The sequence below is a fragment of the Pristiophorus japonicus genome, chromosome 15 (genome assembly GCF_044704955.1).
Source record: "Pristiophorus japonicus isolate sPriJap1 chromosome 15, sPriJap1.hap1, whole genome shotgun sequence".
Lineage (NCBI taxonomy): Eukaryota > Metazoa > Chordata > Chondrichthyes > Pristiophoridae > Pristiophorus > Pristiophorus japonicus.
In genome coordinates this window covers 90,682,574-90,826,752 of record NC_091991.1, presented here as the reverse complement: position 1 = coordinate 90,826,752, position 144,179 = coordinate 90,682,574, and positions in this window count along the sequence as shown.

Below are 144,179 nucleotides of genomic sequence, written 5' to 3'. Positions count from 1 at the left end.
TCCCAGTTTTACCGGCAATGTGCAATATTCCAGTATTCCCGTGAAACTGCAATATCCCAGAATTCCCGTCACAGCACAATATCCCAGTATTTCCGTCGCACCGCAATATCCCGGTGTTCCCGTCACCGTCCAATTTCCCTGTATTCCCATCACACCGCAATATCCCACTATTCCCGTCACAGTGCAATATCCCCGTATTCCCGCCACACCACATTATCCCAGTAGTCCCGCCACACCGCAATAGTCCAGTATTCCTGTCACAGTGCAATATCCCAGTACTCCAGCCACACCGCAATAGTCCACTATTCCCATCACAGTGCAATATTCCAGTGTTCCCGTCACAGCGCAATATTCCAGATTCCCGTCACACCGCATTATCACAATATTCCCGTCACACCGTAATTTCCTAGTATTCCCGTCACAACGCAATATCCCAGTTTAACCGTCAGAGTGCAATATCCCGGTATTTCCGTCACAGCGCAATATCACAGTGTTCGCGTCATAGTGCAATATCCCAGTATTCCTGTCACACCGCAATATCTCAGTTTTACCGGCAAAGTGCAATATCCCAATATTCCCATCACAGTGCAATATCCCAGTGTTCCCGTCAGTGCAATATCCCAGTATTCCCGTTACACCGCAATATGCCAGTTTTACCGGCAATGTGCAATATCCCACTATTCCCGTCACAGTGCAATATCCCAGTGTTCCCGTGAAACTGCACAATATCCCAGTATTTCCGTCGCACCGCAATATCCCGATGTTCCAGTCACAGTCCAATTTCCCTGTATTCCCACGACACCGCAATATCCCACTATTCCCGTCACTGTGCAATATCCCCGTATTCCCGTCACATCATTATCCCAGTACTCCAGCCTCACCGCAATATTCCAGTATTCCCGTCACAGTGCAATATCCCAGTATTCCTGTCACACCGCAATATCTCAGTTTTACCGGCAATGTGCAGTATCCCAGTATCCCCGTCACAGTACAATATCGCAGTGTTCCCATCACACCGCAATATCCCAGTATTCCCGACACGCCACATTATCCCAGTGTTCCCGTCAGTGCAATATCCCAGTATTCCTGTCACACCGCAATATGCCAGTTTTACCGGCAATGTGCAATATCCCAGTATTCCCATCACAGTGCAGTATCCCAATGTTCCCGTCACACCGCAATATCCCAGTTTTACCGGCAGTGTGCAATATTCCAGTATTCCCGTGAAACCGCAAAATCCCAGTATTTCCGTCACAACGCAATATCCCAGCCTACCCGGCACAGTGCAATATCCCGGTATTTCCGTCACAGCGCAATATCCCAGTGTTCGCGTCACAGTGCAATATCCCAGTATTCCCGTCACACCGCAATATCCCAGTATTCCCGACACTGTGCAATCTCCCACTATTCCCGTCACAGTGCAATATCCCAGTGTTCCCGTCACACCGCAATATCCCAGTTTTACCGGCAGTGTGCAATATTCCAGTATTCCCGTGAAACCGCAAAATCCCAGTATTTCCGTCACAACGCAATATCCCAGCCTACCTGGTACAGTGCAATATGCCGGTATTTCCGTCACAGCGCAATATCCCAGTGTTCGCGTCACAGTGCAATATCCCAGTACTCCCGCCAAAACCCCAATATCCCAGTATTCCCGACACATCACATTATTCCAGTATTCCCGTCACAGCACAATATTCCAGTGTTCCCGTCACAGCGCAATATGCCAGTGTTCCCGTTACAGCGCAATATCCCAGTGTTCCCGTCAAATGCAATATCCACGTATTTCCGTCACACAGCAATATCCCAGTATTCCTATCATATTGTAATATCCCAGTATTCCCGTCACAGCGCAATATCCCAGTGTTCCCATCAAAGTGCAATATCCTGGTATTTCCGTCACACAGCAATATCCCAGTATTCCTCTCAAACCGTAATATTCCAGTATACCCGTCACAGCACCATATCCCAGTATTCCCGTGACAGGGCAATATCCCTGTATTCCCGTCACACCGGAATATCCCAGTATTCCCGTCACACCGCAATAATCCAGGATTCGTGTAACAGTGCAATATCCCAGTATTTCTGTCACACCACATTATCCCAATATTCCCGTCACAGCGCAATATCCCAGTATTCGCTTCATAGTGCAATATCCCAGTATTCCCGTCACACCGCAATATCCCAGTATTCCCTTCACAACGCAATATCCCAGTTTAACCGTCACAGTGCAATATCCCGGTATTTCCGTCACAGCGCAATATCCCAGTATTCGCTTCATAGCGCAATATCCCAGTATTCCTATCACACCGCAATGTCCCAGTATTCCCGGCACACCACATTATTCCAGTATTCCCGTCACAGTGCAATATCCCAGTATTCCCAACGCACCACATTATTCCAGTATTCCTGTCACAGTGCAATATCCCAGTATTCGCGGCGCACCGCAATGTCCCAGTATACTAGTCACATCGCAATATCTCAGTATTCCCGTCGCAATGCTATATCCCAGTATTCCCGTCGCACCACAATATCCCGGTGTTCCCGTCACAGTCCAATTTCCCTGTATTCCCATCACACCGCAATATCCCACTACACCCGTCACTGTGCAATATCCCAGTATTCCCGCCACACTGCATTATCCCAGAATTCCCGCCACACCGCAATAGTCCAGTGTTCCCGTCACAGCGCAATATTCCAGTATTCCCTTCGCACTGCAATAACCCAGTATTCCTGTCACAGCGCAATATCCCTGTATTCCAGTCACACCGCAATAATCCAGGATTCGTGTAACAGTGCAATATACCAGTATTCCCGTCACACTGCAATATCCCAGTATTCCTGCCACACCGCAATATCCCAGTATTCCTGCCACACCGCAATATCCCAGTTTTACTGGCAATGTGCAATATCCCAGTATTCCCATCACAGTGCAATATCCCGGATTCCCGTCACACCACAATATCCCATTATTCCCGTCACACCGAGATATCCCTGTTTTACTGGCAATGTGCAATATCCCAGTATTCCCGTCACACCGCAATGTCCCAGTATTCCCGTCACAGTGCAATATCCCACTGTTCCCGTCACAGTGCAATATCCCAGTGTTCCCGTCACATCGCAATATCCCAGTTTTACCGGCAATGTGCAATATTCCAGTATTTCCGTGACACCGCAATATCCCAATATTCCTGTGAAATCCCAGTATCCCAGTATTCCTGTCACACCGCAATATCCCTGTATTCCTGCCACATTGCAATATACCAGTATACCCGTCACTCTGCAATATCCCACTAATCCCGTCACTGTGCAATATCCCAGTATTCCTGCCACACTGCAATATTCCAGTATTCCCGTCACAGTGCAATATCCCAGTATTCCAGTCATACCGCAATATCCCAGTTTTACCGGCAATGTGCAATATCCCAGTATTCCCATCACAGCGCAATATTCCAGTGTTCCCGTCACAGCGCAATATCCCAGTGTTCCCGTCAAAGTGCAATATCCTGGTATTTCCATCACACAGCAATAACCCAGTATTCCTGTCATAGCATAATATCCCAGTATTCCTGTCATACCGTAATATCCCAGTATTCCCGTCACAGCGCAATATCCCAGTGCTCACGTCACACTGTAATATCCCAGTATTCCCATCACTGCGCAATATCCCAGTATTCCCGTCACAGCGCATTATCCCTGTATTGCCGTCACACCGCAATATCCCAGTATTCCTGTCACACCGCATTATTCCAATATTCCCATCACACCGTAATTTTCTAGTATTCACGTCACAATGCAATATCCCTTTATTCCCGTCACACCGCAATATCCCAGTATTCGCGGCACACCGCAATGTGCCAGTATACCAGTCACACCGCAACATCTCAACATTCCCGTTGCAATGCTATATCCCAGTATTCCTGTCGCACCGCAATAACCCAGTATTCCGGTCACAGCGCAATATCGCAATATTCCAGTCACACCGCAATAACCCAGTATTTCTGTCACAGCGCAATATTCCTGTATTCCAGTCACACCGCAATAATACAGGATTCATGTAACAGTGCAATATACCAGTATTCCCGTCACACCGCAATATCCCAGTATTCCCTTCACAACGCAATATCCCAGTTTAACCGTCACAGTGCAATATCCCGGTATTTCCGTCACAGCGCAATATCCCAGTATTCGCTTCATAGCGCAATATCCCAGTATTCCTGTCACACCGCAATATCCCAGTATTCCCGGCACACCACATTATTCCAGTATTCCCGTCACAGTGCAATATCCCAGTTTTCCTGTCACACCGCAATATCTCAGTTTTACCGACAATGTGCAATATACCAGTATTCCCGTCACACCGCAATATCCCAGTATTCCCTTCACAAAGCAATATCCCAGTTTAACCGTCACAGTGCAATATCCCGGTATTTCCGTCACAGCGCAATATCCCAGTATTCGCTTCATAGCGCAATATCCCAGTATTCCTGTCACACCGCAATATCCCAGTATTCCCGGCACACCACATTATTCCAGTATTCCCGTCACAGTGCAATATCCCAGTTTTCCTGTCACACCGCAATATCTCAGTTTTACCGACAATGTGCAATATCCCAGTATTCCCGTCACAGTGCAATATCCCGGTATTTCCATTAAAGCGCAATATACCAGTGTTTACGTCAAATTGCAATATCCTAGTACTCCCGTCACACCGCAATATCCCAGTATTCCCGACACGCCACATTATTCCAGTATTCCCGTCACAGTGCAATATCCCAGTATTACTGGCACACCGCAATATGCCAGTTTTACCGGCTGGGCGCAATATTCCAGTATTCCTGTGAAACCGCAATATCCCATTATTCCCGTCACAGCGCAATATCCCAGTGTTCCCGTCTGTGCAATATCCCAATATTCCCGTCACGGCGCAATATCCCAGCCTACCCGGCACAGTGCAATATCCCGGTATTTCCATCACAGCGCAATATCCCAGTGTTCGCGTCATAGTGCAATATCCCAGTATTCCTGTCACACCGCAATATCTCAGTTTTACCGGCAATGTGCAATATCCCAGTATTCCCGTCACAGTGCAATATCACAGTGTTCCCGTCAGTGCAATATCCCAGTATTCTCGTCACACCGCAATATTCCAGTTTTACCGCCAATGTGCAATATCCCACTATTCCCGTCACAGTGCAATATCCCAGTGTTCCCGTCATATCGAATATCCCAGTTTTACCGGCAATGTGCAATATTCCAGTATTCCCGTGAAACTGCAATATCCCAGAATTCCCGTCACAGCACAATATCCCAGTATTTCCGTCGCACCGCAATATCCCGGTGTTCCCGTCACCGTCCAATTTCCCTGTATTCCCATCACACCGCAATATCCCACTATTCCCGTCACAGTGCAATATCCCCGTATTCCCGCCACACCACATTATCCCAGTAGTCCCGCCACACCGCAATAGTCCAGTATTCCTGTCACAGTGCAATATCCCAGTACTCCAGCCACACCGCAATAGTCCACTATTCCCATCACAGTGCAATATTCCAGTGTTCCCGTCACAGCGCAATATTCCAGATTCCCGTCACACCGCATTATCACAATATTCCCGTCACACCGTAATTTCCTAGTATTCCCGTCACAACGCAATATCCCAGTTTAACCGTCAGAGTGCAATATCCCGGTATTTCCGTCACAGCGCAATATCACAGTGTTCGCGTCATAGTGCAATATCCCAGTATTCCTGTCACACCGCAATATCTCAGTTTTACCGGCAAAGTGCAATATCCCAATATTCCCATCACAGTGCAATATCCCAGTGTTCCCGTCAGTGCAATATCCCAGTATTCCCGTTACACCGCAATATGCCAGTTTTACCGGCAATGTGCAATATCCCACTATTCCCGTCACAGTGCAATATCCCAGTGTTCCCGTGAAACTGCACAATATCCCAGTATTTCCGTCGCACCGCAATATCCCGATGTTCCAGTCACAGTCCAATTTCCCTGTATTCCCACGACACCGCAATATCCCACTATTCCCGTCACTGTGCAATATCCCCGTATTCCCGTCACATCATTATCCCAGTACTCCAGCCTCACCGCAATATTCCAGTATTCCCGTCACAGTGCAATATCCCAGTATTCCTGTCACACCGCAATATCTCAGTTTTACCGGCAATGTGCAGTATCCCAGTATCCCCGTCACAGTACAATATCGCAGTGTTCCCATCACACCGCAATATCCCAGTATTCCCGACACGCCACATTATCCCAGTGTTCCCGTCAGTGCAATATCCCAGTATTCCTGTCACACCGCAATATGCCAGTTTTACCGGCAATGTGCAATATCCCAGTATTCCCATCACAGTGCAGTATCCCAATGTTCCCGTCACACCGCAATATCCCAGTTTTACCGGCAGTGTGCAATATTCCAGTATTCCCGTGAAACCGCAAAATCCCAGTATTTCCGTCACAACGCAATATCCCAGCCTACCCGGCACAGTGCAATATCCCGGTATTTCCGTCACAGCGCAATATCCCAGTGTTCGCGTCACAGTGCAATATCCCAGTATTCCCGTCACACCGCAATATCCCAGTATTCCCGACACTGTGCAATCTCCCACTATTCCCGTCACAGTGCAATATCCCAGTGTTCCCGTCACACCGCAATATCCCAGTTTTACCGGCAGTGTGCAATATTCCAGTATTCCCGTGAAACCGCAAAATCCCAGTATTTCCGTCACAACGCAATATCCCAGCCTACCTGGTACAGTGCAATATGCCGGTATTTCCGTCACAGCGCAATATCCCAGTGTTCGCGTCACAGTGCAATATCCCAGTACTCCCGCCAAAACCCCAATATCCCAGTATTCCCGACACATCACATTATTCCAGTATTCCCGTCACAGCACAATATTCCAGTGTTCCCGTCACAGCGCAATATGCCAGTGTTCCCGTTACAGCGCAATATCCCAGTGTTCCCGTCAAATGCAATATCCACGTATTTCCGTCACACAGCAATATCCCAGTATTCCTATCATATTGTAATATCCCAGTATTCCCGTCACAGCGCAATATCCCAGTGTTCCCATCAAAGTGCAATATCCTGGTATTTCCGTCACACAGCAATATCCCAGTATTCCTCTCAAACCGTAATATTCCAGTATACCCGTCACAGCACCATATCCCAGTATTCCCGTGACAGGGCAATATCCCTGTATTCCCGTCACACCGGAATATCCCAGTATTCCCGTCACACCGCAATAATCCAGGATTCGTGTAACAGTGCAATATCCCAGTATTTCTGTCACACCACATTATCCCAATATTCCCGTCACAGCGCAATATCCCAGTATTCGCTTCATAGTGCAATATCCCAGTATTCCCGTCACACCGCAATATCCCAGTATTCCCTTCACAACGCAATATCCCAGTTTAACCGTCACAGTGCAATATCCCGGTATTTCCGTCACAGCGCAATATCCCAGTATTCGCTTCATAGCGCAATATCCCAGTATTCCTATCACACCGCAATGTCCCAGTATTCCCGGCACACCACATTATTCCAGTATTCCCGTCACAGTGCAATATCCCAGTATTCCCAACGCACCACATTATTCCAGTATTCCTGTCACAGTGCAATATCCCAGTATTCGCGGCGCACCGCAATGTCCCAGTATACTAGTCACATCGCAATATCTCAGTATTCCCGTCGCAATGCTATATCCCAGTATTCCCGTCGCACCACAATATCCCGGTGTTCCCGTCACAGTCCAATTTCCCTGTATTCCCATCACACCGCAATATCCCACTACACCCGTCACTGTGCAATATCCCAGTATTCCCGCCACACTGCATTATCCCAGAATTCCCGCCACACCGCAATAGTCCAGTGTTCCCGTCACAGCGCAATATTCCAGTATTCCCTTCGCACTGCAATAACCCAGTATTCCTGTCACAGCGCAATATCCCTGTATTCCAGTCACACCGCAATAATCCAGGATTCGTGTAACAGTGCAATATACCAGTATTCCCGTCACACTGCAATATCCCAGTATTCCTGCCACACCGCAATATCCCAGTATTCCTGCCACACCGCAATATCCCAGTTTTACTGGCAATGTGCAATATCCCAGTATTCCCATCACAGTGCAATATCCCGGATTCCCGTCACACCACAATATCCCATTATTCCCGTCACACCGAGATATCCCTGTTTTACTGGCAATGTGCAATATCCCAGTATTCCCGTCACACCGCAATGTCCCAGTATTCCCGTCACAGTGCAATATCCCACTGTTCCCGTCACAGTGCAATATCCCAGTGTTCCCGTCACATCGCAATATCCCAGTTTTACCGGCAATGTGCAATATTCCAGTATTTCCGTGACACCGCAATATCCCAATATTCCTGTGAAATCCCAGTATCCCAGTATTCCTGTCACACCGCAATATCCCTGTATTCCTGCCACATTGCAATATACCAGTATACCCGTCACTCTGCAATATCCCACTAATCCCGTCACTGTGCAATATCCCAGTATTCCTGCCACACTGCAATATTCCAGTATTCCCGTCACAGTGCAATATCCCAGTATTCCAGTCATACCGCAATATCCCAGTTTTACCGGCAATGTGCAATATCCCAGTATTCCCATCACAGCGCAATATTCCAGTGTTCCCGTCACAGCGCAATATCCCAGTGTTCCCGTCAAAGTGCAATATCCTGGTATTTCCATCACACAGCAATAACCCAGTATTCCTGTCATAGCATAATATCCCAGTATTCCTGTCATACCGTAATATCCCAGTATTCCCGTCAGCGCAATATCCCAGTGCTCACGTCACACTGTAATATCCCAGTATTCCCATCACTGCGCAATATCCCAGTATTCCCGTCACAGCGCATTATCCCTGTATTGCCGTCACACCGCAATATCCCAGTATTCCTGTCACACCGCATTATTCCAATATTCCCATCACACCGTAATTTTCTAGTATTCACGTCACAATGCAATATCCCTTTATTCCCGTCACACCGCAATATCCCAGTATTCGCGGCACACCGCAATGTGCCAGTATACCAGTCACACCGCAACATCTCAACATTCCCGTTGCAATGCTATATCCCAGTATTCCTGTCGCACCGCAATAACCCAGTATTCCGGTCACAGCGCAATATCGCAATATTCCAGTCACACCGCAATAACCCAGTATTTCTGTCACAGCGCAATATTCCTGTATTCCAGTCACACCGCAATAATACAGGATTCATGTAACAGTGCAATATACCAGTATTCCCGTCACACCGCAATATCCCAGTATTCCCTTCACAACGCAATATCCCAGTTTAACCGTCACAGTGCAATATCCCGGTATTTCCGTCACAGCGCAATATCCCAGTATTCGCTTCATAGCGCAATATCCCAGTATTCCTGTCACACCGCAATATCCCAGTATTCCCGGCACACCACATTATTCCAGTATTCCCGTCACAGTGCAATATCCCAGTTTTCCTGTCACACCGCAATATCTCAGTTTTACCGACAATGTGCAATATACCAGTATTCCCGTCACACCGCAATATCCCAGTATTCCCTTCACAAAGCAATATCCCAGTTTAACCGTCACAGTGCAATATCCCGGTATTTCCGTCACAGCGCAATATCCCAGTATTCGCTTCATAGCGCAATATCCCAGTATTCCTGTCACACCGCAATATCCCAGTATTCCCGGCACACCACATTATTCCAGTATTCCCGTCACAGTGCAATATCCCAGTTTTCCTGTCACACCGCAATATCTCAGTTTTACCGACAATGTGCAATATCCCAGTATTCCCGTCACAGTGCAATATCCCGGTATTTCCATTAAAGCGCAATATACCAGTGTTTACGTCAAATTGCAATATCCTAGTACTCCCGTCACACCGCAATATCCCAGTATTCCCGACACGCCACATTATTCCAGTATTCCCGTCACAGTGCAATATCCCAGTATTACTGGCACACCGCAATATGCCAGTTTTACCGGCTGGGCGCAATATTCCAGTATTCCTGTGAAACCGCAATATCCCATTATTCCCGTCACAGCGCAATATCCCAGTGTTCCCGTCTGTGCAATATCCCAATATTCCCGTCACGGCGCAATATCCCAGCCTACCCGGCACAGTGCAATATCCCGGTATTTCCATCACAGCGCAATATCCCAGTGTTCGCGTCATAGTGCAATATCCCAGTATTCCTGTCACACCGCAATATCTCAGTTTTACCGGCAATGTGCAATATCCCAGTATTCCCGTCACAGTGCAATATCACAGTGTTCCCGTCAGTGCAATATCCCAGTATTCTCGTCACACCGCAATATTCCAGTTTTACCGCCAATGTGCAATATCCCACTATTCCCGTCACAGTGCAATATCCCAGTGTTCCCGTCATATCGAATATCCCAGTTTTACCGGCAATGTGCAATATTCCAGTATTCCCGTGAAACTGCAATATCCCAGAATTCCCGTCACAGCACAATATCCCAGTATTTCCGTCGCACCGCAATATCCCGGTGTTCCCGTCACCGTCCAATTTCCCTGTATTCCCATCACACCGCAATATCCCACTATTCCCGTCACAGTGCAATATCCCCGTATTCCCGCCACACCACATTATCCCAGTAGTCCCGCCACACCGCAATAGTCCAGTATTCCTGTCACAGTGCAATATCCCAGTACTCCAGCCACACCGCAATAGTCCACTATTCCCATCACAGTGCAATATTCCAGTGTTCCCGTCACAGCGCAATATTCCAGATTCCCGTCACACCGCATTATCACAATATTCCCGTCACACCGTAATTTCCTAGTATTCCCGTCACAACGCAATATCCCAGTTTAACCGTCAGAGTGCAATATCCCGGTATTTCCGTCACAGCGCAATATCACAGTGTTCGCGTCATAGTGCAATATCCCAGTATTCCTGTCACACCGCAATATCTCAGTTTTACCGGCAAAGTGCAATATCCCAATATTCCCATCACAGTGCAATATCCCAGTGTTCCCGTCAGTGCAATATCCCAGTATTCCCGTTACACCGCAATATGCCAGTTTTACCGGCAATGTGCAATATCCCACTATTCCCGTCACAGTGCAATATCCCAGTGTTCCCGTGAAACTGCACAATATCCCAGTATTTCCGTCGCACCGCAATATCCCGATGTTCCAGTCACAGTCCAATTTCCCTGTATTCCCACGACACCGCAATATCCCACTATTCCCGTCACTGTGCAATATCCCCGTATTCCCGTCACATCATTATCCCAGTACTCCAGCCTCACCGCAATATTCCAGTATTCCCGTCACAGTGCAATATCCCAGTATTCCTGTCACACCGCAATATCTCAGTTTTACCGGCAATGTGCAGTATCCCAGTATCCCCGTCACAGTACAATATCGCAGTGTTCCCATCACACCGCAATATCCCAGTATTCCCGACACGCCACATTATCCCAGTGTTCCCGTCAGTGCAATATCCCAGTATTCCCGTCACACCGCAATATGCCAGTTTTACCGGCAATGTGCAATATCCCAGTATTCCCATCACAGTGCAGTATCCCAATGTTCCCGTCACACCGCAATATCCCAGTTTTACCGGCAGTGTGCAATATTCCAGTATTCCCGTGAAACCGCAAAATCCCAGTATTTTCGTCACAACGCAATATCCCAGCCTACCCGGCACAGTGCAATATCCCGGTATTTCCGTCACAGCGCAATATCCCAGTGTTCGCGTCACAGTGCAATATCCCAGTATTCCCGTCACACCGCAATATCCCAGTATTCCCGACACTGTGCAATCTCCCACTATTCCCGTCACAGTGCAATATCCCAGTGTTCCCGTCACACCGCAATATCCCAGTTTTACCGGCAGTGTGCAATATTCCAGTATTCCCGTGAAACCGCAAAATCCCAGTATTTCCGTCACAACGCAATATCCCAGCCTACCTGGTACAGTGCAATATGCCGGTATTTCCGTCACAGCGCAATATCCCAGTGTTCGCGTCACAGTGCAATATCCCAGTACTCCCGCCAAAACCCCAATATCCCAGTATTCCCGACACATCACATTATTCCAGTATTCCCGTCACAGCACAATATTCCAGTGTTCCCGTCACAGCGCAATATGCCAGTGTTCCCGTTACAGCGCAATATCCCAGTGTTCCCGTCAAATGCAATATCCACGTATTTCCGTCACACAGCAATATCCCAGTATTCCTATCATATTGTAATATCCCAGTATTCCCGTCACAGCGCAATATCCCAGTGTTCCCATCAAAGTGCAATATCCTGGTATTTCCGTCACACAGCAATATCCCAGTATTCCTCTCAAACCGTAATATTCCAGTATACCCGTCACAGCACCATATCCCAGTATTCCCGTGACAGGGCAATATCCCTGTATTCCCGTCACACCGGAATATCCCAGTATTCCCGTCACACCGCAATAATCCAGGATTCGTGTAACAGTGCAATATCCCAGTATTTCTGTCACACCACATTATCCCAATATTCCCGTCACAGCGCAATATCCCAGTATTCGCTTCATAGTGCAATATCCCAGTATTCCCGTCACACCGCAATATCCCAGTATTCCCTTCACAACGCAATATCCCAGTTTAACCGTCACAGTGCAATATCCCGGTATTTCCGTCACAGCGCAATATCCCAGTATTCGCTTCATAGCGCAATATCCCAGTATTCCTATCACACCGCAATGTCCCAGTATTCCCGGCACACCACATTATTCCAGTATTCCCGTCACAGTGCAATATCCCAGTATTCCCAACGCACCACATTATTCCAGTATTCCTGTCACAGTGCAATATCCCAGTATTCGCGGCGCACCGCAATGTCCCAGTATACTAGTCACATCGCAATATCTCAGTATTCCCGTCGCAATGCTATATCCCAGTATTCCCGTCGCACCACAATATCCCGGTGTTCCCGTCACAGTCCAATTTCCCTGTATTCCCATCACACCGCAATATCCCACTACACCCGTCACTGTGCAATATCCCAGTATTCCCGCCACACTGCATTATCCCAGAATTCCCGCCACACCGCAATAGTCCAGTGTTCCCGTCACAGCGCAATATTCCAGTATTCCCTTCGCACTGCAATAACCCAGTATTCCTGTCACAGCGCAATATCCCTGTATTCCAGTCACACCGCAATAATCCAGGATTCGTGTAACAGTGCAATATACCAGTATTCCCGTCACACTGCAATATCCCAGTATTCCTGCCACACCGCAATATCCCAGTTTTACTGGCAATGTGCAATATCCCAGTATTCCCATCACAGTGCAATATCCCGGATTCCCGTCACACCACAATATCCCATTATTCCCGTCACACCGAGATATCCCTGTTTTACCGGCAATGTGCAATATCCCACTATTCCCATCACAGTGCAATATCCCAGTGTTCCCGTCATATTGAATATCCCAGTTTTACCGGCAATGTGCAATATTCCAGTATTCCCGTGAAACTGCAATATCCCAGAATTCCCGTCACAGCACAATATCCCAGTATTCCTGTCACACCGCAATATCTCAGTTTTACCGGCAATGTGCAATATCCCAGTATTCCCGTCACAGTGCAATATCCCAGTGTTCCCGTCAGTGCAATATCCCAGTATTCTCGTCACACCGCAATATCCCAGTTTTACCGGCAATGTGCAATATTCCAGTATTCCCGTGAAACTGCAATATCCCAGAATTCCCGTCACAGCACAATATCCCAGTATTTCCGTCGCACCGCAATATCCCGGTGTTCCCGTCACCGTCAAATTTCCCTGTATTCCCATCACACCGCAATATCCCAGTATTCCCGTCACAGTGCAATATCCCCGTATTCCCGCCACACCGCATTATCCCAGTAGTCCCGCCACACCGCAATAGTCCAGTATTCCTGTCACAGTGCAATATCCCAGTACTCCAGCCACACCGCAATAGTCCACTATTCCCATCACAGTGCAATATTCCAGTGTTCCCGTCACAGCGCAATATTCCAGATTCCCGTCACACCGCATTATCACAATATTCCCGTCACACCGTAATTTCCTAGTATTCCCGTCACAACGCAATATCCCAGTTTAACCGTCAGAGTGCAATATCGCGGTATTTCCGTCACAGTGCAATATCCCAGTGTTCGCGTCATAGTGCAATATCCCAGTATTCCTGTCACACCGCAATATCTCAGTTTTACCGGCAAAGTGCAATATCCCAATATTCCCATCACAGTGCAATATCCCAGTGTTCCCGTCATACCGCAATATCCCAGTATTCCCGACACTGTGCAATATCCCACTATTCCCATCACAGTGCAATATCCCAGTGTTCCCGTCACACCGCAATATCCCAGTTTTACCGGCAGTGTGCAATATTCCAGTATTCCCGTGAAACCGCAAAATCCCAGTATTTCCGTCACAACGCAATATCCCAGCCTACCCGGCACAGTGCAATATCCCGGTATTTCCGTCACAGCGCAATATCCCAGTGTTCGCGTCACAGTGCAATATCCCAGTACTCCCGCCAAAACCCCAATATCCCAGTATTCCCGACACATCACATTATTCCAGTATTCCCGTCACAGCACAATATTCCAGTGTTCCCGTCACAGCGCAATATGCCAGTGTTCCCGTTACAGCGCAATATCCCAGTGTTCCCGTCAAATGCAATATCCACGTATTTCCGTCACACAGCAATATCCCAGTATTCCTATCATACTGTAATATCCCAGTATTCCCGTCACAGCGCAATATCCCAGTGTTCCCATCAAAGTGCAATATCCTGGTATTTCCGTCACACAGCAATATCCCAGTATTCCTGTCAAACCGTAATATCCCACTATACCCGTCACAGCACCATATCCCAGTATTCCCGTGACAGGGCAATATCCCTGTATTCCCGTCACACCGGAATATCCCAGTATTCCCGTCACACCGCAATAATCCAGGATTCGTGTCACAGTGCAATATCCCAGTATTCCATCACACCGCATTATCCCAATATTCCCGTCACAGCGCAATATCCCAGTATTCGCTTCATAGTGCAATATCCCAGTATTCCCGTCACACCGCAATATCCCAGTATTCCCTTCACAACGCAATATCCCAGTTTAACCGTCACAGTGCAATATCCCGGTATTTCCGTCACAGCGCAATATCCCAGTATTCGCTTCATAGCGCAATATCCCAGTATTCCTATCACACCGCAATGTCCCAGTATTCCCGGCACACCACATTATTCCAGTATTCCCGTCACAGTGCAATATCCCAGTATTCCCAACGCACCACATTATTCCAGTATTCCCGTCACAGTGCAATATCCCAGTATTCGCGGCACACCGCAATGTCCCAGTATACTAGTCACATCGCAATATCTCAGTATTCCCGTCGCAATGCTATATCCCAGTATTCCCGTCGCACCACAATATCCCGGTGTTCCCGTCACAGTCCAATTTCCCTGTATTCCCATCACACCGCAATATCCCACTATACCCGTCACTGTGCAATATCCCAGTATTCCCGCCACACTGCATTATCCCAGAATTCCCGCCACACCGCAATAGTCCAGTGTTCCCGTCACAGTGCAATATTCCAGTATTCCCTTCGCACTGCAATAACCCAGTATTCCTGTCACAGCGCAATATCCCTGTATTCCAGTCACACCGCAATAATCCAGGATTCGTGTAACAGTGCAATATACCAGTATTCCCGTCACACTGCAATATCCCAGTATTCCTGCCACACCGCAATATCCCAGTATTCCTGCCACACCGCAATATCCCAGTTTTACCGGCAATGTGCAATATCCCAGTATTCCCATCACAGTGCAATATCCCGGATTCCCGTCACACCACAATATCCCATTATTCCCGTCACACCGAGATATCCCTGTTTTACCGGCAATGTGCAATATCCCTGTATTCCCGTCACACTGCAATGTCCCAGTATTCCCGTCACAGTGCAATATCCCACTATTCCCGTCACAGTGCAATATCCCAGTGTTCCCGTCACATCGCAATATCCCAATTTTACCGGCAATGTGCAATATTCCAGTATTCCTGTGACACCGCAATATCCCAATATTCCTGTGAAACTGCAATATTCCAGTCTTGCCATCACAGCGCAATATCCCAGTATTTTCGTCACAGTCCAATTTCCGAGTATTCCCGCCACATCGCTATAGTGCAGTATTCCCGTCACAGTGCAATATCCCAGTATTCCCGCCACACCGCAATAGTGCAGTGTTCCTGTCACAGTGCAATATCCCAGTATTCCCGTCACACCGCAATATCCCAGTATTCGCGGCACACCGCAATGTCCCAGTATACCAGTCACACCGCAACATCTCAATATTCCCGTTGCAATGAAATATCCCAGTATTCCCGTCGCACCGCAATAACCCAGTATTCCTGTCACACCGCAATATCCCAGTTTTACCGGCAATGTGCAATATCCCAGTATTCCCGTCACAGTGCAATATCGCGGAATTCCCGTCACACCACAATATCCCATTATTCCCGTCACACCGAGATATCCCTGTTTTACTGGCAATGTGCAATATCCCAGTATTCCCGTCACACCGCAATGTCCCAGTATTCCCGTCACAGTGCAATATCCCACTGTTCCCGTCACAGTGCAATATCCCAGTGTTCCCGTCACATCGCAATATCCCAGTTTTACCGGCAATGTGCAATATTCCAGTATTTCCGTGACACCGCAATATCCCAATATTCCTGTGAAATCCCAATATCCCAGTATTCCTGTCACACCGCAATATCCCTGTATTCCTGCCACATTGCAATATACCAGTATACCCGTCACTCTGCAATATCCCACTAATCCCGTCACTGTGCAATATCCCAGTATTCCTGCCACACTGCAATATTCCAGTATTCCCGTCACAGTGCAATATCCCAGTATTCCAGTCATACCGCAATATCCCAGTTTTACCGGCAATGTGCAATATCCCAGTATTCCCATCACAGCGCAATATTCCAGTGTTCCCGTCACAGCGCAATATCCCAGTGTTCCCGTCAAAGTGCAATATCCTGGTATTTCCATCACACAGCAATAACCCAGTATTCCTGTCATAGCATAATATCCCAGTATTCCTGTCATACCGTAATATCCCAGTATTCCCGTCACAGCGCAATATCCCAGTGCTCACGTCACACTGTAATATCCCAGTATTCCCATCACTGCGCAATATCCCAGTATTCCCGTCACAGCGCATTATCCCTGTATTGCCGTCACACCGCAATATCCCAGTATTCCTGTCACACCGCATTATTCCAATATTCCCATCACACCGTCATTTTCTAGTATTCACGTCACAATGCAATATCCCTTTATTCCCGTCACACCGCAATATCCCAGTATTCGCGGCACACCGCAATGTGCCAGTATACCAGTCACACCGCAACATCTCAACATTCCCGTTGCAATGCTATATCCCAGTATTCCTGTCGCACCGCAATAACCCAGTATTCCCGTCACAGCGCAATATCGCTATATTCCAGTCACACCGCAATAACCCAGTATTTCTGTCACAGCGCAATATCCCTGTATTCCAGTCACACCGCAATAATACAGGATTCATGTAACAGTGCAATATACCAGTATTCCCGTCACACCGCAATATCCCAGTATTCCCTTCACAACGCAATATCCCAGTTTAACTGTCACAGTGCAATATCCCGGTATTTCCGTCACAGCGCAATATCCCAGTATTCGCTTCATAGCGCAATATCCCAGTATTCCTGTCACACCGCAATATCCCAGTATTCCCGGCACACCACATTATTCCAGTATTCCCGTCACAGTGCAATATCCCAGTTTTCCTGTCACACCGCAATATCTCAGTTTTACCGACAATGTGCAATATCCCAGTATTCCCGTCACAGTGCAATATCCCGGTATTTCCATTAAAGCGCAATATACCAGTGTTTACGTCATAGTGCAATATCCTAGTACTCCCGTCACACCGCAATATCCCAGTATTCCCGACACGCCACATTATTCCAGTATTCCCGTCACAGTGCAATATCCCAGTATTACTGTCACACCGCAATATGCCAGTTTTACCGGCTGCGCGCAATATTCCAGTATTCCTGTGAAACCGCAATATCCCATTATTCCCGTCACAGCGCAATATCCCAGTGTTCCCGTCTGTGCAATATCCCAATATTCCCGTCACGGCGCAATATCCCAGCCTACCCGTCACAGTGCAATATCCCAGTGTTCCCGTCAGTGCAATATCCCAGTATTCTCGTCACACCGCAATATGCCAGTTTTACCGGCAATGTGCAATATCCCACTATTCCCGTCACAGTGCAATATCCCAGTGTTCCCGTCATATCGAATATCCCAGTTTTACCGGCAATGTGTAATATTCCAGTATTCCCGTGAAACTGCAATATCCCAGAATTCCCGTCACAGCGCAATATTCCAGTATTTCCGTCGCACCGCAATATCCCGGTGTTCCCGTCACCGTCCAATTTCCCTGTATTCCCATCACACCGCAATATCCCACTATTCCCGTCACAGTTCAATATCCCCGTATTCCCGCCACACCACATTATCCCAGTAGTCCCGCCACACCGCAATAGTCCAGTATTCCTGTCACAGTGCAATATCCCAGTACTCCAGCCACACCGCAATAGTCCACTATTCCCATCACAGTGCAATATTCCAGTGTTCCCGTCACAGCGCAATATTCCAGATTCCCGTCACACCGCATTATCACAATATTCCCGTCACACCGTAATTTCCTAGTATTCCCGTCACAACGCAATATCCCAGTTTAACCGTCAGAGTGCAATATCCCAGTATTTCCGTCACAGCGCAATATCCCAGTGTTCGCGTCACAGTGCAATATCCCAGTATTCCTGTCACACCGCAATATCTCAGTTTTACCGGCAAAGTGCAATATCCCAATATTCCCATCACAGTGCAATATCCCAGTGTTCCCGTCAGTGCAATATCCCAGTATTCCCGTTACACCGCAATATGCCAGTTTTACCGGCAATGTGCAATATCCCACTATTCCCGTCACATTGCAATATCCCAGTGTTCCCGTGAAACTGCACAATATCCCAGTATTTCCGTCGCACCGCAATATCCCGATGTTCCGGTCACAGTCCAATTTCCCTGTATTGCCACGACACCGCAATATCCCACTATTCCCGTCACTGTGCAATATCCCCGTATTCCCGTCACACCACATTATCCCAGTACTCCAGCCTCACCGCAATATTCCAATATTCCCGTCACAGTGCAATATCCCAGTATTCCTGTCACACCGCAATATCTCAGTTTTACCGGCAATGTGCAGTATCCCAGTATCCCCGTCACAGTGCAATATCGCAGTGTTCCCATCACACCGCAATATCCCAGTATTCCCGACACGCCACATTATCCCAGTGTTCCCGTCAGTGCAATATCCCAGTATTCCCGTCACACCGCAATATGCCAGTTTTACCGGCAATGTGCAATATCCCAGTATTCCCGTCACAGTGCAATATCCCAGTGTTCCCGTCACACCGCAATATCCCAGTTTTACCGGCAGTGTGCAATATTCCAGTATTCCCGTGAAACCGCAAAATCCCAGTATTTCCGTCACAACGCAATATCCCACTATTCCCGTCACAGTGCAATATCCCCGTATTCCCGCCACACCGCATTATCCCAGTAGTCCCGCCACACCGCAATAGTCCAGTATTCCTGTCACAGTGCAATATCCCAGTACTCCAGCCACACCGCAATAGTCCACTATACCCATCACAGTGCAATATTCCAGTGTTCCCGTCACAGCGCAATATTCCAGATTCCCGTCACACCGCATTATCACAATATTCCCGTCACACCGTAATTTCCTAGTATTCCCGTCACAACGCAATATCCCAGTTTAACCGTCAGAGTGCAATATCCCGGTATTTCCGTCACAGTGCAATATCCCAGTGTTCGCGTCATAGTGCAATATCCCAGTATTCCTGTCACACCGCAATATCTCAGTTTTACCGGCAAAGTGCAATATCCCAATATTCCCATCACAGTGCAATATCCCAGTGTTCCCGTCATACCGCAATATCCCAGTATTCCCGACACTGTGCAATATCCCACTATTCCCATCACAGTGCAATATCCCAGTGTTCCCGTCACACCGCAATATCCCAGTTTTACCGGCAGTGTGCAATATTCCAGTATTCCCGTGAAACCGCAAAATCCCAGTATTTCCGTCACAACGCAATATCCCAGCCTACCCGGCACAGTGCAATATCCCGGTATTTCCGTCACAGCGCAATATCCCAGTGTTCGCGTCACAGTGCAATATCCCAGTACTCCCGCCAAAACCCCAATATCCCAGTATTCCCGACACATCACATTATTCCAGTATTCCCGTCACAGCACAATATTCCAGTGTTCCCGTCACCGCGCAATATGCCAGTGTTCCCGTTACAGCGCAATATCCCAGTGTTCCCGTCAAATGCAATATCCACGTATTTCCGTCACACAGCAATATCCCAGTATTCCTATCATACTGTAATATCCCAGTATTCCCGTCACAGCGCAATATCCCAGTGTTCCCATCAAAGTGCAATATCCTGGTATTTCCGTCACACAGCAATATCCCAGTATTCCTGTCAAACCGTAATATCCCAGTATACCCGTCACAGCACCATATCCCAGTATTCCCGTGACAGGGCAATATCCCTGTATTCCCGTCACACCGGAATATCCCAGTATTCCCGTCACACCGCAATAATCCAGGATTCGTGTCACAGTGCAATATCCCAGTATTCCATCACACCGCATTATCCCAGTATTCCCTTCACAACGCAATATCCCAGTTTAACCGTCACAGTGCAATAACCCAGTATTCCCGTCACAGTGCAATATCCCAGTTTTCCTGTCACACCGCAATATCTCAGTTTTACCGACAATGTGCAATATCCCACTATTCCCGTCACATTGCAATATCCCAGTGTTCCCGTGAAACTGCACAATATCCCAGTATTTCCGTCGCACCGCAATATCCCGATGTTCCGGTCACAGTCCAATTTCCCTGTATTCCCACGACACCGCAATATCCCACTATTCCCGTCACTGTGCAATATCCCCGTATTCCCGTCACACCACATTATCCCAGTACTCCAGCCTCACCGCAATATTCCAATATTCCCGTCACAGTGCAATATCCCAGTATTCCTGTCACACCGCAATATCTCAGTTTTACCGGCAATGTGCAGTATCCCAGTATCCCCGTCACAGTGCAATATCGCAGTGTTCCCATCACACCGCAATATCCCAGTATTCCCGACACGCCACATTATCCCAGTGTTCCCGTCAGTGCAATATCCCAGTATTCCCGTCACACCGCAATATGCCAGTTTTACCGGCAATGTGCAATATCCCAGTATTCCCGTCACAGTGCAATATCCCAGTGTTCCCGTCACACCGCAATATCCCAGTTTTACCGGCAGTGTGCAATATTCCAGTATTCCCGTGAAACCGCAAAATCCCAGTATTTCCGTCACAACGCAATATCCCACTATTCCCGTCACAGTGCAATATCCCCGTATTCCCGCCACACCGCATTATCCCAGTAGTCCCGCCACACCGCAATAGTCCAGTATTCCTGTCACAGTGCAATATCCCAGTACTCCAGCCACACCGCAATAGTCCACTATACCCATCACAGTGCAATATTCCAGTGTTCCCGTCACAGCGCAATATTCCAGATTCCCGTCACACCGCATTATCACAATATTCCCGTCACACCGTAATTTCCTAGTATTCCCGTCACAACGCAATATCCCAGTTTAACCGTCAGAGTGCAATATCCCGGTATTTCCGTCACAGTGCAATATCCCAGTGTTCGCGTCATAGTGCAATATCCCAGTATTCCTGTCACACCGCAATATCTCAGTTTTACCGGCAAAGTGCAATATCCCAATATTCCCATCACAGTGCAATATCCCAGTGTTCCCGTCATACCGCAATATCCCAGTATTCCCGACACTGTGCAATATCCCACTATTCCCATCACAGTGCAATATCCCAGTGTTCCCGTCACACCGCAATATCCCAGTTTTACCGGCAGTGTGCAATATTCCAGTATTCCCGTGAAACCGCAAAATCCCAGTATTTCCGTCACAACGCAATATCCCAGCCTACCCGGCACAGTGCAATATCCCGGTATTTCCGTCACAGCGCAATATCCCAGTGTTCGCGTCACAGTGCAATATCCCAGTACTCCCGCCAAAACCCCAATATCCCAGTATTCCCGACACATCACATTATTCCAGTATTCCCGTCACAGCACAATATTCCAGTGTTCCCGTCACAGCGCAATATGCCAGTGTTCCCGTTACAGCGCAATATCCCAGTGTTCCCGTCAAATGCAATATCCACGTATTTCCGTCACACAGCAATATCCCAGTATTCCTATCATACTGTAATATCCCAGTATTCCCGTCACAGCGCAATATCCCAGTGTTCCCATCAAAGTGCAATATCCTGGTATTTCCGTCACACAGCAATATCCCAGTATTCCTGTCAAACCGTAATATCCCAGTATACCCGTCACAGCACCATATCCCAGTATTCCCGTGACAGGGCAATATCCCTGTATTCCCGTCACACCGGAATATCCCAGTATTCCCGTCACACCGCAATAATCCAGGATTCGTGTCACAGTGCAATATCCCAGTATTCCATCACACCGCATTATCCCAGTATTCCCTTCACAACGCAATATCCCAGTTTAACCGTCACAGTGCAATATCCCAGTATTCCCGTCACAGTGCAATATCCCAGTTTTCCTGTCACACCGCAATATCTCAGTTTTACCGACAATGTGCAATATCCCACTATTCCCGTCACATTGCAATATCCCAGTGTTCCCGTGAAACTGCACAATATCCCAGTATTTCCGTCGCACCGCAATATCCCGATGTTCCGGTCACAGTCCAATTTCCCTGTATTCCCACGACACCGCAATATCCCACTATTCCCGTCACTGTGCAATATCCCCGTATTCCCGTCACACCACATTATCCCAGTACTCCAGCCTCACCGCAATATTCCAATATTCCCGTCACAGTGCAATATCCCAGTATTCCTGTCACACCGCAATATCTCAGTTTTACCGGCAATGTGCAGTATCCCAGTATCCCCGTCACAGTGCAATATCGCAGTGTTCCCATCACACCGCAATATCCCAGTATTCCCGACACGCCACATTATCCCAGTGTTCCCGTCAGTGCAATATCCCAGTATTCCCGTCACACCGCAATATGCCAGTTTTACCGGCAATGTGCAATATCCCAGTATTCCCGTCACAGTGCAATATCCCAGTGTTCCCGTCACACCGCAATATCCCAGTTTTACCGGCAGTGTGCAATATTCCAGTATTCCCGTGAAACCGCAAAATCCCAGTATTTCCGTCACAACGCAATATCCCACTATTCCCGTCACAGTGCAATATCCCCGTATTCCCGCCACACCGCATTATCCCAGTAGTCCCGCCACACCGCAATAGTCCAGTATTCCTGTCACAGTGCAATATCCCAGTACTCCAGCCACACCGCAATAGTCCACTATACCCATCACAGTGCAATATTCCAGTGTTCCCGTCACAGCGCAATATTCCAGATTCCCGTCACACCGCATTATCACAATATTCCCGTCACACCGTAATTTCCTAGTATTCCCGTCACAACGCAATATCCCAGTTTAACCGTCAGAGTGCAATATCCCGGTATTTCCGTCACAGTGCAATATCCCAGTGTTCGCGTCATAGTGCAATATCCCAGTATTCCTGTCACACCGCAATATCTCAGTTTTACCGGCAAAGTGCAATATCCCAATATTCCCATCACAGTGCAATATCCCAGTGTTCCCGTCATACCGCAATATCCCAGTATTCCCGACACTGTGCAATATCCCACTATTCCCATCACAGTGCAATATCCCAGTGTTCCCGTCACACCGCAATATCCCAGTTTTACCGGCAGTGTGCAATATTCCAGTATTCCCGTGAAACCGCAAAATCCCAGTATTTCCGTCACAACGCAATATCCCAGCCTACCCGGCACAGTGCAATATCCCGGTATTTCCGTCACAGCGCAATATCCCAGTGTTCGCGTCACAGTGCAATATCCCAGTACTCCCGCCAAAACCCCAATATCCCAGTATTCCCGACACATCACATTATTCCAGTATTCCCGTCACAGCACAATATTCCAGTGTTCCCGTCACAGCGCAATATGCCAGTGTTCCCGTTACAGCGCAATATCCCAGTGTTCCCGTCAAATGCAATATCCACGTATTTCCGTCACACAGCAATATCCCAGTATTCCTATCATACTGTAATATCCCAGTATTCCCGTCACAGCGCAATATCCCAGTGTTCCCATCAAAGTGCAATATCCTGGTATTTCCGTCACACAGCAATATCCCAGTATTCCTGTCAAACCGTAATATCCCAGTATACCCGTCACAGCACCATATCCCAGTATTCCCGTGACAGGGCAATATCCCTGTATTCCCGTCACACCGGAATATCCCAGTATTCCCGTCACACCGCAATAATCCAGGATTCGTGTCACAGTGCAATATCCCAGTATTCCATCACACCGCATTATCCCAGTATTCCCTTCACAACGCAATATCCCAGTTTAACCGTCACAGTGCAATATCCCAGTATTCCCGTCACAGTGCAATATCCCAGTTTTCCTGTCACACCGCAATATCTCAGTTTTACCGACAATGTGCAATATCCCAGTATTCCCGTCACAGTGCAATATTCCGGTATTTCCATTAAAGCGCAATATACCAGTGTTTACGTCATAGTGCAATATCCTAGTACTCCCGTCACACCGCAATATCCCAGTATTACCGACACACTGCATTATTCCAGTATTCCCGTCACAGTACAATATCCCAGTATCACTGTCACACCGCAATATCCCAGTTTTACCGGCAACGTGCAATATCCCAGTATTCCCGTCACAGTGCAATATCCCAGTATTCCCGTCACACCGCAATATGCAAATTTAACTGGCAATGTGCAATATCCCACCTATTTCCGTCACAGTGCAATATCCCAGTGTTCCCGTTACAGCGCAATATCCCAGAATTCCCGTCACAGCACAATATCCCAGTATTCCCGTCACAGTGCAATATCCCAGTATTCCTGTCACACCGCAATATCTCAGTTTTACCGACAATGTGCAATATCCCAGTATTCCCGTCACAGTGCAATATCCCGGTATTTCCATTAAAGCGCAATATACCAGTGTTTACGTCATAGTGCAATATCCTAGTACTCCCGTCACACCGCAATATCCCAGTATTGCCGACACGCCACATTATTCCAGTATTCCCGTCACAGTGCAATATCCCAGTGTTCCCGTCACACCGCCAGTTTTACCGGCTGGGCGCAATATTCCAGTATTCCTGTGAAACCGCAATATCCCAGTATTCCCGTCACAGCGCAATATCCCAGTGTTCCCGTCTGTGCAATATCCCAATATTCCCGTCACGGCGCAATATCCCAGTCTACCCGGCACAGTGCAATATCCCGGTATTTCCATCACAGCGCAATATCCCAGTGTTCGCGTCATAGTGCAATATCCCAGTATTCCTGTCACACCGCAATATCTCAGTTTTACCGGCAATGTGCAATATCCCACTATTCCCGTCACAGTGCAATATCCCAGTGTTCCCGTCATATTGAATATCCCAGTTTTACCGGCAATGTGCAATATTCCAGTATTCCCGTGAAACTGCAATATCCCAGAATTCCCGTCACAGCACAATATCCCAGTATTCCTGTCACACCGCAATATCTCAGTTTTACCGGCAATGTGCAATATCCCAGTATTCCCGTCACAGTGCAATATCCCAGTGTTCCCGTCAGTGCAATATCCCAGTATTCTCGTCACACCGCAATATGCCAGTTTTACCGGCAATGTGCAATATCCCACTATTCCCGTCACAGTGCAATATCCCAGTGTTCCCGTCATACCGAATATCCCAGTTTTACCGGCAATGTGCAATATTCCAGTATTCCCGTGAAACTGCAATATCCCAGAATTCCCGTCACAGCACAATATCCCAGTATTTCCGTCGCACCGCAATATCCCGGTGTTCCCGTCACCGTCAAATTTCCCTGTATTCCCATCACACCGCAATATCCCACTATTCCCGTCACAGTGCAATATCCCCGTATTCCCGCCACACCGCATTATCCCAGTAGTCCCGCCACACCGCAATAGTCCAGTATTCCTGTCACAGTGCAATATCCCAGTACTCCAGCCACACCGCAATAGTCCACTATACCCATCACAGTGCAATATTCCAGTGTTCCCGTCACAGCGCAATATTCCAGATTCCCGTCACACCGCATTATCACATATTCCCGTCACACCGTAATTTCCTAGTATTCCCGTCACAACGCAATATCCCAGTTTAACCGTCAGAGTGCAATATCCCGGTATTTCCGTCACAGTGCAATATCCCAGTGTTCGCGTCATAGTGCAATATCCCAGTATTCCTGTCACACCGCAATATCTCAGTTTTACCGGCAAAGTGCAATATCCCAATATTCCCATCACAGTGCAATATCCCAGTGTTCCCGTCATACCGCAATATCCCAGTATTCCCAACACTGTGCAATATCCCACTATTCCCATCACAGTGCAATATCCCAGTGTTCCCGTCACACCGCAATATCCCAGTTTTACCGGCAGTGTGCAATATTCCAGTATTCCCGTGAAACCGCAAAATCCCAGTATTTCCGTCACAACGCAATATCCCAGCCTACCCGGCACAGTGCAATATCCCGGTATTTCCGTCACAGCGCAATATCCCAGTGTTCGCGTCACAGTGCAATATCCCAGTACTCCCGCCAAAACCCCAATATCCCAGTATTCCCGACACATCACATTATTCCAGTATTCCCGTCACAGCACAATATTCCAGTGTTCCCGTCACAGCGCAATATGCCAGTGTTCCCGTTACAGCGCAATATCCCAGTGTTCCCGTCAAATGCAATATCCACGTATTTCCGTCACACAGCAATATCCCAGTATTCCTATCATACTGTAATATCCCAGTATTCCCGTCACAGCGCAATATCCCAGTGTTCCCATCAAAGTGCAATATCCTGGTATTTCCGTCACACAGCAATATCCCAGTATTCCTGTCAAACCGTAATATCCCAGTATACCCGTCACAGCACCATATCCCAGTATTCCCGTGACAGGGCAATATCCCTGTATTCCCGTCACACCGGAATATCCCAGTATTCCCGTCACACCGCAATAATCCAGGATTCGTGTCACAGTGCAATATCCCAGTATTCCATCACACCGCATTATCCCAATATTCCCGTCACAGCGCAATATCCCAGTATTCGCTTCATAGTGCAATATCCCAGTATTCCCGTCACACCGCAATATCCCAGTATTCCCTTCACAACGCAATATCCCAGTTTAACCGTCACAGTGCAATATCCCAGAATTCCCGTCACAGTGCAATATCCCAGTTTTCCTGTCACACCGCAATATCTCAGTTTTACCGACAATGTGCAATATCCCAGTATTCCCGTCACAGTGCAATATCCCGGTATTTCCATTAAAGCGCAATATACCAGTGTTTACGTCATAGTGCAATATCCTAGTACTCCCGTCTGACCGCAATATCCCAGTATTACCGACACACTGCATTATTCCAGTCTTCCCGTCACAGTACAATATCCCAGTATCACTGTCACACCGCAATATCCCAGTTTTACCGGCAACGTGCAATATCCCAGTATTCCCGTCACAGTGCAATATCCCAGTATTCCCGTCACACCGCAATATGCAAATTTAACTGGCAATGTGCAATATCCCACCTATTTCCGTCACAGTGCAATATCCCAGTATTCCCGTCACAGCGCAATATCCCAGAATTCCCGTTACAGCACAATATCCCAGTATTCCCGTCACAGTGCAATATCCCAGTTTTCCTGTCACACCGCAATATCTCAGTTTTACCGACAATGTGCAATATCCCAGTATTCCCGTCACAGTGCAATATCCCGGTATTTCCATTAAAGCGCAATATACCAGTGTTTACGTCATAGTGCAATATCCTAGTACTCCCGTCACACCGCAATATCCCAGTATTACCGACACACTGCATTATTCCAGTATTCCCGTCACAGTACAATATCCCAGTATCACTGTCACACCGCAATATCCCAGTTTTACCGGCAACGTGCAATATCCCAGTATTCCCGTCACAGTGCAATATCCCAGTATTCCCGTCACACCGCAATATGCAAATTTAACTGGCAATGTGCAATATCCCACCTATTTCCGTCACAGTGCAATATCCCAGTATTCCCGTCACAGCGCAATATCCCAGAATTCCCGTCACAGCACAATATCCCAGTATTCCCGTCACAGTGCAATATCCCAGTTTTCCTGTCACACCGCAATATCTCAGTTTTACCAACAATGTGCAATATCCCAGTATTCCCGTCACAGTGCAATATCCCGGTATTTCCATTAAAGCGCAATATACCAGTGTTTACGTCATAGTGCAATATCCTAGTACTCCCGTCACACCGCAATATCCCAGTATTGCCGACACGCAACATTATTCCAGTATTCCCGTCACAGTGCAATATCCCAGTGTTCCCGTCACACCGCAATATGCCAGTTTTACCGGCTGGGCGCAATATTCCAGTATTCCTGTGAAACCGCAATATCCCATTATTCCCGTCACAGCGCAATATCCCAGGGTCCCCGTCTGTGCAATATCCCAATATTCCCGTCACGGCGCAATATCCCAGCCTACCCGGCACAGTGCAATATCCCGGTATTTCCATCACAGCGCAATATCCCAGTGTTCGCGTCATAGTGCAATATCCCAGTATTCCTGTCACACCGCAATATCTCAGTTTTACCGGCAATGTGCAATATCCCAGTATTCCCGTCACAGTGCAATATCCCAGTGTTCCCGTCAGTGCAATATCCCAGTATTCTCGTCACACCGCGATATTCCAGTTTTACCGGCAATGTGCAATATCCCACTATTCCCGTCACAGTGCAATATCCCAGTGTTCCCGTCATATTGAATATCCCAGTTTTACCGGCAATGTGCAATATTCCAGTATTCCCGTGAAACTGCAATATCCCAGAATTCCCGTCACAGCACAATATCCCAGTATTCCTGTCACACCGCAATATCTCAGTTTTACCGGCAATGTGCAATATCCCAGTATTCCTGTCACAGTGCAATATCCCAGTGTTCCCGTCAGTGCAATATCCCAGTATTCTCGTCACACCGCAATATGCCAGTTTTACCGGCAATGTGCAATATCCCACTATTCCCGTCACAGTGCAATATCCCAGTGTTCCCGTCATACCGAATATCCCAGTTTTACCGGCAATGTGCAATATTCCAGTATTCCCGTGACACTGCAATATCCCAGAATTCCCGTCACAGCACAAAATCCCGGTATTTCCGTCACAGCGCAATATCCCAGTGTTCGCGTCACAGTGCAATATCCCAGTACTCCCGCCAAAACCCCAATATCCCAGTATTCCCGACACATCACATTATTCCAGTATTCCCGTCACAGCACAATATTCCAGTGTTCCCGTCACAGCGCAATATGCCAGTGTTCCCGTTACAGCGCAATATCCCAGTGTTCCCGTCAAATGCAATATCCACGTATTTCCGTCACACAGCAATATCCCAGTATTCCTATCATACTGTAATATCCCAGTATTCCCGTCACAGCGCAATATCCCAGTGTTCCCATCAAAGTGCAATATCCTGGTATTTCCGTCACACAGCAATATCCCAGTATTCCTGTCAAACCGTAATATCCCAGTATACCCGTCACAGCACCATATCCCAGTATTCCCGTGACAGGGCAATATCCCTGTATTCCCATCACACCGGAATATCCCAGTATTCCCGTCACACCGCAATAATCCAGGATTCGTGTAACAGTGCAATATCCCAGTATTCCATCACACCGCATTATCCCAATATTCCCGTCACAGCGCAATATCCCAGTATTCGCTTCATAGTGCAATATCCCAGTATTCCCGTCACACCGCAATATCCCAGTATTCCCTTCACAACGCAATATCCCAGTTTAAGCGTCACAGTGCAATATCCCAGTATTCCCGTCACAGTGCAATATCCCAGTTTTCCTGTCACACCGCAATATCTCAGTTTTACCGACAATGTGCAATATCCCAGTATTCCCGTCACAGTGCAATATCCCGGTATTTCCATTAAAGCGCAATATACCAGTGTTTACGTCATAGTGCAATATCCCAGTATTACCGACACACTGCATTATTCCAGTATTCCCGTCACAGTACAATATCCCAGTATCACTGTCACACCGCAATATCCCAGTTTTACCGGCAACGTGCAATATCCCAGTATTCCCATCACAGTGCAATATCCCAGTATTCCCGTCACACCGCAATATGCAAATTTAACTGGCAATGTGCAATATCCCACCTATTTCCGTCACAGTGCAATATCCCAGTATTCCCGTCACAGCGCAATATCCCAGAATTCCCGTCACAGCACAATATCCCAGTATTCCCGTCACAGTGCAATATCCCAGTTTTCCTGTCACACCGCAATATCTCAGTTTTACCGACAATGTTCAATATCCCAGTATTCCCGTCACAGTGCAATATCCCGGCATTTCCATTAAAGCGCAATATACCAGTGTTTACGTCATAGTGCAATATCCTAGTACTCCCGTCACACCGCAATATCCCAGTATTGCCGACAAGCCACATTATTCCAGTATTCCCGTCACAGTGCAATATCCCAGTGTTCCCGTCACACCGCAATATGCCAGTTTTACCGGCTGGGCGCAATATTCCAGTATTCCTGTGAAACCGCAATATCCCATTATTCCCGTCACAGCGCAATATCCCAGTGTTCCCGTCTGTGCAATATCCCAATATTCCCGTCACGGCGCAATATCCCAGCCTACCCGGCACAGTGCAATATCCCGGTATTTCCATCACAGCGCAATATCACAGTGTTCGCGTCATAGTGCAATATCCCAGTATTCCTGTCACACCGCAATATCTCAGTTTTACCGGCAATGTGCAATATCCCAGTATTCCCGTCACAGTGCAATATCCCAGTATTCCCGTCACAGTGCAATATCCCAGTGTTCCCGTCAGTGCAATATCCCAGTATTCTCGTCACACCGCAATATTCCAGTTTTACCGGCAATGTGCAATATCCCACTATTCCCGTCACAGTGCAATATCCCAGTGTTCCCGTCATATTGAATATCCCAGTTTTACCGGCAATGTGCAATAATCCAGTATTCCCGTGAAACTGCAATATCCCAGAATTCCCGTCACAGCACAATATCCCAGTATTCCTGTCACACCGCAATATCTTAGTTTTACCGGCAATGTGCAATATCCCAGTATTCCTGTCACAGTGCAATATCCCAGTGTTCCCGTCAGTGCAATATCCCAGTATTCTCGTCACACCGCAATATGCCAGTTTTACCGGCAATGTGCAATATCCCACTATTCCCGTCACAGTGCAATATCCCAGTGTTCCCGTCATACCGAATATCCCAGTTTTACCGGCTATGTGCAATATTCCAGTATTCCCGTGAAACTGCAATATCCCAGAATTCCCGTCACAGCACAATATCCCAGTATTTCCGTCGCACCGCAATATCCCGGTGTTCCCGTCACCGTCAAATTTCCCTGTATTCCCATCACACCGCAATATCCCAGTATTCCCGTCACAGTGCAATATCCCCGTATTCCCGCCACACCGCATTATCCCAGTAGTCCCGCCACACCGCAATAGTCCAGTATTCCTGTCACAGTGCAATATCCCAGTACTCCAGCCACACCGCAATAGTCCACTATTCCCATCACAGTGCAATATTCCAGTGTTCCCGTCACAGCGCAATATTCCAGATTCCCGTCACACCGCATTATCACAATATTCCCGTCACACCGTAATTTCCTAGTATTCCCGTCACAACGCAATATCCCAGTTTAACCGTCAGAGTGCAATATCCCGGTATTTCCGTCACAGCGCAATATCCCAGTGTTCGCGTCATAGTGCAATATCCCAGTATTCCTGTCACACCGCAATATCTCAGTTTTACCGGCAAAGTGCAATATCCCAATATTCCCATCAAAGTGCAATATCCCAGTGTTCCCGTCAGTGCAATATCCCAGTATTCCCGTTACACCGCAATATGCCAGTTTTACCGGCAATGTGCAATATCCCACTATTCCCGTCACAGTGCAATATCCCAGTGTTCCCGTGAAACTGCACAATATCCCAGTATTTCCGTCGCACCGCAATATCCCGATGTTCTGGTCACAGTCCAATTTCCCTGTATTCCCACGACACCGCAATATCCCACTATTCCCGTCACTGTGCAATATCCCCGTATTCCCGTCACACCACATTATCCCAGTACTCCAGCCTCACCGCAATATTCCAGTATTCCCGTCACAGTGCAATATCCCAGTATTCCTGTCACACCGCAATATCCCAGTATTCCCGACACGCCACATTATCCCAGTGTTCCCGTCAGTGCAATATCCCAGTATTCCCGTCACACCGCAATATGCCAGTTTTACCGGCAATGTGCAATATCCCAGTATTCCCGTCACAGTGCAGTATCCCAGTGTTCCCGTCACACCGCAATATCCCAGTTTTACCGGCAGTGTGCAATATTCCAGTATTCCCGTGAAACCGAAAAATCCCAGTATTTCCGTCACAACGCAATATCCCAGCCTACCCGGCACAGTGCAATATCCCGGTATTTCCGTCACAGCGCAATATCCCAGTGTTCGCGTCACAGTGCAATATCCCAGTATTCCCGTCACACCGCAATATCCCAGTATTCCCGACACTGTGCAATATCCCACTATTCCCGTCACAGTGCAATATCCCAGTGTTCCCGTCACACCGCAATATCCCAGTTTTACCGGCAGTGTGCAATATTCCAGTATTCCCGTGAAACCGCAAAATCCCAGTATTTCCGTCACAACGCAATATCCCAGCCTACCTGGCACAGTGCAATATCCCGGTATTTCCGTCACAGCGCAATATCCCAGTGTTCGCGTCACAGTGCAATATCCCAGTACTCCCGCCAAAACCCCAATATCCCAGTATTCCCGACACATCACATTATTCCAGTATTCCCGTCACAGCACAATATTCCAGTGTTCCCGTCACAGCGCAATATGCCAGTGTTCCCGTTACAGCGCAATATCCCAGTGTTCCCATCAAATGCAATATCCACGTATTTCCGTCACACAGCAATATCCCAGTATTCCTATCATATTGTAATATCCCAGTATTCCCGTCACAGCGCAATATCCCAGTGTTCCCATCAAAGTGCAATATCCTGGTATTTCCGTCACACAGCAATATCCCAGTATTCCTCTCAAACCGTAATATTCCAGTATACCCGTCACAGCACCATATCCCAGTATTCCCGTGACAGGACAATATCCCTGTATTCCCGTCACACTGGAATATCCCAGTATTCCCGTCACACCGCAATAATCCAGGATTCGTGTAACAGTGCAATATCCCAGTTTAACCGTCACAGTGCAATATCCCGGTATTTCCGTCACAGCGCAATATCCCAGTATTCGCTTCATAGCGCAATATCCCAGTATTCCTATCACACCGCAATATCCCAGTATTCCCGGCACACCACATTATTCCAGTATTCCCGTCACAGTGCAATATCCCAGTTTTCCTGTCACACCGCAATATCTCAGTTTTACCGACAATGTGCAATATCCCAGTATTCCCGTCACAGTGCAATATCCCGGTATTTCCATTAAAGCGCAATATACCAGTGTTCACGTCATAGTGCAATATCCTAGTACTCCCGTCACACCGCAATATCCCAGTATTCCCGACACGCCACATTATTCCAGTATTCCCGTCACAGTGCAATATCCCAGTATTACTGTTACACCGCAATATGCCAGTTTTACCGGCTGGGCGCAATATTCCAGTATTCCTGTGAAACCGCAATATCCCAGTATTCCCGTCACAGCGCAATATCCCAGTGTTCCCGTCTGTGCAATATCCCAATATTCCTGTCACAGCGCAATATCCCAGCCTACCCGGCACAGTGCAATATCCCGGTATTTCCGTCACAGCGCAATATCCCAGTGTTCGCGTCATAGTGCAATATCCCAGTGCTCCTGTCACACCGCAATATCTCAGTTTTACCGGCAATGTGCAATATCTCAGTATTCCCGTCACAGTGCAATATCCCAGTGTTCCCGTCAGTGCAATATCCCAGTATTCTCGTCACACCGCAATATCCCAGCCTACCCGGCACAGTGCAATATCCCGGTATTTCCATCACAGCGCAATATCCCAGTGTTCGCGTCATAGTGCAATATCCCAGTATTCCTGTCACACCGCAATATCTCAGTTTTACCGGCAATGTGCAATATCCCAGTATTCCCGTCACAGTGCAATATCCCAGTGTTCCCGTCAGTGCAATATCCCAGTATTCTCGTCACACCGCGATATTCCAGTTTTACCGGCAATGTGCAATATCCCACTATTCCCGTCACAGTGCAATATCCCAGTGTTCCCGTCATATTGAATATCCCAGTTTTACCGGCAATGTGCAATATTCCAGTATTCCCGTGAAACTGCAATATCCCAGAATTCCCGTCACAGCACAATATCCCAGTATTCCTGTCACACCGCAATATCTCAGTTTTACCGGCAATGTGCAATATCCCAGTATTCCTGTCACAGTGCAATATCCCAGTGTTCCCGTCAGTGCAATATCCCAGTATTCTCGTCACACCGCAATATGCCAGTTTTACCGGCAATGTGCAATATCCCACTATTCCCGTCACAGTGCAATATCCCAGTGTTCCCGTCATACCGAATATCCCAGTTTTACCGGCAATGTGCAATATTCCAGTATTCCCGTGACACTGCACTATCCCAGAATTCCCGTCACAGCACAAAATCCCGGTATTTCCGTCACAGCGCAATATCCCAGTGTTCGCGTCACAGTGCAATATCCCAGTACTCCCGCCAAAACCCCAATATCCCAGTATTCCCGACACATCACATTATTCCAGTATTCCCGTCACAGCACAATATTCCAGTGTTCCCGTCACAGCGCAATATGCCAGTGTTCCCGTTACAGCGCAATATCCCAGTGTTCCCGTCAAATGCAATATCCACGTATTTCCGTCACACAGCAATATCCCAGTATTCCTATCATACTGTAATATCCCAGTATTCCCGTCACAGCGCAATATCCCAGTGTTCCCATCAAAGTGCAATATCCTGGTATTTCCGTCACACAGCAATATCCCAGTATTCCTGTCAAACCGTAATATCCCAGTATACCCGTCACAGCACCATATCCCAGTATTCCCGTGACAGGGCAATATCCCTGTATTCCCATCACACCGGAATATCCCAGTATTCCCGTCACACCGCAATAATCCAGGATTCGTGTAACAGTGCAATATCCCAGTATTCCATCACACCGCATTATCCCAATATTCCCGTCACAGCGCAATATCCCAGTATTCGCTTCATAGTGCAATATCCCAGTATTCCCGTCACACCGCAATATCCCAGTATTCCCTTCACAACGCAATATCCCAGTTTAAGCGTCACAGTGCAATATCCCAGTATTCCCGTCACAGTGCAATATCCCAGTTTTCCTGTCACACCGCAATATCTCAGTTTTACCGACAATGTGCAATATCCCAGTATTCCCGTCACAGTGCAATATCCCGGTATTTCCATTAAAGCGCAATATACCAGTGTTTACGTCATAGTGCAATATCCCAGTATTACCGACACACTGCATTATTCCAGTATTCCCGTCACAGTACAATATCCCAGTATCACTGTCACACCGCAATATCCCAGTTTTACCGGCAACGTGCAATATCCCAGTATTCCCGTCACAGTGCAATATCCCAGTATTCCCGTCACACCGCAATATGCAAATTTAACTGGCAATGTGCAATATCCCACCTATTTCCGTCACAGTGCAATATCCCAGTATTCCCGTCACAGCGCAATATCCCAGAATTCCCGTCACAGCACAATATCCCAGTATTCCCGTCACAGTGCAATATCCCAGTTTTCCTGTCACACCGCAATATCTCAGTTTTACCGACAATGTTCAATATCCCAGTATTCCCGTCACAGTGCAATATCCCGGCATTTCCATTAAAGCGCAATATACCAGTGTTTACGTCATAGTGCAATATCCTAGTACTCCCGTCACACCGCAATATCCCAGTATTGCCGACAAGCCACATTATTCCAGTATTCCCGTCACAGTGCAATATCCCAGTGTTCCCGTCACACCGCAATATGCCAGTTTTACCGGCTGGGCGCAATATTCCAGTATTCCTGTGAAACCGCAATATCCCATTATTCCCGTCACAGCGCAATATCCCAGTGTTCCCGTCTGTGCAATATCCCAATATTCCCGTCACGGCGCAATATCCCAGCCTACCCGGCACAGTGCAATATCCCGGTATTTCCATCACAGCGCAATATCACAGTGTTCGCGTCATAGTGCAATATCCCAGTATTCCTGTCACACCGCAATATCTCAGTTTTACCGGCAATGTGCAATATCCCAGTATTCCCGTCACAGTGCAATATCCCAGTATTCCCGTCACAGTGCAATATCCCAGTGTTCCCGTCAGTGCAATATCCCAGTATTCTCGTCACACCGCAATATTCCAGTTTTACCGGCAATGTGCAATATCCCACTATTCCCGTCACAGTGCAATATCCCAGTGTTCCCGTCATATTGAATATCCCAGTTTTACCGGCAATGTGCAATAATCCAGTATTCCCGTGAAACTGCAATATCCCAGAATTCCCGTCACAGCACAATATCCCAGTATTCCTGTCACACCGCAATATCTTAGTTTTACCGGCAATGTGCAATATCCCAGTATTCCTGTCACAGTGCAATATCCCAGTGTTCCCGTCAGTGCAATATCCCAGTATTCTCGTCACACCGCAATATGCCAGTTTTACCGGCAATGTGCAATATCCCACTATTCCCGTCACAGTGCAATATCCCAGTGTTCCCGTCATACCGAATATCCCAGTTTTACCGGCTATGTGCAATATTCCAGTATTCCCGTGAAACTGCAATATCCCAGAATTCCCGTCACAGCACAATATCCCAGTATTTCCGTCGCACCGCAATATCCCGGTGTTCCCGTCACCGTCAAATTTCCCTGTATTCCCATCACACCGCAATATCCCAGTATTCCCGTCACAGTGCAATATCCCCGTATTCCCGCCACACCGCATTATCCCAGTAGTCCCGCCACACCGCAATAGTCCAGTATTCCTGTCACAGTGCAATATCCCAGTACTCCAGCCACACCGCAATAGTCCACTATTCCCATCACAGTGCAATATTCCAGTGTTCCCGTCACAGCGCAATATTCCAGATTCCCGTCACACCGCATTATCACAATATTCCCGTCACACCGTAATTTCCTAGTATTCCCGTCACAACGCAATATCCCAGTTTAACCGTCAGAGTGCAATATCCCGGTATTTCCGTCACAGCGCAATATCCCAGTGTTCGCGTCATAGTGCAATATCCCAGTATTCCTGTCACACCGCAATATCTCAGTTTTACCGGCAAAGTGCAATATCCCAATATTCCCATCAAAGTGCAATATCCCAGTGTTCCCGTCAGTGCAATATCCCAGTATTCCCGTTACACCGCAATATGCCAGTTTTACCGGCAATGTGCAATATCCCACTATTCCCGTCACAGTGCAATATCCCAGTGTTCCCGTGAAACTGCACAATATCCCAGTATTTCCGTCGCACCGCAATATCCCGATGTTCTGGTCACAGTCCAATTTCCCTGTATTCCCACGACACCGCAATATCCCACTATTCCCGTCACTGTGCAATATCCCCGTATTCCCGTCACACCACATTATCCCAGTACTCCAGCCTCACCGCAATATTCCAGTATTCCCGTCACAGTGCAATATCCCAGTATTCCTGTCACACCGCAATATCCCAGTATTCCCGACACGCCACATTATCCCAGTGTTCCCGTCAGTGCAATATCCCAGTATTCCCGTCACACCGCAATATGCCAGTTTTACCGGCAATGTGCAATATCCCAGTATTCCCGTCACAGTGCAGTATCCCAGTGTTCCCGTCACACCGCAATATCCCAGTTTTACCGGCAGTGTGCAATATTCCAGTATTCCCGTGAAACCGAAAAATCCCAGTATTTCCGTCACAACGCAATATCCCAGCCTACCCGGCACAGTGCAATATCCCGGTATTTCCGTCACAGCGCAATATCCCAGTGTTCGCGTCACAGTGCAATATCCCAGTATTCCCGTCACACCGCAATATCCCAGTATTCCCGACACTGTGCAATATCCCACTATTCCCGTCACAGTGCAATATCCCAGTGTTCCCGTCACACCGCAATATCCCAGTTTTACCGGCAGTGTGCAATATTCCAGTATTCCCGTGAAACCGCAAAATCCCAGTATTTCCGTCACAACGCAATATCCCAGCCTACCTGGCACAGTGCAATATCCCGGTATTTCCGTCACAGCGCAATATCCCAGTGTTCGCGTCACAGTGCAATATCCCAGTACTCCCGCCAAAACCCCAATATCCCAGTATTCCCGACACATCACATTATTCCAGTATTCCCGTCACAGCACAATATTCCAGTGTTCCCGTCACAGCGCAATATGCCAGTGTTCCCGTTACAGCGCAATATCCCAGTGTTCCCATCAAATGCAATATCCACGTATTTCCGTCACACAGCAATATCCCAGTATTCCTATCATATTGTAATATCCCAGTATTCCCGTCACAGCGCAATATCCCAGTGTTCCCATCAAAGTGCAATATCCTGGTATTTCCGTCACACAGCAATATCCCAGTATTCCTCTCAAACCGTAATATTCCAGTATACCCGTCACAGCACCATATCCCAGTATTCCCGTGACAGGACAATATCCCTGTATTCCCGTCACACTGGAATATCCCAGTATTCCCGTCACACCGCAATAATCCAGGATTCGTGTAACAGTGCAATATCCCAGTTTAACCGTCACAGTGCAATATCCCGGTATTTCCGTCACAGCGCAATATCCCAGTATTCGCTTCATAGCGCAATATCCCAGTATTCCTATCACACCGCAATATCCCAGTATTCCCGGCACACCACATTATTCCAGTATTCCCGTCACAGTGCAATATCCCAGTTTTCCTGTCACACCGCAATATCTCAGTTTTACCGACAATGTGCAATATCCCAGTATTCCCGTCACAGTGCAATATCCCGGTATTTCCATTAAAGCGCAATATACCAGTGTTCACGTCATAGTGCAATATCCTAGTACTCCCGTCACACCGCAATATCCCAGTATTCCCGACACGCCACATTATTCCAGTATTCCCGTCACAGTGCAATATCCCAGTATTACTGTTACACCGCAATATGCCAGTTTTACCGGCTGGGCGCAATATTCCAGTATTCCTGTGAAACCGCAATATCCCAGTATTCCCGTCACAGCGCAATATCCCAGTGTTCCCGTCTGTGCAATATCCCAATATTCCTGTCACAGCGCAATATCCCAGCCTACCCGGCACAGTGCAATATCCCGGTATTTCCGTCACAGCGCAATATCCCAGTGTTCGCGTCATAGTGCAATATCCCAGTGCTCCTGTCACACCGCAATATCTCAGTTTTACCGGCAATGTGCAATATCTCAGTATTCCCGTCACAGTGCAATATCCCAGTGTTCCCGTCAGTGCAATATCCCAGTATTCTCGTCACACCGCAATATGCCAGTTTTACCGGCAATGTGCAATATCCCACTATTCCCGTCACAGTGCAATATCCCAGTGTTCCCGTCATACCGAATATCCCAGTTTTACCGGCAATGTGCAATATTCCAGTATTCCCGTGAAACTGCAATATCCCAGAATTCCCGTCACAGCACAATATCCCAGTATTTCCGTCGGACCGCAATATCCCGGTGTTCCCGTCACCGTCCAATTTCCCTGTATTCCCATCACACCGCAATATCCCACTATTCCCGTCACAGTGCAATATCCCCGTATTCCCGCCACACCACATTATCCCAGTAGTCCCGCCACACCGCAATAGTCCAGTATTCCTGTCACAGTGCAATATTCCAGTGTTCCCGTCACAGCGCAATATTCCAGATTCCCGTCACACCGCATTATCACAATATTCCCGTCACACTGTAATTTCCTAGTATTCCCGTCACAACGCAATATCCCAGTTTAACCGTCAGCGTGCAATATCCCGGTATTTCCGTCACAGCGCAATATCCCAGTGTTCGCGTCATAGTGCAATATCCCAGTATTCCTGTCACACCGCAATATGCCAGTTTTACCGGCAATGTGCAATATCCCACTATTCCCGTCACAGTGCAATATCCCAGTGTTCCCGTGAAACTGCAATATCCCAGTATTCCCGTCACAGCGCAATATCCCAGAATTCCCATCACAGCACAATATCCCAGTATTTCCGTCGCACCGCAATATCCCGATGTTCCGGTCACAGTCCAATTTCCCTGTATTCCCATGACACCGCAATATCCCACTATTCCCGTCACTGTGCAATATCCCTGTATTCCCGTCACACCACATTATCCCAGTACTCCAGCCTCACCGCAATATTCCAGTATTCCTGTCACACCGCAATATCTCAGTTTTACCGGCAATGTGCAGTATCCCAGTATCCCCGTCACAGTGCAATATCGCAGTGTTCCCATCACACCGCAATATATCAGTATTCCCGACACGCCACATTATCCCAGTGTTCCCGTCAGTGCAATATCCCAGTATTCCCGTCACACCGCAATATGCCAGTTTTACCGGCAATGTGCAATATCCCAGTATTCCCGTCACAGTGCAATATCCCAGTGTTCCCGTCACACCGCAATATCCCAGTTTTACTGGCAGTGTGCAATATTCCAGTATTCCCGTGAAACCGCAATATCCCAATATTCCCGACACATCACATTATTCTAGTATTCCCGTCACAGCACAATATTCCAGTGTTCCCGTCACAGCGCAATATGCCAGTGTTCCCGTTACAGCGCAATATCCCAGTGTTCCCGTCAAATGCAATATCCACGTATTTCCGTCACACAGCAATATCCCAGTATTCCTATCATACTGTAATATCCCAGTATTCCCATCACAGCGCAATATCCCAGTGTTCCCATCAAAGTGCAATATCCTGGTATTTCCGTCACACAGCAATATCCCAGTATTCCTGTCAAACCGTAATATCCCAGTATACCCGTCACAGCACCATATCCCAGTATTCCCATGACAGGGCAATATCCCTGCATTCCCGTCACACCGGAATATCCCAGTATTCCCGTCACACCGCAATAATCCAGGATTCGTGTAACAGTGCAATATCCCAGTATTTCTGTCACACCGCATTATCCCAATATTCCCGTCACAGCGCAATATCCCAGTATTCGCTTCATAGTGCAATATCCCAGTATTCCCATCACACCGCAATATCCCAGTATTCCCTTCACAACGCAATATCCCAGTTTAACCGTCACAGTGCAATATCCCGGTATTTCCGTCACAGCGCAATATCCCAGTATTCCTGTCACACCGCAATATCCCAGTATTCCCGGCACACCACATTATTCCAGTATTCCCGTCACAGTGCAATATCCCAGTTTTCCTGTTACACCGCAATATCTCAGTTTTACCGACAATGTGCAATATCCCAGTATTCCCGTCACAGTGCAATATCCCGGTATTTCCATTAAAGCGCAATATACCAGTGTTCACGTCATAGTGCAATATTTTAGTACTCCCGTCACACCGCAATATCCCAGTATTCCCGACACGCCACATTATTCCAGTATTCCCGTCACAGTGCAATATCCCAGTATTACTGTTACACCGCAATATGCCAGTTTTACCGGCTGGGCGCAATATTCCAGTATTCCTGTGAAACCGCAATATCCCAGTATTCCCGTCACAGCGCAATATCCCAGTGTTCCCGTCTGTGCAATATCCCAATATTCCCGTCACGGCGCAATATCCCAGCCTACCCGGCACAGTGCAATATCCCGGTATTTCCGTCACAGCGCAATATCCCAGTGTTCGCGTCATAGTGCAATATCCCAGTATTCCTGTCACACCGCAATATCTCAGTTTTACCGGCAATGTGCAATATCCCAGTATTCCCGTCACAGTGCAATATCCCAGTGTTCCCGTCAGTGCAATATCCCAGTATTCTCGTCACACCGCAATATGCCAGTTTTACCGGCAATGTGCAATATCCCACTATTCCCGTCACAGTGCAATATCCCAGTGTTCCCGTCATACCGAATATCCCAGTTTTACCGGCAATGTGCAATATTCCAGTATTCCCGTGAAACTGCAATATCCCAGAATTCCCGTCACAGCACAATATCCCAGTATTTCCGTCGCACCGCAATATCCCGGTGTTCCCGTCACCGTCAGATTTCCCTGTATTCCCATCACACCGCAATATCCCAGTATTCCCGTCACAGTGCAATATCCCCGTATTCCCGCCACACCGCATTATCCCACTAGTCCCGCCACACCGCAATAGTCCAGTATTCCTGTCACAGTGCAATATCCCAGTACTCCAGCCACACCGCAATAGTCCACTATTCCCATCACAGTGCAATATTCCAGTGTTCCCGTCACAGCGCAATATTCCAGATTCCCGTCACACCACATTATCACAATATTCCCGTCACACCGTAATTTCCTAGTATTCCCGTCACAACGCAATATCCCAGTTTAACCGTCAGAGTGCAATATCCCGGTATTTCCGTCACAGCGCAATATCCCAGTGTTCGCGTCATAGTGCAATATCCCAGTATTCCTGTCACACCGCAATATCTCAGTTTTACCGGCAAAGTGCAATATCCCAATATTCCCATCACAGTGCAATATCCCAGTGTTCCCGTCAGTGCAATATCCCAGTATTCCCGTTACACCGCAATATGCCAGTTTTACCGGCAATGTGCAATATCCCACTATTCCCGTCACAGTGCAATATCCCAGTGTTCCCGTGAAACTGCAATATCCCAGTATTCCCGTCACAGCGCAATATCCCAGAATTCCCATCACAGCACAATGTCCCAGTATTTCCGTCGCACCGCAATATCCCGATGTTCCGGTCACAGTCCAATTTCCCTGTATTCCCATGACACCGCAATATCCCACTATTCCCGTCACTGTGCAATATCCCCGTATTCCCATCACACCGCAATATCCCAGTATTCCCGACACGCCACATTATCCCAGTCTTCCCGTCAGTGCAATATCCCAGTATTCCCGTCACACCGCAATATGCCAGTTTTATCGGCAATGTGCAATATCCCAGTATTTCCGTCGCACCGCAATATCCCAGTGTTCCCGTCACCGTCCAATTTCCCTGTATTCCCATCACACCGCAATATCCCACTATTCCCGTCACAGTGCAATATCCCCGTATTTCCGCCACACCACATTATCCCAGTAGTCCCGCCACACCGCAATAGTCCAGTATTCCTGTCACAGTGCAATATCCCAGTACTCCAGCCACACCGCAATAGTCCACTATTCCCATCACAGTGCAATATTCCAGTGTTCCCGTCACAGCGCAATATTCCAGATTCCCGTCACACCGCATTATCACAATATTCCCGTCACACCGTAATTTCCTAGTATTCCCGTCACAACGCAATATCCCAGTTTAACCGTCAGAGTGCAATATCCCGGTATTTCCGTCACAGCGCAATATCCCAGTGTTCGCGTCATAGTGCAATATCCTAGTATTCCTGTCACACCGCAATATCTCAGTTTTACCGGCAAAGTGCAATATTCCAGTATTCCCGTGAAACTGCAATATCCCAGAATTCCCATCACAGCACAATATCCCAGTATTTCCGTCGCACCGCAATATCCCGGTGTTCCCGTCACCGTCCAATTTCCCTGTATTCCCATCACACCGCAATATCCCACTATTCCCGTCACAGTGCAATATCCCCGTATTCCCGCCACACCACATTATCCCAGTTGTCCCGCCACACCGCAATAGTCCAGTATTCCTGTCACAGTGCAATATCCCAGTACTCCAGCCACACCGCAATAGTCCACTATTCCCATCACAGTGCAATATTCCAGTGTTCCCGTCATAGCGCAATATTCCAGATTCCCGTCACACCGCATTATCACAATATTCCCGTCACACCGTAATTTCCTAGTATTCCCGTCACAACGCAATATCCCAGTTTAACCGTCAGAGTGCAATATCCCGGTATTTCCGTCACAGCGCAATATCCCAGTGTTCGCGTCATAGTGCAATATCCCAGTATTCCTGTCACACCGCAATATCTCAGTTTTACCGGCAAAGTGCAATATCCCAATATTCCCATCACAGTGCAATATCCCAGTGTTCCCGTCAGTGCAATATCCCAGTATTCCCGTTACACCGCAATATGCCAGTTTTACCGGCAATGTGCAATATCCCACTATTCCCGTCACAGTGCAATATCCCAGTGTTCCCGTGAAACTGCACAATATCCCAGTATTTCCGTCGCACCGCAATATCCCGATGTTCCGGTCACAGTCCAATTTCCCTGTATTCCCACGACACCGCAATATCGCACTATTCCCGTCACTGTGCAATATCCCCGTATTCCCGTCACACCACATTATCCCAGTACTCCAGCCTCACCGCAATATTCCAGTATTCCCGTCACAGTGCAATATCCCAGTATTCCTGTCACACCGCAATATCTCAGTTTTACCGGCAATGTGCAGTATCCCAGTATCCCCGTCACAGTGCAATATCGCAGTGTTCCCATCACACCGCAATATATCAGTATTCCCGACACGCCACATTATCCCAGTGTTCCCGTCAGTGCAATATCCCAGTATTCCCGTCACACCGCAATATGCCAGTTTTACCGGCAATGTGCAATATCCCAGTATTCCCGTCACAGTGCAATATCCCAGTGTTCCCGTCACACCGCAATATCCCAGTTTTACTGGCAGTGTGCAATATTCCAGTATTCCCGTGAAACCGCAATATCCCAATATTCCCGACACATCACATTATTCTAGTATTCCCGTCACAGCACAATATTCCAGTGTTCCCGTCACAGCGCAATATGCCAGTGTTCCCGTTACAGCGCAATATCCCAGTGTTCCCGTCAAATGCAATATCCACCTATTTCCGTCACACAGCAATATCCCAGTATTCCTATCATACTGTAATATCCCAGTATTCCCGTCACAGCGCAATATCCCAGTGTTCCCATCAAAGTGCAATATCCTGGAATTTCCGTCACACAGCAATATCCCAGTATTCCTGTCAAACCGTAATATCCCAGTATACCCGTCACAGCACCATATCCCAGTATTCCCGTGACAGGGCAATATCCCTGTATTCCCGTCACACCGGAATATCCCAGTATTCCCGTCACACCGCAATAATCCAGGATTCGTGTAACAGTGCAATATCCCAGTATTTCTGTCACACCGCATTATCCCAATATTCCCGTCACAGCGCAATATCCCAGTATTCGATTCATAGTGCAATATCCCAGTATTCCCATCACACCGCAATATCCCAGTATTCCCTTCACAACGCAATATCCCAGTTTAACCGTCACAGTGCAATATCCCGGTATTTCCGTCACAGCGCAATATCCCAGTATTAGCTTCATAGCGCAATATCCCAGTATTCCTGTCACACCGCAATATCCCAGTATTCCCGGCACACCACATTATTCCAGTATTCCCGTCACAGTGCAATATCCCAGTTTTCCTGTCACACCGCAATATCTCAGTTTTACCGACAATGTGCAATATCCCAGTATTCCCGTCACAGTGCAATATCCCAGTATTTCCATTAAAGCGCAATATACCAGTGTTCACGTCATAGTGCAATATTTTAGTACTCCCGTCACACCGCAATATCCCAGTATTCCCGACACGCCACAATATTCCAGTATTCCCGTCACAGTGCAATATCCCAGTATTACTGTTACACCGCAATATGCCAGTTTTACCGGCTGGGCGCAATATTCCAGTATTCCTGTGAAACTGCAATATCCCAGTATTCCCGTCACAGCGCAATATCCCAGTGTTCCCGTCTGTGCAATATCCCAATATTCCCGTCACGGCGCAATTTCTCAGCCTACCCGGCACAGTGCAATATCCCGGTATTTCCGTCACAGCGCAATATCCCAGTGTTCGCGTCATAGTGCAATATCCCAGTATTCCTGTCACACCGCAATATCTCAGTTTTACCAGCAATGTGCAATATCCCAGTATTCCCGTCACAGTGCAATATCCCAGTGTTCCCGTCAGTGCAATATACCAGTATTCTCGTCACACCGCAATATGCCAGTTTTACCGGCAATGTGCAATATCCCACTATTCCCGTCACAGTGCAATATCCCAGTGTTCCCGTCATACCGAATATCCCAGTTTTACCGGCAATGTGCAATATTCCAGTATTCCCGTGAAACTGCAATATCCCAGAATTCCCGTCACAGCACAATATCCCAGTATTTCCGTCGCACCGCAATATCCCGGTGTTCCCGTCACCGTCAAATTTCCCTGTATTCCCATCACACCGCAATATCCCACTATTCCCGTCACAGTGCAATATCCCCGTATTCCCGCCACACCGCATTATCCCAGTTGTCCCGCCACACCGCAATAGTCCAGTATTCCTGTCACAGTGCAATATCCCAGTACTCCAGCCACACCGCAATAGTCCACTATTCCCATCACAGTGCAATATTCCAGTGTTCCCGTCACAGCGCAATATTCCAGATTCCCGTCACACCGCATTATCACAATATTCCCGTCACACCGTAATTTCCTAGTATTCCCGTCACAACGCAATATCCCAGTTTAACCGTCAGAGTGCAATATCCCGGTATTTCCGTCACAGCGCAATATCCCAGTGTTCGCGTCATAGTGCAATATCCCAGTATTCCTGTCACACCGCAATATCTCAGTTTTACCGGCAAAGTGCAATATCCCAATATTCCCATCACAGTGCAATATCCCAGTGTTCCCGTCAGTGCAATATCCCAGTATTCCCGTTACACCGCAATATGCCAGTTTTACCGGCAATGTGCAATATCCCACTATTCCCGTCACAGTGCAATATCCCAGTGTTCCCGTGAAACTGCACAATATCCCAGTATTTCCGTCGCACCGCAATATCCCGATGTTCCGGTCACAGTCCAATTTCCCTGTATTCCCACGACACCGCAATATCGCACTATTCCCGTCACTGTGCAATATCCCCGTATTCCCGTCACACCACATTATCCCAGTACTCCAGCCTCACCGCAATATTCCAGTATTCCCGTCACAGTGCAATATCCCAGTATTCCTGTCACACCGCAATATCTCAGTTTTACCGGCAATGTGCAGTATCCCAGTATCCCCGTCACAGTGCAATATCGCAGTGTTCCCATCACACCGCAATATATCAGTATTCCCGACACGCCACATTATCCCAGTGTTCCCGTCAGTGCAATATCCCAGTATTCCCGTCACACCGCAATATGCCAGTTTTACCGGCAATGTGCAATATCCCAGTATTCCCGTCACAGTGCAATATCCCAGTGTTCCCGTCACACCGCAATATCCCAGTTTTACTGGCAGTGTGCAATATTCCAGTATTCCCGTGAAACCGCAATATCCCAATATTCCCGACACATCACATTATTCTAGTATTCCCGTCACAGCACAATATTCCAGTGTTCCCGTCACAGCGCAATATGCCAGTGTTCCCGTTACAGCGCAATATCCCAGTGTTCCCGTCAAATGCAATATCCACCTATTTCCGTCACACAGCAATATCCCAGTATTCCTATCATACTGTAATATCCCAGTATTCCCGTCACAGCGCAATATCCCAGTGTTCCCATCAAAGTGCAATATCCTGGAATTTCCGTCACACAGCAATATCCCAGTATTCCTGTCAAACCGTAATATCCCAGTATACCCGTCACAGCACCATATCCCAGTATTCCCGTGACAGGGCAATATCCCTGTATTCCCGTCACACCGGAATATCCCAGTATTCCCGTCACACCGCAATAATCCAGGATTCGTGTAACAGTGCAATATCCCAGTATTTCTGTCACACCGCATTATCCCAATATTCCCGTCACAGCGCAATATCCCAGTATTCGATTCATAGTGCAATATCCCAGTATTCCCATCACACCGCAATATCCCAGTATTCCCTTCACAACGCAATATCCCAGTTTAACCGTCACAGTGCAATATCCCGGTATTTCCGTCACAGCGCAATATCCCAGTATTAGCTTCATAGCGCAATATCCCAGTATTCCTGTCACACCGCAATATCCCAGTATTCCCGGCACACCACATTATTCCAGTATTCCCGTCACAGTGCAATATCCCAGTTTTCCTGTCACACCGCAATATCTCAGTTTTACCGACAATGTGCAATATCCCAGTATTCCCGTCACAGTGCAATATCCCAGTATTTCCATTAAAGCGCAATATACCAGTGTTCACGTCATAGTGCAATATTTTAGTACTCCCGTCACACCGCAATATCCCAGTATTCCCGACACGCCACAATATTCCAGTATTCCCGTCACAGTGCAATATCCCAGTATTACTGTTACACCGCAATATGCCAGTTTTACCGGCTGGGCGCAATATTCCAGTATTCCTGTGAAACTGCAATATCCCAGTATTCCCGTCACAGCGCAATATCCCAGTGTTCCCGTCTGTGCAATATCCCAATATTCCCGTCACGGCGCAATTTCTCAGCCTACCCGGCACAGTGCAATATCCCGGTATTTCCGTCACAGCGCAATATCCCAGTGTTCGCGTCATAGTGCAATATCCCAGTATTCCTGTCACACCGCAATATCTCAGTTTTACCAGCAATGTGCAATATCCCAGTATTCCCGTCACAGTGCAATATCCCAGTGTTCCCGTCAGTGCAATATACCAGTATTCTCGTCACACCGCAATATGCCAGTTTTACCGGCAATGTGCAATATCCCACTATTCCCGTCACAGTGCAATATCCCAGTGTTCCCGTCATACCGAATATCCCAGTTTTACCGGCAATGTGCAATATTCCAGTATTCCCGTGAAACTGCAATATCCCAGAATTCCCGTCACAGCACAATATCCCAGTATTTCCGTCGCACCGCAATATCCCGGTGTTCCCGTCACCGTCAAATTTCCCTGTATTCCCATCACACCGCAATATCCCACTATTCCCGTCACAGTGCAATATCCCCGTATTCCCGCCACACCGCATTATCCCAGTAGTCCCGCCACACCGCAATAGTCCAGTATTCCTGTCACAGTGCAATATCCCAGTACTCCAGCCACACCGCAATAGTCCACTATTCCCATCACAGTGCAATATTCCAGTGTTCCCGTCACAGCGCAATATTCCAGATTCCCGTCACACCGCATTATCACAATATTCCCGTCACACCGTAATTTCCTAGTATTCCCGTCACAACGCAATATCCCAGTTTAACCGTCAGAGTGCAATATCCCGGTATTTCCGTCACAGCGCAATATCCCAGTTTTGGCGTCATAGTGCAATATCCCAGTATTCCTGTCACACCGCAATATCTCAGTTTTACCGGCAAAGTGCAATATCCCAATATTCCCATCACAGTGCAATATCCCAGTGTTCCCGTCAGTGCAATATCCCAGTATTCCCGTCACACTGCAATATGCCAGTTTTACCGGCAATGTGCAATATCCCACTATTCCCGTCACAGTGCAATATCCCAGTGTTCCCGTGAAACTGCAATATCCCAGTATTCCCGTCACAGTGCAATATCCCAGAATTCCCATCACAGCACAATGTCCCAGTATTTCCGTCGCACCGCAATATCCCGATGTTCCGGTCACAGTCCAATTTCCCTGTATTCCCATGACACCGCAATATCCCACTATTCCCGTCACTGTGCAATATCCCCGTATTCCCATCACACCGCAATATCCCAGTATTCCCGACACGCCACATTATCCCAGTGTTCCCGTCAGTGCAATATCCCAGTATTCCCGTCACACCGCAATATGCCAGTTTTATCGGCAATGTGCAATATCCCACTATTCCCGTCACAGTGCAATATCCCAGTGTTCCCGTCATACCGAATATCCCAGTTTTACCGGCAATGTGCAATATTCCAGTATTCCCGTGAAACTGCAATATCCCAGTGTTCCCGTCACACCGCAATATGCCAGTTTTACCGGCAATGTGCAATATCCCAGTATTCCCGTCACAGTGCAATATCCCAGTGTTCCCGTCACACCGCAATATCCCAGTTTTACCGGCAGTGTGCAATATTCCAGTATTCCCGTGAAACCGCAAAATCCCAGTATTTCCGTCACAACGCAATATCCCAGCCTACCCGGCACAGTGCAATATCCCGGTATTTCCGTCACAGCGCAATATCCCAGTGTTCGCGTCACAGTGCAATATCCCAGTATTCCCGTCACACCGCAATATCCCAGTATTCCCGACACTGTGCAATATCCCACTATTCCCGTCACAGTGCAATATCCCAGTGTTCCCGTCACACCGCAATATCCCAGTTTTACCGGCAGTGTGCAATATTCCAGTATTCCCGTGAAACCGCAAAATCCCAGTATTTCCGTCACAACGCAATATCCCAGCCTACCCGGCACAGTGCAATATCCCGGTATTTCCGTCACAGCGCAATATCCCAGTGTTCGCGTCACAGTGCAATATCCCAGTACTCCCGCCAAAACCCCAATATCCCAGTATTCCCGACACATCACATTATTCCAGTATTCCCGTCACAGCACAAAATTCCAGTGTTCCCGTCACAGCGCAATATGCCAGTGTTCCCGTTACAGCGCAATATCCCAGTGTTCCCGTCAAATGCAATATCCACGTATTTCCGTCACACAGCAATATCCCAGTATTCCTATCATACTGTAATATCCCAGTATTCCCGTCACAGCGCAATATCCCAGTGTTCCCATCAAAGTGCAATATTCTGGTATTTCCGTCACACAGCAATATCCCAGTATTCCCGTCACACCGCAATATCCCAGTATTCCATTCACAACGCAATATCCCAGTTTAACCGTCACAGTGCAATATCCCGGTATTTCCGTCACAGCGCAATATCCCAGTATTCGCTTCATAGCGCAATATCCCAGTATTCCTGTCACACCGCAATATCCCAGTATTCCCGAAACACCACATTATTCCAGTATTCCCGTCACAGTGCAATATCCCAGTATTACTGTCACACCGCAATATCCCAGTTTTACCGGCAACGTGCAATATCCCAGTATTCCCGTCACAGTGCAATATCCCGGTATTTCCATTAAAGCGCAATATACCAGTGTTCACGTCATAGTGCAATATCCTAATACTCCCGTCACACCGTAATATCCCAGTATTCCCGACACGCCACATTATTCCAGTATTCCCGTCACAGTGCAATATCCCAGTATTACTGTCACACCGCAATATCCCAGTTTTACCGGCAACGTGCAATATCCCAGTATTCCCGTCACAGTGCAATATCCCAGTATTCCCGTCACACCGCAATATGCAAATTTAACTGGCAATGTGCAATATCCCACTATTCCCGTCACAGTGCAATATCCCAGTGTTCCCGTCACACCGCAATATGCCAGTTTTACCGGCTGGGCGCAATATTCCAGTATTCCTGTGAAACCGCAATATCCCAGTATTCCCGTCACAGCGCAATATCCCAGTGTTCCCGTCTGTGCAATATCCCAATATTCCCGTCACGGCGCAATTTCCCAGCCTACCCGGCACAGTGCAATATCCCGGTATTTCCATCACAGCGCAATATCCCAGTGTTCGCGTCATAGTGCAATATCCCAGTATTCCTGTCACACCGCAATATCTCAGTTTTACCGGCAATGTGCAATATCCCAGTATTTCCATCACAGTGCAATATCTCAGTGTTCCCGTCAGTGCAATATCCCAGTATTCTCGTCACACCGCAATATGCCAGTTTTACCGGCAATGTGCAATATCCCACTATTCCCGTCACAGTGCAATATCCCAGTGTTCCCGTCACACCGAATATCCCAGTTTTACCGGCAATGTGCAATATTCCAGTATTCCCGTGAAACTGCAATATCCCAGAATTCCCATCACAGCACAATATCCCAGTATTTCCGTCGCACCGCAATATCCCAGTGTTCCCGTCACCGTCCAATTTCCCTGTATTCCCATCACACCGCAATATCCCACTATTCCCGTCACAGTGCAATATCCCCGTATTCCCGCCACACCGCATTATCCCAGTAGTCCCGCCACACCGCAATAGTGCAGTATTCCTGTCACAGTGCAATATCCCAGTACTCCAGCCACACCGCAATAGTCCACTATTCCCATCACAGTGCAATATTCCAGTGTTCCCGTCACAGCGCAACATTCCAGATTCCCGTCACACCGCATTATCACAATATTCCCGTCACACCGTAATTTCCTAGTATTCCCGTCACAACGCAATATCCCAGCCTACCCGGCACAGTGCAATATCCCGGTATTTCCGTCACAGCGCAATATCCCAGTGTTCGTGTCATAGTGCAATATCCCAGTATTCCTGTCACACCGCAATATGCCAGTTTTACCGGCAAAGTGCAATATCCCAATATTCCCATCACAGTGCAATATCCCAGTGTTCCCGTCAGTGCAATATCCCAGTATTCCCGTTACAACGCAATATGCCAGTTTTACCGGCAATGTGCAATATCCCACTATTCCCGTCACAGTGCAATATCCCAGTGTTTCCGTGAAACTGCAATATCCCAGTATTCCCGTCACAGCGCAATATCCCAGAATTCCCATCACAGCACAATATCCCAGTATTTCCGTCGCACCGCAATATCCCGGTGTTCCGGTCACAGTCCAATTTCCCTGTATTCCCATGACACCGCAATATCCCACTATTCCCGTCACTGTGCAATATCCCCGTATTCCCGTCACACCACATTATCCCAGCACTCCAGCCTCACCGCAATATTCCAGTATTCCCGTCACAGTGCAATATCCCAGTATTCCTGTCACACCGCAATATCTCAGTTTTACCGGCAATGTGCAGTATCCCAGTATCCCCGTCACAGTGCAATATCGCAGTGTTCCCATCACACCGCAATATCGCAGTATTCCCGACACGCCACATTATCCCAGTGTTCCCGTCAGTGCAATATTCCAGTATTCCCGTCACACCGCAATATGCCAGTTTTACCGGCTGGGCGCAATATTCCAGTATTCCTGTGAAACCGCAATATCCCAGTATTCCCGTCACAGCGCAATATCCCAGTGTTCCCGTCTGTGCAATATCCCAATATTCCCGTCACGGCGCAATATCCCAGCCTACCCGGCACAGTGCAATATCCCGGTATTTCCATCACAGCGCAATATCCCAGTGTTCGCGTCATATTGCAATATCCCAGTATTCCTGTCACACCGCAATATCTCAGTTTTACCGGCAATGTGCAATATCCCAGTATTTCCATCACAGTGCAATATCTCAGTGTTCCCGTCAGTGCAATATCCCAGTATTCTCGTCACACCGCAATATGCCAGTTTTACCGGCAATGTGCAATATCCCACTATTCCCGTCACAGTGCAATATCCCAGTGTTCCCGTCACACCGAATATCCCAGTTTTACCGGCAATGTGCAATATTCCAGTATTCCCGTGAAACTGCAATATCCCAGAATTCCCGTCACAGCACAATATCCCAGTATTTCCGTCGCACCACAATATCCCGGTGTTCCCGTCACCGTCCAATTTCCCTGTATTCCCATCACACCGCAATATCCCACTATTCCCGTCACAGTGCAATATCCCCGTATTCCCGCCACACCGCATTATCCCAGTAGTCCCGCCACACCGCAATAGTGCAGTATTCCTGTCACAGTGCAATATCCCAGTACTCCAGACACACCGCAATAGTCCACTATTCCCATCACAGTGCAATATTCCAGTGTTCCCGTCACAGCGCAATATTCCAGATTCCCGTCACACCGCATTATCACAATATTCCCGTCACACCGTAATTTCCTAGTATTCCCGTCACAACGCAATATCCCAGCCTACCCGGCACAGTGCAATATCCCGGTATTTCCGTCACAGCGCAATATCCCAGTGTTCGCGTCATAGTGCAATATCCCAGTATTCCTGTCACACCGCAATATCCCAGTTTTACCGGCAAAGTGCAATATCCCAATATTCCCATCACAGTGCAATATCCCAGTGTTCCCGTCAGTGCAATATCCCAGTATTCCCGTTACAACGCAATATGCCAGTTTTACCGGCAATGTGCAATATCCCACTATTCCCGTCACAGTGCAATATCCCAGTGTTCCCGTGAAACTGCAATATCCCAGTATTCCCGTCACAGCGCAATATCCCAGAATTCCCGTCACAGCACAATATCCCAGTATTTCCGTCGCACCGCAATATCCCGGTGTTCCGGTCACAGTCCAATTTCCCTGTATTCCCATGACACCGCAATATCCCACTATTCCCGTCACTGTGCAATATCCCCGTATTCCCGTCACACCACATTATCCCAGCACTCCAGCCTCACCGCAATATTCCAGTATTCCCGTCACAGTGCAATATCCCAGTATTCCTGTCACACCGCAATATCTCAGTTTTACCGGCAATGTGCAGTATCCCAGTATCCCCGTCACAGTGCAATATCGCAGTGTTCCCATCACACCGCAATATCGCAGTATTCCCGACACGCCACATTATCCCAGTGTTCCCGTCAGTGCAATATCCCAGTATTCCCGTCACACCGCAATATGCCAGTTTTAACGGCAATGTGCAATATCCCAGTATTCCCGTTACAGTGCAATATCCCAGTGTTCCCGTCACACCGCAATATCCCAGTTTTACCGGCAGTGTGCAATATTCCAGTATTCCCGTGAAACCGCAAAATCCCAGTATTTCCGTCACAACGCAATATCCCAGCCTACCCGGCACAGTGCAATATCCCGGTATTTCCGTCACAGCGCAATATCCCAGTGTTCGCGTCACAGTGCAATATCCCAGTATTCCCGTCACACCGCAATATCCCAGTATTCCCGACACTGTGCAATCTCCCACTATTCCCGTCACAGTGCAATATCCCAGTGTTCCCGTCACACCGCAATATCCCAGTTTTACCGGCAGTGTGCAATATTCCAGTATTCCCGTGAAACCGCAAAATCCCAGTATTTCCGTCACAACGCAATATCCCAGCCTACCCGGCACAGTGCAATATCCCGGTATTTCAGTCACAGTGCAATATCCCAGTGTTCGCGTCACAGTGCAATATCCCAGTACTCCCGCCAAAACCCCAATATCCCAGTATTTCCGACACATCACATTATTCCAGTATTCCCGTCACAGCACAATATTCCAGTGTTCCCGTCACAGCGCAATATGCCAGTGTTCCCGTTACAGCGCAATATCCCAGTGTTCCCGTCAAATGCAATATCCACGTATTTCCGTCACACAGCAATATCCCAGTATTCCTATCATACTGTAATATCCCAGTATTCCCGTCACAGCGCAATATCCCAGTGTTCCCATCAAAGTGCAATATCCTGGTATTTCCGTCACACAGCAATATCCCAGTATTCCTGTCAAACCGTAATATCCCAGTATACCCGTCACAGCACCATATCCCAGTATTCCCGTGACAGGGCAATATCCCTGTATTCCCGTCACACCGGAATATCCCAGTATTCCCGTCACACCGCAATAATCCAGGATTCGTGTAACAGTGCAATATCCCAGTATTCCTGTCACACCGCATTCCCCCAATATTCCCGTCACAGCGCAACATCCCAGTATTCGCTTCATAGTGCAATATCCCAGTATTCCCGTCACACCGCAATATCCCAGTATTCCCTTCACAACGCTATATCCCAGTTTAACCGTCACAGTGCAATATCCCGGTATTTCCGTCACAGCGCAATATCCCAGTATTCGCTTCATAGCGCAATATCCCAGTATTCCTGTCACACCGCAATAAATATCCCAGTATTCCCGTCACAGTGCAATATCCCGGTATTTCCATTAAAGCGCAATATACCAGTGTTCACGTCGTAGCGCAAAAACCTAGTACTCCCGTCACACCGCAATATCCCAGTATTCCCGACACGCCACATTATTCCAGTATTCCCGTCACAGTGCAATATCCCAGTATTACTGTCACACCGCAATATCCCAGTTTTACCGGCAACGTGCAATATCCCAGTATTCCCGTCACAGTGCAATATCCCAGTATTTCCGTCACACCGCAATGTGCAAATTTAACTGGCAATGTGCAATATCCCACTTATTCCCGTCACAGTGCAATATCCCAGTGTTCCCGTCACACCGCAATATGCCAGTTTTACCGGCTGGGCGCAATATTCCAGTATTCCTGTGAAACCGCAATATCCCAGTATTCCCGTCACAGCGCAATATCCCAGTGTTCCCATCTGTGCAATATCCCAATATTCCCGTCACGGCGCAATATCCCAGCCTACCCGGCACAGTGCAATATCCCGGTATTTCCATCACAGCGCAATATCCCAGTGTTCCTGTCGCACCGCAATATCTCAGTTTTACTGGCAATGTGCAATATCCCAGTATTCCCGTCACAGTGCAATATCCCAGTGTTCCCGTCAGTGCAATATCCCAGTATTCTCGTCACAGCGCAATATGCCAGTTTTACCGGCAATATGCAATATCCCACTATTCCCGTCACAGTGCAATATCCCAGTGTTCCCGTCACATCGAATATCCCAGTTTTACCGGCAATGTGCAATATTCCAGTATTCCCGTGAAACTGCAATATCCCAGAATTCCCGTCACAGCACAATATCCCAGTATTTCTGTCGCACCGCAATATCCCGGTGTTCCCGTCACCGTCCAATTTCCCTGTATTCCCATCACACCGCAATATCCCACTATTCCCGTCACAGTGCAATATCCCCGTATTCCCGCCACACCACATTATCCCAGTAGTCCCGCCACACCGCAATAGTCCAGTATTCCTGTCACAGTGCAGTATCCCAGTACTCCAGCCACACCGCAATAGTCCACTATTCCCATCACAGTGCAATATTCCAGCGTTCCTGTCACAGCACAATATTCCAGATTCCCGTCACACCGCATTATCACAATATTCCCGTCACACCGTAATTTCCTAGTATTCCCGTCACAACGCAATATCCCAGTTTAACCGTCAGAGTGCAATATCCCGGTATTTCCGTCACAGCGCAATATCCCAGTGTTCGCGTCATAGTGCAATATCCCAGTATTCCTGTCACACCGCAATATCCCAGTTTTACCGGCAAAGTGCAATATCCCAATATTCCCATCACAGTGCAATATCCCAGTGTTCCCGTCAGTGCAATATCCCAGTATTCCCGTTACACCGCAATATGCCAGTTTTACCGGCAATGTGCAATATCCCAGTATTCCCGTCACAGCGCAATATCCCAGAATTCCCGTCACAGCACAATATCCCAGTATTTCCGTCGCACCGCAATATCCCGGTGTTCCGGTCACAGTCCAATTTCCCTGTATTCCCATGACACCGCAATATCCCACTATTCCCGTCACTGTGCAATATTCCCGTATTCCCGTCACACCACATTATCCCAGTACTCCAGCCTCACCACAATATTCCAGTATTCCCGTCACAGTGCAATATTCCAGTATTCTCGTAACACCGCAATATGCCAGTTTTACCGGCAATGTGCAATATCCCACTATTCCCGTCACAGTGCAATATCCCAGTGTTCCTGTCACACCGCAATATCCCAGTTTTACCGGCAATGTGCAATATTCCAGTATTCCGTGAAACTGCAATATTCCAGTATTCCCGTCACAGCGCAATATCCCAGAATTCCCGTCACAGCACAATATCCCAGCATTTCCGTCGCACCGCAATATCCCGGTGTTCCCGTCATAGTCCAATTTCCCTGTATTCCCATCACACCGCAATATCCCACTATTCCCGTCACAGTGCAATATCCCCGTATTCCCGCTGTTGTAGGAGGTAGGCACCTTTAGAATATACCAGAATACTAGGCATTAGGCACCTGCTAGATATATCTAAACGCATATAAGTTTAAAGTGGCCACACATAAAATGGCTGCCCAGGCATGATGGGAAATCAGGTAGTCAAGCTGTGAACTGTTGAATGTTCAATGACCGAGCAATAACCCTGTGAGGCCCACTATAGGAATGCCTTGGATGCAGGATAAGAATAATGAGGAGAGAACCCATCTCCCATATTCAAGGCCATAAACCAATTAATTCCCCAGGAAGAAAGAGATAAGAGAACCCATCTCCTGTAAACAAGGTTAGAAACCAATTATTTCTCCAAGAAGAAAGAACTAGTGAGAGAACCTATATCAATCAGCCCAAGCTGACAAAAGACGAACACATGGTTCCTGAGACATAAGGGGAATTCTATTGGGTTAAAATAACCTATATGTAATCTATAATCATTGTGATTGGCTTGTGTCCAGCCGTGATGGGCTGTGTAGCTGTAGTAAACTGTTTTGTAACTGTTGTGAAACATATAAAGGTGCATGTAATCCTTTGTTCTGTGGAGAGAAACCTGGATACGGTCCTGTGTGTTTCCTCCCCGCTGAGCGTTATTAAAGGCCGCCAGGCATTGGAACCGACTCTGAGTGTTGAGTGATTCTTCAGAGAAAACACTAACGCTAACAATGGCGTAGTCGGCAGGATTTCCCGGAGTCGCTGGACGCCCTTGGAAAAAACCCGGGTGAGTATAAAAAACAATTTTTAAGTATAAAGGGTGCGGAAGGTGGAAGCTGGTTGATCGACATGAGGAGACGGTCTAATATCTCAAACGCCTAGCCTGAGCCTGAATTAAGAGGACTTTTGTCCCACGTGACGGCCAGGAACCAAGTAGGCGTAGAGAACACACTTAGACCGTGGGATCGTGATACCGAGAGACATCTTCCGGACCCAGTAGTGTAATTTGAAATACCCCGGGGTAGAACCAAGCGGTGTACAGCGGCTAACGGAATCCAAACCTGTGAACAGGGTCGGACCAACGGGCTGAGCGGTGGTAGGTAGTCGTTAAGGATACGTAGAGCACTGCGGGAATTGCTTAAACGCATTTTTAAGAATTGTATAAGTTTGTGTAACAGCAGAACTTGTGACCTGACAGTAGCCAAGAGACAGTTTACTACAAGTCGCGCTAGAAAGAAAGCGGACCTCTGAGAGTAGATTCCTAACGGTACTAGTCCTACCCAGGAATGGCCATGAAAACAAGTAAACTCGAGTGGGGACCAGAAGGGTCGCTTACCCGCCACCTGGCGGAAAAACAAAAGAAGCTAATTGAAAAAATGATTAAAGCAGGGTGGAATCCTCAGGAATTAGTTATGTGAGGAATTATTTAGATAAAACTACGAATTCCCTGAAAGGTCATGGATCCAAAAATAGAGCCGGCCAAAACAAGAAGAGAGACTGTTGTAAATGTCTGATCGTTGAGTGAGAAGTGTCTGTGTGATTTTTGACTGCAGAATGAATTTTTTATGTTTTCATGTTCCGAAAGCCTGGTTGGAAGAGGAATGCAAGTGTCTGTTTATTTTAGAAACAGAGTGAAAGTCTTTTTTTAACCCTTTGTAATGTTGTCCTGTATGTGGGAAGTTTTAAGAAATTTAAGTTCGAAACGCAGGTGTGGATTTATTCGGATGATAAGTTACGGAGCTAGGAAAATAAACAAATAAAGAATAGGTTTGTTGAGCAAAATATTTATTTGACATGCTCACTTACTTGCCGAAAGAAAACATGCAATGATTGATTGGGTTGAAAGACATAAATTTAGTCTCGGAATAAGATAAAGAATGCTTTAAAAAAAAGAGCTTCTAAAAAAAAAGTTTTAAATAAAGATTGAAATTACAACGTTTGAATTGGGATTTTGAGATATTCAGAGAAGGCACAGGAAATACTGAGGTGGATTTAAAAAAAAAGAAAAAGATTAAATTAAATCTGGTCAGGTCAAACTCCTGGGCAAGTGGCGAGCTATCTGCGAAGGTGTAAAAGGAACTTTTGGAAAATGTTAAAAAACAGCAAGCTTTAGTAACGACTTTGAAACTGGAGCATTTTGAGATAACGAAAGGCAGCACTCAAACTCTCAAAGCTGGACTCCATTCCAGTTATGGAGAAAAAGAAAAAGATAAAGACGCCACTTTGAAAGTAAACAAATGATTTTAAATTAACAACTTTATGGAGTTACGAACCCTCCGTGTAAAATACAAAACCTAATTTGAAGAAATAAAAAAAAAAGATGTAACGGACTAAATGGAAAAAGACATAACTTACTAAATACTAGTTGATGTTTGCTGTGAAAAAGATATTGGTTTAATTAGAAGGAAAAAAAAAATTGGAATAAGTAAAAAACACTCTACATGGATTCGAATTTTCAATTATGAAAAAGTTTCAATGCAGTTTGAAAAGATTTCCAAAATGGACAGTGTTTATCAAAAATGTCCCGAACAGTTTAAACAAGCAGGAGGGTTTTGAAGATAACGAGGAGAAAGAGAGAAATAAAAAAAAACAGAATTGAATTTCAGTAAACAAAATTGCTATTGTATGTGTGGTCTTGTTTTAAAACAATTTAAAAAAAAATTCTTTGGCAAGTACTTGAATTAGAAGTTAAGAAAACATTGGAGTTTACTCTAATGATTTATGCTGTTTTTAACGGATTCCTAATTTCGAAGCCAGTTTTGAAGGCACAAAGACTTTTTTTTCAGATGATTACGTGAAGTCACGTAATGACATCAGGTCTTCTTACAAACCTGGAAAGGAGTTAACCCTTTCCATTGACAGCCGTTTTATACTGATCATTATTAATTTGGATTTCTTAATAAAAAAAAGGACTCACCTAACAGAGAAACAAAAATAAAAACAGAACTAGCTTATGTAATAATACTTGCCTGATACAATAAAGAAATAGATACTCAATAAAACAAATTGAAGAGTTAAAAGCTAAGATAAACAGGCTGGAAGAGATAACGGGACCAGACGGATAGTGCAGTGCGCAGCCATAGCACCATCACCTCTGGCAATAGAGCCAATGTACCCCACGGTGGGTAGGTGTAGTCCACAAACCCAACCTAACGGTAAAGCAGACAGCGATGTTTGGAGGAATAGCTTTGGCCTTGGTCATAGGAGTTTGGGTAATATTTAAGTGAGTAAAGACACGGGCGCACGCCTTACAGATTCAGCTCGAAATGGTTCGATTATAACCTTGTGCTTCTGATTTTGCAGGGTGACAGGGACACTCGTAGAGCAAAAAACTTAACCCCTGGTGACGACCAGGCCGTCTGTTTAAAATTACAGATAATACTTACCGGAATGGGAATACGAAAGGCGCTACTCGTAATATGGATAGCCCTGCGACATGCACGTACCCTGGGCAACACCGACGGACAGCAGAGCATGCTGGAAATAAACAACTACATGAACTATGGAGTCTTGTTTAATTTAACGGACGGAATGTGCATCCCAGCAGCCAAGGACTGGAGCAAGGACAGGACTTATTTTAATGCATGGTTACAAGTGAATCCTAATAAGAATCCTAATAAGAATAAGAGTATGTGTACAGTGCTCCACGGGTATAAGGAGCAGATGCATTAAACGGAGGGATGTCAAAGGGCCTGATGAATGTACTTTCGGCATAATTTGCGCGCCTCCGGGACAATCCCAGCAATCAGTCATCCGCAAGAAGGGAATGGGGCTGTGTGGGTATTACGAGGAGGCGGGGGCGGCTGCAATATCATTGTATGTATGTTTCTCACCCCCTCCGACACCGCGCCCCATAAGAATCACTACATTGCCCGAGGAACTGCCTTGCCCCATAACTACGAAGGGACCAGAGAATGGGATTGTAATGTACAACGAGGGGGAACTGTTGTATGATAATGTTAAACATGAAATTGTGCCTGTTCTGATCAATATTTCAGGCATCCAGATGCCGGAATACTGTACAGAACAGTCAAGGAAGATGTACAATGTATTAAGTAAAGTTGTAATGCAGCAGGCTGCCGATGCAATGGGTGCCAGTAGGTTCCGGGGACAGGGGTTAGCCCCCAGGATGAAGAGGGAAATACAAGGATTAAATGAGAGGGTGGAACAGCTTAGAGGGGTGATGAAGGGGTTATTGGAGAGGGTGGAGCAAAACCAGGAAGACCAAGCCAACCTAGGAAAGGAGGGTGCCAAAATCCAGCTGGATGGCATCTCAGTCCTGGAAGCTCACGCCAGAACCATCAATCACCTCATTGATAGAGAACAGGAAGATACAGGGAAAGCAAAGACAGGGGCAACTCTGTCACGCTTATGGTTTGTGGATGGTGGGACAGATCCGCCACAATCTCGACCAGATCCAACGCGGGGAAGTACCCGATTGGATAGACAGTTCACATTTAGCTCAGGGGGACACTGGATAATTGTACTCTGAAGGGACTGACCAGAGTATACCCAGCAATTCCAGATTGCCAGATGGGTAGGACTACCGGGATAGGGATAGTCCTGATGATCCCTATAGCCACGCCGGACTCAGGGCCGTTCCCCCTATACCAACGAGAGAATATCGGAATAATACGGGAAAATGTCTCCATACCACCACCTCTGCCGTTCGTCGAAACAACATACTTACCGGGATTTCCCTAGCAGATTGCAAGCAAAAGGGGGAAATCACAGTATGCCCTCACCCAGTGGGCAGAGGGGAGCGAGACGAGTGCGGGTTTAACCGAACCGACGGGTGTGTACTAGAAATAGTGCCCGCACACATGCACTTCGCGAGGGCAGGCTACGGAGGGAAGGGAAGATACTGCGTCTCTACTACTGAGCGTTCATTCCAGTATAATGACCTGCAGTTCCCTACACCACAGCCAAACTTTTGCTTTACACCACTACGACCTGTCGCGATCGGGCAAGCGCATATCACCCAGGTTAGGCGCAGGAAGTCCGAAGTTATTGAGGTAACCGATCAGCTCCATGATCATTTACAGGCTTATGATGAACCAGATCAGGTCCTTATCCCACATTTAACCGAAGTATTACGAGAGTTGAGGCTCAGAGTGGGTCAATCCGTAAAGCCATACCACCAACTACAAACTAAAATCAAAGTACTGGAAGAGGATACCGAGGTAGACTTACAAAGTCAGAGTTGGTGGAGAAAGGTCTGGGACTGGGGAATAAATGTGAACATCCACCCATGGATTCGAATAATTTCACATATACTGGTCGGGATACAATTGATCTTAGCAATAACATGGGGCGTAATGGCCTGCCAGGCATGCAGACACCACGCACAACGAAGACGGACAAATCACCGTTCCCCGGATACTAAACAAGCCTGTTTTATAAGGGGGCAGGAGGATTTGGCCTTTGTCAATTCGATTTAAGCAACCGGGACTCCTGAAACCGCGTGACTGGCCAGCACGTTGAGGCAGGGAGTACCGGGCCATGCACAAAATCTAATAAAGGTCGAATGGTCGGTTAAAAGGGGACTAGGACTAGTCCCTTTACCGAAAGGGAGAGTTGTTGTAGGAGGTAGGCACCTTTAGAATATACCAGAATACTAGGCATTAGGCACCTGCTAGATATATCTAAACGCATATAAGTTTAAAGTGGCCACACATAAAATGGCTGCCCAGGCATGATGGGAAATCAGGTAGTCAAGCTGTGAACTGTTGAATGTTCAATGACCGAGCAATAACCCTGTGAGGCCCACTATAGGAATGCCTTGGATGCAGGATAAGAATAATGAGGAGAGAACCCATCTCCCATATTCAAGGCCATAAACCAATTAATTCCCCAGGAAGAAAGAGATAAGAGAACCCATCTCCTGTAAACAAGGTTAGAAACCAATTATTTCTCCAAGAAGAAAGAACTAGTGAGAGAACCTATATCAATCAGCCCAAGCTGACAAAAGACGAACACATGGTTCCTGAGACATAAGGGGAATTCTATTGGGTTAAAATAACCTATATGTAATCTATAATCATTGTGATTGGCTTGTGTCCAGCCGTGATGGGCTGTGTAGCTGTAGTAAACTGTTTTGTAGCTGTTGTGAAACATATAAAGGTGCATGTAATCCTTTGTTCTGTGGAGAGAAACCTGGATACGGTCCTGTGTGTTTCCTCCCCGCTGAGCGTTATTAAAGGCCACCAGGCATTGGAACCGACTCTGAGTGTTGAGTGATTCTTCATAGAAAACACTAACGCTAACACCCGCCACACCGCATTATCCCAGTAGTCCCGCCACACCGCAATAGTCCAGTATTCCTGTCACAGTGCAATAGCCCAGTACTCCAGCCACACCGCAATAGTCCACTATTCCCATCACAGTGCAATATCCCCGTATTCCCGCCACACCACATTATCCCAGTAGTCCCGCCACACCGCAATAGTCCAGTATTCCTGTCACAGTGCAATAGCCCAGTACTCCAGCCACACCGCAATAGTCCACTATTCCCATCACAGCGCAATATTCCAGTATTCCCGTCACACAGCATTATCACAATATTCCCGTCACACCGTAATTTCCTAGTATTCCCGTCACAACGCAATATCCCAGTTTAACCGTCAGAGTGCAATATCCCGGTATTTCCGTCACAGCGCAATATTCCAGTATTCCCGACACATCACATTATTCCAGTATTCCCGTCACACCGTAATTTCCTAGTATTCCCGTCACAACGAAATATCCCAGTTTACCCGTCAGAGTGCAATATCCCGGTATTTCCGTCACAGCGCAATATCCCAGTGTTCCCGTTACAGCGCAATATCCCAGTATTCCTATCAGACTGTAATATCCCAGTATTCCCGTCACAGCGCAATATCCCAGTGTTCCCATCAAAGTGCAATATCCTAGTATTCCCGTCACAACGCAATATCCCAGTTTAACCGTCAAAGCGCAATATCCCAGTATTTCCGTCACAGCGCAATATCCCAGTGTTCGCGTCATAGTGCAATATCCCAGTATTCATGTCACACCGCAATATCCCAGTTTTACCGGCAATGTGCAATATCCCAGTATTCCCGTCACAGTGCAATATCCCAGTGTTCCCGTCAGTGCAATATCCCAGTATTCCCGTTACACCGCAATATGCCAGTTTTACCGGCAATGTGCAATATCCCACTATTCCCGTCACAGTGCAATATCCCAGTTTTACTGGCAATGTGCAATATTCCACTATTCCCGTGAAACTGCAATATCCCAGTATTCCCGTCACAGCGCAATATCCCAGAATTCCCGTCACAGCACAATATCCCAGTATTTCCGTTGCACTGCAATATCCGAGTGTTCCGGTCACAGTCCAATTTCCCTGTATTCCCATGACACCGCAATATCCCAGTATTCCCGTCACTGTGCAATATCCCCGTATTCCCGCCACACCACATTATCCCAGTACTCCAGCCTCACCGCAATATTCCAGTATTGCTGTCACAGTGCAATATCCCAGTATTCCTGTCACACCGCAATATCTCAGTTTTACCGGCAATGTGCAATATCCCACTATTCCCGTCACAGTGCAATATCCCAGTGTTCCCGTCACACCGCAATATCCCAATTTTACCGGCAATGTGCAATATTTCAGTATTCCCGTGAAACTGCAATATTCCAGTATTCCCGTCACAGTGCAATATCCCAGAATTCCCGTCACAGCACAATATCCCAGTATTTCCGTCGCACCGCAATATCCCGGTGTTCCCGTCACAGTCCAATTTCCCTGTATTCCCATCACACCGCAATATCCCACCATTCCCGTCAAAGTGCAATATCCCCGTAATCCCGCCACACCGCATTATCCCAGTAGTCCCGCCACACCGCAATAGTCCAGTATTCCTGTCACAGTGCAATATCCCAGTACTCCAGCAACACCGCAATAGTCCACTATTCCCATCACAGTGCAATATCCCGGTATTTCCGTCACAGCGCAATATCATAGTGTTCGCGTCATAGTGCAATATCCCAGTACTCCCGCCAAAACCCCAATATCCCAGTATTCCCGACACATCACATTATTCCAGTATTCCCGTCACAGCACAATATTCCAGTGTTCCCGTCACAGCGCAATATGCCAGTGTTCCCGTTACAGAGCAATATCCCAGTGTTCCCATCAAAGTGCAATATCCACGTATTTCCGTCACACAGCAATATCCCAGTATTCCTATCATACTGTAATATCCCAGTATTCCCGTCACAGCGCAATATCCCAGTGTTCCCATCAAAGTGCAATATCCTGGTATTTCCGTCACACAGCAATATCCCAGTATTCCTGTCAAACCGTAATATTCCAGTATACCTGTCACAGCACCATATCCCAGTATTTCCGTCGCACCGCAATATCCCGGTGTTCCCGTCACAGTCCAATTTCCCTGTATTCCCATCACACCGCAATTTCCCACCATTCCCGTCAAAGTGCAATATCCCCGTAATCCCGCCACACCGCATTATCCCAGTAGTCCCGCCACACCGCAATAGTCCAGTATTCCTGTCACAGTGCAATATCCCAGTACTCCAGCAACACCGCAATAGTCCACTATTCCCATCACAGTGCAATATCCCGGTATTTCCGTCACAGCGCAATATCATAGTGTTCGCGTCATAGTGCAATATCCCAGTACTCCCGCCAAAACCCCAATATCCCAGTATTCCCGACACATCACATTATTCCAGTATTCCCGTCACAGCACAATATTCCAGTGTTCCCGTCACAGCGCAATATGCCAGTGTTCCCGTTACAGAGCAATATCCCAGTGTTCCCATCAAAGTGCAATATCCACGTATTTCCGTCACACAGCAATATCCCAGTATTCCTGTCAAACCGTAATATTCCAGTATACCTGTCACAGCACCATATTCCAGTATTCCCGTGTCAGGGCAATATCCCTGTATTCCCGTCACACCGGAATATCCCAGTATTCCCGTCACACCGCAATAATCCAGGATTCGTGCAACAGTGCAATATCCCAGTATTCCCTTCACACCGCAATATCTCAGTTTTACCGGCAATGTGCAATATCCCAGTATTCCCCTCACCGTGCAATATCCCAGTATTCCCGTCACACCGCAATATGCAAATTTTACCGGCATTGTACAATATCCCACTATTCCCGTCATAGTACGATATCCCAGTGTTCCCGTCACACCGCAATATGCCAGTTTTACCGGAAGTGCGCAATATTCCAGTATTCCCGTGAAACCGCAATATCCCAGTATTCCCGTCACAGTGCAATATCCCAGTATTCCCGTCGCACCGCAATATCCCGGTGTTCCCGTCACAGTCCAGTTTCCCTGTATTCCCGTCACACCGCAATATCCCACTATTCCCGTCACTGTGCAATATCCCCGTATTCCAGTTACAGCACAATATCCCAGTATTCCCGTCACACCGCAATATCCCAGTATTCCCGACACGCCACATTATTCCAGTATCCCCATCACAGTGCAATATCCCAGTGTTCCCGTCACACCGCAATATGCCAGTTTTACCGGCAATGTGCAATATCCCAGTATTCCCATCACAGTGAAATATCACAATGTTCACGTCACACCGCAATATCCCAGTTTTGCTGGCAATGTGCAATATTGCAGTATTCCCGTGAAACCGCAATATCCCAGTATTTCCGTCACAGTGCAATATCCCAGTATTCCCGTCACAGCGCAATATCCCAGAATTCCCGTCACAGCACAATATCCCAGTATTTCCGTTGCACCGCAATATCCCGGTGTTCCCGTCACAGTCCAATTTCCCTGTATTCCCATGACACCGCAATATCCCACTATTCCCGTCACTGTGCAATATCCCCATATTCCCGTCACACCACATTATCCCAGTACTCCAGCCTCACCGCAATATTCCAGTATTCCCGTCACAGTGCAATATCCCAGTATTCTCGTAACACCGCAATATGCCAGTTTTACCGGCAATGTGCAATATCCCACTATTCCCGTCACAGTGCAATATCCCAGTGTTCCTGTCACACCGCAATATCCCAGTTTTACCGGCAATGTGCAATATTTCAGTATTCCGTGAAACTGCAATATTCCAGTATTCCCGTCACAGCGCAATATCCCAGAATTCCCGTCACAGCACAATATCCCAGTATTTCCGTCGCACCGCAATATCCCGGTGTTCCCGTCACAGTCCAATTTCCCTGTATTCCCATCACACCGCAATATCTCACTATTCCCGTCAAAGTGCAATATCCCCGTAATCCCGCCACACCGCATTATCCCAGTAGTCCCGCCACACCGCAATAGTCCAGTATTCCTGTCACAGTGCAATATCCCAGTTCTCCAGCAACACCGCAATAGTCCACTATTCCCATCACAGTGCAATATTCCAGTGTTCCCGTCACAGCGCAATATTCCAGTATTCCCGTCACACCGCATTATCACAATATTCCCGTCACACCGTAATTTCCTAGTATTTCCGTCACAGCGCAATATCCCAGTGTTCGCGTCACAGTGCAATATCCCAGTACTCCCGCCAAAACCCCAATATCCCAGTATTCCCGACACATCACATTATTCCAGTATTCCCGTCACAGCACAATATTCCAGTGTTCCCGTCACAGCGCAATATGCCAGTGTTCCCGTTACAGCGCAATATCCCAGTGTTCCCGTGAAAGTGCAATATCCACGTATTTCCGTCCTACAGCAATATCCCAGTATTCCTATCATACTGTAATATCCCAGTATTCCCGTCACAGCGCAATATCCCAGTGTTCCCATCAAAGTGCAATATCCTGGTATTTCCGTCACACAGCAATATCCCAGTATTCCTGTCAAACCGTAATATTCCAGTATATCCGTCACAGCACCATATTCCAGTATTCCCGTGACAGGGCAATATCCCTGTATTCCCGTCACACCGGAATATCCCAGTATTCCCGTCACACCGCAATAATCCAGGATTCTTGTAACAGTGGAATATCCCAGTATTCCTGTCACACCGCATTATCCCAATATTCCCGTCACAGCGCAATATCCCAGTATTCGCTTCACAGTGCAATATCCCAGTATTCCCGTCACACCGCAATATCCCAGTATTCCCTTCACAACGCAATATCCCAGTTTAACCGTCACAGTGCAATATCCCGGTATTTCCGTCACAGCGCAATATCCCAGTATTCGATTCATAGCGCAATATCCCAGTATTCCTGTCACACCGCAATATCCCAGTATTCCCGACACACCACATTATTCCAGTATTCCCGTCACAGTGCAATATCCCAGTTTTCCTGTCACACCACAATATCTCAGTTTTACCGACAATGTGCAATATCCCAGTATTCCCGTCACAATGCAATATCCCGGTATTTCCATTAAAGCGCAATATACCAGTGTTCACGTCATAGTGCAATATCCTAGTACTCCCGTCACACCGCAATATCCCAGTATTCCCGACACGCCACATTATTCCAGTATTCCCGTCACAGTGCAATATTCCTGTATTACTGTCACACCGCAATATCCCAGTTTTACCGGCAACGTGCAATATCCCAGTATTCCCGTCACAGTGCAATATCCCAGTGTTCCCGTCACACCGCAATATGCAAATTTTACTGGCAATGTGCAATATCCCACTATTCCCGTCACAGTGCAATATCCCAGTGTTCCCGTCACACCGCAATATGCCAGTTTTACCGGCTGGGCGCAATATTCCAGTATTCCTGTGAAACCGCAATATCCCAGTATTCCCGTCACAGCGCAATATCCCAGAATTTCCGTCGCACCGCAATATCCCGGTGTTCCCGTCACAGTCCAGTTTCCCTGTATTCCCGTCACACCGCAATATCCCACTATTCCCGTCATTTTGCAATATCCCCGCATTCCCGTTACAGCACAATATACCAGTGTTCGCGTTATAGTGCAATATTCCAGTATTCCCGTCACACCGCAATATCCCAGTATTCCCGACACGCCACATTATTCCAGTATTCCTGTCACAGTGCAATATCCCAGTATCCCTGTCACACCGCAATATCCCAGTTTTACCGGCAATGTGCAATATCCCAGTATTCCTGTCACACCGCAATATCCCAGTTTTACCGGCAATGTGCAATATCCCAGTATTCCCAACCCAGTGCAATATCCCAGTGTTCCCGTCAGTGCAATATCCCAGTATTCCCGTCACACCGCAATATGCCAGTTTTACCGGCAATGTGCAATATCCCAGTATTCCCGTCACAGTGCAATATCCCAGTGTTCCTGTCACACCGTAATATCCCAGTTTTACCGGCAGTGTGCAATATTCCAGTATTCCCGTGAAACCGCAAAATCCCAGTATTTCCGTCACAACACAATATCCCAGCCTACCCGGCACAGTGCAATATCCCGGTATTTCCGTCACAGCGCAATATCCCAGTGTTCGCGTCACAGTGCAATATCCCAGTATTCCTGTCACACCACAATATCCCAGTATTCCCGACACTGTGCAATATCCCACTATTCCCGTCACAGTGCAATATCCCAGTGTTCCCGTCACACCGCAATATCCCAGTTTTACCGGCAGTTTGCAATATTCCAGTATTCCCGTGAAACCGCAAAATGCCAGTATTTCCGTCACAAGGCAATATCCCAGCCTACCCGGCACAGAGCAATATCCCGGTATTTCCGTCACAGCGCAATATCCCAGTGTTCGCGTCACAGTGCAATATCCCAGTACTCCCGCCAAAACCCCAATATCCCAATATTCCCGACACATCACATTATTCTAGTATTCCCGTCACAGCACAATATTCCAGTGTTCCCGTCACAGCGCAATATGCCAGTGTTCCCGTTACAGCGCAATATCCCAGTGTTCCCGTCAAAGTGCAATATCCACGTATTTCCGTCACACAGCAATATCCCAGTATTCCTATCATACTGTAATATACCAGTATTTCCGTCACAGCGCAATATCCCAGTGTTCCCATCAAAGTGCAATATCCTGGTATTTCCGTCACACAGCAATATCCCAGTATTCCTGTCAAACCATAATATCCCAGTATACCCGTCACAGCACCATATCCCAGTATTCCCGTGACAGGGCAATATCCCTGTATTCCCGTCACACCGGAATATCCCAGTATTCCCGTCACACCACAATAATCCAGGATTCGTGTAACAGTGCAATATCCCAGTATTCCTGTCACACCGCATTATCCCAATATTCCCGTCACAGCGCAACATCCCAGTATTCGCTTCATAGTGCAATATCCCAGTATTCCCGTCACACCGCAATATCCCAGTATTCCCTTCACAACGCAATATCCCAGTATTCCCGTCACAGTGCTATATCCCAGTTTTCCTGTCACACCGCAATATCTCAGTTTTACCGACACGCCACATTATTCCAGTATTCCCGTCACAGTGCAATATCCCAGTATTACGGTCACACCGCAATATCCCAGTTTTACCGGCAACGTGCAATATCCCAGTATTCCCGTCACAGTGCAATATCCCAGTATTCCCGTCACACCGCAATATGCAAATTTTACTGGCAATGTGCAATATCCCACTTATTTCCGTCACAGTGCAATATCCCAGTGTTCCCGTCACACCGCAATATGCCAGTTTTACCGGCTGGGCGCAATATTCCAATATTCCTGTGAAACCGCAATATCCCAGTATTCCCGTCACAGTGCAATATCCCAGTATTCCCGTCACACCGCAATATGCAAATTTTACTGGCAATGTGCAATATCCCACTTATTTCCGTCACAGTGCAATATCCCAGTGTTCCCGTCACACCGCAATATGCCAGTTTTACCGGCTGGGCGCAATATTCCAATATTCCTGTGAAACCGCAATATCCCAGTATTCCCGTCACAGCGCAATATCCCAGAATTTCCGTCGCACCGCAATATCCCGGTGTTCCCGTCACAGTCCAGTTTCCCTGTATTCCGTCACACCGCAATATCCCACTATTCCCGTCACTATGCAATATCCCCGCATTCCCGTTACAGCACAATATACCAGTGTTCGCGTCATAGTGCAATATCCCAGTATTACCGTCACACCGCAATATCCCAGTATTCCCGACACGCCACATTATCCCAGTGTTCCCGTCAGTGCAATATCCCAGTATTCCCGTCACACCGCAATATCCCAGTTTTACCGGCAATGTGCAATATCCCAGTATTCCCGTCACAGTGCAATATCCCAGTGTTCCCGTCACACCGCAATATCCCAGTTTTACCGGCAGTGTGCAATATTCCAGTATTCCCGTGAAACCACAAAATCCCAGTATTTCCGTCACAACGCAATATCCCAGCCTACCCGGCACGGTGCAATATCCCGGTATTTCCGACACAGCGCAATATCCCAGTGTTCGCGTCACAGTGCAATATCCCTGTATTCCCGTCACACCGCAATATCCCAGTATTCCCGACACTGTGCAATATCCCACTATTCCCGTCACAGTGCAATATCCCAGTATTCCTGTCACAACGCAATATCTCAGTTTTACCGGCAATGTGCAGTATCCCAGTATCCCCGTCACAGTGCAATATCGCAGTGTTCCCATCACACCGCAATATCCCAGTATTCCCGACACGCCACATTATCCCAGTGTTCCCGTCAGTGCAATATCCCAGTATTCCCGTCACACCGCAATATGCCAGTTTTACCGGCAATGTGCAATATCCCAGTATTCCCGTCACAGTGCAATATCCCAGTGTTCCCGTCACACCGCAATATCCCAGTTTTACCGGCAGTGTGCAATATTCCAGTATTCCCGTGAAACCGCAAAATCCCAGTATTTCCGTCACAACGCAATATCCCAGCCTACCCGGCACAGTGCAATATCCCGGTATTTCCGTCACAGCGCAATATCCCAGTGTTCGCGTCACAGTGCAATATCCCAGTACTCCCGCCAAAACCCCAATATCCCAGTATTCCCGACACTGTGCAATATCCCACTATTCCCATCACAGTGCAATATCCCAGTGTTCCCGTCACACCGCAATATCCCAGTTTTACCGGCAGTGTGCAATATTCCAGTATTCCCGTGAAACCGCAAAATCCCAGTATTTCCATCACAACGCAATATCCCAGCCTACCCGGCACAGTGCAATATCCCGGTATTTCCGTCACAGCGCAATATCCCAGTGTTCGCGTCACAGTGCAATATCCCAGTACTCCCGCCAAAACCCCAATATCCCAGTATTCCCGACACATCACATTATTCCAGTATTCCCGTCACAGCACAATATTCCAGTGTTCCCGTCACAGCGCAATATGCCAGTGTTCCCGTTACAGCGCAATATCCCAGTGTTCCCGTCAAATGCAATATCCACGTATTTCCGTCACACAGCAATATCCCAGTATTCCTATCATACTGTAATATCCCAGTATTCCCGTCACAGCGCAATATCCCAGTGTTCCCATCAAAGTGCAATATCCTGGTATTTCCATCACACAGCAATATCCCAGTATTCCTCTCAAACCGTAATATCCCAGTATACCCGTCACAGCACCATATCCCAGTATTCCCGTGACAGGGCAATATCCCTGTATTCCCGTCACACCGGAATATCGCAGTATTCCCGTCACACCGCAATAATCCAGGATTCGTGTAACAGTGCAATATCCCAGTATTCCATCACACCGCATTATCCCAATATTCCCGTCACAGCGCAATATCCCAGTATTCCTGTCACACCGCAATATCTCAGTTTTACCGGCAATGTGCAGTATCCCAGTATCCCCGTCACAGTGCAATATCGCAGTGTTCCCATCACACCGCAATATCCCAGTATTCCCGACACGCCACATTATCCCAGTGTTCCCGTCAGTGCAATATCCCAGTATTCCCATCACACCGCAATATGCTAGTTTTACCGGCAATGTGCAATATCCCAGTATTCCCGTCACCGTGCAATATCCCAGTGTTCCCGTCACACCGCAATATCCCAGTTTTACCGGCAGTGTGCAATATTCCAGTATTCCCGTGAAACCGCAAAATCCCAGTATTTCCGTCACAACGCAATATCCCAGCCTACCCGGCACAGTGCAATATCCCGGTATTTCCGTCACAGCGCAATATCCCAGTGTTCACGTCACAGTGCAATATCCCAGTATTCCCGTCATACCGCAATATCCCAGTATTCCCGACACTGTGCAATATCCCACTATTCCCATCACAGTGCAATATCCCAGTGTTCCCGTCACACCGCAATATCCCAGTTTTACCGGCAGTGTGCAATATTCCAGTATTCCCGTGAAACCGCAAAATCCCAGTATTTCCGTCACAACGCAATATCCCAGCCTACCCGGCACAGTGCAATATCCCGGTATTTCCGTCACAGCGCAATATCCCAGTGTTCGCGTCACAGTGCAATATCCCAGTATTCCCGTCATACCGCAATATCCCAGTATTCCCGACACTGTGCAATATCCCACTATTCCCATCACAGTGCAATATCCCAGTGTTCCCGTCACACCGCAATATCCCAGTTTTACCGGCAGTGTGCAATATTCCAGTATTCCCGTGAAACCGCAAAATCCCAGTATTTCCGTCACAACGCAATATCCCAGCCTACCCGGCACAGTGCAATATCCCGGTATTTCCGTCACAGCGCAATATCCCAGTGTTCGCGTCACAGTGCAATATCCCAGTACTCCCGCCAAAACCCCAATATCCCAGTATTCCCGACACATCACATTATTCCAGTATTCCCGTCACAGCACAATATTCCAGTGTTCCCGTCACAGCGCAATATGCCAGTGTTCCCGTTACAGCGCAATATCCCAGTGTTCCCGTCAAATGCAATATCCACGTATTTCCGTCACACAGCAATATCCCAGTATTCCTATCATAATGTAATATCCCAGTATTCCCGTCACAGCGCAATATCCCAGTGTTCCCATCAAAGTGCAATATCCTGGTATTTCCGTCACACAGCAATATCCCAGTATTCCTGTCAAACCGTAATATCCCAGTATACCCGTCACAGCACCATATCCCAGTATTCCCGTGACAGGGCAATATCCCTGTATTCCCGTCACACCGGAATATCGCAGTATTCCCGTCACACCGCAATAATCCAGGATTCGTGTAACAGTGCAATATCCCAGTATTCCATCACACCGCATTATCCCAATATTCCCATCACAGCGCAATATCCCAGTATTCCTGTCACACCGCAATATCTCAGTTTTACCGGCAATGTGCAGTATCCCAGTATCCCCGTCACAGTGCAATATCGCAGTGTTCCCATCACACCGCAATATCCCAGTATTCCCGACACGCCACATTATCCCAGTGTTCCCGTCAGTGCAATATCCCAGTATTCCCATCACACCGCAATATGCTAGTTTTACCGGCAATGTGCAATATCCCAGTATTCCCGTCACCGTGCAATATCCCAGTGTTCCCGTCACACCGCAATATCCCAGTTTTACCGGCAGTGTGCAATATTCCAGTATTCCCGTGAAACCGCAAAATCCCAGTATTTCCGTCACAACGCAATATCCCAGCCTACCCGGCACAGTGCAATATCCCGGTATTTCCGTCACAGCGCAATATCCCAGTGTTCACGTCACAGTGCAATATCCCAGTATTCCCGTCATACCGCAATATCCCAGTATTCCCGACACTGTGCAATATCCCACTATTCCCATCACAGTGCAATATCCCAGTGTTCCCGTCACACCGCAATATCCCAGTTTTACCGGCAGTGTGCAATATTCCAGTATTCCCGTGAAACCGCAAAATCCCAGTATTTCCGTCACAACGCAATATCCCAGCCTACCCGGCACAGTGCAATATCCCGGTATTTCCGTCACAGCGCAATATCCCAGTGTTCGCGTCACAGTGCAATATCCCAGTATTCCCGTCATACCGCAATATCCCAGTATTCCCGACACTGTGCAATATCCCACTATTCCCATCACAGTGCAATATCCCAGTGTTCCCGTCACACCGCAATATCCCAGTTTTACCGGCAGTGTGCAATATTCCAGTATTCCCGTGAAACCGCAAAATCCCAGTATTTCCATCACAACGCAATATCCCAGCCTACCCGGCACAGTGCAATATCCCGGTATTTCCGTCACAGCGCAATATCCCAGTGTTCGCGTCACAGTGCAATATCCCAGTACTCCCGCCAAAACCCCAATATCCCAGTATTCCCGACACATCACATTATTCCAGTATTCCCGTCACAGCACAATATTCCAGTGTTCCCGTCACAGCGCAATATGCCAGTGTTCCCGTTACAGCGCAATATCCCAGTGTTCCCGTCAAATGCAATATCCACGTATTTCCGTCACACAGCAATATCCCAGTATTCCTATCATAATGTAATATCCCAGTATTCCCATCACAGCGCAATATCCCAGTGTTCCCATCAAAGTGCAATATCCTGGTATTTCCGTCACACAGCAATATCCCAGTATTCCTGTCAAACCGTAATATCCCAGTATACCCGTCACAGCACCATATCCCAGTATTCCCGTGACAGGGCAATATCCCTGTATTCCCGTCACACCGGAATATCCCAGTATTCCCGTCACACCGCAATAATCCAGGATTCGTGTAACAGTGCAATATCCCAGTATTCCATCACACCGCATTATCCCAATATTCCCGTCACAGCGCAATATTCCAGTATTCGCTTCATAGTGCAATATCCCAGTATTCCCGTCACACCGCAATATCCCAGTATTCCCTTCACAACGCAATATCCCAGTTTAACCGTCACAGTGCAATATCCCAGTATTCCCGTCACAGTGCAATATCCCAGTTTTCCTGTCACACCGCAATATCTCAGTTTTACCGACAATGTGCAATATCCCAGTATTCCCGTCACAGTGCAATATCCCGGTATTTCCATTAAAGCGCAATATACCAGTGTTTACGTCATAGTGCAATATCCTAGTACTCCCGTCACACCGCAATATCCCAGTATTACCGACACACTGCATTATTCCAGTATTCCCGTCACAGTACAATATCCCAGTATTACTGTCACACCGCAATATCCCAGTTTTACCGGCAACGTGCAATATCCCAGTATTCCCGTCACAGTGCAATATCCCAGTATTCCCGTCACACCACAATATGCAAATTTAACTGGCAATGTGCAATATCCCACCTATTTCCGTCACAGTGCAATATCCAGTGTTCCCGTCACACCGCAATATGCCAGTTTTACCGGCTGGGCGCAATATTCCAGTATTCCTGTGAAACCGCAATATCCCAGTATTCCCGTCACAGCGCAATATCCCAGAATTTCCGTCGCACCGCAATATCCCGGTGTTCCCGTCACAGTCCAGTTTCCCTGTATTCCCGTCACACCGCAATATCCCACTATTCCCGTCACTATGCAATATCCCCGCATTCCCGTTACAGCACAATATACCAGTGTTCGCGTCATAGTGCAATATCCCAGTATTCCCGTCACACCGCAATATCCCAGTATTCCCGACACGCCACATTATCCCAGTGTTCCCGTCAGTGCAATATCCCAGTATTCCCGTCACACCGCAATATGCCAGTTTTACCGGCAATGTGCAATATCCCAGTATTCCCGTCACAGTGCAATATCCCAGTGCTCCCGTCACACCGCAATATCCCAGTATTACCGACACACTGCATTATTCCAGCATTCCCGTCACAGTGCAATATCCCAGTATTACTGTCACACCGCAATATCCCAGTTTTACCGGCAACGTGCAATATCCCAGTATTCCCGTCACAGTGCAATATCCCAGTATTCCCGTCACACCGCAATATGCAAATTTAACTGGCAATGTGCAATATCCCACCTATTTCCGTCACAGTGCAATATCCCAGTGTTCCCGTCACACCGCAATATGCCAGTTTTACCGGCTGGGCGCAATATTCCAGTATTCCCGTGAAACCGCAAAATCCCAGTATTTCCGTCACAACGCAATATCCCAGCCGACCCGGCACAGTGCAATATCCCGGTATTTCCGTCACAGCGCAATATCCCAGTGTTCGCGTCAGAGTGCAATATCCCAGTACTCCCGCCAAAACCCCAATATCCCAGTATTCCCGACACATCACATTATTCCAGTATTCCCGTCACAGCACAATATTCCAGTGTTCCCGTCACAGCGCAATATGCCAGTGTTCCCGTTACAGCGCAATATCCCAGTGTTCCCGTCAAATGCAATATCCACGTATTTCCGTCACACAGCAATATCCCAGTATTCCTATCATACTGTAATATCCCAGTATTCCCGTCACAGCGCAATATCCCAGTGTTCCCATCAAAGTGCAATATCCTGGTATTTCCGTCACACAGCAATATCCCAGTATTCCTGTCAAACCGTAATATCCCAGTATACCCGTCACAGCACCATATCCCAGTATTCCCGTGACAGGGCAATATCCCTGTATTCACGTCACACTGGAATATCCCAGCATTCCATCACACCGCATTATCCCAATATTCCCGTCACAGTGCAATATCCCAGTATTCGCTTCATAGTGCAATATCCCAGTATTCCCATCACAACGCAATATCCCAGTATTCCCTTCACAACGCAATATCCCAGTATTCCCGTCACAGTGCAATATCCCGGTATTTCCGTCACAGCGCAATATCCCAGTATTCGCTTCATAGCACAATATCCCAGTATTCCTGTCACACCGCAATATCACAGTATTCCCGAAACACCACATTATTCCAGTATTCCCGTCACAGTGCAATATCTCAGTTTTCCTGTCACACCGCAATATCTCAGTTTTACCGACAATGTGCAATATCCCGGTATTTCCATTAAAGCGCAATATACCAGTGTTCACGTCATAGTGCAATATCCTAGTACTCCCGTTACACCGCAATATCCCAGTATTCCCGACACGCCACATTATTCCAGTATTCCCGTCACAGTGCAAAATTCCTGTATTACTGTCACACCGCAATATCCCAGTTTTACCGGCAACGTGCAATATCCCAGTATTCCCGTCACAGTGCAATATCCCAGTATTCCCGTCACACCGCAATATGCAAATTTTACTGGCAATGTGCAATATCCCACTATTCCCATCACAGTGCAATATCCCAGTGTTCCCGTCACACCGCAATATGCCAGTTTTACCGGCTGGGCGCAATATTCCAGTATTCCTGTGAAACCGCAATATCCCAGTATTCCCGTCACAGCGCAATATCCCAGAATTTCCGTCGCGCCGCAATATCCCGGTGTTCCCGTCACAGTCCAATTTCCCTGTATTCCCGTCACACCGCAATATCCCACTATTCCCGTCACTATGCAATATCCCCGCATTCCCATTACAGCACAATATACCAGTGTTCGCATCATAGTGCAATATCCCAGTATTCCCGTCACACCGCAATATCCCATTATTCCCGACACGCCACATTATTCCAGTATTCACGTCATATTGCAATATCCCAGTATCCCTGTCACACCGCAATATCCCAGTTTTACCGGCAATGTGCAATATCCCAGTATTCCCATCACAGTGAAATATCACAATGTTCACGTCACACCGCAATATCCCAGTTTTGCTGGCAATGTGCAATATTGCAGTATTCCCGTGAAACCGCAATATCCCAGTATTTCCGTCACAGTGCAATATCCCAGTATTCCCGTCACAGCGCAATATCCCAGAATTCCCGTCACAGCACAATATCCCAGTATTTCCGTCGCACCGCAATATCCCGGTGTTCCGGTCACAGTCCAATTTCCCTGTATTCCCATGACACCGCAATATCCCACTATTCCCGTCACTGTGCAATATCCCTGTATTCCCGTCACACCACATTATCCCAGTACTCCAGCCTCACCGCAATATTCCAGTATTCCCGTCACAGTGCAATATCCCAGTATTCTCGTAACACCGCAATATGCCAGTTTTACCGGCAATGTGCAATATCCCACTATTCCCGTCACAGTGCAATATCCCAGTGTTCCTGTCACACCGCAATATCCCAGTTTTACCGGCAATGTGCAATATTCCAGTATTCCGTGAAACTGCAATATTCCAGTATTCCCGTCACAGCGCAATATCCCAGAATTCCCGTCACAGCACAATATCCCAGTATTTCCGTCGCACCGCAATATCCGAGTGTTCCGGTCACAGTCCAATTTCCCTGTATTCCCATGACACCGCAATATCCCACTATTCCCGTCACTGTGCAATATCCCCGTATTCCCGCCACACCACATTATCCCAGTACTCCAGCCTCACCGCAATATTCCAGTATTGCTGTCACAGTGCAATATCCCAGTATTCCTGTCACACTGCAATATCTCAGTTTTACCGGCAATGTGCAATATCCCACTATTCCCGTCACAGTGCAATATTCCAGTGTTCCCGTCACACCGCAATATCCCAATTTTACCGGCAATGTGCAATATTTCAGTATTCCCGTGAAACTGCAATATTCCAGTATTCCCGTCACAGCGCAATATCCCAGAATTCCCGTCACAGCACAATATCCCAGTATTTCCGTCGCACCGCAATATCCCGGTGTTCCCGTCACAGTCCAATTTCCCTGTATTCCCATCACACCGCAATATCCCACTATTCCCGTCAAAGTGCAATATCCCCGTAATCCCGCCACACCGCATTATCCCAGTAGTCCCGCCACACCGCAATAGTCCAGTATTCCTGTCACAGTGCAATATCCCAGTTCTCCAGCAACACCGCAATAGTCCACTATTCCCATCACAGTGCAATATTCCAGTGTTCCCGTCACAGCGCAATATGCCAGTGTTCCCGTTACAGCGCAATATCCCAGTGTTCCCGTCAAAGTGCAATATCCACGTATTTCCGTCACACAGCAATATCCCAGTATTCCTATCATACTGTAATATCCCAGTATTCCCGTCACAGCGCAATATCCCAGTGTTCCCATCAAAGTGCAATATCCTGGTATTTCCGTCACACAGCAATATCCCAGTATTCCTGTCAAACCGTAATATTCCAGTATATACCATATTCCAGTATTCCCGTGACAGGGCAATATCCCTGTATTCCCGTCACACCGGAATATCCCAGTATTCCCGTCACACCGCAATAATCCAGGATTCTTGTAACAGTGCAATATCCCAGTATTCCTGTCACACCGCATTATCCCAATATTCCCGTCACAGCGCAATATCCCAGTATTCGCTTCACAGTGCAATATCCCAGTATTCCCGTCACACCGCAATATCCCAGTATTCGCTTCACAGTGCAATATCCCAGTATTCCCTTCACAACGCAATATCCCAGTTTAACCGTCACAGTGCAATATCCCGGTATTTCCGTCACAGCGCAATATCCCAGTATTCGATTCATAGCGCAATATCCCAGTATTCCTGTCACACCGCAATATCCCAGTATTCCCGACACACCACATTATTCCAGTATTCCCGTCACAGTGCAATATCCCACTTTTCCTGTCACACCGCAATATCTCAGTTTTACCGACAATGTGCAATATCCCAGTATTCCCGTCACAATGCAATATCCCGGTATTTCCATTAAAGCGCAATATACCAGTGTTCACGTCATAGTGCAATATCCTAGTACTCCCGTCACACCGCAATATCCCAGTATTCCCGACACGCCACATTATTCCAGTATTCCCGTCACAGTGCAATATTCCTGTATTACTGTCACACCGCAATATCCCAGTTTTACCGGCAACGTGCTATATCCCAGTATTCCCGTCACAGTGCAATATCCCAGTATTCCCGTCACACCGCAATATGCAAATTTTACTGGCAATGTGCAATATCCCACTATTCCCGTCACAGTGCAATATCCCAGTGTTCCCGTCACACCGCAATATGCCAGGTTTACCGGCTGGGCGCAATATTCCAGTATTCCTGTGAAACCACAATAACCCAGTATTCCCGTCACAGCGCAATATCCCAGAATTTCCGTCGCACCGCAATATCCCGGTGTTCCCGTTACCGTCCAGTTTCCCTGTATTCCCGTCACACCGCAATATCCCACTATTCCCGTCATTATGCAATATCCCCGCATTCCCGTTACAGCACATTATTCCAGCATTCCTGTCACAGTGCAATATCCCAGTATTCCTGTCACACCGCAATATCCCAGTTTTACCGGCAATGTGCAATATCCCAGTATTCCCAACCCAGTGCAATATCCCAGTGTTCCCGTCAGTGCAATATCCCAGTATTCCCGTCACACCGCAATATGCCAGTTTTACCGGCAATGTGCAATATCCCAGTATTCCCGTCACAGTGCAATATCCCAGTGTTCCTGTCACACCGTAATATCCCAGTTTTACCGGCAGTGTGCAATATTCCAGTATTCCCGTGAAACCGCAAAATCCCAGTATTTCCGTCACACCGCAATATCCCAGTATTCCCGACACTGTGCAATATCCCACTATTCCCGTCACAGTGCAATATCCCAGTGTTCCCGTCACACCGCAATATCCCAGTTTTACAGGCAGTGTGCAATATTCCAGTATTCCCGTGAAACCGCAAAATGCCAGTATTTCCGTCACAAGGCAATATCCCAGCCTACCCGGCACAGAGCAATATCCCGGTATTTCCGTCACAGCGCAATATCCCAGTGTTCGCGTCACAGTGCAATATCCCAGTACTCCCGCCAAAACCCCAATATCCCAATATTCCCGACACATCACATTATTCTAGTATTCCCGTCACAGCACAATATTCCAGTGTTCCCGTCACAGCGCAATATGCCAGTGTTCCCGTTACAGCGCAATATCACAGTGTTCCCGTCAAAGTGCAATATCCACGTATTTCCGTCACACAGCAATATCCCAGTATTCCTATCATACTGTAATATACCAGTATTTCCGTCACAGCGCAATATCCCAGTGTTCCCATCAAAGTGCAATATCCTGGTATTTCCGTTACACAGCAATATCCCAGTATTCCTGTCAAACCATAATATCCCAGTATACCCGTCACAGCACCATATCCCAGTATTCCCGTGACAGGGCAATATCCCTGTATTCCCGTCACACCGGAATATCCCAGTATTCCCGTCACACCGCAATAATCCAGGATTCGTGTAACAGTGCAATATCCCAGTATTCCTGTCACACCGCATTATCCCAATATTCCCGTCACAGCGCAACATCCCAGTATTCGCTTCATAGTGCAATATCCCAGTATTCCCGTCACACCGCAATATCCCAGTATTCCCTTCACAACGCAATATCCCAGTATTCCCGTCACAGTGCTATATCCCAGTTTTCCTGTCACACCGCAATATCTCAGTTTTACCGACAATGTGCAATATCCCAGTATTCCCGTCACAGTGCAATATCCCGGTATTTCCATTAAAGCGCAATATACCAGTGTTCACTTAATAGTGCAATATCCTAGTACTCCCGTTACACCGCAATATCCTAGTATTCCCGACACGCCACATTATTCCAGTATTCCCGTCACAGTGCAATATCCCAGTATTACGGTCACACCGCAATATCCCAGTTTTACCGGCAACGTGCAATATCCCAGTATTCCCGTCACAGTGCAATATCCCAGTATTCCCGTCACACCGCAATATGCAAATTTTACTGGCAATGTGCAATATCCCACTTATTTCCGTCACAGTGCAATATCCCAGTGTTCCCGTCACACCGCAATATGCCAGTTTTACCGGCTGGGCGCAATATTCCAGTATTCCTGTGAAACCGCAATATCCCAGTATTCCAGTCACAGCGCAATATCCCAGAATTTCCGTCGCACCGCAATATCCCGGTGTTCCCGTCACAGTCCAGTTTCCCTGTATTCCGTCACACCGCAATATCCCACTATTCCCGTCACTATGCAATATCCCCGCATTCCCGTTACAGCACAATATACCAGTGTTCGCATCATAGTGCAATATCCCAGTATTCCTGTCACACCGCAATATCTCAGTTTTACTGGCAATGTGCAGTATCCCAGTATCCCCGTCACAGTGCAATATCGCAGTGTTCCCATCACACCGCAATATCCCAGTATTCCCGACACGCCACATTATCCCAGTGTTCCCGTCAGTGCAATATCCCAGTATTCCCGTCACACCGCAATATGCCAGTTTTACCGGCAATGTGCAATATCCCAGTATTCCCGTCACAGTGCAATATCCCAGTGTTCCCGTCACACCGCAATATCCCAGTTTTACCGGCAGTGTGCAATATTCCAGTATTCCCGTGAAACCGCAAACTCCCAGTATTTCCGTCACAACGCAATATCCCAGCCTACCCGGCACAGTGCAATATCCCGGTATTTCCGTCACAGCGCAATATCCCAGTGTTCGCGTCACAGTGCAATATCCTAGTATTCCCGTCATACCGCAATATCCCAGTATTCCCGACACTGTGCAATATCCCACTATTCCCATCACAGTGCAATATCCCAGTGTTCCCGTCACACCGCAATATCCCAGTTTTACCGGCAGTGTGCAATATTCCAGTATTCCCGTGAAACCGCAAAATCCCAGTATTTCCGTCACAACGCAATATCCCAGCCTACCCGGCACAGTGCAATATCCCGGTATTTCCGTCACAGCGCAATATTCCAGTGTTCCGTCACAGCGCAATATGCCAGTGTTCCCGTTACAGCGCAATATCCCAGTGTTCCCGTCAAATGCAATATCCACGTATTTCCGTCACACAGCAATATCCCAGTATTCCTATCATACTGTAATATCCCAGTATTCCCGTCACAGCGCAATATCCCAGTGTTCCCATCAAAGTGCAATATCCTGGTATTTCCGTCACACAGCAATATCCCAGTATTCCTGTCAAACCGTAATATCCCACTATACCCGTCACAGCACCATATCCCAGTATTCCCGTGACAGGGCAATATCCCTGTATTCCCGTCACACCGGAATATCCCAGTATTCCCGTCACACCGCAATAATCCAGGATTCGTGTAACAGTGCAATATCCCAGTATTCCATCACACCGCATTATCCCAATATTCCTGTCACAGCGCAATATTCCAGTATTCGCTTCATAGTGCAATATCCCAGTATTCCCGTCACAACGCAATATCCCAGTATTCCCTTCACAACGCAATATCCCAGTTTAACCGTCACAGTGCAATATCCCAGTATTCCCGTCACAGTGCAATATCCCAGTTTTCCTGTCACACCGCAATATCTCAGTTTTACCGACAATGTGCAATATTCCAGTATTCCCGTGAAACCGCAAAATGCCAGTATTTCCGTCACAAGGCAATATCCCAGCCTACCCGGCACAGAGCAATATCCCGGTATTTCCGTCACAGCGCAATATCCCAGTGTTCGCGTCACAGTGCAATATCCCAGTACTCCCGCCAAAACCCCAATATCCCAATATTCCCGACACATCACATTATTCTAGTATTCCCGTCACAGCACAATATTCCAGTGTTCCCGTTACAGCGCAATATCCCAGTGTTCCCGTCAAATGCAATATCCACGTATTTCCGTCACACAGCAATATCCCAGTATTCCTATCATACTGTAATATCCCAGTATTCCCGTAACAGCGCAATATCCCAGTGTTCCCATCAAAGTGCAATATCCTGGTATTTCCGTCACACAGCAATATCCCAGTATTCCTGTCAAACCGTAATATCCCACTATACCCGTCACAGCACCATATCCCAGTATTCCCGTGACAGGGCAATATCCCTGTATTCCCGTCACACCGGAATATCCCAGTATTCCCGTCACACCGCAATAATCCAGGATTCGTGTAACAGTGCAATATCCCAGTATTCCATCACACCGCATTATCCCAATATTCCTGTCACAGCGCAATATTCCAGTATTCGCTTCATAGTGCAATATCCCAGTATTCCCGTCACAACGCAATATCCCAGTATTCCCTTCACAACGCAATATCCCAGTTTAACCGTCACAGTGCAATATCCCAGTATTCCCGTCACAGTGCAATATCCCAGTGTTCCCGTCACACCGCAATATCCCAGTTTTACAGGCAGTGTGCAATATTCCAGTATTCCCGTGAAACCGCAAAATGCCAGTATTTCCGTCACAAGGCAATATCCCAGCCTACCCGGCACAGAGCAATATCCCGGTATTTCCGTCACAGCGCAATATCCCAGTGTTCGCGTCACAGTGCAATATCCCAGTACTCCCGCCAAAACCCCAATATCCCAATATTCCCGACACATCACATTATTCTAGTATTCCCGTCACAGCACAATATTCCAGTGTTCCCGTCACAGCGCAATATGCCAGTGTTCCCGTTACAGCGCAATATCACAGTGTTCCCGTCAAAGTGCAATATCCACGTATTTCCGTCACACAGCAATATCCCAGTATTCCTATCATACTGTAATATACCAGTATTTCCGTCACAGCGCAATATCCCAGTGTTCCCATCAAAGTGCAATATCCTGGTATTTCCGTTACACAGCAATATCCCAGTATTCCTGTCAAACCATAATATCCCAGTATACCCGTCACAGCACCATATCCCAGTATTCCCGTGACAGGGCAATATCCCTGTATTCCCGTCACACCGGAATATCCCAGTATTCCCGTCACACCGCAATAATCCAGGATTCGTGTAACAGTGCAATATCCCAGTATTCCTGTCACACCGCATTATCCCAATATTCCCGTCACAGCGCAACATCCCAGTATTCGCTTCATAGTGCAATATCCCAGTATTCCCGTCACACCGCAATATCCCAGTATTCCCTTCACAACGCAATATCCCAGTATTCCCGTCACAGTGCTATATCCCAGTTTTCCTGTCACACCGCAATATCTCAGTTTTACCGACAATGTGCAATATCCCAGTATTCCCGTCACAGTGCAATATCCCGGTATTTCCATTAAAGCGCAATATACCAGTGTTCACTTAATAGTGCAATATCCTAGTACTCCCGTTACACCGCAATATCCTAGTATTCCCGACACGCCACATTATTCCAGTATTCCCGTCACAGTGCAATATCCCAGTATTACGGTCACACCGCAATATCCCAGTTTTACCGGCAACGTGCAATATCCCAGTATTCCCGTCACAGTGCAATATCCCAGTATTCCCGTCACACCGCAATATGCAAATTTTACTGGCAATGTGCAATATCCCACTTATTTCCGTCACAGTGCAATATCCCAGTGTTCCCGTCACACCGCAATATGCCAGTTTTACCGGCTGGGCGCAATATTCCAGTATTCCTGTGAAACCGCAATATCCCAGTATTCCAGTCACAGCGCAATATCCCAGAATTTCCGTCGCACCGCAATATCCCGGTGTTCCCGTCACAGTCCAGTTTCCCTGTATTCCGTCACACCGCAATATCCCACTATTCCCGTCACTATGCAATATCCCCGCATTCCCGTTACAGCACAATATACCAGTGTTCGCATCATAGTGCAATATCCCAGTATTCCTGTCACACCGCAATATCTCAGTTTTACTGGCAATGTGCAGTATCCCAGTATCCCCGTCACAGTGCAATATCGCAGTGTTCCCATCACACCGCAATATCCCAGTATTCCCGACACGCCACATTATCCCAGTGTTCCCGTCAGTGCAATATCCCAGTATTCCCGTCACACCGCAATATGCCAGTTTTACCGGCAATGTGCAATATCCCAGTATTCCCGTCACAGTGCAATATCCCAGTGTTCCCGTCACACCGCAATATCCCAGTTTTACCGGCAGTGTGCAATATTCCAGTATTCCCGTGAAACCGCAAACTCCCAGTATTTCCGTCACAACGCAATATCCCAGCCTACCCGGCACAGTGCAATATCCCGGTATTTCCGTCACAGCGCAATATCCCAGTGTTCGCGTCACAGTGCAATATCCTAGTATTCCCGTCATACCGCAATATCCCAGTATTCCCGACACTGTGCAATATCCCACTATTCCCATCACAGTGCAATATCCCAGTGTTCCCGTCACACCGCAATATCCCAGTTTTACCGGCAGTGTGCAATATTCCAGTATTCCCGTGAAACCGCAAAATCCCAGTATTTCCGTCACAACGCAATATCCCAGCCTACCCGGCACAGTGCAATATCCCGGTATTTCCGTCACAGCGCAATATCCCAGTGTTCGCGTCACAGTGCAATATCCCAGTACTCCCGCCAAAACCCCAATATCCCAGTATTCCCGACACATCACATTATTCCAGTATTCCCGTCACAGCACAATATTCCAGTGTTCCGTCACAGCGCAATATGCCAGTGTTCCCGTTACAGCGCAATATCCCAGTGTTCCCGTCAAATGCAATATCCACGTATTTCCGTCACACAGCAATATCCCAGTATTCCTATCATACTGTAATATCCCAGTATTCCCGTCACAGCGCAATATCCCAGTGTTCCCATCAAAGTGCAATATCCTGGTATTTCCGTCACACAGCAATATCCCAGTATTCCTGTCAAACCGTAATATCCCACTATACCCGTCACAGCACCATATCCCAGTATTCCCGTGACAGGGCAATATCCCTGTATTCCCGTCACACCGGAATATCCCAGTATTCCCGTCACACCGCAATAATCCAGGATTCGTGTAACAGTGCAATATCCCAGTATTCCATCACACCGCATTATCCCAATATTCCCGTCACAGCGCAATATTCCAGTATTCGCTTCATAGTGCAATATCCCAGTATTCCCGTCACACCGCAATATCCCAGTATTCCCTTCACAACGCAATATCCCAGTTTAACCGTCACAGTGCAATATCCCAGTATTCCCGTCACAGTGCAATATCCCAGTTTTCCTGTCACACCGCAATATCTCAGTTTTACCGACAATGTGCAATATCCCAGTATTCCCGTCACAGTGCAATATCCCGGTATTTCCATTAAAGCGCAATATACCAGTGTTTACGTCGTAGTGCAATATCCTAGTACTCCCGTCACACCGCAATATCCCAGTATTACCGACACACTGCATTATTCCAGTATTCCCGTCACAGTACAATATCCCAGTATTACTGTCACACCGCAATATCCCAGTTTTACCGGCAACGTGCAATATCCCAGTATTCCCGTCACAGTGCAATATCCCAGTATTCCCGTCACACCACAATATGCAAATTTAACTGGCAATGTGCAATATCCCACCTATTTCCGTCACAGTGCAATATCCAGTGTTCCCGTCACACCGCAATATGCCAGTTTTACCGGCTGGGCGCAATATTCCAGTATTCCTGTGAAACCGCAATATCCCAGTATTCCCGTCACAGCGCAATATCCCAGAATTTCCGTCGCACCGCAATATCCCGGTGTTCCCGTCACAGTCCAGTTTCCCTGTATTCCCGTCACACCGCAATATCCCACTATTCCCGTCACTATGCAATATCCCCGCATTCCCGTTACAGCACAATATACCAGTGTTCGCGTCATAGTGCAATATCCCAGTATTCCCGTCACACCGCAATATCCCAGTATTCCCGACACGCCACATTATCCCAGTGTTCCCGTCAGTGCAATATCCCAGTATTCCCGTCACACCGCAATATGCCAGTTTTACCGGCAATGTGCAATATCCCAGTATTCCCGTCACAGTGCAATATCCCAGTGCTCCCGTCACACCGCAATATCCCAGTATTACCGACACACTGCATTATTCCAGCATTCCCGTCACAGTGCAATATCCCAGTATTACTGTCACACCGCAATATCCCAGTTTTACCGGCAACGTGCAATATCCCAGTATTCCCGTCACAGTGCAATATCCCAGTATTCCCGTCACACCGCAATATGCAAATTTAACTGGCAATGTGCAATATCCCACCTATTTCCGTCACAGTGCAATATCCCAGTGTTCCCGTCACACCGCAATATGCCAGTTTTACCGGCTGGGCGCAATATTCCAGTATTCCCGTGAAACCGCAAAATCCCAGTATTTCCGTCACAACGCAATATCCCAGCCGACCCGGCACAGTGCAATATCCCGGTATTTCCGTCACAGCGCAATATCCCAGTGTTCGCGTCAGAGTGCAATATCCCAGTACTCCCGCCAAAACCCCAATATCCCAGTATTCCCGACACATCACATTATTCCAGTATTCCCGTCACAGCACAATATTCCAGTGTTCCCGTCACAGCGCAATATGCCAGTGTTCCCGTTACAGCGCAATATCCCAGTGTTCCCGTCAAATGCAATATCCACGTATTTCCGTCACACAGCAATATCCCAGTATTCCTATCATACTGTAATATCCCAGTATTCCCGTCACAGCGCAATATCCCAGTGTTCCCATCAAAGTGCAATATCCTGGTATTTCCGTCACACAGCAATATCCCAGTATTCCTGTCAAACCGTAATATCCCAGTATACCCGTCACAGCACCATATCCCAGTATTCCCGTGACAGGGCAATATCCCTGTATTCACGTCACACTGGAATATCCCAGCATTCCATCACACCGCATTATCCCAATATTCCCGTCACAGTGCAATATCCCAGTATTCGCTTCATAGTGCAATATCCCAGTATTCCCATCACAACGCAATATCCCAGTATTCCCTTCACAACGCAATATCCCAGTATTCCCGTCACAGTGCAATATCCCGGTATTTCCGTCACAGCGCAATATCCCAGTATTCGCTTCATAGCACAATATCCCAGTATTCCTGTCACACCGCAATATCACAGTATTCCCGAAACACCACATTATTCCAGTATTCCCGTCACAGTGCAATATCTCAGTTTTCCTGTCACACCGCAATATCTCAGTTTTACCGACAATGTGCAATATCCCGGTATTTCCATTAAAGCGCAATATACCAGTGTTCACGTCATAGTGCAATATCCTAGTACTCCCGTTACACCGCAATATCCCAGTATTCCCGACACGCCACATTATTCCAGTATTCCCGTCACAGTGCAAAATTCCTGTATTACTGTCACACCGCAATATCCCAGTTTTACCGGCAACGTGCAATATCCCAGTATTCCCGTCACAGTGCAATATCCCAGTATTCCCGTCACACCGCAATATGCAAATTTTACTGGCAATGTGCAATATCCCACTATTCCCATCACAGTGCAATATCCCAGTGTTCCCGTCACACCGCAATATGCCAGTTTTACCGGCTGGGCGCAATATTCCAGTATTCCTGTGAAACCGCAATATCCCAGTATTCCCGTCACAGCGCAATATCCCAGAATTTCCGTCGCGCCGCAATATCCCGGTGTTCCCGTCACAGTCCAATTTCCCTGTATTCCCGTCACACCGCAATATCCCACTATTCCCGTCACTATGCAATATCCCCGCATTCCCATTACAGCACAATATACCAGTGTTCGCATCATAGTGCAATATCCCAGTATTCCCGTCACACCGCAATATCCCATTATTCCCGACACGCCACATTATTCCAGTATTCACGTCATATTGCAATATCCCAGTATCCCTGTCACACCGCAATATCCCAGTTTTACCGGCAATGTGCAATATCCCAGTATTCCCATCACAGTGAAATATCACAATGTTCACGTCACACCGCAATATCCCAGTTTTGCTGGCAATGTGCAATATTGCAGTATTCCCGTGAAACCGCAATATCCCAGTATTTCCGTCACAGTGCAATATCCCAGTATTCCCGTCACAGCGCAATATCCCAGAATTCCCGTCACAGCACAATATCCCAGTATTTCCGTCGCACCGCAATATCCCGGTGTTCCGGTCACAGTCCAATTTCCCTGTATTCCCATGACACCGCAATATCCCACTATTCCCGTCACTGTGCAATATCCCTGTATTCCCGTCACACCACATTATCCCAGTACTCCAGCCTCACCGCAATATTCCAGTATTCCCGTCACAGTGCAATATCCCAGTATTCTCGTAACACCGCAATATGCCAGTTTTACCGGCAATGTGCAATATCCCACTATTCCCGTCACAGTGCAATATCCCAGTGTTCCTGTCACACCGCAATATCCCAGTTTTACCGGCAATGTGCAATATTCCAGTATTCCGTGAAACTGCAATATTCCAGTATTCCCGTCACAGCGCAATATCCCAGAATTCCCGTCACAGCACAATATCCCAGTATTTCCGTCGCACCGCAATATCCGAGTGTTCCGGTCACAGTCCAATTTCCCTGTATTCCCATGACACCGCAATATCCCACTATTCCCGTCACTGTGCAATATCCCCGTATTCCCGCCACACCACATTATCCCAGTACTCCAGCCTCACCGCAATATTCCAGTATTGCTGTCACAGTGCAATATCCCAGTATTCCTGTCACACTGCAATATCTCAGTTTTACCGGCAATGTGCAATATCCCACTATTCCCGTCACAGTGCAATATTCCAGTGTTCCCGTCACACCGCAATATCCCAATTTTACCGGCAATGTGCAATATTTCAGTATTCCCGTGAAACTGCAATATTCCAGTATTCCCGTCACAGCGCAATATCCCAGAATTCCCGTCACAGCACAATATCCCAGTATTTCCGTCGCACCGCAATATCCCGGTGTTCCCGTCACAGTCCAATTTCCCTGTATTCCCATCACACCGCAATATCCCACTATTCCCGTCAAAGTGCAATATCCCCGTAATCCCGCCACACCGCATTATCCCAGTAGTCCCGCCACACCGCAATAGTCCAGTATTCCTGTCACAGTGCAATATCCCAGTTCTCCAGCAACACCGCAATAGTCCACTATTCCCATCACAGTGCAATATTCCAGTGTTCCCGTCACAGCGCAATATGCCAGTGTTCCCGTTACAGCGCAATATCCCAGTGTTCCCGTCAAAGTGCAATATCCACGTATTTCCGTCACACAGCAATATCCCAGTATTCCTATCATACTGTAATATCCCAGTATTCCCGTCACAGCGCAATATCCCAGTGTTCCCATCAAAGTGCAATATCCTGGTATTTCCGTCACACAGCAATATCCCAGTATTCCTGTCAAACCGTAATATTCCAGTATATACCATATTCCAGTATTCCCGTGACAGGGCAATATCCCTGTATTCCCGTCACACCGGAATATCCCAGTATTCCCGTCACACCGCAATAATCCAGGATTCTTGTAACAGTGCAATATCCCAGTATTCCTGTCACACCGCATTATCCCAATATTCCCGTCACAGCGCAATATCCCAGTATTCGCTTCACAGTGCAATATCCCAGTATTCCCGTCACACCGCAATATCCCAGTATTCGCTTCACAGTGCAATATCCCAGTATTCCCTTCACAACGCAATATCCCAGTTTAACCGTCACAGTGCAATATCCCGGTATTTCCGTCACAGCGCAATATCCCAGTATTCGATTCATAGCGCAATATCCCAGTATTCCTGTCACACCGCAATATCCCAGTATTCCCGACACACCACATTATTCCAGTATTCCCGTCACAGTGCAATATCCCACTTTTCCTGTCACACCGCAATATCTCAGTTTTACCGACAATGTGCAATATCCCAGTATTCCCGTCACAATGCAATATCCCGGTATTTCCATTAAAGCGCAATATACCAGTGTTCACGTCATAGTGCAATATCCTAGTACTCCCGTCACACCGCAATATCCCAGTATTCCCGACACGCCACATTATTCCAGTATTCCCGTCACAGTGCAATATTCCTGTATTACTGTCACACCGCAATATCCCAGTTTTACCGGCAACGTGCTATATCCCAGTATTCCCGTCACAGTGCAATATCCCAGTATTCCCGTCACACCGCAATATGCAAATTTTACTGGCAATGTGCAATATCCCACTATTCCCGTCACAGTGCAATATCCCAGTGTTCCCGTCACACCGCAATATGCCAGGTTTACCGGCTGGGCGCAATATTCCAGTATTCCTGTGAAACCACAATAACCCAGTATTCCCGTCACAGCGCAATATCCCAGAATTTCCGTCGCACCGCAATATCCCGGTGTTCCCGTTACAGTCCAGTTTCCCTGTATTCCCGTCACACCGCAATATCCCACTATTCCCGTCATTATGCAATATCCCCGCATTCCCGTTACAGCACATTATTCCAGCATTCCTGTCACAGTGCAATATCCCAGTATTCCTGTCACACCGCAATATCCCAGTTTTACCGGCAATGTGCAATATCCCAGTATTCCCAACCCAGTGCAATATCCCAGTGTTCCCGTCAGTGCAATATCCCAGTATTCCCGTCACACCGCAATATGCCAGTTTTACCGGCAATGTGCAATATCCCAGTATTCCCGTCACAGTGCAATATCCCAGTGTTCCTGTCACACCGTAATATCCCAGTTTTACCGGCAGTGTGCAATATTCCAGTATTCCCGTGAAACCGCAAAATCCCAGTATTTCCGTCACACCGCAATATCCCAGTATTCCCGACACTGTGCAATATCCCACTATTCCCGTCACAGTGCAATATCCCAGTGTTCCCGTCACACCGCAATATCCCAGTTTTACAGGCAGTGTGCAATATTCCAGTATTCCCGTGAAACCGCAAAATGCCAGTATTTCCGTCACAAGGCAATATCCCAGCCTACCCGGCACAGAGCAATATCCCGGTATTTCCGTCACAGCGCAATATCCCAGTGTTCGCGTCACAGTGCAATATCCCAGTACTCCCGCCAAAACCCCAATATCCCAATATTCCCGACACATCACATTATTCTAGTATTCCCGTCACAGCACAATATTCCAGTGTTCCCGTCACAGCGCAATATGCCAGTGTTCCCGTTACAGCGCAATATCACAGTGTTCCCGTCAAAGTGCAATATCCACGTATTTCCGTCACACAGCAATATCCCAGTATTCCTATCATACTGTAATATACCAGTATTTCCGTCACAGCGCAATATCCCAGTGTTCCCATCAAAGTGCAATATCCTGGTATTTCCGTTACACAGCAATATCCCAGTATTCCTGTCAAACCATAATATCCCAGTATACCCGTCACAGCACCATATCCCAGTATTCCCGTGACAGGGCAATATCCCTGTATTCCCGTCACACCGGAATATCCCAGTATTCCCGTCACACCGCAATAATCCAGGATTCGTGTAACAGTGCAATATCCCAGTATTCCTGTCACACCGCATTATCCCAATATTCCCGTCACAGCGCAACATCCCAGTATTCGCTTCATAGTGCAATATCCCAGTATTCCCGTCACACCGCAATATCCCAGTATTCCCTTCACAACGCAATATCCCAGTATTCCCGTCACAGTGCTATATCCCAGTTTTCCTGTCACACCGCAATATCTCAGTTTTACCGACAATGTGCAATATCCCAGTATTCCCGTCACAGTGCAATATCCCGGTATTTCCATTAAAGCGCAATATACCAGTGTTCACTTAATAGTGCAATATCCTAGTACTCCCGTTACACCGCAATATCCTAGTATTCCCGACACGCCACATTATTCCAGTATTCCCGTCACAGTGCAATATCCCAGTATTACGGTCACACCGCAATATCCCAGTTTTACCGGCAACGTGCAATATCCCAGTATTCCCGTCACAGTGCAATATCCCAGTATTCCCGTCACACCGCAATATGCAAATTTTACTGGCAATGTGCAATATCCCACTTATTTCCGTCACAGTGCAATATCCCAGTGTTCCCGTCACACCGCAATATGCCAGTTTTACCGGCTGGGCGCAATATTCCAGTATTCCTGTGAAACCGCAATATCCCAGTATTCCAGTCACAGCGCAATATCCCAGAATTTCCGTCGCACCGCAATATCCCGGTGTTCCCGTCACAGTCCAGTTTCCCTGTATTCCGTCACACCGCAATATCCCACTATTCCCGTCACTATGCAATATCCCCGCATTCCCGTTACAGCACAATATACCAGTGTTCGCATCATAGTGCAATATCCCAGTATTCCTGTCACACCGCAATATCTCAGTTTTACTGGCAATGTGCAGTATCCCAGTATCCCCGTCACAGTGCAATATCGCAGTGTTCCCATCACACCGCAATATCCCAGTATTCCCGACACGCCACATTATCCCAGTGTTCCCGTCAGTGCAATATCCCAGTATTCCCGTCACACCGCAATATGCCAGTTTTACCGGCAATGTGCAATATCCCAGTATTCCCGTCACAGTGCAATATCCCAGTGTTCCCGTCACACCGCAATATCCCAGTTTTACCGGCAGTGTGCAATATTCCAGTATTCCCGTGAAACCGCAAACTCCCAGTATTTCCGTCACAACGCAATATCCCAGCCTACCCGGCACAGTGCAATATCCCGGTATTTCCGTCACAGCGCAATATCCCAGTGTTCGCGTCACAGTGCAATATCCTAGTATTCCCGTCATACCGCAATATCCCAGTATTCCCGACACTGTGCAATATCCCACTATTCCCATCACAGTGCAATATCCCAGTGTTCCCGTCACACCGCAATATCCCAGTTTTACCGGCAGTGTGCAATATTCCAGTATTCCCGTGAAACCGCAAAATCCCAGTATTTCCGTCACAACGCAATATCCCAGCCTACCCGGCACAGTGCAATATCCCGGTATTTCCGTCACAGCGCAATATTCCAGTGTTCCGTCACAGCGCAATATGCCAGTGTTCCCGTTACAGCGCAATATCCCAGTGTTCCCGTCAAATGCAATATCCACGTATTTCCGTCACACAGCAATATCCCAGTATTCCTATCATACTGTAATATCCCAGTATTCCCGTCACAGCGCAATATCCCAGTGTTCCCATCAAAGTGCAATATCCTGGTATTTCCGTCACACAGCAATATCCCAGTATTCCTGTCAAACCGTAATATCCCACTATACCCGTCACAGCACCATATCCCAGTATTCCCGTGACAGGGCAATATCCCTGTATTCCCGTCACACCGGAATATCCCAGTATTCCCGTCACACCGCAATAATCCAGGATTCGTGTAACAGTGCAATATCCCAGTATTCCATCACACCGCATTATCCCAATATTCCTGTCACAGCGCAATATTCCAGTATTCGCTTCATAGTGCAATATCCCAGTATTCCCGTCACAACGCAATATCCCAGTATTCCCTTCACAACGCAATATCTCAGTTTAACCGTCACAGTGCAATATCCCAGTATTCCCGTCACAGTGCAATATCCCAGTTTTCCTGTCACACCGCAATATCTCAGTTTTACCGACAATGTGCAATATTCCAGTATTCCCGTGAAACCGCAAAATGCCAGTATTTCCGTCACAAGGCAATATCCCAGCCTACCCGGCACAGAGCAATATCCCGGTATTTCCGTCACAGCGCAATATCCCAGTGTTCGCGTCACAGTGCAATATCCCAGTACTCCCGCCAAAACCCCAATATCCCAATATTCCCGACACATCACATTATTCTAGTATTCCCGTCACAGCACAATATTCCAGTGTTCCCGTTACAGCGCAATATCCCAGTGTTCCCGTCAAATGCAATATCCACGTATTTCCGTCACACAGCAATATCCCAGTATTCCTATCATACTGTAATATCCCAGTATTCCCGTAACAGCGCAATATCCCAGTGTTCCCATCAAAGTGCAATATCCTGGTATTTCCGTCACACAGCAATATCCCAGTATTCCTGTCAAACCGTAATATCCCACTATACCCGTCACAGCACCATATCCCAGTATTCCCGTGACAGGGCAATATCCCTGTATTCCCGTCACACCGGAATATCCCAGTATTCCCGTCACACCGCAATAATCCAGGATTCGTGTAACAGTGCAATATCCCAGTATTCCATCACACCGCATTATCCCAATATTCCTGTCACAGCGCAATATTCCAGTATTCGCTTCATAGTGCAATATCCCAGTATTCCCGTCACAACGCAATATCCCAGTATTCCCTTCACAACGCAATATCCCAGTTTAACCGTCACAGTGCAATATCCCAGTATTCCCGTCACAGTGCAATATCCCAGTGTTCCCGTCACACCGCAATATCCCAGTTTTACAGGCAGTGTGCAATATTCCAGTATTCCCGTGAAACCGCAAAATGCCAGTATTTCCGTCACAAGGCAATATCCCAGCCTACCCGGCACAGAGCAATATCCCGGTATTTCCGTCACAGCGCAATATCCCAGTGTTCGCGTCACAGTGCAATATCCCAGTACTCCCGCCAAAACCCCAATATCCCAATATTCCCGACACATCACATTATTCTAGTATTCCCGTCACAGCACAATATTCCAGTGTTCCCGTCACAGCGCAATATGCCAGTGTTCCCGTTACAGCGCAATATCACAGTGTTCCCGTCAAAGTGCAATATCCACGTATTTCCGTCACACAGCAATATCCCAGTATTCCTATCATACTGTAATATACCAGTATTTCCGTCACAGCGCAATATCCCAGTGTTCCCATCAAAGTGCAATATCCTGGTATTTCCGTTACACAGCAATATCCCAGTATTCCTGTCAAACCATAATATCCCAGTATACCCGTCACAGCACCATATCCCAGTATTCCCGTGACAGGGCAATATCCCTGTATTCCCGTCACACCGGAATATCCCAGTATTCCCGTCACACCGCAATAATCCAGGATTCGTGTAACAGTGCAATATCCCAGTATTCCTGTCACACCGCATTATCCCAATATTCCCGTCACAGCGCAACATCCCAGTATTCGCTTCATAGTGCAATATCCCAGTATTCCCGTCACACCGCAATATCCCAGTATTCCCTTCACAACGCAATATCCCAGTATTCCCGTCACAGTGCTATATCCCAGTTTTCCTGTCACACCGCAATATCTCAGTTTTACCGACAATGTGCAATATCCCAGTATTCCCGTCACAGTGCAATATCCCGGTATTTCCATTAAAGCGCAATATACCAGTGTTCACTTAATAGTGCAATATCCTAGTACTCCCGTTACACCGCAATATCCTAGTATTCCCGACACGCCACATTATTCCAGTATTCCCGTCACAGTGCAATATCCCAGTATTACGGTCACACCGCAATATCCCAGTTTTACCGGCAACGTGCAATATCCCAGTATTCCCGTCACAGTGCAATATCCCAGTATTCCCGTCACACCGCAATATGCAAATTTTACTGGCAATGTGCAATATCCCACTTATTTCCGTCACAGTGCAATATCCCAGTGTTCCCGTCACACCGCAATATGCCAGTTTTACCGGCTGGGCGCAATATTCCAGTATTCCTGTGAAACCGCAATATCCCAGTATTCCAGTCACAGCGCAATATCCCAGAATTTCCGTCGCACCGCAATATCCCGGTGTTCCCGTCACAGTCCAGTTTCCCTGTATTCCGTCACACCGCAATATCCCACTATTCCCGTCACTATGCAATATCCCCGCATTCCCGTTACAGCACAATATACCAGTGTTCGCATCATAGTGCAATATCCCAGTATTCCTGTCACACCGCAATATCTCAGTTTTACTGGCAATGTGCAGTATCCCAGTATCCCCGTCACAGTGCAATATCGCAGTGTTCCCATCACACCGCAATATCCCAGTATTCCCGACACGCCACATTATCCCAGTGTTCCCGTCAGTGCAATATCCCAGTATTCCCGTCACACCGCAATATGCCAGTTTTACCGGCAATGTGCAATATCCCAGTATTCCCGTCACAGTGCAATATCCCAGTGTTCCCGTCACACCGCAATATCCCAGTTTTACCGGCAGTGTGCAATATTCCAGTATTCCCGTGAAACCGCAAACTCCCAGTATTTCCGTCACAACGCAATATCCCAGCCTACCCGGCACAGTGCAATATCCCGGTATTTCCGTCACAGCGCAATATCCCAGTGTTCGCGTCACAGTGCAATATCCTAGTATTCCCGTCATACCGCAATATCCCAGTATTCCCGACACTGTGCAATATCCCACTATTCCCATCACAGTGCAATATCCCAGTGTTCCCGTCACACCGCAATATCCCAGTTTTACCGGCAGTGTGCAATATTCCAGTATTCCCGTGAAACCGCAAAATCCCAGTATTTCCGTCACAACGCAATATCCCAGCCTACCCGGCACAGTGCAATATCCCGGTATTTCCGTCACAGCGCAATATCCCAGTGTTCGCGTCACAGTGCAATATCCCAGTACTCCCGCCAAAACCCCAATATCCCAGTATTCCCGACACATCACATTATTCCAGTATTCCCGTCACAGCACAATATTCCAGTGTTCCGTCACAGCGCAATATGCCAGTGTTCCCGTTACAGCGCAATATCCCAGTGTTCCCGTCAAATGCAATATCCACGTATTTCCGTCACACAGCAATATCCCAGTATTCCTATCATACTGTAATATCCCAGTATTCCCGTCACAGCGCAATATCCCAGTGTTCCCATCAAAGTGCAATATCCTGGTATTTCCGTCACACAGCAATATCCCAGTATTCCTGTCAAACCGTAATATCCCACTATACCCGTCACAGCACCATATCCCAGTATTCCCGTGACAGGGCAATATCCCTGTATTCCCGTCACACCGGAATATCCCAGTATTCCCGTCACACCGCAATAATCCAGGATTCGTGTAACAGTGCAATATCCCAGTATTCCATCACACCGCATTATCCCAATATTCCTGTCACAGCGCAATATTCCAGTATTCGCTTCATAGTGCAATATCCCAGTATTCCCGTCACAACGCAATATCCCAGTATTCCCTTCACAACGCAATATCCCAGTTTAACCGTCACAGTGCAATATCCCAGTATTCCCGTCACAGTGCAATATCCCAGTTTTCCTGTCACACCGCAATATCTCAGTTTTACCGACAATGTGCAATATCCCAGTATTCCCGTCACAGTGCAATATCCCGGTATTTCCATTAAAGCGCAATATACCAGTGTTTACGTCATAGTGCAATATCCTAGTACTCCCGTCACACCGCAATATCCCAGTATTACCGACACACTGCATTATTCCAGTATTCCCGTCACAATACAATATCCCAGTATTACTGTCACACCGCAATATCCCAGTTTTACCGGCAACGTGCAATATCCCAGTATTCCCGTCACAGTGCAATATCCCAGTATGCCCGTCACACCGCAATATGCAAATTTAACTGGCAATGTGCAATATCCCACCTATTTCCGTCACAGTGCAATATCCCAGTGTTCCCGTCACACCGCAATATGCTAGTTTTACCGGCTGGGCGCAATATTCCAGTATTCCTGTGAAACCGCAATATCCCAGTATTCCCGTCACAGCGCAATATCCCAGAATTTCCGTCGCAGCGCAATATCCCGGTGTTCCCGTCACAGTCCAGTTTCCCTGTATTCCCGTCACACCGCAATATCCCACTATTCCCGTCACTATGCAATATCCCCGCATTCCCGTTACAGCACAATATACCAGTGTTCGCGTCATAGTGCAATATCCCAGTATTACCGTCACACTGCAATATCCCAGTATTCCCGACACGCCACATTATCCCAGTGTTCCCGTCAGTGCAATATCCCAGTATTCCCGTCACACCGCAATATGCCAGTTTTACCGGCAATGTGCAATATCCCAGTATTCCCGTCACAGTGCAATATCCCAGTGCTCCCGTCACACCGCAATATCCCAGTATTACCGACACACTGCATTATTCCAGCATTCCCGTCACAGTGAAATATCCCAGTATTACTGTCACACCGCAATATCCCAGTTTTACCGGCAACGTGCAATATCCCAGTATTCCCGTCACAGTGCAATATCCCAGTATTCCCGTCACACCGCAATATGCAAATTTAACTGGCAATGTGCAATATCCCACCTATTTCCGTCACAGTGCAATATCCCAGTGTTCCCGTCACACCGCAATATGCCAGTTTTACCGGCTGGGCGCAATATTCCAGTATTCCCGTGAAACCGCAAAATCCCAGTATTTCCGTCACAACGCAATATCCCAGCCTACCCGGCACAGTGCAATATCCCGGTATTTCCGTCACTGCGCAATATCCCAGTGTTCGCGTCACAGTGCAATATCCCTGTATTCCCGTCAGACCGCAATATCCCAGTATTCCCAACACTGTGCAATATCCCACTATTCCCGTCACAGTGCAATATCCCAGTGTTCCCGTCACACCGCAATATCCCAGTTTTACCGGCAGTGTGCAATATTCCAGTATTCCCGTGAAACCGCAAAATCCCAGTATTTCCGTCATAACGCAATATCCCAGCCTACCCGGCACAGTGCAATATCCCGGTATTTCCGTCACAGCGCAATATCCCAGTGTTCGCGTCAGAGTGCAATATCCCAGTACTCCCGCCAAAACCCCAATATCCCAGTATTCCCGACACATCACATTATTCCAGTATTCCCGTCACAGCACAATATTCCAGTGTTCCCGTCACAGCGCAATATGCCAGTGTTCCCGTTACAGCGCAATATCCCAGTGTTCCCGTCAAATGCAATATCCACGTATTTCCGTCACACAGCAATATCCCAGTATTCCTATCATACTGAAATATCCCAGTATTCCCGTCACAGCGCAATATCCCAGTGTTCCCATCAAAGTGCAATATCCTGGTATTTCCGTCACACAGCAATATCCCAGTATTCCTGTCAAACCGTAATATCCCAGTATACCCGTCACAGCACCATATCCCAGTATTCCCGTGACAGGGCAATATCCCTGTATTCACGTCACACTGGAATATCCCAGCATTCCATCACACCGCATTATCCCAATATTCCCGTCACAGCGCAATATCCCAGTATTCGCTTCATAGTGCAATATCCCAGTATTCCCATCACAACGCAATATCCCAGTATTCCCTTCACAACGCAATATCCCAGTATTCCCGTCACAGTGCAATATCCCGGTATTTCCGTCACAGCGCAATATCCCAGTATTCGCTTCATAGCGCAATATCCCAGTATTCCTGTCACACCGCAATATCACAGTATTCCCGAAACACCACATTATTCCAGTATTCCCGTCACAGTGCAATATCTCAGTTTTCCTGTCACACCGCAATATCTCAGTTTTACCGACAATGTGCAATATCCCGGTATTTCCATTAAAGCGCAATATACCAGTGTTCACGTCATAGTGCAATATCCTAGTACTCCCGTTACACCGCAATATCCCAGTATTCCCGACACGCCACATTATTCCAGTATTCCCGTCACAGTGCAATATTCCTGTATTACTGTCACACCGCAATATCCCAGTTTTACCGGCAACGTGCAATATCCCAGTATTCCCGTCACAGTGCAATATCCCAGTATTCCCGTCACACCGCAATATGCAAATTTTACTGGCAATGTGCAATATCCCACTATTCCCATCACAGTGCAATATCCCAGTGTTCCCGTCACACCGCAATATGCCAGTTTTACCGGCTGGGCGCAATATTCCAGTATTCCTGTGAAACCGCAATATCCCAGTATTCCCGTCACAGCGCAATATCCCAGAATTTCCGTCGCGCCGCAATATCCCGGTGTTCCCGTCACAGTCCAATTTCCCTGTATTCCCGTCACACCGCAATATCCCACTATTCCCGTCACTATGCAACATCCCCGCATTCCCGTTACAGCACAATATACCAGTGTTCGCATCATAGTGCAATATCCCAGTATTCCCGTCACACCGCAATATCCCATTATTCCCGACTCGCCACATTATTCCAGTATTCACGTCATATTGCAATATCCCAGTATCCCTGTCACACCGCAATATCCCAGTTTTACCGGCAATGTGCAATATCCCAGTATTCTGTCACACCGCAATATCCCAGTTTTACCGGCAATGTGCAATATCCCAGTATTCCCAACCCAGTGCAATATCCCAGTGTTCCCGTCAGTGCAATATCCCAGTATTCCCGTCACACCGCAATATGCCAGTTTTACCGGCAATGTGCAATATCCCAGTATTCCCGTCACAGTGCAATATCCCAGTGTTCCTGTCACACCGCAATATCCCAGTTTTACCGGCAGTGTGCAATATTTCAGTATTCCCGTGAAACCGCAAAATCCCAGTATTTCCGTCACAACGCAATATCCCAGCCTACCCGGCACAGTGCAATATCCCGGTATTTCCGTCACAGCGCAATATCCCAGTGTTCGCGTCACAGTGCAATATCCCAGTACTCCCGCCAAAACCCCAATATCCCAATATTCCCGACACATCACATTATTCTAATATTCCCGTCACAGCACAATATTCCAGTGTTCCCGTCACAGCGCAATATGCCAGTGTTCCTGTTACAGCGCAATATCCCAGTGTTCCCGTCAAAGTGCAATATCCATGTATTTCCGTCACACAGCAATATCCCAGTATTCCTATCATACTGTAATATCCCAGTATTTCCGTCACAGCGCAATATCCCAGTGTTCCTGTCACACCGCATTATCCCAATATTCCCGTCACAGCGCAACATCCCAGTTTTCGCTTCATAGTGCAATATCCCAGTATTCCTGTCACACCGCAATATCCCAGTATTCCCTTCACAACGCAATATCCCAGTATTCCCGTCACAGTGCAATATCCCAGTTTTCCTGTCACACCGCAATATCTCAGTTTTACCGACAATGTGCAATATCCCAGTATTCCCGTCACAGTGCAATATCCCGGTATTTCCATTAAAGCGCAATATACCAGTGTTTACGTCATAGTGCAATATCCTAGTACGCCCGTCACACTGCAATATCCCAGTATTCCCGACACACTGCATTATTCCAGTATTCCCGTCACAGTGCAATATCCCAGTATTACTGTCACACCGCAATATCCCAGTTTTACCGGCAACGTGCAATATCCCAGTATTCCCGTCACAGTGCAATATCCCAGTATTCCCGTCACACCGCAATATGCAAATTTAACTGGCAATGTGCAATATCCCACCTATTTCCGTCACAGTGCAATATCCCAGTGTTCCCGTCACACCGCAATATGCCAGTTTTACCGGCTGGGCGCAATATTCCAGTATTCCTGTGAAACCGCAATATCCCAGTATTCCCGTCACAGCGCAATATCCCAGAATTTCCGTCGCACCGCAATATCCCGGTGTTCCCGTCACAGTCCAGTTTCCCTGTATTCCCGTCACACCGCAATATCCCACTATTCCCGTCACACCGCAATATCCCCGCATTCCCGTTACAGCACAATATACCAGTGTTCGCGTCATAGTGCAATATCCCAGTATTCCCATCACACCGCAATATCCGAGTATTCCCGACACGCCACATTATCCCAGTGTTCTCGTCAGTGCAACATCGCAGTATTCCCGTCACATCGCAATATGCCAGTTTTACCGGCAATGTGCAATATCCCAGTATTCCCGTCACAGTGCAATATCCCAGTTTTCCCGTCACACCGCAATATCCCAGTTTTACCGGCAGTGTGCAATATTCCAGTATTCCCGTGAAACCGCAAAATCCCAGTATTTCCGTCACAACGCAATATCCCAGCCTACCCGGCACAGTGCAATATCCCGGTATTTCCGTCACTGCGCAATATCCCAGTGTTCGCGTCACAGTGCAATATCCCTGTATTCCCGTCAGACCGCAATATCCCAGTATTCCCAACACTGTGCAATATCCCACTATTCCCGTCACAGTGCAATATCCCAGTGTTCCCGTCACACCGCAATATCCCAGTTTTACCGGCAGTGTGCAATATTCCAGTATTCCCGTGAAACCGCAAAATCCCAGTATTTCCGTCATAACGCAATATCCCAGCCTACCCGGCACAGTGCAATATCCCGGTATTTCCGTCACAGCGCAATATCCCAGTGTTCGCGTCAGAGTGCAATATCCCAGTACTCCCGCCAAAACCCCAATATCCCAGTATTCCCGACACATCACATTATTCCAGTATTCCCGTCACAGCACAATATTCCAGTGTTCCCGTCACAGCGCAATATGCCAGTGTTCCCGTTACAGCGCAATATCCCAGTGTTCCCGTCAAATGCAATATCCACGTATTTCCGTCACACAGCAATATCCCAGTATTCCTATCATACTGAAATATCCCAGTATTCCCGTCACAGCGCAATATCCCAGTGTTCCCATCAAAGTGCAATATCCTGGTATTTCCGTCACACAGCAATATCCCAGTATTCCTGTCAAACCGTAATATCCCAGTATACCCGTCACAGCACCATATCCCAGTATTCCCGTGACAGGGCAATATCCCTGTATTCACGTCACACTGGAATATCCCAGCATTCCATCACACCGCATTATCCCAATATTCCCGTCACAGCGCAATATCCCAGTATTCGCTTCATAGTGCAATATCCCAGTATTCCCATCACAACGCAATATCCCAGTATTCCCTTCACAACGCAATATCCCAGTATTCCCGTCACAGTGCAATATCCCGGTATTTCCGTCACAGCGCAATATCCCAGTATTCGCTTCATAGCGCAATATCCCAGTATTCCTGTCACACCGCAATATCACAGTATTCCCGAAACACCACATTATTCCAGTATTCCCGTCACAGTGCAATATCTCAGTTTTCCTGTCACACCGCAATATCTCAGTTTTACCGACAATGTGCAATATCCCGGTATTTCCATTAAAGCGCAATATACCAGTGTTCACGTCATAGTGCAATATCCTAGTACTCCCGTTACACCGCAATATCCCAGTATTCCCGACACGCCACATTATTCCAGTATTCCCGTCACAGTGCAATATTCCTGTATTACTGTCACACCGCAATATCCCAGTTTTACCGGCAACGTGCAATATCCCAGTATTCCCGTCACAGTGCAATATCCCAGTATTCCCGTCACACCGCAATATGCAAATTTTACTGGCAATGTGCAATATCCCACTATTCCCATCACAGTGCAATATCCCAGTGTTCCCGTCACACCGCAATATGCCAGTTTTACCGGCTGGGCGCAATATTCCAGTATTCCTGTGAAACCGCAATATCCCAGTATTCCCGTCACAGCGCAATATCCCAGAATTTCCGTCGCGCCGCAATATCCCGGTGTTCCCGTCACAGTCCAATTTCCCTGTATTCCCGTCACACCGCAATATCCCACTATTCCCGTCACTATGCAACATCCCCGCATTCCCGTTACAGCACAATATACCAGTGTTCGCATCATAGTGCAATATCCCAGTATTCCCGTCACACCGCAATATCCCATTATTCCCGACTCGCCACATTATTCCAGTATTCACGTCATATTGCAATATCCCAGTATCCCTGTCACACCGCAATATCCCAGTTTTACCGGCAATGTGCAATATCCCAGTATTCTGTCACACCGCAATATCCCAGTTTTACCGGCAATGTGCAATATCCCAGTATTCCCAACCCAGTGCAATATCCCAGTGTTCCCGTCAGTGCAATATCCCAGTATTCCCGTCACACCGCAATATGCCAGTTTTACCGGCAATGTGCAATATCCCAGTATTCCCGTCACAGTGCAATATCCCAGTGTTCCTGTCACACCGCAATATCCCAGTTTTACCGGCAGTGTGCAATATTTCAGTATTCCCGTGAAACCGCAAAATCCCAGTATTTCCGTCACAACGCAATATCCCAGCCTACCCGGCACAGTGCAATATCCCGGTATTTCCGTCACAGCGCAATATCCCAGTGTTCGCGTCACAGTGCAATATCCCAGTACTCCCGCCAAAACCCCAATATCCCAATATTCCCGACACATCACATTATTCTAATATTCCCGTCACAGCACAATATTCCAGTGTTCCCGTCACAGCGCAATATGCCAGTGTTCCTGTTACAGCGCAATATCCCAGTGTTCCCGTCAAAGTGCAATATCCATGTATTTCCGTCACACAGCAATATCCCAGTATTCCTATCATACTGTAATATCCCAGTATTTCCGTCACAGCGCAATATCCCAGTGTTCCTGTCACACCGCATTATCCCAATATTCCCGTCACAGCGCAACATCCCAGTTTTCGCTTCATAGTGCAATATCCCAGTATTCCTGTCACACCGCAATATCCCAGTATTCCCTTCACAACGCAATATCCCAGTATTCCCGTCACAGTGCAATATCCCAGTTTTCCTGTCACACCGCAATATCTCAGTTTTACCGACAATGTGCAATATCCCAGTATTCCCGTCACAGTGCAATATCCCGGTATTTCCATTAAAGCGCAATATACCAGTGTTTACGTCATAGTGCAATATCCTAGTACGCCCGTCACACTGCAATATCCCAGTATTCCCGACACACTGCATTATTCCAGTATTCCCGTCACAGTGCAATATCCCAGTATTACTGTCACACCGCAATATCCCAGTTTTACCGGCAACGTGCAATATCCCAGTATTCCCGTCACAGTGCAATATCCCAGTATTCCCGTCACACCGCAATATGCAAATTTAACTGGCAATGTGCAATATCCCACCTATTTCCGTCACAGTGCAATATCCCAGTGTTCCCGTCACACCGCAATATGCCAGTTTTACCGGCTGGGCGCAATATTCCAGTATTCCTGTGAAACCGCAATATCCCAGTATTCCCGTCACAGCGCAATATCCCAGAATTTCCGTCGCACCGCAATATCCCGGTGTTCCCGTCACAGTCCAGTTTCCCTGTATTCCCGTCACACCGCAATATCCCACTATTCCCGTCACACCGCAATATCCCCGCATTCCCGTTACAGCACAATATACCAGTGTTCGCGTCATAGTGCAATATCCCAGTATTCCCATCACACCGCAATATCCGAGTATTCCCGACACGCCACATTATCCCAGTGTTCTCGTCAGTGCAATATCGCAGTATTCCCGTCACATCGCAATATGCCAGTTTTACCGGCAATGTGCAATATCCCAGTATTCCCGTCACAGTGCAATATCCCAGTTTTCCCGTCACACCGCAATATCCCAGTTTTACCGGCAGTGTGCAATATTCCAGTATTCCCGTGAAACCGCAAAATCCCAGTATTTCCGTCACAACGCAATATCCCAGCCTACCCGGCACAGTGCAATATCCCGGTATTTCCGTCACAGCGCAATATCCCAGTGTTCGCGTCAGTGCAATATCACAGTACTCCCGCCAAAACCCCAATAGCCCAGTATTCCCGACACATCACATTATTCCAGTATTCCCGTCACAGCACAATATTCCAGTGTTCCCGTCACAGCGCAATATGCCAGTGTTCCCGTTACAGCGCAATATCCCAGTGTTCCCGTAAAATGCAATATCCTGGTATTTCCGGCACACAGCAATATCCCAGTATTCCTGTCAAACCGTAATATCCCAGTATACCCGTCACAGCACCATATCCCAGTATTCCCGTGACAGGGCAATATCCCTGTATTCACGTCACACTGGAATATCCCAGTATTCCATCACACCGCATTATCCCAATATTCCCGTCACAGTGCAATATCCCGGTATTTCCATTAAAGCGCAATATACCAGTGTTCACGTCATAGTGCAATATCCTAGTATTCCCATCACACCGCAATATCCCAGTATTCCCTTCACAACGCAATATCCCAGTATTCCCGTCACAGTGCAATATCCCGGTATTTCCGTCACAGCGCAATATCCCAGTATTCGCTTCATAGCGCAATATCCCAGTATTCCTGTCACACCGCAATATCACAGTATTCCCGAAACACCACATTATTCCAGTATTCCCATCACAGTGCAATATCCCAGTTTTCCTGTCACACCGCAATATCTCAGTTTTACCGACAATGTGCAATATCCCAGTATTCCCGTCACAGTGCAATATCCCGGTATTTCCATTAAAGCGCAATATACCAGTGTTCACGTCATAGTGCAATATCCTAGTACTCCCGTCACACCGCAATATCCCAGTATTCCCGACACGCCACATTATTCCAGTATTCCCGTCACAGTGCAATATTCCTGTATTACTGTCACACCGCAATATCCCAGTTTTACCGGCAACGTGCAATATCCCAGTATTCCCGTCACAGTGCAATATCCCAGTATTCCCGTCACACCGCAATATGCAAGTTTTACTGGCAATGTGCAATATCCCACTATTCCCGTCACAGTGCAATATCCCAGTGTTCCCGTCACACCGCAATATGCCAGTTTTACCGGCTGGGCGCAATATTCCAGTATTCCTGTGAAACCGCAATATCCCAGTATTCCCGTCACAGCGCAATATCCCAGAATTTCCGTCGCGCCGCAATATCCCGGTGTTCCCGTCACAGTCCAATTTTCCTGTATTCCCGTCACACCGCAATATCCCACTATTCCCGTCACTATGCAATATCCCCGCATTCCTGTTACAGCACAATATACCAGTGTTCGCATCATAGTGCAATATCCCAGTATTCCCGTCACACCGTAATATCCCATTATTCCCGACACGCCACATTATTCCAGTATTCCCGTCACAGTGCAATATCCCAGTGTTCCTGTCACACCGCAATATCCCAGTTTTACCGGCAGTGTGCAATATTTCAGTATTCCCGTGAAACCGCAAAATCCCAGTATTTCCGTCACAACGCAATATCCCAGCCTACCCGGCACAGTGCAATATCCCGGTATTTCCGTCACAGCGCAATATCCCAGTGTTCGCGTCACAGTGCAATATCCCAGTACTCCCGCCAAAACCCCAATATCCCAATATTCCCGACACATCACATTATTCTAGTATTCCCGTCACAGCACAATATTCCAGTGTTCCCGTCACAGCGCAATATGCCAGTGTTCCTGTTACAGCGCAATATCCCAGTGTTCCCGTCAAAGTGCAATATCCATGTATTTCCGTCACACAGCAATATCCCAGTATTCCTATCATACTGTAATATCCCAGTATTTCCGTCACAGCGCAATATCCCAGTGTTCCTGTCACACCGCATTATCCCAATATTCCCGTCACAGCGCAACATCCCAGTTTTCGCTTCATAGTGCAATATCCCAGTATTCCCGTCACACCGCAATATCCCAGTATTCCCTTCACAACGCAATATCCCAGTATTCCCGTCACAGTGCAATATCCCAGTTTTCCTGTCACACCGCAATATCTCAGTTTTACCGACAATGTGCAATATCCCAGTATTCCCGTCACAGTGCAATATCCCGGTATTTCCATTAAAGCGCAATATACCAGTGTTTACGTCATAGTGCAATATCCTAGTACGCCCGTCACACTGCAATATCCCAGTATTCCCGACACACTGCATTATTCCAGTATTCCCGTCACAGTGCAATATCCCAGTATTACTGTCACACCGCAATATCCCAGTTTTACCGGCAACGTGCAATATCCCAGTATTCCCGTCACAGTGCAATATCCCAGTATTCCCGTCACACCGCAATATGCAAATTTAACTGGCAATGTGCAATATCCCACCTATTTCCGTCACAGTGCAATATCCCAGTGTTCCCGTCACACCGCAATATGCCAGTTTTACCGGCTGGGCGCAATATTCCAGTATTCCTGTGAAACCGCAATATCCCAGTATTCCCGTCACAGCGCAATATCCCAGAATTTCCGTCGCACCGCAATATCCCGGTGTTCCCGTCACAGTCCAGTTTCCCTGTATTCCCGTCACACCGCAATATCCCACTATTCCCGTCACACCGCAATATCCCCGCATTCCCGTTACAGCACAATATACCAGTGTTCGCGTCATAGTGCAATATCCCAGTATTCCCATCACACCGCAATATCCGAGTATTCCCGACACGCCACATTATCCCAGTGTTCTCGTCAGTGCAATATCGCAGTATTCCCGTCACATCGCAATATGCCAGTTTTACCGGCAATGTGCAATATCCCAGTATTCCCGTCACAGTGCAATATCCCAGTGTTCCCGTCACACCGCAATATCCCAGTTTTACCGGCAGTGTGCAATATTCCAGTATTCCCGTGAAACCGCAAAATCCCAGTATTTCCGTCACAACGCAATATCCCAGCCTACCCGGCACAGTGCAATATCCCGGTATTTCCGTCACAGCGCAATATCCCAGTGTTCGCGTCAGTGCAATATCCCAGTACTCCCGCCAAAACCCCAATAGCCCAGTATTCCCGACACATCACATTATTCCAGTATTCCCGTCACAGCACAATATTCCAGTGTTCCCGTCACAGCGCAATATGCCAGTGTTCCCGTTACAGTGCAATATCCCAGTGTTCCCGTAAAATGCAATATCCACGTATTTCCGTCACACAGCAATATCCCAGTATTCCTATCATACTGTAATATCCCAGTATTCCCGTAACAGCGCAATATCCCAGTGTTCCCATCAAAGTGCAATATCCTGGTATTTCCGGCACACAGCAATATCCCAGTATTCCTGTCAAACCGTAATATCCCAGTATACCCGTCACAGCACCATATCCCAGTATTCCCGTGACAGGGCAATATCCCTGTATTCACGTCACACTGGAATATCCCAGTATTCCATCACACCGCATTATCCCAATATTCCCGTCACAGTGCAATATCCCGGTATTTCCATTAAAGCGCAATATACCAGTGTTCACGTCATAGTGCAATATCCTAGTATTCCCATCACACCGCAATATCCCAGTATTCCCTTCACAACGCAATATCCCAGTATTCCCGTCACAGTGCAATATCCCGGTATTTCCGTCACAGCGCAATATCCCAGTATTCGCTTCATAGCGCAATATCCCAGTATTCCTGTCACACCGCAATATCACAGTATTCCCGAAACACCACATTATTCCAGTATTCCCATCACAGTGCAATATCCCAGTTTTCCTGTCACACCGCAATATCTCAGTTTTACCGACAATGTGCAATATCCCAGTATTCCCGTCACAGTGCAATATCCCGGTATTTCCATTAAAGCGCAATATACCAGTGTTCACGTCATAGTGCAATATCCTAGTACTCCCGTCACACCGCAATATCCCAGTATTCCCGACACGCCACATTATTCCAGTATTCCCGTCACAGTGCAATATTCCTGTATTACTGTCACACCGCAATATCCCAGTTTTACCGGCAACGTGCAATATCCCAGTATTCCCGTCACAGTGCAATATCCCAGTATTCCCGTCACACCGCAATATGCAAATTTTACTGGCAATGTGCAATATCCCACTATTCCCGTCACAGTGCAATATCCCAGTGTTCCCGTCACACCGCAATATGCCAGTTTTACCGGCTGGGCGCAATATTCCAGTATTCCTGTGAAACCGCAATATCCCAGTATTCCCGTCACAGCGCAATATCCCAGAATTTCCGTCGCGCCGCAATATCCCGGTGTTCCCGTCACAGTCCAATTTTCCTGTATTCCCGTCACACCGCAATATCCCACTATTCCCGTCACTATGCAATATCCCCGCATTCCCGTTACAGCACAATATACCAGTGTTCGCATCATAGTGCAATATCCCAGTATTCCCGTCACACCGTAATATCCCATTATTCCCGACACGCCACATTATTCCAGTATTCCCGTCATAGTGCAATATCCCAGTATTCCTGTCACACCGCAATATCCCAGTTTTACCGGCAATGTGCAATATCCCAGTATTCCCGTCACAGTGCAATATCCCAGTGTTCCCGTCAGTGCAATATCCCAGTATTCCCGTCACACCGCAATATGCCGTTTTACCGGCAATGTGCAATATCTCAGTATTCCCGTCAGTGCAATATCCCAGTGTTCCCGTCACACCGCAATATCCCAGTTTTACCGGCAGTGTGCAATATTCCAGTATTCCCGTGAAACCGCAAAATCCCAGTATTTCCGTCACAACGCAATATCCCAGCCTACCTGGCACAGTGGAATATCCCGGTATTTCCGTCACAGCGCAATATCCCAGTGTTCGCATCACAGTGCAATATCCCAGTATTTCCGTCACACCGCAATATCCCAGTATTCTCGACACTGTGCAATATCCCACTATTCCCGTCACAGTGCAATATCCCAGTGTTCCCGTCACACCGCAATATGCCAGTTTTACCGGCAGTGCGCAATATTCCAGTATTCCCGTGAAACCGCAATATCCCAGTATTCCCGTCACAGCGCAATATCCCAGTATTCCCGTCGCACCGCAATATCCTGGTGTGCCCATCACAGTCCAGTTTCCCTGTATTCCCGTCACCCCGCAATATCCCACTATTCCCGTCACTGTGCGATATCACCGTATTCCAGTTACAACACAATATCCCAGTATTCCCGTCACACCGCAATATCCCAGTATTCCCGACACGCCACATTATTCCAGTATTCCCATCACAGTGCAATATCCCAGTATTCCTGTCACACCGCAATATCCCAGTTTTACCGGCAATGTGCAATATCCCCCTATTCCCGTTACAGCACAATATACCAGTGTTCGCGTCATAGTGCAATATCCCAGTATTCCCATCACACCGCAATATCCGAGTATTCCCGACACGCCACATTATCCCAGTGTTCTCGTCAGTGCAATATCGCAGTATTCCCGTCACATCGCAATATGCCAGTTTTACCGGCAATGTGCAATATCCCAGTATTCCCGTCACAGTGCAATATCCCAGTTTTCCCGTCACACCGCAATATCCCAGTTTTACCGGCAGTGTGCAATATTCCAGTATTCCCGTGAAACCGCAAAATCCCAGTATTTCCGTCACAACGCAATATCCCAGCCTACCCGGCACAGTGCAATATCCCGGTATTTCAGTCACAGTGCAATATCCCAGTGTTCCCGTCACACCGCAATATCCCAGTTTTAGCGGCAATGTGCAATATTCCAGTATTCCCGTGAAACTGCAGTATCCCAGTATTCCCGTCACAGCGCAATATCCCGGAATTCCCGTCACAGCACAATATCCCAGTATTTCCGTCGCACCACAATATCCCGGTGTTCCGGTCACCGTCCAATTTCCCTGTATTCCCATGACACCGCAATATCCCACTATTCCCGCCACTGTGCAATATCCCCGTATTCCCGCCACACCACATTATCCCAGTACTTCAGCCACACCGCAATATTCCAGTATTCCCGTCACAGTGCAATATCCCAGTATTCCTGTCACACCGCAATATCTCAGTTTTATCGGCAATGTGCAATATCCCAGTATCCCCGTCACAGTGCAATATCCCGGTGTTCCCGTCTGTGCAATATCCCAATATTCCCGTCACGGCGCAATATCTCAGCCTACCCGGCACAGTGCAATATCCCGGTATTTCCGTCACAGCGCAATATCCCAGTATTCGCTTCATAGCGCAATATCCCAGTATTCCCGTCACACCGCAATATCCCAGTATTCCCGACAGACCACATTATTCCAGTATTCCCGTCACAGTGCAATGTCCCAGTTTTCCTGTCACACCGCAATAGCTCAGTTTTACCGGCAATGTGCAATATCCCGGTATTTCCGTTACAGCGCAATATACCAGTGTTCACGTCATAGTGCAATATCCCAGTACTCCCTTCACACCGCAATATCTCAGTTTTACCGGCAATGTGCAATATCCCAGTATTCCCGTCACACCGCAATATGCAAATTTTTACCGGCATTGTACAATATCCCACTATTCCCGTCATAGTACGATATCCCAGTGTTCCCGTCACACCGCAATATGCCAGTTTTACCGGAAGTGCGCAATATTCCAGTATTCCCGTGAAACCGCAATATCCCAGTATTCCCGTCACAGTGCAATATCCCAGTATTCCCGTCGCACCGCAATATCCCGGTGTTCCCGTCACAGTCCAGTTTCCCTGTATTCCCGTCACACGGCAATATCCCACTATTCCCGTCACTGTGCAATATCCCCGTATTCCAGTTACAGCACAATATCCCAGTATTCCCGTCACACCGCAATATCCCAGTATTCCCGACACGCCACATTATTCCAGTATTCCCATCACAGTGCAATATCCCAGTGCTCCCGTCACACCGCAATATCCCAGTTTTACCGGCAATGTGCAATATCCCAGTATTCCCATCACAGTGAAATATCACAATGTTCACGTCACACCGCAATATCCCAGTTTTGCTGGCAATGTGCAATATTGCAGTATTCCCGTGAAACCGCAATATCCCAGTATTTCCGTCACAGTGCAATATCCCAATATTTCTGTCACGGCGCAATATCCCAGTGTTCGCGTCATAGTGCAATATCCCAGTATTCCCGTCACACCGCAATATCCCAGTATTCCCGACACTGTGCAATATCCCAGTATTCCCGTTACAGCACAATATACCAGTGTTCGCGTCATAGTGCAATATCCCAGTGTTCCTGTCACACCGAAATATCCCAGTATTCCTGACACGCCACATTATTCCAGTATTCCCGTCACAGTGCAATATCCCAGTATTCCTGTCACACCGCAATATCCGAGTTTTACCGGCAAAGTGCAATATCCCAGTATTCCCGTCACAGTGGAATACCCCAGTGTTCCCGTCAGTGCAATATACCAGTATTCCCGTCACACCGCAATATCCCAGTTTTACCGGCAATGTACAATATCTCAGTATTCCCGTCACAGTGCAATATCTTAGTGTTCCCGTCACACCGCAATATCCCAGTTTTACCGGCAATGTGCAATATTCCAGTATTCCCTTGCAACCGCAATATCCCAGTATTCCCGTCACAACGCAATATACCAGTTTAACCGTCAAAGCGCTATATCCCAATACTCCCGGCACGGCGCAATATCCCAGCCTACCCGGCACAGTGCAATATCCCGGTGTTTCCGTCAGAGCACAATATCCCAGTGTTCGCGTCATAGTGCAATATCCCAGTATTCCTGTCACACCGCAATATCCCAGTTTTACCGGCATTGTGCAATATCCCAGTATTCCCGTCACAGTGCAATATCCCAGTGTTCCCATCACACTGCAATATCCCAGTGTTCCCGTCACACCGCAATATCCCAGTTTTACCGGCAGTGTGCAATATTCCAGTATTCCCGTGAAACCGCAAAATGCCAGTATTTCCGTCACAAGGCAATATCCCAGCCTACCCGGCACAGAGCAATATCCCGGTATTTCCGTCACAGCGCAATATCCCAGTGTTCGCGTCACAGTGCAATATCCCAGTACTCCCGCCAAAACCCCAATATCCCAATATTCCCGACACATCACATTATTCTAGTATTCCCGTCACAGCACAATATTCCAGTGTTCCCGTCACAGCGCAATATGCCAGTGTTCCCGTTACAGCGCAATATCCCAGTGTTCCCGTCAAAGTGCAATATCCACGTATTTCCGTCACACAGCAATATCCCAGTATTCCTATCATACTGTAATATACCAGTATTTCCGTCACAGCGCAATATCCCAGTGTTCCCATCAAAGTGCAATATCCTGGTATTTCCGTCACACAGCAATATCCCAGTATTCCTGTCAAACCATAATATCCCAGTATACCCGTCACAGCACCATATCCCAGTATTCCCGTGACAGGGCAATATCCCTGTATTCCCGTCACACCGGAATATCCCAGTATTCCCGTCACACCGCAATAATCCAGGATTCGTGTAACAGTGCAATATCCCAGTATTCCTGTCACACCGCATTATCCCAATATTCCCGTCACAGCGCAACATCCCAGTATTCGCTTCATAGTGCAATATCCCGGTATTCCCGTCACACCGCAATATACCAGTGTTCGCGTCATAGTGCAATATCCCAGTGTTCCTGTCACACCGAAATATCCCAGTATTCCTGACACGCCACATTATTCCAGTATTCCCGTCACAGTGCAATATCCCAGTATTCCTGTCACACCGCAATATCCGAGTTTTACCGGCAAAGTGCAATATCCCAGTATTCCCGTCACAGTGGAATACCCCAGTGTTCCCGTCAGTGCAATATACCAGTATTCCCGTCACACCGCAATATCCCAGTTTTACCGGCAATGTACAATATCTCAGTATTCCCGTCACAGTGCAATATCTTAGTGTTCCCGTCACACCGCAATATCCCAGTTTTACCGGCAATGTGCAATATTCCAGTATTCCCTTGCAACCGCAATATCCCAGTATTCCCGTCACAACGCAATATACCAGTTTAACCGTCAAAGCGCTATATCCCAATACTCCCGGCACGGCGCAATATCCCAGCCTACCCGGCACAGTGCAATATCCCGGTGTTTCCGTCAGAGCGCAATATCCCAGTGTTCGCGTCATAGTGCAATATCCCAGTATTCCTGTCACACCGCAATATCCCAGTTTTACCGGCATTGTGCAATATCCCAGTATTCCCGTCACAGTGCAATATCCCAGTGTTCCCATCACACTGCAATATCCCAGTTTTACCGGAAATGTGCAATATTCCAGTATTCCCGTGAAACTGCAATATCCCAGTATTCCCGTCACACCGCAATATCCCAGTATTCCCGACTCGCCACATTATTCCAGTATTCCTGTCACAGTGCAATATCCCAGTATCCCTGTCACACCGCAATATCCCAGTTTTACCGGCAATGTGCAATATCCCAGTATTCCTGTCACACCGCAATATCCCAGTTTTACCGGCAATGTGCAATATCCCAGTATTCCCAACCCAGTGCAATATCCCAGTGTTCCCGTCAGTGCAATATCCCAGTATTCCCGTCACACCGCAATATGCCAGTTTTACCGGCAATGTGCAATATCCCAGTATTCCCGTCACAGTGCAATATCCCAGTGTTCCTGTCACACCGTAATATCCCAGTTTTACCGGCAGTGTGCAATATTCCAGTATTCCCGTGAAACCGCAAAATCCCAGTATTTCCGTCACAACGCAATATCCCAGCCTACCCGGCACAGTGCAATATCCCGGTATTTCCGTCACAGCGCAATATCCCAGTGTTCGCGTCACAGTGCAATATCCCAGTATTCCTGTCACACCGCAATATCCCAGTATTCCCGACACTGTGCAATATCCCACTATTCCCGTCACAGTGCAATATCCCAGTGTTCCCGTCACACCGCAATATCCCAGTTTTACCGGCAGTGTGCAATATTCCAGTATTCCCGTGAAACCGCAAAATGCCAGTATTTCCGTCACAAGGCAATATCCCAGCCTACCCGGCACAGAGCAATATCCCGGTATTTCCGTCACAGCGCAATATCCCAGTGTTCGCGTCACAGTGCAATATCCCAGTACTCCCGCCAAAACCCCAATATCCCAATATTCCCGACACATCACATTATTCTAGTATTCCCGTCACAGCACAATATTCCAGTGTTCCCGTCACAGCGCAATATGCCAGTGTTCCCGTTACAGCGCAATATCCCAGTGTTCCCGTCAAAGTGCAATATCCACGTATTTCCGTCACACAGCAATATCCCAGTATTCCTATCATACTGTAATATACCAGTATTTCCGTCACAGCGCAATATCCCAGTGTTCCCATCAAAGTGCAATATCCTGGTATTTCCGTCACACAGCAATATCCCAGTATTCCTGTCAAACCATAATATCCCAGTATACCCGTCACAGCACCATATCCCAGTATTCCCGTGACAGGGCAATATCCCTGTATTCCCGTCACACCGGAATATCCCAGTATTCCCGTCACACCGCAATAATCCAGGATTCGTGTAACAGTGCAATATCCCAGTATTCCTGTCACACCGCATTATCCCAATATTCCCGTCACAGCGCAACATCCCAGTATTCGCTTCATAGTGCAATATCCCAGTATTCCCGTCACACCGCAATATACCAGTGTTCGCGTCATAGTGCAATATCCCAGTGTTCCTGTCACACCGAAATATCCCAGTATTCCTGACACGCCACATTATTCCAGTATTCCCGTCACAGTGCAATATCCCAGTATTCCTGTCACACCGCAATATCCGAGTTTTACCGGCAAAGTGCAATATCCCAGTATTCCCGTCACAGTGGAATACCCCAGTGTTCCCGTCAGTGCAATATACCAGTATTCCCGTCACACCGCAATATCCCAGTTTTACCGGCAATGTACAATATCTCAGTATTCCCGTCACAGTGCAATATCTTAGTGTTCCCGTCACACCGCAATATCCCAGTTTTACCGGCAATGTGCAATATTCCAGTATTCCCTTGCAACCGCAATATCCCAGTATTCCCGTCACAACGCAATATACCAGTTTAACCGTCAAAGCGCTATATCCCAATACTCCCGGCACGGCGCAATATCCCAGCCTACCCGGCACAGTGCAATATCCCGGTGTTTCCGTCAGAGCGCAATATCCCAGTGTTCGCGTCATAGTGCAATATCCCAGTATTCCTGTCACACCGCAATATCCCAGTTTTACCGGCATTGTGCAATATCCCAGTATTCCCGTCACAGTGCAATATCCCAGTGTTCCCATCACACTGCAATATCCCAGTTTTACCGGAAATGTGCAATATTCCAGTATTCCCGTGAAACTGCAATATTCCAGTATTCCCGTCACAGCGCAATATCCCAGAATTCCCGTCACAGTGCAATATCCCTGTATTTCCGTCGCACCGCAATGTCCCGGTGTTCCCGTCACAGTCCAATTTCCCTGTATTCCCATCACACCGCAATATCCCACTATTCCCATCACAGTGCAATATCCCCGTATTCCCGCCACACCACATTATCCCAGTAGTCCCGCCACACCGCAATAGTCCAGTATTCCTGTCACAGTGCAATATCCCAGTACTCCAGCAACACCGCAATAGTCCACTATTCCCATCACAGTGCAATATTCCAGTGTTCCCGTCACAGCGCAATATCCCAGAATTTCCGTCGCACCGCAATATCCCGGTGTTCCCGTCACAGTCCAGTTTCCCTGTATTCCCGTCACACCGCAATATCCCACTATTCCCGTCATTATGCAATATCCCCGCATTCCCGTTACAGCACAATATACCAGTGTTCACGTTATAGTGCAATATCCCAGTATTCCCGTCACACCGCAATATCCCAGTATTCCCGACTCGCCACATTATTCCAGTATTCCTGTCACAGTGCAATATCCCAGTATCCCTGTCACACCGCAATATCCCAGTTTTACCGGCAATGTGCAATATCCCAGTATTCCTGTCACACCGCAATATCCCAGTTTTACCGGCAATGTGCAATATCCCAGTATTCCCAACCCAGTGCAATATCCCAGTGTTCCCGTCAGTGCAATATCCCAGTATTCCCGTCACACCGCAATATGCCAGTTTTACCGGCAATGTGCAATATCCCAGTATTCCCGTCACAGTGCAATATCCCAGTGTTCCTGTCACACCGTAATATCCCAGTTTTACCGGCAGTGTGCAATATTCCAGTATTCCCGTGAAACCGCAAAATCCCAGTATTTCCGTCACAACGCAATATCCCAGCCTACCCGGCACAGTGCAATATCCCGGTATTTCCGTCACAGCGCAATATCCCAGTGTTCGCGTCACAGTGCAATATCCCAGTATTCCTGTCACACCGCAATATCCCAGTATTCCCGACACTGTGCAATATCCCACTATTCCCGTCACAGTGCAATATCCCAGTGTTCCCGTCACACCGCAATATCCCAGTTTTACCGGCAGTGTGCAATATTCCAGTATTCCCGTGAAACCGCAAAATGCCAGTATTTCCGTCACAAGGCAATATCCCAGCCTACCCGGCACAGAGCAATATCCCGGTATTTCCGTCACAGCGCAATATCCCAGTGTTCGCGTCACAGTGCAATATCCCAGTACTCCCGCCAAAACCCCAATATCCCAATATTCCCGACACATCACATTATTCTAGTATTCCCGTCACAGCACAATATTCCAGTGTTCCCGTCACAGCGCAATATGCCAGTGTTCCCGTTACAGCGCAATATCCCAGTGTTCCCGTCAAAGTGCAATATCCACGTATTTCCGTCACACAGCAATATCCCAGTATTCCTATCATACTGTAATATACCAGTATTTCCGTCACAGCGCAATATCCCAGTGTTCCCATCAAAGTGCAATATCCTGGTATTTCCGTCACACAGCAATATCCCAGTATTCCTGTCAAACCATAATATCCCAGTATACCCGTCACAGCACCATATCCCAGTATTCCCGTGACAGGGCAATATCCCTGTATTCCCGTCACACCGGAATATCCCAGTATTCCCGTCACACCGCAATAATCCAGGATTCGTGTAACAGTGCAATATCCCAGTATTCCTGTCACACCGCATTATCCCAATATTCCCGTCACAGCGCAACATCCCAGTATTCGCTTCATAGTGCAATATCCCAGTATTCCCGTCACACCGCAATATCCCAGTATTCCCTTCACAACGCAATATCCCAGTATTCCCGTCACAGTGCTATATCCCAGTTTTCCTGTCACACCGCAATATCTCAATTTTACCGACAATGTGCAATATCCCAGTATTCCCGTCACAGTGCAATATCCCGGTATTTCCATTAAAGCGCAATATACCAGTGTTCACTTAATAGTGCAATAACCTAGTACTCCCGTCACACCGCAATATCCCAGTATTCCCGACACGCCACATTATTCCAGTATTCCCGTCACAGTGCAATATCCCAGTATTCCCGTCACACCGCAATATCCCAGTTTTACCGGCAACGTGCAATATCCCAGTATTCCCGTCACAGTGCAATATCCCAGTATTCCCGTCACACCGCAATATGCAAATTTTACTGGCAATGTGCAATATCCCACTTATTTCCGTCACAGTGCAATATCCCAGTGTTCCCGTCACACCGCAATATGCCAGTTTTACCGGCTGGGCGCAATATTCCAGTATTCCTGTGAAACCGCAATATCCCAGTATTCCAGTCACAGCGCAATATCCCAGAATTTCCGTCGCACCGCAATATCCCGGTGTTCCCGTCACAGTCCAGTTTCCCTGTATTCCGTCACACCGCAATATCCCACTATTCCCGTCACTATGCAATATCCCCGCATTCCCGTTACAGCACAATATACCAGTGTTCGCGTCATAGTGCAATATCCCAGTATTACCGTCACACCGCAATATCCCAGTATTCCCGACACGCCACATTATCCCAGTGTTCCCGTCAGTGCAATATCCCAGTATTCCCGTCACACCGCAATATGCCAGTTTTACCGGCAATGTGCAATATCCCAGTATTCCCGTCACAGTGCAATATCCCAGTGTTCCCGTCACACCGCAATATCCCAGTTTTACCGGCAGTGTGCAATATTCCAGTATTCCCGTGAAACCACAAAATCCCAGTATTTCCGTCACAACGCAATATCCCAGCCTAGCCGGCACAGTGCAATATCCCGGTATTTCCGTCACAGCGCAATATCCCAGTGTTCGCGTCACAGTGCAATATCCCTGTATTCCCGTCACACCGCTATATCCCAGTATTCCCGACACTGTGCAATATCCCACTATTCCCGTCACAGTGCAATATCCCAGTATTCCTGTCACACCGCAATATCTCAGTTTTACCGGCAATGTGCAGTATCCCAGTATCCCCGTCACAGTGCAATATCGCAGTGTTCCCATCACACCGCAATATCCCAGTATTCCCGACACGCCACATTATCCCAGTGTTCCCATCAGTGCAATATCCCAGTATTCCCGTCACACCGCAATATGCCAGTTTTACCGGCAATGTGCAATATCCCAGTATTCCCGTCACAGTGCAATATCCCAGTGTTCCCGTCACACCGCAATATCCCAGTTTTACCGGCAGTGTGCAATATTCCAGTATTCCCGTGAAACCGCAAAATCCCAGTATTTCCGTCACAACGCAATATCCCAGCCTACCCGGCACAGTGCAATATCCCGGTATTTCCGTCACAGCGCAATATCCCAGTGTTCGCGTCACAGTGCAATATCCCAGTATTCCCGTCATACCGCAATATCCCAGTATTCCCGACACTGTGCAATATCCCACTATTCCCATCACAGTGCAATATCCCAGTGTTCCTGTCACACCGCAATATCCCAGTTTTACCGGCAGTGTGCAATATTCCAGTATTCCCGTGAAACCGCAAAATCCCAGTATTTCCGTCACAACGCAATATCCCAGCCTACCCGGCACAGTGCAATATCCCGGTATTTCCGTCACAGCGCAATATCCCAGTGTTCGCGTCACAGTGCAATATCCCAGTACTCCCTCAAAACCCCAATATCCCAGTATTCCCGACACATCACATTATTCCAGTATTCCCGTCACAGCACAATATTCCAGTGTTCCCGTCACAGCGCAATATGCCAGTGTTCCCGTTACAGCGCAATATCCCAGTGTTCCCGTCAAATGCAATATCCACGTATTTCCGTCACACAGCAATATCCCAGGATTCCTATCATACTGTAATATCCCAGTATTCCCGTCACAGCGCAATATCCCAGTGTTCCCATCAAAGTGCAATATCCTGGTATTTCCGTCACACAGCAATATCCCAGTATTCCTCTCAAACCGTAATATCCCACTATACCCGTCACAGCACCATATCCCAGTATTCCCGTGACAGGGCAATATCCCTGTATTCCCGTCACACCGGAATATCCCAGTATTCCCGTCACACCGCAATAATCCAGGATTCGTGTAACAGTGCAATATCCCAGTATTCCATCACACCGCATTATCCCAATATTCCCGTCACAGCGCAATATTCCAGTATTCGCTTCATAGTGCAATATCCCAGTATTCCCGTCACACCGCAATATCCCAGTATTCCCTTCACAACGCAATATCCCAGTTTAACCGTCACAGTGCAATATCCCAGTAATCCCGTCACAGTGCAATATCCCAGTTTTCCTGTCACACCGCAATATCTCAGTTTTACCGACAATGTGCAATATCCCAGTATTCCCGTCACAGTGCAATATCCCGGTATTTCCATTAAAGCGCAATATACCAGTGTTTACGTCATAGTGCAATATCCTAGTACTCCCGTCACACCGCAATATACCAGTATTACCGACACACTGCATTATTCCAGTATTCCCGTCACAGTACAATATCCCAGTATTACTGTCACACCGCAATATCCCAGTTTTACCGGCAACGTGCAATATCCCAGTATTCCCGTCACAGTGCAATATCCCAGTATGCCCGTCACACCGCAATATGCAAATTTAACTGGCAATGTGCAATATCCCACCTATTTCCGTCACAGTGCAATATCCCAGTGTTCCCGTCACACCGCAATATGCCAGTTTTACCGGCTGGGCACAATATTCCAGTATTCCTGTGAAACCGCAATATCCCAGTATTCCCGTCACAGCGCAATATCCCAGAATTTCCGTCGCAGCGCAATATCCCGGTGTTCCCGTCACAGTCCAGTTTCCCTGTATTCCCGTCACACCGCAATATCCCACTATTCCCGTCACTATGCAATATCCCCGCATTCCCGTTACAGCACAATATACCAGTGTTCGCGTCATAGTGCAATATCCCAGTATTCCCGTCACACCGCAATATCCCAGTATTCCCGACACGCCACATTATCCCAGTGTTCCCGTCAGTGCAATATCCCAGTATTCCCGTCACACCGCAATATGCCAGTTATACCGGCAATGTGCAATATCCCAGTATTCCCGTCACAGTGCAATATCCCAGTGCTCCCGTCACACCGCAATATCCCAGTATTACCGACACACTGCATTATTCCAGCATTCCCGTCACAGTGCAATATCCCAGTATTACTGTCACACCGCAATATCCCAGTTTTACCGGCAACGTGCAATATCCCAGTATTCCCGTCACAGTGCAATATCCCAGTATTCCCGTCACACCGCAATATGCAAATTTAACTGGCAATGTGCAATATCCCACCTATTTCCGTCACAGTGCAATATCCCAGTGTTCCCGTCACACCGCAATATGCCAGTTTTACCGGCTGGGCGCAATATTCCAGTATTCCTGTGAAACCGCAATATCCCAGTATTCCCGTCACAGCGCAATATCCCAGAATTTCCGTCGCACCGCAATATCCCGGTGTTCCCGTCACAGTCCAGTTTCCCTGTATTCCCGTCACACCGCAATATCCCACTATTCCCGTCACTATGCAATATCCCCGCATTCCCGTTACAGCACAATATACCAGTGTTCGCGTCATAGTGCAATATCCCAGCCTACCCGGCACAGTGCAATATCCCGGTATTTCCGTCACAGCGCAATATCCCAGTGTTCGCTAGACAGTGCAATATCCCTGGATTCCCGTCAGACCGCAATATCCCAGTATTCCCAACACTGTGCAATATCCCACTATTCCCGTCACAGTGCAATATCCCAGTGTTCCCGTCACACCGCAATATCCCAGTTTTACCGGCAGTGTGCAATATTCCAGTATTCCCGTGAAACCGCAAAATCCCGGTATTTCCGTCACAGCTCAATATCCCAGTGTTCGCGTCACAGTGCAATATCCCAGTACTCCCGCCAAAACCCCAATATCCCAGTATTCCCGACACATCACATTATTCCAGTATTCCCGTCACAGCACAATATTCCAGTGTTCCCGTCACAGCGCAATATGCCAGTGTTCCCGTTACAGCGCAATATCCCAGTGTTCCCGTCAAATGCAATATCCACGTATTTCCGTCACACAGCAATATCCCAGTATTCCTATCATACTGTAATATCCCAGTATTCCCGTCACAGCGCAATATCCCAGTGTTCCCATCAAAGTGCAATATCCTGGTATTTCCGTCACACAGCAATATCCCAGTATTCCTGTCAAACCGTAATATCCCACTATACCCGTCACAGCACCATATCCCAGTATTCCCGTGACAGGGCAATATCCCTGTATTCACGTCACACTGGAATATCCCAGCATTCCATCACACCGCATTATCCCAATATTCCCGTCACAGCGCAATATCCCAGTATTCGCTTCATAGTGCAATATCCCAGTATTCCCATCACAACGCAATATCCCAGTATTCCCTTCACAACGCAATATCCCAGTATTCCCGTCACAGTGCAATATCCCGGTATTTCCGTCACAGCGCAATATCCCAGTATTCGCTTCATAGCGCAATATCCCAGTATTCCTGTCACATCGCAATATCACAGTATTCCCGAAACACCACATTATTCCAGTATTCCCGTCACAGTGCAATATCTCAGTTTTCCTGTCACACCGCAATATCTCAGTTTTACCGACAATGTGCAATATCCCGGTATTTCCATTAAAGCGCAATATACCAGTGTTCACGTCATAGTGCAATATCCTAGTACTCCCGTTACACCGCAATATCCCAGTATTCCCGACACGCCACATTATTCCAGTATTCCCGTCACAGTGCAATATTCCTGTATTACTGTCACACCGCAATATCCCAGTTTTACCGGCAACGTGCAATATCCCAGTATTCCCGTCACAGTGCAATATCCCAGTATTCCCGTCACACCGCAATATGCAAATTTTACTGGCAATGTGCAATATCCCACTATTCCCATCACAGTGCAATATCCCAGTGTTCCCGTCACACCGCAATATGCCAGTTTTACCGGCTGGGCGCAATATTCCAGTATTCCTGTGAAACCGCAATATCCCAGTATTCCCGTCACAGCGCAATATCCCAGAATTTCCGTCGCGCCGCAATATCCCGGTGTTCCCGTCACAGTCCAATTTCCCTGTATTCCCGTCACACCGCAATATCCCACTATTCCCGTCACTATGCAATATCCCCGCATTCCCGTTACAGCACAATATACCAGTGTTCGCATCATAGTGCAATATCCCAGTATTCCCGTCACACCGCAATATCCCATTATTCCCGACACGCCACATTATTCCAGTATTCACGTCATATTGCAATATCCCAGTATCCCTGTCACACCGCAATATCCCAGTTTTACCGGCAATGTGCAATATCCCAGTATTCCCATCACAGTGAAATATCACAATGTTCACGTCACACCGCAATATCCCAGTTTTGCTGGCAATGTGCAATATTGCAGTATTCCCGTGAAACCGCAATATCCCAGTATTTCCGTCACAGTGCAATATCCCAGTATTCCCGTCACAGCGCAATATCCCAGAATTCCCGTCACAGCACAATATCCCAGTATTTCCGTCGCACCGCAATATCCCGGTGTTCCGGTCACAGTCCAATTTCCCTGTATTCCCATGACACCGCAATATCCCACTATTCCCGTCACTGTGCAATATCCCTGTATTCCCGTCACACCACATTATCCCAGTACTCCAGCCTCACCGCAATATTCCAGTATTCCCGTCACAGTGCAATATCCCAGTATTCTCGTAACACCGCAATATGCCAGTTTTACCGGCAATGTGCAATATCCCACTATTCCCGTCACAGTGCAATATCCCAGTGTTCCTGTCACACCGCAATATCCCAGTTTTACCGGCAATGTGCAATATTCCAGTATTCCGTGAAACTGCAATATTCCAGTATTCCCGTCACAGCGCAATATCCCAGAATTCCCGTCACAGCACAATATCCCAGAATTTCCGTCGCACCGCAATATCCCGGTGTTCCCGTCACAGTCCAGTTTCCCTGTATTCCCGTCACACCGCAATATCCCACTATTCCCGTCACTATGCAATATCCCCGCATTCCCGTTACAGCACAATATACCAGTGTTCGCGTCATAGTGCAATATCCCAGCCTACCCGGCACAGTGCAATATCCCGGTATTTCCGTCACAGCGCAATATCCCAGTGTTCGCTAGACAGTGCAATATCCCTGTATTCCCGTCAGACCGCAATATCCCAGTATTCCCAACACTGTGCAATATCCCACTATTCCCGTCACAGTGCAATATCCCAGTGTTCCCGTCACACCGCAATATCCCAGTTTTACCGGCAGTGTGCAATATTCCAGTATTCCCGTGAAACCGCAAAATCCCGGTATTTCCGTCACAGCTCAATATCCCAGTGTTCGCGTCACAGTGCAATATCCCAGTACTCCCGCCAAAACCCCAATATCCCAGTATTCCCGACACATCACATTATTCCAGTATTCCCGTCACAGCACAATATTCCAGTGTTCCCGTCACAGCGCAATATGCCAGTGTTCCCGTTACAGCGCAATATCCCAGTGTTCCCGTCAAATGCAATATCCACGTATTTCCGTCACACAGCAATATCCCAGTGTTCCTATCATACTGTAATATCCCAGTATTCCCGTCACAGCGCAATATCCCAGTGTTCCCATCAAAGTGCAATATCCTGGTATTTCCGTCACACAGCAATATCCCAGTATTCCTGTCAAACCGTAATATCCCAGTATACCCGTCACAGCACCATATCCCAGTATTCCCGTGACAGGGCAATATCCCTGTATTCACGTCACACTGGAATATCCCAGCATTCCATCACACCGCATTATCCCAATATTCCCGTCACAGCGCAATATCCCAGTATTCGCTTCATAGTGCAATATCCCAGTATTCCCATCACAACGCAATATCCCAGTATTCCCTTCACAACGCAATATCCCAGTATTCCCGTCACAGTGCAATATCCCGGTATTTCCGTCACAGCGCAATATCCCAGTATTCGCTTCATAGCGCAATATCCCAGTATTCCTGTCACATCGCAATATCACAGTATTCCCGAAACACCACATTATTCCAGTATTCCCGTCACAGTGCAATATCTCAGTTTTCCTGTCACACCGCAATATCTCAGTTTTACCGACAATGTGCAATATCCCGGTATTTCCATTAAAGCGCAATATACCAGTGTTCACGTCATAGTGCAATATCCTAGTACTCCCGTTACACCGCAATATCCCAGTATTCCCGACACGCCACATTATTCCAGTATTCCCGTCACAGTGCAATATTCCTGTATTACTGTCACACCGCAATATCCCAGTTTTACCGGCAACGTGCAATATCCCAGTATTCCCGTCACAGTGCAATATCCCAGTATTCCCGTCACACCGCAATATGCAAATTTTACTGGCAATGTGCAATATCCCACTATTCCCATCACAGTGCAATATCCCAGTGTTCCCGTCACACCGCAATATGCCAGTTTTACCGGCTGGGCGCAATATTCCAGTATTCCTGTGAAACCGCAATATCCCAGTATTCCCGTCACAGCGCAATATCCCAGAATTTCCGTCGCGCCGCAATATCCCGGTGTTCCCGTCACAGTCCAATTTCTCTGTATTCCCGTCACACCGCAATATCCCACTATTCCCGTCACTATGCAATATCCCCGCATTCCCGTTACAGCACAATATACCAGTGTTCGCATCATAGTGCAATATCCCAGTATTCCCGTCACACCGCAATATCCCATTATTCCCGACACGCCACATTATTCCAGTATTCACGTCATATTGCAATATCCCAGTATCCCTGTCACACCGCAATATCCCAGTTTTACCGGCAATGTGCAATATCCCAGTATTCCCATCACAGTGAAATATCACAATGTTCACGTCACACCGCAATATCCCAGTTTTGCTGGCAATGTGCAATATTGCAGTATTCCCGTGAAACCGCAATATCCCAGTATTTCCGTCACAGTGCAATATCCCAGTATTCCCGTCACAGCGCAATATCCCAGAATTCCCGTCACAGCACAATATCCCAGTATTTCCGTCGCACCGCAATATCCCAGTTTTACCGGCAGTGTGCAATATTCCAGTATTCCCGTGAAACCACAAAATCCCAGTATTTCCGTCACAACGCAATATCCCAGCCTACCCGGCACAGTGCAATATCCCGGTATTTCCGTCACAGCGCAATATCCCAGTGTTCGCGTCACAGTGCAATATCCCTGTATTCCCGTCACACCGCTATATCCCAGTATTCCCGACACTGTGCAATATCCCACTATTCCCGTCACAGTGCAATATCCCAGTATTCCTGTCACACCGCAATATCTCAGTTTTACCGGCAATGTGCAGTATCCCAGTATCCCCGTCACAGTGCAATATCGCAGTGTTCCCATCACACCGCAATATCCCAGTATTCCCGACACGCCACATTATCCCAGTGTTCCCGTCAGTGCAATATCCCAGTATTCCCGTCACACCGCAATATGCCAGTTTTACCGGCAATGTGCAATATCCCAGTATTCCCGTCACAGTGCAATATCCCAGTGTTCCCGTCACACCGCAATATCCCAGTTTTACCGGCAGTGTGCAATATTCCAGTATTCCCGTGAAACCGCAAAATCCCAGTATTTCCGTCACAACGCAATATCCCAGCCTACCCGGCACAGTGCAATATCCCGGTATTTCCGTCACAGCGCAATATCCCAGTGTTCGCGTCACAGTGCAATATCCCAGTATTCCCGTCATACCGCAATATCCCAGTATTCCCGACACTGTGCAATATCCCACTATTCCCATCACAGTGCAATATCCCAGTGTTCCTGTCACACCGCAATATCCCAGTTTTACCGGCAGTGTGCAATATTCCAGTATTCCCGTGAAACCGCAAAATCCCAGTATTTCCGTCACAACGCAATATCCCAGCCTACCCGGCACAGTGCAATATCCCGGTATTTCCGTCACAGCGCAATATCCCAGTGTTCGCGTCACAGTGCAATATCCCAGTACTCCCTCAAAACCCCAATATCCCAGTATTCCCAACACATCACATTATTCCAGTATTCCCGTCACAGCACAATATTCCAGTGTTCCCGTCACAGCGCAATATGCCAGTGTTCCCGTTACAGCGCAATATCCCAGTGTTCCCGTCAAATGCAATATCCACGTATTTCCGTCACACAGCAATATCCCAGGATTCCTATCATACTGTAATATCCCAGTATTCCCGTCACAGCGCAATATCCCAGTGTTCCCATCAAAGTGCAATATCCTGGTATTTCCGTCACACAGCAATATCCCAGTATTCCTCTCAAACCGTAATATCCCACTATACCCGTCACAGCACCATATCCCAGTATTCCCGTGACAGGGCAATATCCCTGTATTCCCGTCACACCGGAATATCCCAGTATTCCCGTCACACCGCAATAATCCAGGATTCGTGTAACAGTGCAATATCCCAGTATTCCATCACACCGCATTATCCCAATATTCCCGTCACAGCGCAATATTCCAGTATTCGCTTCATAGTGCAATATCCCAGTATTCCCGTCACACCGCAATATCCCAGTATTCCCTTCACAACCCAATATCCCAGTTTAACCGTCACAGTGCAATATCCCAGTAATCCCGTCACAGTGCAATATCCCAGTTTTCCTGTCACACCGCAATATCTCAGTTTTACCGACAATGTGCAATATCCCAGTATTCCCGTCACAGTGCAATATCCCGGTATTTCCATTAAAGCGCAATATACCAGTGTTTACGTCATAGTGCAATATCCTAGTACTCCCGTCACACCGCAATATACCAGTATTACCGACACACTGCATTATTCCAGTATTCCCGTCACAGTACAATATCCCAGTATTACTGTCACACCGCAATATCCCAGTTTTACCGGCAACGTGCAATATCCCAGTATTCCCGTCACAGTGCAATATCCCAGTATGCCCGTCACACCGCAATATGCAAATTTAACTGGCAATGTGCAATATCCCACCTATTTCCGTCACAGTGCAATATCCCAGTGTTCCCGTCACACCGCAATATGCCAGTTTTACCGGCTGGGCGCAATATTCCAGTATTCCTGTGAAACCGCAATATCCCAGTATTCCCGTCACAGCGCAATATCCCAGAATTTCCGTCGCAGCGCAATATCCCGGTGTTCCCGTCACAGTCCAGTTTCCCTGTATTCCCGTCACACCGCAATATCCCACTATTCCCGTCACTATGCAATATCCCCGCATTCCCGTTACAGCACAATATACCAGTGTTCGCGTCATAGTGCAATATCCCAGTATTCCCGTCACACCGCAATATCCCAGTATTCCCGACACGCCACATTATCCCAGTGTTCCCGTCAGTGCAATATCCCAGTATTCCCGTCACACCGCAATATGCCAGTTATACCGGCAATGTGCAATATCCCAGTATTCCCGTCACAGTGCAATATCCCAGTGTTCCCGTCACACCGCAATATCCCAGTTTTACCGGCAGTGTGCAATATTCCAGTATTCCCGTGAAACCGCAAAATCCCAGTATTTCCGTCACAACGCAATATCCCAGCCTACCCGGCACAGTGCAATATCCCGGTATTTCCGTCACAGCGCAATATCCCAGTGTTCGCGTCAGTGCAATATCCCAGTACTCCCGCCAAAACCCCAATATCCCAGTATTCCCGACACATCACATTATTCCAGTATTCCCGTCACAGCACAATATTCCAGTGTTCCCGTCACAGCGCAATATGCCAGTGTTCCCGTTACAGCGCAATATCCCAGTGTTCCCGTCAAATGCAATATCCACGTATTTCCGTCACACAGCAATATCCCAGTATTCCTATCATACTGTAATATCCCAGTATTCCCGTCACAGCGCAATATCCCAGTGTTCCCATCAAAGTGCAATATCCTGGTATTTCCGTCACACAGCAATATCCCAGTATTCCTGTCAAACCGTAATATCCCAGTATACCCGTCACAGCACCATATCCCAGTATTCCCGTGACAGGGCAATATCCCTGTATTCACGTCACACTGGAATATCCCAGCATTCCATCACACCGCATTATCCCAATATTCCCGTCACAGCGCAATATCCCAGTATTCGCTTCATAGTGCAATATCCCAGTATTCCCATCACAACGCAATATCCCAGTATTCCCTTCACAACGCAATATCCCAGTATTCCCGTCACAGTGCAATATCCCGGTATTTCCGTCACAGCGCAATATCCCAGTATTCGCTTCATAGCGCAATATCCCAGTATTCCTGTCACATCGCAATATCACAGTATTCCCGAAACACCACATTATTCCAGTATTCCCGTCACAGTGCAATATCTCAGTTTTCCTGTCACACCGCAATATCTCAGTTTTACCGACAATGTGCAATATCCCGGTATTTCCATTAAAGCGCAATATACCAGTGTTCACGTCATAGTGCAATATCCTAGTACTCCCGTTACACCGCAATATCCCAGTATTCCCGACACGCCACATTATTCCAGTATTCCCGTCACAGTGCAATATTCCTGTATTACTGTCACACCGCAATATCCCAGTTTTACCGGCAACGTGCAATATCCCAGTATTCCCGTCACAGTGCAATATCCCAGTATTCCCGTCACACCGCAATATGCAAATTTTACTGGCAATGTGCAATATCCCACTATTCCCATCACAGTGCAATATCCCAGTGTTCCCGTCACACCGCAATATGCCAGTTTTACCGGCTGGGCGCAATATTCCAGTATTCCTGTGAAACCGCAATATCCCAGTATTCCCGTCACAGCGCAATATCCCAGAATTTCCGTCGCGCCGCAATATCCCGGTGTTCCCGTCACAGTCCAATTTCTCTGTATTCCCGTCACACCGCAATATCCCACTATTCCCGTCACTATGCAATATCCCCGCATTCCCGTTACAGCACAATATACCAGTGTTCGCATCATAGTGCAATATCCCAGTATTCCCGTCACACCGCAATATCCCATTATTCCCGACACGCCACATTATTCCAGTATTCACGTCATATTGCAATATCCCAGTATCCCTGTCACACCGCAATATCCCAGTTTTACCGGCAATGTGCAATATCCCAGTATTCCCATCACAGTGAAATATCACAATGTTCACGTCACACCGCAATATCCCAGTTTTGCTGGCAATGTGCAATATTGCAGTATTCCCGTGAAACCGCAATATCCCAGTATTTCCGTCACAGTGCAATATCCCAGTATTCCCGTCACAGCGCAATATCCCAGAATTCCCGTCACAGCACAATATCCCAGTATTTCCGTCGCACCGCAATATCCCAGTTTTACCGGCAGTGTGCAATATTCCAGTATTCCCGTGAAACCACAAAATCCCAGTATTTCCGTCACAACGCAATATCCCAGCCTACCCGGCACAGTGCAATATCCCGGTATTTCCGTCACAGCGCAATATCCCAGTGTTCGCGTCACAGTGCAATATCCCTGTATTCCCGTCACACCGCTATATCCCAGTATTCCCGACACTGTGCAATATCCCACTATTCCCGTCACAGTGCAATATCCCAGTATTCCTGTCACACCGCAATATCTCAGTTTTACCGGCAATGTGCAGTATCCCAGTATCCCCGTCACAGTGCAATATCGCAGTGTTCCCATCACACCGCAATATCCCAGTATTCCCGACACGCCACATTATCCCAGTGTTCCCGTCAGTGCAATATCCCAGTATTCCCGTCACACCGCAATATGCCAGTTTTACCGGCAATGTGCAATATCCCAGTATTCCCGTCACAGTGCAATATCCCAGTGTTCCCGTCACACCGCAATATCCCAGTTTTACCGGCAGTTTGCAATATTCCAGTATTCCCGTCACAGTGCAATATCCCAGTGTTCCCGTCACACCGCAATATCCCAGTTTTACCGGCAGTGTGCAATATTCCAGTATTCCCGTGAAACCGCAAAATCCCAGTATTTCCGTCACAACGCAATATCCCAGCCTACCCGGCACAGTGCAATATCCCGGTATTTCCGTCACAGCGCAATATCCCAGTGTTCGCGTCACAGTGCAATATCCCAGTATTCCCGTCATACCGCAATATCCCAGTATTCCCGACACTGTGCAATATCCCACTATTCCCATCACAGTGCAATATCCCAGTGTTCCTGTCACACCGCAATATCCCAGTTTTACCGGCAGTGTGCAATATTCCAGTATTCCCGTGAAACCGCAAAATCCCAGTATTTCCGTCACAACGCAATATCCCAGCCTACCCGGCACAGTGCAATATCCCGGTATTTCCGTCACAGCGCAATATCCCAGTGTTCGCGTCACAGTGCAATATCCCAGTACTCCCTCAAAACCCCAATATCCCAGTATTCCCGACACATCACATTATTCCAGTATTCCCGTCACAGCACAATATTCCAGTGTTCCCGTCACAGCGCAATATGCCAGTGTTCCCGTTACAGCGCAATATCCCAGTGTTCCCGTCAAATGCAATATCCACGTATTTCCGTCACACAGCAATATCCCAGGATTCCTATCATACTGTAATATCCCAGTATTCCCGTCACAGCGCAATATCCCAGTGTTCCCATCAAAGTGCAATATCCTGGTATTTCCGTCACACAGCAATATCCCAGTATTCCTCTCAAACCGTAATATCCCACTATACCCGTCACAGCACCATATCCCAGTATTCCCGTGACAGGGCAATATCCCTGTATTCCCGTCACACCGGAATATCCCAGTATTCCCGTCACACCGCAATAATCCAGGATTCGTGTAACAGTGCAATATCCCAGTATTCCATCACACCGCATTATCCCAATATTCCCGTCACAGCGCAATATTCCAGTATTCGCTTCATAGTGCAATATCCCAGTATTCCCGTCACACCGCAATATCCCAGTATTCCCTTCACAACCCAATATCCCAGTTTAACCGTCACAGTGCAATATCCCAGTAATCCCGTCACAGTGCAATATCCCAGTTTTCCTGTCACACCGCAATATCTCAGTTTTACCGACAATGTGCAATATCCCAGTATTCCCGTCACAGTGCAATATCCCGGTATTTCCATTAAAGCGCAATATACCAGTGTTTACGTCATAGTGCAATATCCTAGTACTCCCGTCACACCGCAATATACCAGTATTACCGACACACTGCATTATTCCAGTATTCCCGTCACAGTACAATATCCCAGTATTACTGTCACACCGCAATATCCCAGTTTTACCGGCAACGTGCAATATCCCAGTATTCCCGTCACAGTGCAATATCCCAGTATGCCCGTCACACCGCAATATGCAAATTTAACTGGCAATGTGCAATATCCCACCTATTTCCGTCACAGTGCAATATCCCAGTGTTCCCGTCACACCGCAATATGCCAGTTTTACCGGCTGGGCGCAATATTCCAGTATTCCTGTGAAACCGCAATATCCCAGTATTCCCGTCACAGCGCAATATCCCAGAATTTCCGTCGCAGCGCAATATCCCGGTGTTCCCGTCACAGTCCAGTTTCCCTGTATTCCCGTCACACCGCAATATCCCACTATTCCCGTCACTATGCAATATCCCCGCATTCCCGTTACAGCACAATATACCAGTGTTCGCGTCATAGTGCAATATCCCAGTATTCCCGTCACACCGCAATATCCCAGTATTCCCGACACGCCACATTATCCCAGTGTTCCCGTCAGTGCAATATCCCAGTATTCCCGTCACACCGCAATATGCCAGTTATACCGGCAATGTGCAATATCCCAGTATTCCCGTCACAGTGCAATATCCCAGTGCTCCCGTCACACCGCAATATCCCAGTATTACCGACACACTGCATTATTCCAGCATTCCCGTCACAGTGCAATATCCCAGTATTACTGTCACACCGCAATATCCCAGTTTTACCGGCAACGTGCAATATCCCAGTATTCCCGTCACAGTGCAATATCCCAGTATTCCCGTCACACCGCAATATGCCAGTTTTACCGGCTGGGCGCAATATTCCAGTATTCCCGTGAAACCGCAAAATCCCAGTATTTCCGTCACAACGCAATATCCCAGCCTACCCGGCACAGTGCAATATCCCGGTATTTCCGTCACAGCGCAATATCCCAGTGTTCGCTAGACAGTGCAATATCCCTGTATTCCCGTCAGACCGCAATATCCCAGTATTCCCAACACTGTGCAATATCCCACTATTCCCGTCACAGTACAATATCCCAGTGTTCCCGTCACACCGCAATATCCCAGTTTTACCGGCAGTGTGCAATATTCCAGTATTCCCGTGAAACCGCAAAATCCCGGTATTTCCGTCACAGCGCAATATCCCAGTGTTCGCGTCACAGTGCAATATCCCAGTACTCCCGCCAAAACCCCAATATCCCAGTATTCCCGACACATCACATTATTCCAGTATTCCCGTCACAGCACAATATTCCAGTGTTCCCGTCACAGCGCAATATGCCAGTGTTCCCGTTACAGCGCAATATCCCAGTGTTCCCGTCAAATGCAATATCCACGTATTTCCGTCACACAGCAATATCCCAGTATTCCTATCATACTGTAATATCCCAGTATTCCCGTCACAGCGCAATATCCCAATGTTCCCATCAAAGTGCAATATCCTGGTATTTCCGTCACACAGCAATATCCCAGTATTCCTGTCAAACCGTAATATCCCAGTATACCCGTCACAGCACCATATCCCAGTATTCCCGTGACAGGGCAATATCCCTGTATTCACGTCACACTGGAATATCCCAGCATTCCATCACACCGCATTATCCCAATATTCCCGTCACAGCGCAATATCCCAGTATTCGCTTCATAGTGCAATATCCCAGTATTCCCATCACAACGCAATATCCCAGTATTCCCTTCACAACGCAATATCCCAGTATTCCCGTCACAGTGCAATATCCCGGTATTTCCGTCACAGCGCAATATCCCAGTATTCGCTTCATAGCGCAATATCCCAGTATTCCTGTCACATCGCAATATCACAGTATTCCCGAAACACCACATTATTCCAGTATTCCCGTCACAGTGCAATATCTCAGTTTTCCTGTCACACCGCAATATCTCAGTTTTACCGACAATGTGCAATATCCCGGTATTTCCATTAAAGCGCAATATACCAGTGTTCACGTCATAGTGCAATATCCTAGTACTCCCGTTACACCGCAATATCCCAGTATTCCCGACACGCCACATTATTCCAGTATTCCCGTCACAGTGCAATATTCCTGTATTACTGTCACACCGCAATATCCCAGTTTTACCGGCAACGTGCAATATCCCAGTATTCCCGTCACAGTGCAATATCCCAGTATTCCCGTCACACCGCAATATGCAAATTTTACTGGCAATGTGCAATATCCCACTATTCCCATCACAGTGCAATATCCCAGTGTTCCCGTCACACCGCAATATGCCAGTTTTACCGGCTGGGCGCAATATTCCAGTATTCCTGTGAAACCGCAATATCCCAGTATTCCCGTCACAGCGCAATATCCCAGAATTTCCGTCGCGCCGCAATATCCCGGTGTTCCCGTCACAGTCCAATTTCCCTGTATTCCCGTCACACCGCAATATCCCACTATTCCCGTCACTATGCAATATCCCCGCATTCCCGTTACAGCACAATATACCAGTGTTCGCATCATAGTGCAATATCCCAGTATTCCCGTCACACCGCAATATCCCATTATTCCCGACACGCCACATTATTCCAGTATTCACGTCATATTGCAATATCCCAGTATCCCTGTCACACCGCAATATCCCAGTTTTACCGGCAATGTGCAATATCCCAGTATTCCCATCACAGTGAAATATCACAATGTTCACGTCACACCGCAATATCCCAGTTTTGCTGGCAATGTGCAATATTGCAGTATTCCCGTGAAACCGCAATATCCCAGTATTTCCGTCACAGTGCAATATCCCAGTATTCCCGTCACAGCGCAATATCCCAGAATTCCCGTCACAGCACAATATCCCAGTATTTCCGTCGCACCGCAATATCCCGGTGTTCCGGTCACAGTCCAATTTCTCTGTATTCCCATGACACCGCAATATCCCACTATTCCCGTCACTGTGCAATATCCCCGTATTCCCGTCACACCACATTATCCCAGTACTCCAGCCTCACCGCAATATTCCAGTATTCCCGTCACAGTGCAATATCCCAGTATTCTCGTAACACCGCAATATGCCAGTTTTACCGGCAATGTGCAATATCCCACTATTCCCGTCACAGTGCAATATCCCAGTGTTCCTGTCACACCGCAATATCCCAGTTTTACCGGCAATGTGCAATATTCCAGTATTCCGTGAAACTGCAATATTCCAGTATTCCCGTCACAGCGCAATATCCCAGAATTCCCGTCACAGCACAATATCCCAGTATTTCCGTCGCACCGCAATATCCGAGTGTTCCGGTCACAGTCCAATTTCCCTGTATTCCCATGACACCGCAATATCCCACTATTCCCGTCACTGTGCAATATCCCCGTATTCCCGCCACACCACATTATCCCAGTACTCCAGCCTCACCGCAATATTCCAGTATTGCTGTCACAGTGCAATATCCCAGTATTCCTGTCACACCGCAATATCTCAGTTTTACCGGCAATGTGCAATATCCCACTATTCCCGTCACAGTGCAATATCCCAGTGTTCCCGTCACACCGCAATATCCCAATTTTACCGGCAATGTGCAATATTTCAGTATTCCCGTGAAACTGCAATATTCCAGTATTCCCGTCACAGCGCAATATCCCAGAATTCCCGTCACAGCACAATATCCCAGTATTTCCGTCGCACCGCAATATCCCGGTGTTCCCGTCACAGTCCAATTTCCCTGTATTCCCATCACACCGCAATATCCCACTATTCCCGTCAAAGTGCAATATCCCCGTAATCCCGCCACACCGCATTATCCCAGTAGTCCCGCCACACCGCAATAGTCCAGTATTCCTGTCACAGTGCAATATCCCAGTTCTCCAGCAACACCGCAATAGTCCACTATTCCCATCACAGTGCAATATTCCACTGTTCCCGTCACAGCGCAATATTCCAGTATTCCCGTCACACCGCATTATCACAATATTCCCGTCACACCGTAATTTCCTAGTATTTCCGTCACAGCGCAATATCCCAGTGTTCGCGTCACAGTGCAATATCCCAGTACTCCCGCCAAAACCCCAATATCCCAGTATTCCCGACACATCACATTATTCCAGTATTCCCGTCACAGCACAATATTCCAGTGTTCCCATCACAGCGCAATATGCCAGTGTTCCCGTTACAGCGCAATATCCCAGTGTTCCCGTCAAAGTGCAATATCCACGTATTTCCGTCACACAGCAATATCCCAGTATTCCTATCATACTGTAATATCCCAGTATTCCCGTCACAGCGCAATATCCCAGTGTTCCCATCAAAGTGCAATATCCTGGTATTTCCGTCACACAGCAATATCCCAGTATTCCTGTCAAACCGTAATATTCCAGTATATACGTCACAGCACCATATTCCAGTATTCCCGTGACAGGGCAATATCCCTGTATTCCCGTCACACCGGAATATCCCAGTATTCCCGTCACACCGCAATAATCCAGGATTCTTGTAACAGTGCAATATCCCAGTATTCCTGTCACACCGCATTATCCCAATATTCCCGTCACAGCGCAATATCCCAGTATTCGCTTCACAGTGCAATATCCCAGTATTCCCGTCACACCGCAATATCCCAGTATTCGCTTCACAGTGCAATATCCCAGTATTCCCTTCACAACGCAATATCCCAGTTTAACCGTCACAGTGCAATATCCCGGTATTTCCGTCACAGCGCAATATCCCAGTATTCGATTCATAGCGCAATATCCCAGTATTCCTGTCACACCGCAATATCCCAGTATTCCCGACACACCACATTATTCCAGTATTCCCGTCACAGTGCACTATCCCACTTTTCCTGTCACACCGCAATATCTCAGTTTTACCGACAATGTGCAATATCCCAGTATTCCCGTCACAATGCAATATCCCGGTATTTCCATTAAAGCGCAATATACCAGTGTTCACGTCATAGTGCAATATCCTAGTACTCCCGTCACACCGCAATATCCCAGTATTCCCGACACGCCACATTATTCCAGTATTCCCGTCACAGTGCAATATTCCTGTATTACTGTCACACCGCAATATCCCAGTTTTACCGGCAACGTGCTATATCCCAGTATTCCCGTCACAGTGCAATATCCCAGTATTCCCGTCACACCGCAATATGCAAATTTTACTGGCAATGTGCAATATCCCACTATTCCCGTCACAGTGCAATATCCCAGTGTTCCCGTCACACCGCAATATGCCAGGTTTACCGGCTGGGCGCAATATTCCAGTATTCCTGTGAAACCGCAATATCCCAGTATTCCCGTCACAGCGCAATATCCCAGAATTTCCGTCGCACCGCAATATCCCGGTGTTCCCGTCACAGTCCAGTTTCCCTGTATTCCCGTCACACCGCAATATCCCACTATTCCCGTCATTATGCAATATCCCCGCATTCCCGTTACAGCACAATATACCAGTGTTCGCGTTATAGTGCAATATCCCAGTATTCCCGTCACACCGCAATATCCCAGTATTCCCGACACGCCACATTATCCCAGTGTTCCCGTCAGTGCAATATCCCAGTATTCCCGTCACACCGCAATATGCCAGTTTTACCGGCAATGTGCAATATCCCAGTATTCCCGTCACAGTGCAATATCCCAGTGTTCCTGTCACACCGCAATATCCCAGTTTTACCGGCAGTGTGCAATATTTCAGTATTCCCGTGAAACCGCAAAATGCCAGTATTTCCGTCACAACGCAATATCCCAGCCTACCCGGCACAGTGCAATATCCCGGTATTTCCGTCACAGCGCAATATCCCAGTGTTCGCGTCACAGTGCAATATCCCAGTACTCCCGCCAAAACCCCAATATCCCAATATTCCCGACACATCACATTATTCTAGTATTCCCGTCACAGCACAATATTCCAGTGTTCCCGTCACAGCGCAATATGCCAGTGTTCCCGTTACAGCGCAATATCCCAGTGTTCCCGTCAAAGTGCAATATCCATGTATTTCCGTCACACAGCAATATCCCAGTATTCCTATCATACTGTAATATCCCAGTATTTCCGTCACAGCGCAATATCCCAGTGTTCCTGTCACACCGCATTATCCCAATATTCCCGTCACAGCGCAACATCCCAGTATTCGCTTCATAGTGCAATATCCCAGTATTCCCGTCACACCGCAATATCCCAGTATTCCCTTCACAACGCAATATCCCAGTATTCCCGTCACAGTGCAATATCCCAGTTTTCCTGTCACACCGCAATATCTCAGTTTTACCGACAATGTGCAATATCCCAGTATTCCCGTCACAGTGCAATATCCCGGTATTTCCATTAAAGCGCAATATACCAGTGTTCACTTAATAGTGCAATATCCTAGTACTCCCGTCACACCGCAATATCCCAGTATTCCCGACACGCCACATTATTCCAGTATTCCCGTCACAGTGCAATATCCTAGTATTACGGTCACACCGCAATATCCCAGTTTTACCGGCAACGTGCAATATCCCAGTATTCCCGTCACAGTGCAATATCCCAGTATTCCCGTCACACCGCAATATGCAAATTTAACTGGCAATGTGCAATATCCCACTTATTTCCGTCACAGTGCAATATCCCAGTGTTCCCGTCACACCGCAATATGCCAGTTTTACCGGCTGGGCGCAATATTCCAGTATTCCTGTGAAACCGCAATATCCCAGTATTCCCGTCACAGCGCAATATCCCAGAATTTCCGTCGCACCGCAATATCCCAGTGTTCCCGTCACAGTCCAGTTTCCCTGTATTCCCGTCACACCGCAATATCCCACTATTCCCGTCACTATGCAATATCCCCGCATTCCCGTTACAGCACAATATACCAGTGTTCGCGTCATAGTGCAATATCCCAGTATTACCGTCACACCGCAATATCCCAGTATTCCCGACACGCCACATTATCCCAGTGTTCCCGTCAGTGCAAAATCCCAGTGTTCCCGTCACACCGCAATATGCCAGTTTTACCGGCAATGTGCAATATCCCAGTATTCCTGTCACAGTGCAATATCCCAGTGTTCCCGTCACACCGCAATATCCCAGTTTTACCGGCAGTGTGCAATATTCCAGTATTCCCGTGAAACCACAAAATCCCAGTATTTCCGTCACAACGCAATATCCCAGCCTACCCGGCACAGTGCAATATCCCGGTATTTCCGTCACAGCGCAATATCCCAGTGTTCGCGTCACAGTGCAATATCCCAGTATTCCCGTCACACCGCAATATCCCAGTATTCCCGACACTGTGCAATATCCCACTATTCCCGTCACAGTGCAATATCCCAGTGTTCCCGTCACACCGCAATATCCCAGTTTTACCGGCAGTGTGCAATATTCCAGTATTTCCGTGAAACCGCAAAATCCCAGTATTTCCGTCACAACGCAATATCCCAGCCTACCCGGCACAGTGCAATATCCTGGTATTTCCGTCACAGCGCAATATCCCAGTGTTCGCGTCACAGTGCAATATCCCAGTACTCCCGCCAAAACCCCAATATCCCAGTATTCCCGACACATCACATTATTCCAGTATTCCCG